This window comes from Amblyomma maculatum, chromosome 4 (assembly GCF_055883805.1).
Source record: "Amblyomma maculatum isolate TAMU_Amacu chromosome 4, ASM5588380v1, whole genome shotgun sequence".
NCBI classification, from domain to species: Eukaryota; Metazoa; Arthropoda; class Arachnida; order Ixodida; family Ixodidae; genus Amblyomma; species Amblyomma maculatum.
In genome coordinates this window covers 102,736,679-102,853,709 of record NC_139347.1, presented here as the reverse complement: position 1 = coordinate 102,853,709, position 117,031 = coordinate 102,736,679, and the positions used below count along the sequence as shown (strand labels likewise).

Sequence of the window (117,031 nt, the reverse complement as noted above, 5' to 3'; positions counted from 1 at the left end):
CTACAATCGAGAGGATTCACAGGCTACGAAAGCCAGGAAAATAAAGGAGCCGACCAGTAATATTAACTGATTTCCGTGACAAAACTCGAGTGCCAGAAAAATTGGCACAAACTGAAAGGAACTAACTTTGCTATTGGCGAAGACCACTCGGTACGTGTGCGGGATATCAGGAAAAAAACTATAGGAATGTGCAAAACCAAATACAGATAAAGGCGAAAAAGTGCTCTTAGTATACGGTAAAACATGCATAAATGAAGACCTGTACCATTGGGATGACAAAAAAAAATGATGTGGTACTCGCTGAAAAAGGTTTAAAGAATTCCACTAGTAAAAAAAAAAAAAAAAAAAAAAAAAAAAAAAAACGAACATGCAGATAGACCGGCCTCGTGAACTCGCCGGCATGTCAGTCGTCGCAAATAAGTTTCTTAAACATAAACGTCTGCAGTATATTAAACAAGACAGACTCGCCTGAATCCGCTCTTTCATGCCTCGAACCCGACTTCGTTGCCTTTAGTGAAACGTAGCTATCATGTGACATTTCAGACTGTGAGATAACGCGGCCGGCATATTGTGTTATACGTAAGAGATAGAACGACACGTGGAGGCGGAGTGGGTATCTTTGTCAAAAACAAAATATCTTACACAATCTTGTCGGAAGTTGAAGACGTCGAGTCTGTTTTTTGCAAACTTATTCTTGGCTCATGTAACATTATTGTGGGATATGTTTACCGAAGTCCCTCTTCAGATCGCTAGGGTATATACTCTTCATACAATTACATACATCGTAATGTTTTTGGGTCCAGAACAATATTACTTGGCGACTTCAATCTTCCCGATATAAACTGGCAGACGCTAGAATTTTATTCTCCTTGCTCAGAACTTATCATTGATATTATAGGGAACTTCAACCTGTCGCAAGTAGTCAGTCAACCCACACGTGTACAAGGATCCACACCTAATATTCTTGACTTAGTATTTCTCAGCGGTCATTTTTCTGTTGACAAATTGCATACTGAAATTTTGGATGACATATCTTATCACAAAATAGTTTTATGTACTGTTCCTGTTCATGAGGCAGCAGCATTTTCACAATCACTAATTTCTTACCCGAACTTTAGCAACGCTGACGACACCAGTGTAATTGATCATCTCAGGTTTGAATTTTCCAGCGTCAAAGATTTATCTTATAACAATTTTACAAACATTGAAATCATATGGCATAGGTTCAAAAACTTAGTTTCAACTAAAATCAAGGAGACCAATAAGCGAAACTCATGGATTACTCGAAAAATAATTCATACTAAGCGAACAGTAAAGCAACTGCGAAAAAAACTGAAGCCAAAACGGCACGTTAAAAATCAGCTTACTGCAGCGTTATAAACTATGAAATCAAAAATCAAGTTGGCTAGAACTAAATACTTTGCAAAAACGGTTCCCAATTTTTTTAAAAGCTCACCCCAAATATTCTGGCACTATATAAACCCTGTGAACCCTGTGTACATAAACCCTGTGAAGGGTAACATTAAGAGATAGAAAGCGTGCAGAGTGGGTCAGAGAAATAACTCAAGTTACCGACATTCTAGTGGAAATTAAGAAGAAGAAATGGACATGGGTAGGACATGTAGTGCGGAGAGAGGATAACCGATGGTCGCTAAGGGTAACAAACTGAATTCCAAGGGAAGGAAAGCGTAGCAGGGGGTGGCAGAAAGTTAGGTGGGCGAATAAGATTAAGAAGTTCGCAGGGGTCAAGTAGATGCAGCTAGCACAGAACCGGGTTAGGTGGAGAAATATGGGAGAGGCCTTCGCCCTGCAGTGGGTATAATCAGGCTGATGATGATGATGATGATGATGATGATGATGATGATGATGATGATGATGATGATGATGATGATGATGATGATGATGATGATATAAACCCTAAGCGAAATGGAACATCATGCTCGAAAGCAGATAACGAAGTTACTTCCACGTTGCTAAACAAATATTCCCAATCAGTTTTTACTGAAGATGACGGTAGCGCTCCACACCTAAATCGCAGCAATCGCATGCACCTTGAATCTTTGACGGTGATGGAAGAAGGAGTGCTGTATCTACTACTATCTTTAGATACGAAGAAAGCAGTGCTCAGGCAAATAACCGAATGCTTTTCTTAAGAGGCATGAAGAGTGGAAATGCTAAATATCTGTGCGCAACCTTCAACAAATCATTGTCATCCTGCACTGTTCCGAATAAGTGGAAAATTGCAAAGCTATTACCGATAGATAAATCATGAAGCAAAGGTGACACCACAAACTACAGACTTATCTCACTTTCTTGCACTGCTTGCAAACAACTATAACATGTGATCGTAAAACACATAACTGTATTCTCAAAAAACAACGCATTTTATTGCCTTTTGAGCACGGATTTCGAACAGGAATTTCAAGTGCCGCAGCTAATCGAACTTTTCCATAATTTATCCTTCAGTATCGAGAATCAAAAACAGGTTGACATGCTACTATATTTTTCCAAAGACTTCGACCGGGTATACCATCAGAAATTAATATTGAAACTTGAAGCTATGCTTAGTAATAGCCCCATAGTTGCATGGATTGAAAACTATTTAACCAACAGGTCTGAGTCTGTTTCTTTTCAACACGGAATTTTCAGGTTAGTGCCTGTAACATCCGGTGTGCCACAAGGATGTATACTGGCCCCTGTCTTATTCCTAACTTTCATTAATGATTTACCATAGAATATTTGCTCTAACATCAGGCTCTTTGCAGACGGTTGGAGTACTTATCGCGAAATTAACTCACCAGAAGACCAGGTAGCCCTGAAAAAATCCTAAAGCCTTAAATAAGTAGTGTAGTGAATGGCAAATGAACTTAAATGTTAAACAATGCGCCGTGTTAGCAATAACTAGAAAAAAAAATCAAGAATTAGTTGTTCAGTATACCATTAGTAATACTCCCTTGACTCAAGTCTCCGAACAGAAATATCTCGGAGTAATCTAATCCCATGACCTTAGGTGAAACTCTCATACAGTTTACATCTTATCCTCAGCATTAAAAATACTTATTTTCCTCAGAAGATGCCTCAAACTAGCACCATCAGAGACAAAGTTATTAGCCTATAATGCCCTTCTAAGAGAAATCTTGGTATACTTTAATATTGTCTGGTTTCCCTTCACTAAGCTACACATAAACAAAATAGAACAAGTACAGAAGAAGTCAATCAGATTCATTTTCAATAAATATAGGCAAACCGATTCACCAAATGGCCTACTTCATAAAGCCGGACTGCTTGCCCTGGAGAAAACAGCCAAACTAGCTCGTCTTAAGTTCATGTACCAACTACTTTCCAAAAAGATAAATATATATATATATATATATATATATATATATATATATATATATATATATATATATATATATATATCCATTGCAGACACCAGACCCACGCCCCGTAAGCACTCATGAACTTTAAGCGAGTAGACATTCCGGACCGACTGCTTTCGACAGTCCTCCTCCCCGTTAACCATACGGAAATGGAATACTCTAGACCCATTCATCATAAACAGTTCACCAATAAACGCCTTTGAGACACACGTCGAAAATCTACTAAAACAAACGTAACTTTCTAACGTTTTAAGGAAATGTGCACGCGTTCCAGACTGCTATGAATGAAGCTTGTTGTAGAAGTGTTCCTTACCGTGGATACATTTTCAATTGTTTTGTTTATTTTAGTATGCTGATTCCTTCCAGTATGCTTTGTTATCAACATCAAACAATAGCTTCCCTTTTTTTTGCTGTTACCATTATCCACTGCTACTCTGTATGATTGAAAGTTTCTAACGCGTTATCGTATTCTCAAGAGACTTGCATTACACCTTACTTCTACGCCACTGTGTGTGCAGCTTTGTACAATGTGAATTTGCCGTTTGCTTGTTGTATTAATATTGTTGAACTCTTGCCCTTCCTGGCACGGGAACACTGCTCAAGGCACAGTCTTGATTCAGCCCTCTTTCGACATGCAGGCTTTCCTGGCTTTCTTCGCATCGCTGCTATCAGCTGCGCAGTTCAACCAGCCAGTACCTTTGGCCTCGTCACCGGTATCAAGCCCACCGCTCGATGACTGCAATTGTACGCTCCCTCCCTACCATGACCTGATATCATCGGCACAACTTGATGATCTTCGTCCGACATCATCGGCAACGACATCGCTACCAACCAGCTACTTAAGCAGTCACCCCATCAATCGAGGCTTCACTGGGCACGGGAACACTGCTCAAGGCACCGTCTTGATTCAGCCCTCTTTCGACATGCAGGTGTGTAAAAAATTTCCACTATATGCTAAGAAATCCGATAACAGGTGCTTAGTAGTGTTCCCGTGCCCCGGGACCTTGCGTGAAGCATTGTGTGAGTGTTTCTCGATGTTGTTTCTGTTGTTATGCTGTCGGGACATCGAATCCAACCCTGGTCCTCCTAGGCGTCAACCCGCTGTCACCGAACTTGAAAATTTACCTGATGACCCTGCCGAACAAATGTCTGTCCTGTTCCAGCTACTCAAAGATTTGCACAACCGTTCGTCACAAAGCGCGAAGTGTCAAACTGAGTTGGCGGCCGACATAAAATCCATAAAAACCGGTCAAAAAACTATACAAACAGACATCACTGACATTCGCAAGCGATTGGACGATCTAGAAACGAAATCCGATTTATTTGACCGTCTCTCAGATGAAATAACATCTACTCAGTCATCAGTAGAAGAACTAAACGCTGAAAACCGCCGCTTACAATTGCGTCTGAACGAGCTTGAAGATCGCTCTCGTCGCGATAACTTAATTTTTTCCGGCATTCCCGATTCTCAAGAATCCTGGCTCCAAAGCGAAGAAAAGCTAACAAATCAGATTAAGGCTGTGTTTGAGTCATTTCCCGCTGATTCATTCCATCGTGCTCACCGTTTGGGCAATTTTTCTTCTAACGAATGTCGCCCCGTTATCGCAAAGTTTACGAACTTCAAAATGCGAGATCAAGTGCTTTCACTGCGCAGTGAGTTGAAATCAAGCGGTGTCACAGTAAACGAAGATTTTTCGGCTGCTACTAGGACCGTCCGCAAAAAGCTAATAGGTTTCGCAAAATCTCTACCTCAGTCGCCGAAATTCAAGCTAAAATATGATAAACTATCAATCAACAACAGGTTGTACACGTATGACATAGCGTCGGATTCCGTTAAACAACTTCGGACACGCACAGATAGCACTGCCAGTCATTCAGATGCATCATCCTCCGCCATTGTTTAGGGGTGCGAGAGGGGCAGTGGTCTGATTTCTCCGTCCAATACGAAACTGTCTGTTCTGTTTACTAACGCTAGGAGTGTTCAAAATAAACATCATGCTTTATCATCTATTGCTGATACATGTTCGGCTCACATTATTGCTCTTACTGAAACATGGCTCACGCCTAATGTTCTAGATCACGAAATTTTTCACAACGCAGATAATTTTACCATATACAGATGTGATCGGTTGGCTCATCGTGGTGGCGGCGTTCTACTCGCTATATCTAATGACATTTCATCCTCAAGTATCAATATTAACACTGGTCTTGAAATAGTCTGGGTGCCGTTAATTCTTGATCATCGTAAATTGATACTGGGTACATGCTACCGTTCCCCATCTGCACCGCCTACCTTTATAAACGAACTCCATGACTGTTTTAATAAAATATGCACGACTTTCCCTTCTACTCCTATACTCTTGCTCGGCGACTTTAATTTTCCTAACATTTCCTGGAACACTAATACGATGCCCATTTTGTCTCCCTTCTCAGCGCAGGGTGATGAATTCATTAACTTGTGCTCCTTATTTTCGTTGACGCAGCTAATTACTGAACCAACCAGAATATTACCTAATGCCTCAAACACACTTGATCTCATCCTGACAAATAGACCGGATTTTGTATCAGACATTACTTTATTTTCAGGCATTAGTGACCATTTATCAATTACTTTTCACCTTAATGCGGCACCCCCCAAACATACCAAGGCAAAAAAGATTATACGCGACTACAAGAAAGCAAATTTCGTGGCAATAAATGATGAACTATGCACTTTCATGGAATCTTTTCTTTCAAACTTTCATGACCGTTCCATTCAGTCAAACTGGGATATCTTTGCAGGGGAAGTTGCCCGTCTAACAAACATATTCCAGTCCGCAACATCGTCTCTAACTCGCACGCGCCATGGTACAACGCCCATATAAAAAAATTATCAAACAAGAAAAAACGGCTTTATCGCATCGCAAAACGTTCACCAACTGACTCGCACTAGGCTGCCTACAAAGCTGCCTCCAAATTATACATATTGGCACTAAAAACTGCCAAGGACCACTTTTTATCTAACACCCTACCGGACATGCTACAAACAAATCCCAGAAAATTCTGGCGAGTAATCAATCCCACATCCAGCAATCCTATCGCTTTGTTAAACTCATGTGGTGAATCGGTTAATATTGATATCTGTGCTGAAGTGTTAAATGAGGCTTTTGTTAATACTTTTTCATCCATAATCTGTACCAGTCTTCCTACTATATGTTGTCATGATTACCTGGTGATGCCACCAGTGACTGTTGACACAGCTGGTGTTGCTCGCCTAATTAATACTCTAAAAGAGCATTCTAGTCCAGGATATGATTTCATTAATGCAAAATTTTTTAAAAAGCACTTGTGCCTATAGCTCAGTTATTTTAACTTATATTTTTCAACAGTCACTGGACACAAGCACACTTCCTGAACAATGGAAAATTGGAAAGATCGTTCCACTTCACAAATCAGGGAGCAAGTCCTCTCCTGCTAATTATCGCCCCATATCCATTACTAGTACATGTTGCAAATTACTTGAACATATCATATTCGCGTATCATATTCGCCACACTCGTGAACTTTCTTGAGAGTAATTCATTTTTCTCGTCTGCACAACATGGTTTCCGCAAAACTTATTCATGTGAGACTCAACTAATTTCTTTTACAAATAGCTTACATCCTATACTGGATAAGTCATCAGTCGTTGATTGAATCTTTTCAGACTTCTCGAAAGCATTTGATAAGGTTTGTCATCAGTTGCTTCTTCAAAAATCACTTCCCCTAAATATTGACACCAATTTGTTCAAATGGATCGAATGCTTTCTCACCAATCGCTCACAATATGTCTGCGCTAACTCATCCTTTGCTAATGTACTATCAGGTGTTCCACAGGGTTCCGTACTCGGACCGTTATTGTTCCTAATTTATATAAACGATCTTCCATCCTATGTGTCATCTAACATACATTTATTCCCTGATGACTGCGTTATTTTTCGAGAAATAAAAGACGATAATGATATTAACATTCTACAGCGCGACCTCACGGCTATAATCAATTGGTTTAATCAATGGCTGATGGAACTAAACTCTAACAAATGCAAGGTAATGCGTGTCACCCGTGCTGCTAATTCGTCCCCTCTATACTCTCTGAATGACATTGAACTTGATAGCGTCCATTCTTATAAATACCTAGGCATTCACATTTCATCCGACCTAACTTGGCGGCTTCATATAGATTACATCATCAACAACGCTAACAAAACGCTAGGTTATCTGAGACGTAATTTTTCCCGCGCCCCGTCTACTTTGAAATCACTCCTTTATAAAACTTTAATACTTCCAAAATTAGAATACTCAGCAGCGGTCTGGGATCCTAGCCATGATTACCTAATTACTGCACTTGAACGCGTTCAGAATAACTTTGCTCGTTTCATTCTTTCTAACTATAACCGAGGAGCAAGTGTCACAGAAATGAAAACTATTTTGCGTCTTCCATCATTGGCTTCACGACGAAAAGTTTGCCGGCTAACCCTATTCCACAAGTTATATTATCATTCCGTCTTACACAGCAATTTTTTTCAGACACCCTATTACATATCGCATCGCATTGATCATCCCTGCAAAGTAGCCATCCCTTTATGCAAAACAGATTCTTTCTTACGCTCATTTGTTCCCCGTACATCCAAAGAATGGAACGATCTTTCTAATGAAATTATATCTATTACTGATACAAATAAATTTCGCAAAGCTTTAACCTGCATTGTATAAGTACTACTAGTTTTGTGTCTACTAATACAATTATTGCCGATTTCATAGCTAATATTGTATATATAGGATGTATTATTTATGTACCCGATTTTTGCAGTGTTTCTTTTTTTCCTGTATTTCTTTTTGCCCACTCCCCTCTGAAATGCCTGTACGGCCCTGAGGGTAAAGACAAATAAATAAATAAATAAATAAATAAATAAATAAATAAATAAATAAATAAATAAATAAATAATCCCATATGGGATGGATATTATGTATAACTAAATAAATAAACAAACGTGTCCGTAAAAATATACACGTGAGTTCGCATCAAACCTGCGACCGTCCTTTGGTGAGCTTTGAGGCTGGCGTCATACTATTCTTCTTACCATAGCATCCATCTGCTAGTCAATTGAAGGTTAGTTTATAGTCATTATTGAATGTTAGTTTATGCACTTGGGAGCCTGTACACTATCGCGTCATAACATACGCACTCTGAGTTCATAATCCCTGAAGCTTCAGGAAGTGACACAATTTATTTATTGTTCCGCGCCACGGAAAAAGTTGTATATGTAAATAAACTTACAGGATGCGAGGCGAATCGACCAAGCGCCGATAGTCGCTTCATGTCTACCAATCATTGCTCACAAACGCATTAAAAACTAGTGTTGACATAATTCGGAGAGAGTTGTTTCATTCAGTAGATTTGCCGCCACGTGGTGCACAACAAAAAAATTAAAGATTGAGGTTATTTCCGGAAAGCAACAATGCGTCACAGTAGCGAAGGTTAGAGCTGAGGATTTGTACCGCTCGCGTCCTCCTGCTGCTTCTGGTTCGCCCGCCTCGGTGACTTAGGCTTAGGTGTGAAGGCCCTTGGCTACTGAACCGGAGTACACGGGGTCGATCCCGACCGCGGCGTTCGCGTTTCAATGAAGGCGAAACATTGTTGTTGTGCTGTTGTGGCTATAGGGAGAAGGAAAAGAAAATGAACAGGCCTGCTACTGGCTTTGTAGCTAAACCACCTGATTGATTTGTTTATAGAAAGGGAAAGGCGCGGTAACTGTCTCACTTGTTTTCTGTGGACACCTAAACCGCGCCGTAAGGGAACGGAGGAAGGTGGGAGTGAAAGTGGAAAGAGAGAAAGAGGAGCCGTAGTGGAGGGCTACGGAGTAATTTCGACCACCTGGGGATTTTTAACGTGCGCTGACATCGCTCAGCACACGGACGCCTCTTCGTTTCGCCTCCATCGAAACGCAGCCGCCGAGGTCGGGTTCGAACCCGGGTACTCCGGCACAGTAGTCGGGCGTCTTACCACTGCACCACCCAGGCTCTTCATTCTCTCTTTCCACTTTCACTCCCACCTTCCTCCCTTCCCTTACGGCGCGGTTGAGGTGTCCACAAAAAACAAGTGAGACAGTTACCGCGCCTTTCCCTTCCTATTAATCAACTAAAAAAATTCTGCATGACACTTTCAGGTGTGATCGTGCCATGCGTATCGTCTTGGTAGTTGAGGGTTGATTTTCACAGAATCATTTTAATAGTGCTGTTGTGCATGATATGACACTCATTGATAATTACAGTATATTTATTTATCTAGTATACCTATGTTCACCTTGCCATTTATTAAAAATGTTACTCCCAGGTGTATTATCACCAGTCTGACAAAGGACTATGCCCACTGCAAGTCAAAGCCCTCGTCCCAATCCCTTCAATTATCCTTGTCCTGTCTGTTGCATCCACTTGACCCTGGCAAACTTCCTAAAGTCGTCCGTCCTATTAAATTTCTGCCAACCCCTGCTAAGCTTGCCTTCCTTTCGAATCTAGTTTGTTATCCTTAGAGACCTTTGACTACCTTGCTTTCGTATTACACGCCCCGCTCACGCCCATTGTCTTTCCTTGATTTCGACTAGAACGTCATTAACTCGTGTTTGTTCCCTGACTCACTCGGATTCCAGACTCTTAATGTTATATCTACTATTCTCCATTCCGTAACGATCTGTGTTGTTCTGAGGTGCATGCGACATTAAATACTCTTTTTGCATGAGCAGCTCCTTGCCACTGCGCCCGAGTAAATATTTCGTTTTATATTTTCTGCCGAAACCAAACTGACCGCTTTTTTGAAACATACGTGCGATATACCCTATATAATTTAGTTGATGGCGTTTTTCATCGTCAATAGTCCAATTTAACGCTTAATTATTTTCCTTGCGTGCCTCTTTCTTCCTGCCTTCTTTATCTGTATCAGTTTGCTTTCTCTTTTATGGTATGTGGCTTAATCTGGGCGCTACTCCACAAGCTGTATGCTACCTTTGACAGGCACGATAAATTTTTGATTTAGTGTCAGCTTCCGTGGAGTTATATTGTTCCCTTCTAAGAAATGTTGAAAACGACGCTATAGTACGATGTGCCAACCTCTTCCTGATATACAACTTCTCCCACTTTAATAAAGAAGACAGGATAAAATAGGGGGTGCAGGCGTTACTGTTGATAAACAGAGGACTGAACGTTTTTTGCTCCTGTGAAGTAAGAGGATCGGCAGTGCGTAGACGATGTAACAAACGAGCGTTTCAGGAGAGTGACATGTACCGATCGAGAGTGAACTATTTATTTAGAATAAATAGAATAAACTATATGGAAACGTCATACCTTTGCCCTGCCTCGCAAGAACAAAATAATCAGTTCTCTGGCTCACCTACAGCTCTACCCATAGCCCTTTTATTGCCGCTCATAATAAGGAAATTTCGTAGCGGGAGTGGCGTTGTCAGGTGTAAATTTTGCTTCTTAAGCGGAGCGTTGTCTGCGTGTGCGTGTGCGCGTGTGTGTGTGCGTGTGTGTGTGAGAGAGAGAGGAAACACTTTTAGGCTTTTTCCAGTAGACGCTGCTCCAGCTACTCTCACGTCTGGTCTTGCAGCGGGCGCTTCTTGGGTCCTTTGCCTTCACTGTCGCTAGCTTTGACGAACTTTCGGACCGGGCACTGGTGCACGTCTTCGAGCAACGTTTTCTGTAACCCACCCGAAAACCTGTGGCACAAGGCTTACCGAGCAGCACAACCTCCCGAAGGGTGTTCCAGATATTATGCATTGCATGTGCAATACAATCAAGTGATGATCTAGGGTCTAGGTCATCGCTTGAAATCAGTAGCAAGAGTTTCCTGCGAAGGCAACTGCTTTGGATGGTCGTCGTTAAACATCTTGTCAAGCAGGCCGTCCTTCGGAAGCAAAGGCGTATTTAAACCCCCGCCAATGATGAACGCGCTACCCAGATGAAGGCATGTCCATTTGTCGAAACGTTCGCTCGGCTTGCGAACTGAGGCTCCCCCTACACCCTTGTTCAGTGCCTCTTTCATACTGTATAGCCATATTCTTTCCCTTGTTTTAAACTAGAAACAAGGGGTGATTTTAAGCAGAATTTTTTTTTGCACCGCACTTGTGGCATTGTTTAATTATAAGTGTCCATTTATGTACTTAATTCGCGCTATTTATAAAAAAAAGTATTTCAACAGTATACTGAACACACCGATTTAGCTACAATAAAGGGCTCACAGCAAATACTCAGAAACTGCGTAGGAAGTAATAAAAAAAATACAGTCTATTTTCATAGCTAATAAAAGGAGAAGTGCGCGAGCACTACTTTGTCTTGCTAGGCTTTTCTCGGAACTTTGACACTTTGTCGCAGAACAGGGAAGTGCACTTGAAGGCGAGTACCCGTTAAGACGCGTAGATCAGCACAGCTGCTTCATTAAAGCGGTGAGTGGTGCGTAGTCGAGGTCTGGAGAGTACGACGCGTACTGGTCTGCTGTTTATGCAGGCTGAGGGGCGACTAACGGGACGGGAGAGTTGCCGAAGTTGAGGGCGCGCGATCGGCGCGCGGCTGCTCAATCAGGAGCATGGTGTATACTTCTTACACCGTACGCGCGCTTTTTCTGTAACTGCCGCGACAGCCGCAACTGTGGCACTCTGTCACGCAGCCGCTCCGCCTATCTCTTCGGCTGCCGTCGCCACCTTCCCTTTCGCACTTCCAGTTTACGGTGAGAGAAAGCGGCTTCGGACAGACATCGGCGAAATTCATGATTGCAAATGATTGCGAAATCCATGATCCAGAAATAGAACTCCTGATATGGGGACATGGCGCAGTATTGCAATAGCAATACTGCGCCAGGTTTGGAGCCGTCGCGCATCCCCGGCCGATGCCGTGTTTGACCTTGAACAGCATGGTGTTCCGGGTGCATCCGTTTGGGAATGGGAGGGATGCGGAGGTTTAGGCGATTTTCCGGTGTAAGTTCAGCATAACTTGGGGCTGCTCTCGGCGGGGAGATCCCAACTTGCTACAGTATCGCTCGACCCAGCGCGTGTGAGTGAGAGCCCCTCATACTGGGCGGTGAGGGTTGCTTCGATTCAGTTCGCTCACGGTATTGCACATTGCGGGAGCCATAAGCTTATGGGTAGCTGTGGACATGGGAAGACCTAGGGTCGTCTTATACGCTTTTTTCAAAGTGACGCCTTTTACCGTTCGCCTTCGGCACGAGTGAGACGTAAGTAGGGTTCAGAGTAGGTGATGCGGGAGCAGATGAAAGCTTGAACGAGGCGCAGGAGGTTGGACTCTCGCATGCCATGATGCTTGTTGGAGATTCGCTTAAGGAGGCGTCCGATCTGTACCACCGACTGGTTGATGCGTTCGAGCGTGATGTTGTTGCTGCTGCTGTTGGCCTGTAGATGCAAGCCCAAGATCCTGATGTGACCTGTTCGAGAAATCGGGTTTCTTTGCACCTGGAGGTTGATGTCAGGAAGTATCTTTGGAAGGCGTCTCCCCGGGGAAAGGATGATGATATACTTCGACTTTGTCGCCGAGCAGGTGAGGCCAACTGTACTTAGATAATCTTAGATCCGTTCGATGGCTGTCTGTAGGGTCTCTTCAATCTTGCCGTCCCGTCTCGTTAATTTGAGAAACGCTTCAGCTAACGTCCGGACGTCATGTATACGGACGCCTCTTACCATCCATTGAGGCCAGCGATGGTAGCGGTAGCTCTCACCCCTCACTGCAGCTGGTACACAGCCTGCAGCATTCGCAATGCAGAAACCGTCACCGCAGCTGAGGAGGTTGCCATTGCGCTAGCGCTAGCCGACCCTAATACCAAAGTCGTCATCAGTGATTCTCAACAGGCTATCCGCAACTACAATGCTGGCCGTATCTCTTGTCAAGTGTTACACATTCTACCTTCTACAGCACCCTCTTCCACATCTCGCTTACTTCTTTGGGCTCCAGCCCACGAGTTGCTCAGCGGAAACGCCAAGGCGCTCACTCTCACTCGATATCTCAGCTGCCGAGTCGAGAGTCTGATCAGCCACCCCTGCTTCCGCTGACACTAATATCTCACGCACTTCTCTACTCACCACTTACACGGACATGACATACTCCAGCACTGCCGACTCCAAAGATACACACATTCTCCCGAAAACCGCGATCTAACAAGACGAGAGGCCGTCCAATGGCGCTAACTACAAACTGGCAAGTTCCCACACCCCCTCTTATACGGCAGGATCTTTCCGGAACAGATAGACCCCATGTGTAAACACTGCTCAATTCTGGCCCCTCTCATAAACATGGCGTGGACTCTACACGCTACAACACAGACAACTCAAACACCCCAGAGATGTGGGAGTCTCCCCTGCGTACTTTTGAGCCAGCAGAACAACGCTGGCTTATCCAGCGCGCGGTGGAAGCCGCGACATCCCAAGGGATCCCCACCGACCTCCTCTAAGCCAGCGCAACCAGTCCTTTGACTGGTCCCCTGTTTTTGGGCGCAATAAAAGAGTTCACCACCACCACCACCAGCACCACCTTGAACAGCAACCACTTCAAGCCGAGCTCCGCAAGATGGCGGCACCATCGGCGCGCCGCGCGCTGCAGCGGAGCCGCTGCTTCGGCCACGCAACGCCATGCTTCACCTTGAGCCGCGGCTGCGTCGACACTTGAACCGCACCGTAAGGGAAGGGAGGAAGGGGGGAGTGCTCACGCACGTTCACACGCAGTTTTCAATCGTCCGCTGACGCACCGCACCGCTCACTCCCGTCCACGCGCACTGCGCACTCCTGGCGTTCCCCGGATCGCACTCTATCACCTCATGCGATGCGAGCCAGGTCCGATGTTGCATGCGCGTGTCGAAATCTAGGTACAGTGGTAAGACGCCCGACTACTGTCCGGAGTTCCCGGGTTCGAACCCGACCTCGGCGGCTGCGTTTCGATGGAGGCGAAACGAAGTGGCGTCCGTGTGCTGTGCGATGTCAGCGCACGTTCAAGATCCCCAGGTGGTCGAAATTACTCCGTAGCCCTCCACTACGACTCCTCTTTCTCTCTTTCCACTTTCACTCCTACTTTCATCCCTTCCCTTACGGTGCGGTTCAGGTGTCCACATAGCAAGTGTGACAGATACTGCGCCTTTCCCTTCCTGTGAACCAATTATTATCTAGGCACGTGCGCAAATCGGTCGGGACGCACCACTCAGGGTCCAAGCGTTTTAGCTTTCCGAGTGCCTCCACCTCGTCGGCTACTGACGAACACATGGCTGCTCAGGAACGCCGCAATGCCACCAAGCGAAGACAGCGCGCTGAAGAATCGCCGGAAGAACAGTCTTAACTATTATGCGTCATGTGTTACTCTATAGCCAGATTATTGAAAGAAACAAGCTACGCCGCAAACGGAGCAATGCAATTTACCCGGCTTAACCAGAGCTTAGCCACTATCATTTTTATTATCTTGAAGTACATCCGCAACATTACCACGGTATTGTCGCATGATATAGCGCTATATACATGGATATTTTAGGCGAACTTACGTCAAGTAGGCTTGAAATACTGAGCAGAATTTTTATAAGATACCTAGAGCCCTTTAAGTATGCAAACGGGTTCACCAAGGCACCGAGAAAATATAATGCAGCATAACTGGCGTCCAAGCCCTACACTAGTGGTAGATGTGAAAGCAGATACTTAAGTTCAAGTTCAATAAGGCACACCATATTGGGGGACGAAGACTATCTGGCGTTCTTTATGACACCCGCCATACTGTATTACAGGATTATTTGTCTTTTACTTGCCTTTAGGCGCGTCTGCTAGACCGGGTTCAAATTCGAAACCTAGTGTTCCGTAGCAAAATACTATACGGAAGGTGCCAGATGTGAGGTAACCCCTTTGCTTGTCGTTAGCAGTACCGCGAAATAAAATTACTGTTAACCACAATGCTTGCACTCGCTTTCTCTGAATCGCAATATTCCATACTAACGGGTCTTGAAGGTAGCCTTTTTAGTTCTCAGTCTCAGAACTTGCTTGTTGTTCGGACATAAACGCTCCACTCATTTCTTCTGGTAGCCGCACTGAAGCATCCTCTCGAAGTAACCCGTATTGCTGTGAAAAAATTCCTCTTGAGCATTGAAATCAAAGTCTTCTTGCGTCCCGCCAAAATCTTTCGGTATGAGTTCTGGAGGAGCGACTTCGTGTAGCTCTGAAATGTCCCCAGCCAGGAAGTGTAGCTGAAATCAAGAAAGATGAATCAGTGTTTATATCGCGGGCAGCCATCATTTGAGATTCTGAAATTTCTGTGTAACGTCTGGCGTAACTTCAATGCATTAGCAAATCTTCCATTAACATTAAAGCAGCGGTAGCATTTTCTAAGAATTTGTTTTGTTTTAGTTTCATTTATTGTGACGTGAATTATGCATAAATTATGGCCCCGGGGTTCTGAATGGGTCGAAAGAGAGCGTAAAATATTTTAGTTAATACTCATGGTACATTAACGCAAAATCACTAGCTAGAGAAAAAGGTTTCTTCTATCGTATTCCTCTTCGTTGAACACACAGCGCATTGAAATTTGCTCTATTGACCGTTAATAAAGAAACCATGAAGCCCAATTTCATTTGCGAATTTTCTCGTTAAATTAGCATCTTGGACTAACAGGGACAGGGCAGAAAAATAACACAAATCAATTTCATTTCATTGGGTTCGAAATATTTCATTTAGTTGGGTTTCTCAAAGTGAGTTCAGATGTTAGCGCAGTGCTCTGGAATTTTTTTTTCTTCGCAACGCTAAAAGCAATAAATGGAGCACACACTATAGGATACCAGAAGAATGTCGCAGTCACGCAAGTAGCGTGCTGGTTGTTGCTAAAAACGCGAGATAACTTGTTTTTAAAGCGTGTTTCGATCCTATGCTCTTGTCCTTAAAGACTAAATTACATTCGATCGTGACTTCCAAACCAAGTCGGGGGACATGGATTATTCTAAGGCACCAGTCCGCCGTCAATATCTGCTACGATGTTTGAGAGAAGATAGTTAAAATACTATGCTACTATTATTCGCGTATGTTTCATGCTTGTGTACACTAAACGTAAAGTATGTCTCCGTGGGAATAAATAGCTCAACAATCGAATTCTAAGAAATAGCACGAGCGTTGGCTCATGATGTCAGCACTTCTGTCGTACTCTGTTGCTGTGGTTTTTCTGTTGCTGAACATCAACTAGCTGATATCGCCATTCTCAAAGTATGTGCTCTAAAAGACCCTCATGATATGGAACAATGCTTTGGCCAATTTGTTACACATTGTTTGCTGTTTCGTTGAATATATTAACGTGGCGCTTTATGATGTTTGTCTGCATTGGTTATAAATGCCATCTTCCGTAAAGGCAAGCAATTTTATTTAACAATGATGCGCAACTGCTTAGTTCATGTGGACCGATAATTTCAATACTTGGCAGAAGGCTGTACCACAACAGGGGAAACCGCAACTGGTGATCGGAGACGTAGGTGTTAGGGCAAGCACCAACCGTTTCTTCAGCTTCGTCGTCTATCACTGTGTTATCCATCGTCGTCCTCTTTAGTGGCGCATACGTAACAATATAATGAGCTGTTCGTTGATACGAGATACACACGTGTAGTTTAAAGCATGAAATGCTTCTAGCCTCCATTTTCGGTAGGCTGGGACGAGAACCGTTGGGAAATTGCGATGAGCCTGAAGCCTGGCATGAAGGCTGAGATAAAGCCGGACCTAACTGAAAATGTTTGATGAAATTTTTAGTAAAAATTGCATGAAGAAAAACAAGAAAACTTCACGTTGTTGCTTTGTCCAAGAATAGAATGAATGTCAGTATAAGGTAAAGCCTCAATTCCAAATGACTATATCTGGCAGTCCCTCCCGAGTTATGTACAAGGAATGGCCGTCTTCATCCTGATTCATCAATTTCTCCGCCTGATCCGCTAACAGTTGCTGTAGCCACTAAACAGCGAGTTATGACATATTAAACAGCTAAAAATGCAAGAGTAAAATATCTAGCGGTACCTGCCCATAACCAAAGTGAAGCGGCTGAATCGCCCGACACATAACGACCAAAAGAACCGAAGGAAGCCGAGCGCGCCTTCCACATGACTAATTTCTATTGGCGATTCCGAACATGAGTATGCTTCAATGAACGACTTTGGTTTCGAATTTTGAGCTCTGGCTGGACTGTAGCGGTAGAGCGCAGCGGATCGCTGATTGTAGCTTGCAGTAAGGAAAGTAGTTGACGGCAGATGCTCTCCCGGCGGCGAAACTAGGGAGACAATATGGGCTACCCAGCACGAGAAACACTCGCGAGCAAAGGCTGGATCAGGTCGAGCAGGCAAAATACGAGAAAAATATAATATGAGCATACTAGGCCACGTATTATCTCGAAAATGCCACTTGGTTTGTGCCGTTTATTTCATACTTACAACTATAGCCTCGAAAGTTTCTGTGGCATAAACATTAAAGGGTTTTTTTTTTTGTTTGTTTAACCATACGTAAAAGCCACAGCCTCCAGGGAACGCGAAGCTTTATAAAAGTCATTATGTGCTGCTTCATGATTTGTTAATGCATAATGAAATATTATTGGGTCGCTCAAGATTTGCCTTAATACAAACGTGATCGGGCCTATAGCACCGCAATTTTATTTTTTGCGTATTTAAGTAGGATTTTTGGGAAAAGGAAAGCGTAGTATGTGCACCACTATAACTCTGTTTACAGGAAAGGTGGGGTATCTTTTGCAGTTTTCGGTGGACACCTGATCAGCAGCGCAAGGGAAGGGCCTCAACTACAGGTCTCCCTTATTTGCATAGAGGGGCGGAGGTAGTGAAGGGTGGCTGCTCCTGGTCCTACCGGGCTGGGACTGGTTGATCAACTCCGCTTGCGGTGGAGGCTGGCCTGCCACCAAATTTTGATCTGTTGTAGGCCGTCACTGCAACCACCACCGCTTAGGTGGTGGACGACGGCTGTTGCGGCGCGCGTCTTTCTCTCCTTCCTGTTTTTCTTTCTTCTCTACTTTCTCTCTTCTATTCTCACGAGGCCGTGCAGGTGGCTCAGCTACAGAGCCAGTAGTGCATTTTCTTTTCCTTCTTCATACAGCCGCAACAACAACAACATTATTTGCATCCCATTCCGAACACCTCCGATAAAACCTGCTCCAAAACTTGTGCATGGCGATGGCTTTTCGTCAGAACGAGCTTTTTGCTCTCTAGTGGAATGATCAGTAAATGAATTTAATGACAAACTTTCTAATCACTGAGATGAGAGCAAGCTTGTATAGCATGGCAGCAAAGGTGTAGAATCTTCTTGGGGAACTAACAGGTGGCAGCAGCAGCATGTAGCACGATTTTTGGTGCTACATGCTGCTGTAACATATTAGCGACTGAAAATACCCCTGACTTCGCCTGTTTCTGCCATTCGCGCGAGTAGCTTGCATCACCGGTGTTCCTGTCTGTTTAAGCAGCTTGAATAGACTCCGCCTTTGTCCTTCCTTGTCAGCGGGACAAAACATTCGCCTTCCTTCACCACTTTTCGTAATATAAACGCGCAGAGTTCTGCAACTTCACATTCATTTGCTGGTTAGCGCCAGCGGAGGCTCGCATTGTTTTCTTCGTTTTCTCTTCAACGGCCTAGCCTGTCTACAGCGATCTTCGCAATACTTTTGCTGCACCGAAAGGAGTGTTGAAAGATGACGAGGACGACTCCGAACGGGTGATGTGGAAGGAAGGATGGAAGGGCAAACTTTATTTAGCCCTATATTATTTTGGCGGTTTTTGGGGCGTCTTCGGAGAAGTCTGCTTGTTGCATCCACAAGAGTCTTCTCCGTCGACCTCGTCCACTTTTACACAATGGTTGGTTGCCCTCAGTCCAGGGCTCCGCTGGCTACTACCACCCGTTGCGCTCGCTGTACCAGACCTTGCTGGTCTTCGCAGCGGTCGCTCGACAGCAGTCTCCCATTGCTCCGCCCTCGGGTTTCGAATTTTGGGGACCACATCTATATTTTGACAGGCCCATGTGATGTGATATAGTGTTGGTTTTTCATTGCACTACGGACATCTGTCCGCGTATATGGTAGGGTGCATTTATGTTTTTAGTATGTGTAGGTTTGGGTATGAACCAGTCTGTAATTGTTTCCAAATGACCGCTTCCTATCTGTTGAGAGAACTGTGCTGGGGGGAATATCGCAATCTGCTGCCTCTATAGTTTTCAGAATGGCCGAGTATGCCTTGGGTGCTGGGAAAAGTTCCGCGGACTCGTCGGATGGGTGACGCGCAAAAAATGCAGCGATGGGCATTTCCGAGCTGTAAGCGATACCGTGTAGAAAGTTGACTGTGCCACTTTCAAATAAATCGAATAGTTTGTTTTGAATGCTAGTGGCATAGTCGGTTAACTCTTTTGTTCTGGAGCCTTTAGAGCGGTATGCTTTTATGTCGGCACAGCGAATTTTGGCGCGCTGACCGCCTCGGTAAAGGGAGAAAATCGATATGTTTAAAGAGGGATTAAGTGTTTGTTGCATACAGCCAATATCCATTCATTTTGGCGATTTAAATCGTCTCCAACGCTAAGACAGGATGTCATTGCCCCTATTAGGCAGTTTGCTAAATTGCATATGTTGCTTAATTATTACTATTTTATAGGATAATTGTTTCAGTACAGCTCGTCGCCAGGTTGTGTGTGGTTTTTACATCTTTATTGTCCTGCGGAGCTCTGCTTGATGACCGGGATAGCATGCCATATTTTACAGCGGTCATGTAAGTCGGTAATTTTGATCTTACCCTGCTTAGAAGCTTTGACGAGAGGAATGGCCTTACAAATGCATGAATGATCCTAAAGACCGGTGGAGTGTTGAGGTAGTAGACTGCTTTTAACCTAATGGGCAATGAGTCCTGAAAAATAGAAGGCGAAAAAGAAAAGAGCAAAACAACAAAAGGGTACTACGATTAGCACTTTTTTTGAAGACTCTAAGCAATGGCATTTGTTTTATTTTAATGCCATATTATTCGTCTTCCCGTCACACCAAAAACACACTGGCGTCAGAGATGAATTAATCCAATTGGTGGGGACAGTGAGGACGTAACAGAGGTGACGTGACCACCAGCGGCCAATCACAGAACGCCTAAAAGAGTAAAGTCCAAAAATGACCCCTTGGCCAACCGCCGAACATTTGGGATCCAATCTCAACCACGGGATGGTATTCGGGTGATATTCTGACGAATGCAGTATCGAAACTGAATTAGCAGCACAAAGGAAATACAGGGAAAGCTCTAACTCCATCGCATTCCCCTCTAAGGAGACTTAAATTGTCGCGTAGTTTTTTTTCTTTTTCCAAATGCACTTTCCAATATGTTAAAAAACAAAAGAAAAAGTAAACGTTTCATTGTTTGCTCTTCTCCGAGGCTTGGAAGTACGATACAATTCATATTCTTATTTATACAGCAAAGGATCCCCAAACAAGGGCATGAAGTGAGCAAAGCAAGGTGTAAAGCTACCGGAAAGAGCAACTTGCCTGTCCAATAGCGACGATCCTTCGGGCGTATCGTGGGGTTAATTGCATCGTGTGGTGCAGCCCAAAGCCTTTTAGGTCTATGATGGCCACGAGACCCCGTACCTGCGTCTCTTGTTGCCGCAGGTTGGATTCTGTCGCCACTAATGCGCACCTCATAAGGTCGTCCATCGAGCAGATATCGGTATTCCATTTTCCTTTCAGAAAAAGAGAAAAAAGCGTTTAGTGTGCTCTTGTAAAGTTAATAAATAAAAAACTTCGAGGGACAAAATGCGAAAATACAAGATATTTAGAAAATGGGCACGATTTGACTATCATCCTACTTGTGAGCGAACATTCACGACTGCGGAAGCACTTGCTTAGACAGCATTGGAGAATAAGTGGTCGATAATTCCGCCTAAAGAAGCGACATTTATTTCTGCATGCTATTCGCCGCGCTATTCTTGAAATTCAGCTATTTTGCTTTTATTGTGCGAATATAATGCAACATGCAACATATAGCTTTACGATACTATTTGTATTAGACATAATACTCATGCTCTACAGGTTAGCTCATCGGTATAATCTTGGTTAGTTGTATTGGTTTGAAATCACTACTTCACGAGTTCTAAACGGTTGACCAAAAGGGCTTCGCTGTTAAGATGGGAGGGGGGGGGGGGGGGGGATGGCGAGGTCAAAATACAGCCTCAAGCTTCTGTGGCGACAATGTATGTGGCATGCCGCCTCTAGAAAGAAGTTCTGTGGCTACCGGGCAGTGCAGACGTGGAGCTTCGAAAGTTGAAATAAACGTGGCAGCCGATGCTAGCGTGTATTTCATAGCAATTAGAATGCTCGTGTTAAATTATAAATTGATTTGCCTCTTCTGCGTAATAGTTTGGCGCTGGTACAAGTGGGAAAATTGGAGGCATTCACCAAGTTGGAGGTACCCGACGGTTCTTCCGCGTGCATTTCTGGCAAACATGATGAGGCTGTGATCGTGGAAAACATTCCTGTAGGGGATTTGCGATGGCGTTAGGTTGTCGAAGTACTCCGGCACATCCCTGCGTGCCCGAAGATACTTCTTCATAGCCTTGAAAGCATCCTCCACTCGATACTTCTTGACCCGAAGAAACGTGAGCAGAACGTCATCTGGAGGAACTCGGAGGCGTTCATCCTCTGCAAACAAAATAAAATTTCGAACGATAAAGAGAGGAACGAAGAGCGTGGCTGAAATTCTTTCTGTGAAGGCCTTTGGGGAATCGGCCTGGTCGACATATTAGGCAGGGATTATGCAGCAAGTGTTATCACAGTTTACAGCATTTGGTAATCGTTGTTTCACCATTTCAGAACAGCGCAACCATATGGTCACGGTAGTTGACAGAAAGCGTTACGGTTGATTGAGATTTAAAAAAAAGAAATCCGCCAACGTTGCCACTCACCAGATGCTTGATAGCTTAGTGTTTACTTTCTCGAAGCCAGGTGAGAAGATATGTGAACCGTTTTGCGGTATAGTTGATTGGAAAGACCAGAAATATAGTGTTCATGTGAGAGGTGAATCTGCATACAACTCTCGGGCGAGGAAGCGTGCATTTCTGCAAATGTGTTTCAAGCACTATATAGGGGGATGCATTTACCCAGGCTCTTTGTATATGTGATCACTGGTGAGCTCTTGTGAGAAACGGATGCAGTTTATTCTATAAACGAGTGCGTTGTATTCCGCGTTTCCATATGATCGCGCTGGGCCTTAGCGCTCCTATTAATTCATTTTCCATGTCGGTAATCTTTCGCCTCACATTGATCCTTGGATGTGGCCGCTGTACTTATTTAATACATTTATTAAGGAATATGTTTTCATGTTTTCACTGGAATAAAAAGAGGGCATAATGCATGGTGCCTGAAGGTAAAAAATGTATACAATGTAAATTTCGAATTGTAAAAGGGAAAGCAGCGGAACCCCAAAACATCTGCTAAATATTGAAAACGTTTTTGGCAAGCTCCGGCAGCATTTCAAATGGAACAGAATCTTCCACCCCATACATTTTTATTCTTATTCTGTTTTGAGCATTTATGACGGGCGTAGCGCTACTCAGGCATTTCAATAAAGCGAGCTACAAAACATACGGATACAATGAGACAGAACCATGTTATGACTGAGTGCCGTATATGTTGACCTGAATTCGTCAAGTACCGACCTCGCGGCCACAAAAAAAAAAAAATAAATAAAAATGTGCTGTGCGCTTTGCGCTGGATTGCTGTGCACTGACTTGCTGTGCGCTGGATGAAGAGTTTCGTATCAACTACCGCAAGCGCCATAATTAAGGTAGACTCAATGTCGTCCGCAGACAGGTACTGTTGTGCTCAGAGGAAATTAACCAATGTAATCTGTCCAGACGTTGTTGCTCAGAACATCGTTTTAGGAGGTACAGACCAAACCGCCGCCAAATGAGCTGCCTATAGAATCAAAATCTGTGGTAAAAAATAGGGTTTATCAATCTTCACCTCCCTTTGTAGTGTGCATATAAACAACCTGGACAATTTTTCGTTCGGTAGTGGGCATCATTAATCCGCTTTTCGCAGGAAAGATGCACACGACTATCTGATGCGTTGGGAGAACAGACTGTAAATAGACGTGGTCTACAAAAAAACTTTCAAGATTGGTGAACTCCCTAATAATGCACGAGGTTGCCAAGCAGCCCGCTTTGTTGAAGTGGTATGTAATGGCAAAAGGCAGAGCTGCGCTGGGGGCAATTTCAGCTGCACTGTGCTGACAAAATAAACAAATTTTGTTATCTGCATTTGTATTTCGTGCTTTAAACAGTACTACATCAGATGGGCGCCTGATATTTCACTAAATATGTATTTAAGTGCGGTTCATGACCTGCAATGAAAGTATGTCTCTTCTTGTACTTTACAGTAGTCTAAGGACCCAGAGTGACTATATGGTCACGGGCTGTAATTCAAAAACTAACAGTGCAACATCAACAATATTTTGAATAAGAATAATATGAGTGAAAGTACGTTAAAATATAGCATTTACTTTAGCAACATGTAAACAAAAAAGACAGTGGCCATTATTCTTTTGAGTAAATAGACGCCACCTATTCGAGTGAATTATCCTTTTCATGTGAGCGCCATGTTGCGTGCTCCCACCTTTTTCAGTTTCATGCTTTCTATGCAACATGTAGCAAGGGAAACACGCCCGTTAAAGGGGGCTCTCAAAGCGAAATTATCTTACACCATTAAAACTTACTCTTTGTCGTGGTGGACGGAGGGGTGCTATTATCACACTGTGATAATAACATGTATAATAACGGGCTACTGCTGTCGTGCAGATTTTTTTATCAAATCTGGTAATAACCTCCTCGCGCACTTCGTCAAGCTGAGAATAAATGTTTCCATCCGTCATACCCGACGTCCTGAAGCATGGATTATTCCACACCACGGGCGAACTATATTATGCACTCGTTATCATACACCCTCCTTGTGCTGTTAAATCTATTGGAAGAAGTATCAGTTGATCCCTATGGTAAATCCAGTGATGAAATGAAATTGGGTTTTTCACATTTGCGTGCGTGATATGCGTAAAATGCTTTTATGTCCACGTGTGGTTTACTGTCATATGACTGTTTTTCTTATTCGTGCGTTTTACTGTAGTTATTTCTTTAACTACTGCATATTCTCGATGAATTCGAAAGGGTTTATAAGACCTGCGTTTGTAATCTCTGGAACGATTTAATAGCCGTACCTGTTAAAATGGTAATCTGTAAGGAGCCTGGGCCCACGTTAAGCCGTTCTCACGGCTTTTAGTCGAGCCTCCTCCTCTCAGAAGGAAATACAAAGAACTGAATTTATTTGAATAGATAATCACGTTGCATCCGCGCGGAGCCACCAAAATTGACCCGCGCATTTACCTTTTTGGAGGAAAAAAGGGGCACTACAAGTCAAATGGGCTGGGCGGGAAGGTAATTTCTCTGTTTTTGAGACCTTTTGCCGAAAAGGCTATTACGTAATACGAACAAGCAATGTGCTTCCAGGCTTTGCTCTGGCACGAGGAAACACAAATAATTTGAAGCTTCAAGTGCTTCGTTTCTAAGGGCCATCAAGGCCAGTAAGGTGTTACCGCTCCCATCGTTTTGCGGTGACAAGCAAAGCCGGGACGTTAGATTTTATTTTAAGAAGTTGCAGTCTTTAGAATATCCATAATTTAAGGGCTGTTTACAACTCACTTAAACCACCTAAATTGCAGCTCAATAATTCCATTAACTAGTCTGTGTTGACTAGAAAAGCCACTGAGGCTTCATATTTTCGGCGCCAATGCATACAAAATAAACATTGCTTATATTGCATAACGTACTGCATCAATGCAATGTGTTTCCTTGCTAGTTTACTCCAAATACAACTGCTCTTATCAATGGACTGTTACAGAGACTGAGTAAAAAAAATATGTGCCCAAATGAATATCTTGTTTGATGGTTATATAGTCGACTATAATTAGCGAGGCAGCCTTTTATTAACTTTTATGGCATTAATAATAACTATTACTACATTTTCATCCACAATAGAAGTGTTTGCCGAAGTGAACTCTGCCAACAGTCGGTCTGGATGTGCTTACTATACAGGGACGAAAGCTTTTTTTACCTTGAAGAAGCTGTCGCAACCTCTCCAGGGACTTTTCCTTGACTTCCGGGGTTTCTCCCAGTTCTCGCCTCGCCACGATTTCGAGGTCGAGGCACTCCGAAGAATCGTCGATGAACTTGTACTGCGAAATTATGAAATAACCAGAAGGAATTACGAGCTGTTGAAATATGAGATGCTTAGTGGCTGTTCTATCTTCTGAAGGTTTTGTTTAGGATATGCGTCTGTGATAGTTTATTACCTGCTTTATGATTTCTATCAACTTAATCTACTGTAGTACAATTACTCGGAAGGATTTTCGCACCTCTAGTATAATCCGAGCAAATGTGGGATACGTTAAACATCTTACGCAGCAAGCGTACGCTTCTATTCGGGGAAAAAGAAGCCTGTGATGCTCATTTTTGGCTAGACAATTTTATTGTTAACGCGATAGCACCTGGAGTGCCGTGAGGGGCGAACGTTTCAATTAATGAATCAATCAGTGTTATCATTATGCGCACAAGCAATTTACGTATCAGTGGTTGGACCCGTAGCCAGAGGCTAGTTTTGAGTCGAAAACATAAGAATGAAGAGATACAGGCAATCTTTTCAAAGAAACAAAAAAACCTACCTGTATATTACAATATATACAGATAAAAAGGAAATAACAAAAATGCTATTAACAGGTTCATGTGGTGGTACATAATTATTAAAAGTCGGTATGCTATACAGAGCGGAGTAAGCAAACACACATGACAACGGCACTGTAAAAAGGTACAGACCTGAGTTAGATGTCTTGGATACGAAATACCATATGTATTTACATAAGAGAGAAACTTTCAGCGCTTCAGACAAAATAGTAAGTTTTCAAATTTTAAGAAAATTTTGTTTGTCTTAAACAAACCAGAAATTGTTCCAGGCTTTTGCACCATCATACTAAATGAGTCTTTCTCCATAAATATTTTTTGTAGGGGCAGATTGAAGTTGCAAACGTGAAGTCTCTTCTGTGTCGTAAAGAGCTGTAGGATAAGCACACGGAAAATGGCTGCTTATTTCTGCTTAGGCTATGTACAGCGCGTGCTGTTTGTCACGCAAATGATCGAATGGTAAAATTTCAGATGAACAATTAAAGGATTACTAGGCACATTATGTTTCGCGAAGTTTATGATTCTTATTACTCGCTTTTGTAAGCGTTTAATAGTCAAGATATGAGGTGATAATCGAGCCCCAGTATTCAACCCAGTAGGACAAGGGGCTACTGATATTGCTGCGATTTATTCGAACCTTTATTTGTTCCTTTTTGGCAGCCGCCGGCATGTGGTCTTATCACTGCGATTCCAGCGCGCGGATGGTTTCTGTATTCTTTATTTGTTCATGTTCGACGCTTTATCAATTTATTTGTCGAGCAAGATGCGTTTGGACCTATATCGAAAATTCCAGCCACTCGATCGCGTGTGTTTCGACAATGTTTCAGGTTATGCCAGTCACCGTTTGCGGCTTTATCTATAGATGCTTCTGCGCTGCCTTTAAATTGAGCGTTGACGTGTGCGACAGGTAGTCTCAGTTCGATGACCAGAGAGCAGGTTTGTTGCTATCGCCATCGCCGAGTTGTTTAGTTCTTTTGCGGATGCAAGTCAGCCCAATAAAGAGTTGATTTCAGTGCGACTACGCCTGTCTTCTCTTTTGGTCCCTGCGACCTTGTCACTCCCACGTGACAATACATACAAAGTTTAAGATTCGCAACGTGTTGGTGTCAATGTAATATCGCGCATGTAGAAGGATATAGCAACCTGAAGCTATTTTTCAGCACACTGTAATCAAACTATTTTCAATCTAGATTGCGGTCAAAAACAGCACCAAGATAGTTGAAAAAGCTTGTTTGTGTGAATGCATTGTTATTAACAGTGTTATTTAGCAGTGCTTTATATTTAGTTTTTCAGTGAATGAAACACTTTGTAGTTTAATCAGTAGTAAGGTTAGAGTTTTTGTAATAAACCAGAATGAAATGTTAGCTAACTCTATGTATAATTTATCTTGAAGTTGGACATCGTTATTAGCAGTAAAAACGACTTAAATATCATCAGCGTACATAAGCGTTTCCGAATCGGCAGCTCCTTGAGGCGACTCATAAACATGAAGTGTAAATAGCAATGGTCCAAGCAATGGCATCTGCGGAACTCCTGGGCGTATAACTTGTAATGATGTTTTCTTTACTGAGATTATTCGCTGGAAGCTGAGAAAACGATTGCAGGCACTCCTAAAACAATGCACATTAAACTTGTCCAGCAGAATAATGTGGTCCATCTTGTCAAAAACTTTCCTTATATCTAAGAATACTACCGCAGCAATCTTATTGTTGTGCTCAATGTTTAGATAGGAGAAAGAACGGGAGAAGACGTTGAGTAGTTTGCAAGGGAAGCCATGCTGCCCAGGACAAATGATTTGTACTTGTCAAGAAACTTGCGAATGCACCTTGATATCAGCTTTTCGAAAATGATATTCACAACACTCAAAACTGAAATGGGTCCATAGCTAGAGGGATTAGATTGATCGCCTTTTTAGAAGCAGGTGGAACTTTGCTTAAAGCCTAGTGACTAGCTAGCTGGTTTTGCATACTCGAGCTTAGTAGTAGTTCTTTTCGTGTCATCCGTGTTATCACTGCGCCGCAATTTCCAGGTGTAAGTTTGGCTATTTTCATTCGTGACGGATATGTACCAGTGAATAGGCAGTGGTTAAATGGGAAGCATAAAATTGGCCAGGTACGGCAGCCTGTTTTTATAAGGCACACAGTGATTCTGTCAACACAATCCGCTTTTATTCATGGGTAAAATGGTGACGGTAAAGTGTATTTTATTACGATCAATATCTTACATAACAAACTTGTTTGATCTTGGAGCAAGACTGGTAACAGACATGTTACTAGTGCTTATCTTATCAGCTAAAATTAAGCCAGTGCTGGTGAAGTGAGAAATGAAGATCTCGAGTGTACTCTGAGTAGTAATCTCAGGCGTCAGTTGTTTGCGGGAGTTCCAAACACCTCATGAACAATATTGCACTTTTTATGTGTTACCGGAAGCTTGTCACAAAGCTGTCGACGTCGGCCTCTGTGTGGAGCTCCCAACTTGTTTAGGGTCATTTTCTTTCCTCCGCATGTCAACCTTGGCAAGGCATTCAAGCTGCGCGTCAGCAGAAACATTTATTTTAGCGCTACCACTCACAGCCCCCATCTACCGCTGCCACGCACCTTCAGCCGCGTACGCGTTGAATGGCCCCTGCTTGCAGAGTCCGCCGGAATTTGACAGGAAAGTGAGGCCATCTATCGTCATCAGGGTGATCTGAGCAAGCGCTCTGATGCTCGCGAAGTAACGGTAGCGGTAAGCGGTAGCGATACACCAAGTCTCTAAGATCTCACAGCTTTCTTGAACAACCTTGAATTTTCCACAGCTTTCTGCACATTAGAGACTTTTAGTTTAGCGCTACCGCTTACCGCTATCGTCTACCGCTAACGCGTGAGCGTCAGTACGCATGCGTAGATCACCCGGAAGGTAACAGATGGCGTCACTTTCCTGTCAAATTCCGCCGGACTCCGCTCGCAGGGGCCAATAAGCCCATGCTGGACTGACGGCGCGCGGTAGCAGTAGACGTCCGGGGTTAGCGGCAGCGGTAAAATAAATGTATCTATTATCTTTCAGGAAGACGGAAGAGACATTCCTATGAGGGCAGTGTATAGCACGAGGAAAATACTATGAATATTTTTTGGCATTGAAATTTCCGCTCTAAGGCCTGATCTGAGGCTAATTGCCTTTGGTTACCTTCTTCACGAACGTCATTTGAAGTAATATCATTCGGAAGATATAACATCAATATTTTCGGGTATATTTTACTCATTTTTCCACAGTGGCGTATGCCGAGACCGACAGCTACCATGCCACTCCGATGCCTCCCACAGTGTTCCGGTATAGGCTCACATTAGAAGCAGAGTTATAGAGTACTACAGCAGAGTTGCGCGAAGGTCCAACATTACGTTGATAACTATGCGGGAAAGCCTCTGCTCACGTGCCAGGGGGCCCGATTAAGATAGTACCAGGGGTGTTGGGTGGTTTCCGTGTTTTCTCATAGCCCGCTAGTTACGATGGGTCAGACACGGCGCGTTTTTTCCCTATAAAGGCCCTACCACTGATGCGGTAGTGTAGCATTAACACTTTCGAATAAAAACTATATATCGAAAGTTCTGCTCTCAGCAGCCTGCGAATATTTTCTTCAGTTAAGATGCAAGGCCTAAGCTGTTACGGTGCATTTCGGTGCCTCCGTCGCCTCTGCTAAACTTCCCACATGTGCATTCGTGTCCCCGTTGCACTGGTAACGGTGTCGCAGTACACGCGACATTGTTAAATTAAGAGTTAGCTTAGCGTCCACGGTCGCCAGAATCGCGTGCCACCTGCCGCCAGTGACAGCGCCACTACCGACAGCGCCACTACTGACAGCGTCACGGGCAGATGGCGCCACGGGCCCATGAGAAGTAAAAGTTTCCGAAAGGAGATCTGCGCATGCGGATCTGCAGCGCTATATTTGTGTCGGCTGCGCCGCGTAATACTGGAACGTTTCAAGAGCGGTGCGAGAAAAACAGTCGTGGAACTCTGCTCGGTATGGGAGCGTATAAAACCAACACTGACCGGTGACGTAGGAATGATGCGGTGGCGCTGCCGTCGTCAAACCGGCACGACTGGCGTTGAAAATAAAGCTTAGTGCCCCTAGGTATACATGGAACAAAAAGATTTCAAAGCAGTTTGCTTATTTCGCAGTGTACGTATGATGTCATTCGGCTAAAAGTAACTATGAAACCCGTAGAACACATTGTGAAACTAGGAACCTTTAATACATAGGCGGAGCATTTTCAAAATCCACGAAAAGTCTAGCGATGCAAGTCGGAAGCACGGCTCATAGAAACACGCAAAGATTGAAGGAACGTAGCTTGTTAGGCCAGTTAGTACATGGAATGTGACAAAACCAGCGGAAAGGACGCATTCACAAAGAGAACTGCACTGTTGTTGGCAATTCACCAAGTAAAATATCAGTCGTGCTTCCAGCTTCGTCCTGTGTACTTATTCTCCTTGGGAGTGCGTCGTTTCCACTGGAACGTTTTCACTTAGCATGCAAGAAGAACTTACAAAAATAACTTCCAGGTTTCAGAGAGCATCAATGAGAGGTTAAGGGAGCACAGAAATGCGCGTGCAGCATTGTCAGCTCCAGGAAACCTGGCGACCCATTGCTCTGTTGTGGAAAAGACAGCACTCAACAGGACGCAAGGGGTAAACATTGTGTAACCAGGTTCACAGAAACCAAGGTGCTGGCTCGGGCAAAATACGCTTTGAAAAGAGAGATTATTGAAGCTTTTAATGATTTCGGGTCAATAAGGGGAATGTGTGAGTATTCCATCTGTGGCGCACAGCAAGAAGGAATCGCTTCTGCTTCGTTTAGGCAAAAGGGCAAGATGATAGGCGCAATTTGCCATTATTTTCGGTTTATTTGTTCCTTCAAAATTTTCGTTGGTAGTGTGCGCATAACCAGTGTGAACGTTTTGCTGTAATCTCTTGTGTGTGTTTGTGTTTGTGAGTGACTATGCAGCGCCAGAATTCATCAGGTTCATCTAACCAACTAGCCCACTCGCAAGTACCAGTGAGCAACAATAGATACCGCAGATGGTTTGGTTAAAAGTTAGCGAATGTTTTGAGGAAAACGTATGACGAAGTATGCTTTAGCATCTTGAAGTCTACCAATTTTTAAAGTGACTCGATAGATGTGAATTCTCAATGCTGACATACCACTGTCAAAGGAGTTATCCGCTGAGTGCTTCTCGCAATCGCTACAGCTTCTCGTGTTGTCCTACCAGCTGCCACACAGGCTATATTTCCCCTTAAATACTGCCGTTTAATGATACAAACATTTTAGCTGAAGGCAGTCCTCCCCCGGCACGATAAAGGAACAGCGCGCAGGAGCACAAGATCAAAATGCCTCGTCTCGTCCGCGCTCAGATAGAGCGTCGTCAGCGCCGCCTTCTGCGGCAGTGGGCCGTTCTCTTTCGCTCCCATGTCATGACGTTCGAAAAGTTCCTTTTGAATGTAATTTTCCCTAGTCTGCACACCTTGAACGACCGTTATTAGTAAGTAGACTCCATGCATATGTCAGCATATCAGGCTACAAAAGAAGCTTGCGGGATTCGGAGTAACACCCAGCGGATAACGAGCCTGTCGGCGATATGTGCGGTTTCACAACATATATCTTTAGCGCCGTTTTAAAAATATATTACCTCCGGAATGGCATAGCATACTTCCACACATATTTCTTTAAAACTCTCGCCAATGATTAACGACCAGCCACCTCTTCTGGGGGCCCTCAGAAACGAGGCAAATGTTGCGGCAAATTGTGTTTACGTGTGTTTCTGTGGGTAGCCCTTCCAGAGCACCCCTATACGCTTCGCGGTGTTTTATAAATAGTTCGCATCTGAGAAGGCCTTTCATGCTATCACAAGCCGTTCTATCAAAACGCGACATGATAGGTGTTCCGTGAAATTAGAAACCTGTTTTTGATACTTTTCACCCCAGTCTGCAGCGGCGCGCGAGCGGCCCCTTTCTTTATAAACTCGGTTTTGGTCTGCAGAGGAACATCAACGAATGAATGAATGAATGAATGAATGAATGAATGAATGAATGAATGAATGAATGAATGAATGAATGAATGAATGAATGAATGAATGAACGAACGGACGGGCGGATGAATGAATGGATGGATGAAAACAAGGATGAATGGAAACAAGGATGAATGAATGAATTAATTAATTAATTAATGGACGGACGGAAGTCAAGGTCGTCCCCTTTGCAACAGGGTAGAGACTGTTTTCACCATGCTGAACTCTTCTTTTTATGCTTCTTAAATTAAATCAATTTTTTAATTGCCCATTTTGCATCGGCAGGCTCTTAGCTCTTGCTATTTATTTTCATACAAGCCTCCCTTCTTTCCATTTGTCTTTTTTTATGGCAGCCTCGTTTACTCGTTCAGAGTGCAGGAGAAAATTCAGAGGTAAACTTTTGCTACGCTTTGAAAGCTTAGGCTATTATGTCAAAATGTTTATAAAAGTGTCTTAACATTATCCTCCATAGTTGCCTCACAGATAGTTTCAAGATCTCAGCCCCTTGGTTTTCTACGACAGGCTTAACTATTTAGTGCAAGCGGATGAACAACATTGAAGGCTTTTTTTTTTTTTTTTTGCTAGGCTCCGGGCCATGCACCACTCCAATCAAAATAGGCATAGCAGTATCTTACAATATCCTAGTGCTTTAAGAATTAAAAAATGCTTCCCAGAGGGCTTGCAGGAAGTAGGTTTGTGAGGTCAACAACACCGCGCTTCATTTCATGTACTTGAACTGCAGTTAACACAACCGAGCAGGGAATATTTTCTTCAGCTTCGGAAAAAATGAATGAAAAAAATCCGAGGACAAAAATTTCGAGGAAAAGGAAAAGTCATTGCAACTATGTAGGTATTAATGCTATTTTACTATGAGAGCCCTTATGCAGAGCCATTCCGGAGCGTTCATGTAATTGATGCCGTGGACTTAGGCAGGTGCCTCGCGGTGCATCCAGAGGAAGGTGCTCCTGCGGGGAAAGGTGGCCGAAAGGTTCTGCGATTTACTGCGATCCTATAAAGAATCTGTATGTGGTTCCCATTCCCTCCGCTGTGGCTTGCTTACAGTTTTCGAGAAGCGCCGCAATGTGCCGTTATCCTTCAACGGCTGAGCACGAACACATAGACGAGGGAGAGAGAGAGACTGTGGATAGACCGAGGTTCCTTTCGTAGGTTAAGTGAAGAAGCACTGCTTGTTAGCGAAGAACCGCGCCATCGACTTGTACTATGCTACGTCTGTACGTACTACATCACAGTTGTCAGGGTGTGAATAGGATAAAAAGTAATAGCACGCCATTTTTACTTCTGACGTGCCGTACCATTGCATGTAAACAACTTGATACCGCGTCGCTGGCGCCGCCTGGAAGAGAGCGAAAAAAAATAGTTCATGGTCAGCGCACTCACCTCTCCCTTTCCGTGCCACATGTCTCGAAGGCGAAAACAACAGAACCGCTTTGCACACCACCGAGGACAACGTACGGCTGCGGAGACGATGGGGCGTCAGTTGCGATGAAGCTGCATTTCTCTAATTCTTTCACTACTTTCCAGAGAAGCCTGTGTGCTTGCCACAAGAAGCGGATTGGATGCCCAACTTTCCCGTTGTTCACAACACTTAGTTGGGAAGACCGTTGTTTGCTATTAAGCAGACCATCCTCAGCACGACCGAACGGACAGCTGGCATGGAACGTTTCACTCGCAGCTGTGTCAAGCACTTCCCGTCCGACGCCGAACCGGCTGCGTTCAAGGTTAGCACGTGTGATCGCCGACTAGAGGCGCTGGTGTTTTTCTCGCTTCGCAATCGCAGTAAGCAGCGAAGCGACGGTGAGCTGCAGGCATGTGCAGGAAGCCAATAACTTGACAGAGAGAACATATCCTCCTTTATCTCCTTATCAGCCAGCGAGAAGCTCGCTGACGCACGCAGAATGAATGCGCGGCACAAGCTGGTATTTCATGAGAAACTTATCTGAAGCATTTTTTTTTTGTTTATTCTCGTTCTTTACATCCAGTGCGGCGAGTGAGTTGCAGGTCGATGACAGCAGCAGTGATGATATATATTAGGTTTGAGTGTCTTTGAAGTGTTTTTCTTATATTATTCGACAGCTTTCTAGGAATTCGTCGTTGATGTCTGCGCAAGATAAACTGCACAGGAAGACAGACACTATATGATAGAGTGTAATGATGAGAGGATTAACAAAGTGAGTTTAGTGATTAACTTCTTCATTTCCGTTGGGCCATATTGTATTCCGAAATTAAAGGCCCTAGATATCGAAGTTGAGCTCTGACTTTAAATTATCGAAATCTACAGCGTGGTTCTAAATATCGAGCGCCAGAACACGCGTTCGAAATCTGGTCGAGTGAGCTGCTTTGTATTGCGTGTTTATAAAGTTTATAAAAAGGGCATCGCTATGCGTGATACTGTCGCTAAAATCGCGCTAAATTTACCAGCTTCATCCAGTACGCAAACGTCGTCTGTTTTTGCGAGCGGAGCCATGTTATGAATATGCAATGCGGGAAAGCCTGAACGAGCTTTCAAATGAGTGTTTTTTCTCTTGAGATATTTCAAACAGCATTGCCCATTAAGAAAATTTAAAATAAACATGCAAGACACACCTTTGATGCTGCTGGCCCTTAATTTCGTAATTGTAGTCTTGCCCCTTACTTAAAAAAAAAATAGAAGAGGCCGTCATAATTATTATGACTAAGCGTGTAATCATCAATTTCAAGCTGCTGATCCTAAGTACGCGGGTTCAATCCCTGACGCGGTGACCGCTTTCAGAAAGCAACTCTGCCGAGTACTGTTCAAAAACAGGGCACTTTCGATATTGAGTGCAGGTGGGCCAAAATTTCCCGAATTGACCACTACAGTGTCCGTCGTAGCCCGACTCCCTTTGGAACGTTTAAGCAGCCAGGAAATGCCTTTTGGAGAAATAAGATAACATAAGACGTTTTGAGCTAGATTTATATGCACCGGTGGTATCGGCGATTATTAATAATGCACCCGCCTTACCCTTTCCCCTCCCCTCCGCCTATCTCTGCTTATACACTCCGAGACCTAAGAAAATTATAGTGAGAGCACCTCGCGAACTGCGCTCCGGTCTTGAATATGTCTGTTACTGAGGTTTAGTTGCAGTGGTTTAGTTTACCAAGTCCCGGCTGTGAAGCTTTCCCGAGCGTAGGTTTCCTCCCTGTCACATATTCAATACTCACTGCCTATATTTTCCTTCTCGTCTGCTTTGACCGCGGCGCGACTGCCCCTGTAGAATGGTTAAGAAGCGGTGAATCGTAATCACGGGCGCAAACGCACTGGCCTCACTCGTGCACTCCTGATTGCTCACGCAACTACCCGAGCAGACGACTTTACCAGCTACCGGAAGTGTGCTAGTGACGTAATGGCCGTTGTGACTATAACGGATGGTAGCCTCTGGTGACCTGTCGGTCACCGTGACGCCTGTATTTTCGTGACGTATATTGTTAGAATGGTACTTGCAAACGTCACCTTTTCACAATGAGGAATTGGCTGCTTAGTATGTATGTATGTATGTATGTATGTATGTATGTATGTATGTATGTATGTATGTATGTATGTATGTATGTATGTATGTATGTATGTATGTATGTATGTATGTATGTATGTATGTATGTATGTATGTATGTATGTATGTATGTATGTATGTATGTATGTATGTATGTATGCGTGCATGTATGTATGCGTGTATGTATGTATGCGTGTATGTATGTATGTATGTATGCGTGTATGTATGTATGTATGTATGTATGTATGTATGTATGTATGTATGTATGTATGTATGTATGTATGTATGTATGTAACTAATAGTAGATCAATTGCTCTATTGGGGAGCTATACATTAGATTAACGCCCAATAGCATTTAGACTACCCACTGAACACATTTATCAGCAGTCTCTGAAACCCGTTTGGTAGTGCCTTTAAACCTTATAAAATAAAGCCTTATACGATTGTGAACACTCAGCCGGTGACCGAGCTCGGGAAAACTGCACAGAAATGCCATATAGCGGTAGCGAGAAGGACAGCGTTATCGTCAGTGACACGTGCATGTGGATAAAATGGGGCACCGCCACAATTATCTCGATCCCAGATAGCTGTTGCTAGATGAAGTCGCAATGCAGTTTTCCCCGAGCTCCGCCATGGACTCAGTGTTGTATACCACTTTTGCTCCCGACAGTACAGGGTCATCCACTTCTATCAATATCACGGTCGCTGTTTTCGGAGCCGCATTGCGTCCGACACAGATGCATATCGAAGCAAAGTGATACATGCACAGATATACCTGGAGGTTTTGCTTCACATGGCTTGCCACTTTTCTTTATAGCGGGGCCCGGTCGGACGCGGTGCCGTTTTGAAAGCAGTAACCGTGTTATAGCTAGAAGTGGGCGAGGCTGTACATGCGATCCCCCTGGGTGTAAAAAAAAAACCCTTCTGCATAGACCGCGCACACGTGTCTCTTATACTTTAACTCCGAATATTTGGTCGTAGTCAGGATGCACTTTTTCATGTTGACAAAGTCTGTAGTGCTACAGATAGACGGACGGCTTTAAATATATAGGAACGTGACAAACATACATGTAATTCTAATGAAAGCTTTAAATGTCCGCCTTCTGAGAGGCGCATCGCTCTTCGCCAAAGTCTTCGGGCTACGGAAAAAATGTAAACAGTTACGGTGCAAAAAGTGGGGATAAATTGGATCTAAATTCTTGAGAGGTTCACTGCCCTAACTACAGCGATTAGAAATAATTATCAGGAAGGCCGATGTAGGGTTTTGGTCATTTCTCACTACGCCAGGTTATTTCGAGCTGTCAGGTATGGGCGGTTTTCATCATGAGGAAGATTTAGAGGCCAAACTTCTGTGTTAAACCTGGTGGTCGCCATGTGACTTTGGGGTATAGTCACCTGGACCACCAAGTGGCCCGTGACCACTGTCAAATTCAAGGTCATGGGAGGTGCCGTCGGGTATGCACGGTTTTCACCTTGAGGAAGATTTAGAAGTCAAAATGCTGTGTTAAGCCTGTGATTGCATTGTTGTTGCCACCAAGTCGTCCGTGACCACTCTCAAAGTCACGTGAGGTGAGGTCAGTGTGACTAGAAGTAGAAGGTGCTAGAGGAACGATACGTGTATAAATAAGAGCCCCCGGATTCCTGCCTAGTTTACAACACTGCGCGAGATGGAGGAGATCGAACATCCTGCTACATTAGCGCGTCAAAACACGAGGAAGGCACTTCAGAATGAGGCCCCTTAAAAGGCGGCGTACCGAAAAGACCAATGAAGAACGAGCTTTATGTTTGGAGAAACGGACAATGTGTTTAATCCAAGCTTGGCAATGAGCGTAGCCATTAATATGAAGCTTTCGCTTTTCTCCAGGGTTAACCAAAGTTAAACCACCTGGTAATTTTTTCGCTTTAATCATCCAGCGTCTAGTTTTTCCGTCTTTATGAAGCAATTTAGCCACACGTTTCCCATTCTCACAGTCGTGAGGATGGTACATGAAGAGGGAACTGCCTTGGTTGTGCCATTTCGATATACACAATGGTACAGGTTGCGATAAGCATCACGATGTAAGAGGGATTATCCAACTGCCCCAGTCGGCCAAAGTGAAGGGCTGAAGTCGTCTACTCGACACTTAGTAGGACACTAAGAAAATACAATTAGGTAGAACTAGCGCAACATCATTAGCACTCTCCGGAGATAGAATGACTTAGAATAAATAACTTGAGTGTTGCACATGTATCGTTGCCAGGGTCATAATCAGAGGTGCCGAATAAGAGTTGATTTCATGATTCCATGGATTTTTATTTTGCGATTTTTAAGGTTTTCAGGTGACGTGATTCAGTGGCTTCTCTCTCTTTGATTGCCAGAACCTCCGGATAGCATCATTGTACAGCCATGAAGAAGGCCTCGTACGTGTTGGTAAGATTTCAACCGAGGGTTCACTGTGACAACCCTATCATATTAAAACAAACAAACAAAGCAAAACAGGTAGATAATATCAAATTTGCTAGCACTCCTTCACTGCCTGTACATAAGGTGGCTGTCGGGAGATGACACACCCTTTTGCGCAAGTATTGACCGTTCGATTAAACACAGAGTGAAAAATACTGTAGCAAAATCAGTCTAGTTACATTTAGATCCAAACATTTCGAAGTAGCATCACATTCTTTGCGTTAGCCACAGATATGACCATACTAATTACTCTACGTGCAATGTCCAGTTCACTTCTTTGGGTAACCACACTGAAGGATTGTTTCAAAGTAATCCGTCTTGCTCTGGAAAAACTTCTCTTGTGCATTAAAGTCATAATCTTCCTGCGTTCCGCCAAACTTCTTCGGTATTAACTCAGGAGGCACAACTTCATGAAGTTCCGAAATGTCACCCGCCAGAAAGTGCACCTGAAAATACGAACGACACGGGTGTAAACTTAGGCATTAGGGAAAAACCGACCTCACTTTTTTCACAAAAAAGTGTCTTTTAGCATACGTAAGCCATTACTCGGCTTGATCTGAACTAAACAGGAATAAAGGCTGAATCAGAACTGGTGCTTGGGGACTGCTGTTTTCTTCACTTGTTATCACCATCTACTGGCCAGCCTATGAAGGCTACATCTTTGGCTTTATTCGACAAACATGAATTGCTTTCTTCACAGCAACGGCACTAAGATTTAATTGTTGCCGCGAATTATTTCATGAAGAGAAAACATAACGATGCTGGGTGTCAAGCATGTTACGGAATTTGGTCTCTGGCATTCAGTTGCATAAACAACGACTAAAGCGCATGATCATGGTGTCCAAAGTAAGACCCACATACTTACAATATGAAATATCAACTCTCATATTATATCTGCTGCATCTGGTACTTCATGCTTCCAAAAAGGCAATTCCAGGAACTTTTTTATTCTTATGGAGCACTTTATTATGTATCCGTCTGAATTCAAGCAAACGATATAAACAACCTCCGGATAACGACCGTGTTGGCTAGGTTTTTGCATTGGTAGATTTGTTTTTGCAGCGGCATATAATAATTATATGACTTGGAAAGTTAAGCTTCCATTGTTAAACCCTTTTGTGTTGAAGCAAGAAAATTTTCTTCAAGCTCAGACTTTGAACTGTACGGTTCGAGCGCGCAAATAATTTCTTAGACCTTTTTTTTTTTTTTTTTTGAGCTACAATTCAGCCATACTGCATGCATGATAATCTCAGAGCTAAGCATACCCTACTAAAATGAGCGCGGTTTTTAAAATAACCAGTGTGAGCACTCCTTGGCAGGGGTGCCAAAAAGGCAGATGTTGGTGCAAGGCCGAAATTATACGTCTTTTATTCCGCTTTTAAGGCGCACAATAAAAACATGAAACAATTCTCTATATTGCCCTGCCTGAATAAGCTCATAGAAATAGGCCCTGTTCATCAACTTATCTAACCATCCTCTGAAATGTACTTTCACAACAAAGGCCTAGACGTACCTGAAGAGATTTGCCATTCGATTCGCCAAGTTTTTAAGAACTTGTATCTATAGATATTAACAGAATTTGAGCTTCATATCTACCGTTTGATGTATCTATATTTAAGTCGTCCGTCAATGTTACAGCCCATGACTCGTGAACCGCGTCATGTTTCTCATCGACCATGCATGCTCTAATATGCCTTACACTGTTTAGCAGCTTGGCCGAAAGGAATGGTTTAATTAGGGCGTGGACAATCTTATAAACGGGCGGGGTGTTGACGTAGCAGATTGCTTTTATCCGAGTAGGTAGTGTGTCCTGCAGAAAAATCAGAGTAAAACACAGGGATGCAGGCTTTCACTATCATGAAAGGAATGACACCTTTCTACATGCATGAATTAACGCTACGTGAAGGAACAGGCATCTGCCATGTATACATTTGTAGAGCAGTTGAGTTGAGTTGAGTTAAGTTGAGCTGTTATATGCTACAGATGGGATTAGCTTGCTTATTCTGCCGGTAATTTCTCCACCATAGCGTCACTCATATGCTAAGAAAAAGTCCTAAAGCTTGTGAACTCTGCCCCACTATGCGCACAGTCTCTTATAACAGTACATATTCCGCTGTAGCAGCCACTATCCATGCACACATTCACTCACAGTATAACATTGTCCACTCCAGAAGTCACCATCTACGCAAACATTCAGTCACAGTAGAACATAGTCCATTCCACTTGTCACCATCTAGAGTCAAGATCAGTGTCCTGCAGAAATTGTAAAAGAAGGGGTGAAGCCTCCCTTCCGTATGTCTGGTTTCCACTCGGGTAGACAATGTCCTGAAGTGCACAGTGAAGGGCTCCTGTCTTCTTAAAGGAAGTGAACAACATACACCTTTCCCCGTTGTACTCTGGACAGCACATTATAAAATATTCTATATCCCCGCAGACACCACATATAGAACTTAGCGGAGACGATGCCATGCCCGTTTTATGCATCTAGGCAGGAGTACGAGTAGAGCCCGTGCGAATTCGATGTAGTAGAGTGGCCTGATGTCTCCTTAGTTCCTTTGTCACACATGTCTTGTGGGGCGCACTCCCCAGGGTACTAACATAGTCGAATACCGTTTCTCTGAAGAGTATTTTTTTATCTGGCAGGAATTTTTTTTTTGGCGAGGTATCGAGCAATGCTTTATGGGCGAGGCTGTCTGCCACCTCGTTGCCTCTGACACCTATGTGTAAGGGCACCCATTGAAAATGTAAAGTAAAGCCTCTGCTGTGCTGGTTCTGCACCAAGCGTAGAGAGCTTATATACAACGCATCAGTAGAGAACCCGTGCTTTAACATTTTAAGAGGGCAGATTTCTTGTGGAGTTGTGGAGGATACGACTTCGGTAAAGTGTGCAGACCACGTATAGTCTGTAGAAGGAATGTAAAAAGCCGCTGAGCTAGATTTTCTAACTTTGTCCAAAGAAAAATCAGAGAAAATGTGAAGATGGCGGGAATACTCTCTTTTCAAATGTTCAAATACGAGCTAACGCGTTGCCGCTAAAGGAGAACAGCGCTTTGCGCTCATATGGGGAATCGTGACCTTACAGTCGAGGGTCGGAAATGACCAGGTTTGGTTCAACCGTTCCGTTTTCATTCGAACATTAATGCCAAGAGAAGTAAGAGTATTATACTCCGTTTCACAAATCAGGTGCAACGCAGCGAAAGCTCCGCAAGAAAAAAAAAAAGCAGGCGTATCACTACGCGCTCGTTTTGTGGCTGAGTGGTTTCTGTGGAAACGGGCTCCATTCCGAGTATATACGTTTACAATAAGTTACTTCGCGTGCTTGGACATCTTCGCAGTGTGGATCTTATAAAAAAAACATCCGCTGCGAAGAGACAGTCGAGGTCACTGCGTTGCGCAGCGCCCTGCCCTGAGTCCTGACCGCTGGCAGGGTTGCGGGGTAGCGAAAACACGACATGAGCGAAAACTACAAAAAAAAAAAACAAAGAAAACATACAAATTCACCGAATCCGATATTTTCTTCCTAACGAAACTGCTTTTTATGGAGTTGATGGCAAATGTAAGATGTATTAAGCTTGCAAACAAAGCAAATATTATTTCCTGTCGTCAAGAGCTGGCACTATTTTTCATCGTGGATACGGGGAGCGCGAACGAGAGTTCTAGCTTTGGCAGTGTTGCACTTGATGTATGAAACGGAGTAGAAGTACCAAGTAGGCTCTCGCCTCAGATCTCTCGCGGATCCACTGAAGAAGGGAACGCCCAGCTACCTTCTCTCCCAGGCGACCAAGTTGCATTAGTAGTCTCTGTGAAGCGACAAGGCTAAAAGGATTCGATAGTGACTCATGAGGCACTGCACTGTTCGCTGCCGCCTAAAAAACTCCAATGGTTCCTCAATGCTTACCTGCAGGCGTAGGCATTTTCTTTAGTTTGCTCTTCGAAGAACACAATTATTTCGGAACATTTATGAGAACATGAAATGTTTTCAAATATACAACGTTTTTTTTTTTTTTTTTTTTTTTTTTTATCGGTGAATGAAATCTAGCTGAATTGTGTTTTAGGGACAGCATGAACACTCAGCAGCGGCTAATTGTTCATAAAAGCATATATCGTACCCCAGCTTTGAGATACACTATCAATTTAAAAAACGGTAGCTATGAACGTAAATATTTTCTATTTAACTGGGCTCAGTGGTTAGCGCTCTTGAGTACCGAGTTCGAGGATACTTGTTCGATCCCCGACGCGGCGACTGCTTTTCGATGAAGGCGAAAAGCAAGGCGTCCGTGTACTGTGCGATGTCAGTGCACGCTCAAGACACCTCAGGTGGTCGAAATTATCAGGAGCCCTCCACTATATGGCGTTCCTCATGGAGGGAGTCGCTTTGGGATGTTAGAGCTCACAAGCCGATCCTTCTTGATACATGTTACAAGGACCGACATGTAAAAAAGTAGGCCGTAGCTGTAGTCGCTGCTGACGCTTCGATCTTGGCGCACTTCCGCGCTTGGTAAACTTCTCGGCAACGGGCTAGTCTGGGTTCTCATTGTTCTATCGGCTATGTATTTAGTGAGATGGTTCATGTGCATGGCATTTTTACTTCGGTTAAATGAAGAGGCTGCGCAGATGAACCTTCGTGAAGACGACGATGTTCAATTCATAGCCCGAGCTTGTGTTAATCGATGTCAGCGTACGTACAACCAAAAGGTGATCCAAATTAATCCGCAGCACTCCTCTACTGCGCCTGTTTCTGTTACTTATTTTTCTCCCACTTTCCTCTCACCCCTTACTGCCCGGTTGGGATGCCTGCCAAGGTCTGAGACAGTTCCCGCAGTTTTCATTTTCTGAAACCAATTTGTTTTAATTCAGAAGTATTACAACCCACAATCTCAGATTACGCCGCGAGGGCTGCGAAACCTCCTCCGATCAACATTTAGGCTATGATGCCACAGCTTAGCATAAGATTCCATAACTAGTCATGGTTACAGTAGTTATAGTATGACTGGCCATGGCTATTTGAGCATGAACTAGTTGAACCTCACTGAGAGAGAATTAAACTAAGCAAGATTAATTAACAAATTGCGTTACCATTTATTAGTCATGATTCTTATGGATGAGTAAGACCAGGCATCAGTAGGTCTAATTGAAGTAAGTAAGCACAATGAACATTGATCCCATTTAAATAAGATTAGGACAAAAGCCGAGTTAAATAGACGTGAACATGCTCAAATAAAAGGGAGGCGTAAGTAAACCCAATCATAATCAATGATTAGCATGTCTAAATGTGAAGTAAGCATAAACAAGGCTAATGAGGCTTTAGCTGAAGCAGTGCTAACTAATGCTCCCGAATGTATATCCGTACTTATCAAAGTTATTCCGGTGTCTAATTTTATTTCTCCTCCATCGAAGCCCTGTCAGCTATCAGAGTGTTCAAATCTCATCTTGCCAGGTTGTTTTATGAGTGCTGTTACCCCGTTTGGAGCCCTGATATTTCACAGCATAGTGTCAGTTCAGAATTAATTGCGCTAGATTTTAGACCTAAACCTTATTTAGGGGCATAAGGTTCAATATAATAAAAAACAAAGGAGGCATGTTTTGCCATTATTATTTATTCCTGCTGATTTTCGGAAATTTAGTGTTCCCAACCGTACGTGGGGTCGCAACAGTTACCTGAACCGCGAATTCCTCACTGCTCTATGCGTGCATGTATAAGGGCTTCTACGGACGTTGAAACTATCTGCGAAAAATAGAACTCCGCAAAACATACTGCAGTATATTACTCTCCCTTCTCTCGTCCCTAACGTCCTGTTCTTCGTAATCAGCAGAACGCTATGCATAGTCAGACGAATCGTTCTTTTATTTTGCGACTTGCTATATGAAATTATTTTGCGTTTATCTTTCCAACATAAAAAGTTGATATATTTTTATACGACCTTCAGTCCTTATTGAGGAGTCTGACAGGTTAATAATGGAAAGGTTGGGCGCAAGCCGGTACACTGAAACACGGTGCACTAGCAGAAAAATTAATCGGCGCATATTTTCGCGGGAAATCTCGTTTTTCTTTTTTTTTGTTTTCAGTTTTACGACCGATTTTGTGACCGGGCAAAGGCAAAATTATGTCCACTTTTAGTTAGTGGTGGCCAGGGAGCCACATTTATATGGACGGGAAACGCGAACGAGGTGATGTGATGTTTGATGTCAGTGCAGGTTAAAAGAACGGCAGGTGGTCCAAAACAATCCGATGCCTTATACAAAGGGGCCTGTTTCTCCTCTACTCACTGCGCGATTTAGAATCCATCTTCATGCGGCCCAGTTCACGTTACTTCTCACTGTCTCGGTGCAGCTAAAATGGAAGTTCGGCTTTGAACTAAAAGCACCACTGAAAAGCACAAGTGGAATGTGCCGGGAATGACTTGATTTTACTTCCTTGCGTGTCCATGTCACTGAACTTCTGCCCACCCTTAAAAAAAAAAAATCATGACTGCGTTTTAAAATAACGGGACTAATTCACGTTGTTGTGAAAGCTATATACTAGCGCACTAAAGCTTGTTAAAGGTTGGTAATTTATTGCCGATTTTTGTGTATCCGGGGGGAAAGCTTCAGGAATGTGAAATGTAGTACCAATGGCCATACTTCTTCTGTAAGGCGCAGTACTTGGCGAGAACTGTTTGTCGCTTCTGGTATTGTCAGTGAAGTAGACACTTTTAGCAAACCGTTCACCATGTTGCCGTCTGCGTTACCGAATGTTGTGAGCCTGCTCGCCGTCAGTGTGGACGTGCTTGACTGGACCCTACGCGAGCAGCTCGCCGCCAGAAGGTATCGGTCATGAGAAAGCAGGTTTTCTACAGGAAATATACCGGGCTAACAAAGCAGAAATTACATAGGAAGGAATAAGAAGTAAGGAAGCTGTCAAAGTATTCAAAGGATTAAGACAAGGTTATCCTCTATCACCGCTGCTGTTCATGCTTTATATGATAAATATGGAACGGAGGATACAAGAATGTAACCTATAGGTAACCTGTCACAGATTAGGCGGGAAGGTGGTAGTTGCAGTGCCGCGTATTGCCGTTCCCTGAAAACTGCAGCAGCGGAAGTGCCGGGTGCGTCACTGAAAAATAAAACGGAACCTTGAAGTTTTGTTCCAGCATGAAGCGCAGTACGGAAACTGAAGTGCAATATTAATAAAATAGTTTCATGGACTAAAATTACTTACTGTAAAGAGCGTATTGCATCGGTGGCGTCCGTCGCACCATCTTTGTGACGTTGAATAAGTTAACTTGAAAATCGCCGCGGCGTAAATCCTTAAAAAGAGTTTAAAGCATGTTAAAAGGTGATTGTTGCTGAGAGCGTCTCTGAACGCAACCTAAAGGGTAACATATACTCACTGAAGACAGGAATTGATTACGGTGCAGGTAATTTTAGTGTAACCGTTGCCATACCGTCGCATCCTGGCTGCGTTCGCGGCTGGTCTTGCTGCTTTTAGGAACAAAAACTTGGTAATATGTAACCTAAAGGGGAACGTACCCCAGGAAATATGGTAGTAACTTAATAATGTTTGAATTAAAAAAATAAAAAACTGTGCCAACTAGAATCGAACACATATCTTGCAATCAGGTGCGTGGTGTGGTGTGGATCCATTGCTTTTTTTTATTTCTTTATTGCCGACTTGCACATTAAAAACAAGACAATGAACAATAAAACGTGCCAGCGCGCTTTCGCGTGACACGGCGGGTTAAAACTTTTTCAGTTTTACCAAACTGTCAAGTACATGAATCTATTGTGGCTGCTCGGGGAGTGTCATATGCACTTCCCTGAACAGCACAACACTGTGTATGAAATGTTCTCGTACAGGATTGACTTGTATATCTGCATTGTTAAACTGCATTCTGCGTGTCACTATATGTAATCTGTTCCTTACTGCTAAAGTGTGGTACGTGATGAATGTGCTCAGTGCTTCGACGACAAACATACAAAAACTTCACCGTGTTTTTGCCGTTTTCATTTGGGTGTGTATCCATTGCGCCACAGAAGCGACGGGAAATGCGGCCTTTAAATGCGCTCTTATCGTTTTCATTAAACATACTAAAGATGGCGCGACGGACGCAACTGGTATGGTCAGAGGATTACTGGAAGCAATTTTAGTCATGCAGACAATTTTAGTGTGTATCCATTTTAGATTATGCCCTGCAATGTATACTAAAAAAAAAAAAAAACATAGCTTTATTGACTTCCTTTTTCGTGTTTTATTTTTTAGTAACGCCACCCGGCACTTCCGTTGCTGCAGTTTTCAGGGAATGGCAATACGCTGCAGTGCCTACCCGATTTAATGTATGTAGATGATATTGTACTGTTAGCAGATAACCAGGATGGCTTGCAAACTCTAGTTATAATTATTGCGGAGACGAAGGGGACGCTCTAGGCTTCATTTTTAGCGTAGTTAAGTCGGTCTGATTATTTTCAACGGATCAACTGATCAGGGTCTTAAAATACAAGGTCATGAACTACCCAGAGTGGCGGAATATAAATATCTCGGGGTATGGCTAAACGAAGGATTGGCATAGACTGAAAAGCATGAGCAATCACTTAGGGCAAAAGGGCGAAAAAAAGGCCGGGATAATTAACTATAGGGCATTTTGGGGATCAGGTGCTGAGTTGTGTTTGGAAAAGAATTAAGGTGCCCGGGCTTACTTTCGGAAAAGCGGTTTTGTGCCTAAAAGCAGAGTTACAGTCGACATTAGAAATAATCTGAGAGCCGTCGGACGATCAGCACTGGGTACACACGGCAAAACCGCAATTGAGGAGATACAGGGAGATATGGGCTGGGCATCATTCAAAGTACGGGAAGCGCAGAGTAAAATATTACATGAAGAACGCTTGAGGAAATTGAACAGTAACTGGTGGGCAGTTAAATAATTTAAATACCTATACCTAAAAACCGTTGACTCACAATGGAAGAAAAGAACCAGGAACTAACCAGTAAGTTTGCTGGTCACAAAGACGAAAAAATAAAGAGCGTTAAGCAGCAGGTGAAAAAGCACAGGAGGTAAAAATGGGATAAATTCTATAGAAAAGAAACAGATTGTGGAACTACTGTATACCGAAAGTGGAAAAGGCATATCAGGAAGGAAGCTTTCTTTCACAACTCAAGAGGTAGTGCTCTACTTTTTGAAGCTAGATCAGAGTGTCCTAGAACAAGCAGCTACAAAAAGAAATTTAACCATGAAGATGACACATGTGCAGTACGTGGTAAATCCACAGAAACAATTAACCACCTTATACTCGAATGTGATGGTATCCATCCGGAAGTCAATGCAGGTGCAGTTACTCTTCCTGGGGCCCTGGGGTTTAGAGATACCAGTGGCCGGGTAAATGAACCTGCGGTGGAAGCTAGCAAAAAAATAATTGAACGATTGGTGGCTCAAAAGCAGAAACGTAGCATAATGCTAGTAATGTAGAAGCAAAAATTCAATGCATAGAATGATGGTATAGTTAACCGATCCTAAACAATAATTAAGATATAGGGGAAAAACGAGCATGATAGCCACCCCGTTTAAAAGAGGACCCTCCTATATTCCATCCATCCATTCATCCTACATGCCTACCGCGTCAGAACCTATCAGTGCGCGAGTACCCCCTATGGAAGGCATCCCGGTACTCTGGTAACGCAGACAGCAGCAAGACACACGGTCAACTAAATGTTTCTAGTATTTGTAACGCGATGACGTTAGAGGCCCCATTCTCTACAAAATCAGGCGTTGGCGTTGTCGGTGTCTGTTGTCTGAGCCGGAAAATCATGAGCGTGGTTCTGGTAGGCGGCTGACATGACTAGGCACTTATTGGTCGTAGGGTTGCCTGACTTCAGACGTTACACGCGCGATTTGGCAGGAGCTGCCAGCTCTAACCTCTCCTTTCAAATGGGAATGTGGATCAGAATTCGCATTCCAGGACCGTTCCATTCTGAGTCAGACATGCTACTCCTAGAGCACGCATGCATGTTCGTACGGCTTGGTTAATGCGGGGCTTCATATCTACGTTGGGTAGCCAAGCTTTTATGTTGACAGTATGGTAAAGCCTATGTGTGATTAGCAAGGGATTAACGAGGGATAAGTATTTAATTAAGTAGCAAAGTTGATGTACGTGAAGGATCCGCAAGGAGATTGGCATATCGGAGTCATTATAACGCTGCCGCGTCATACCCTACAACATGGAGCTCAAATGTCCCATGAATTTTTGTAGCCTACACTACGCCAGCCACATCACCTCTTCGCCGTGATCGCGCTTTCATAGTGGTGATGCACTGACTTTGAGCCGTTGCCTAACAACCGCTAGAAAAAGAAGAAGAAGAAGAAGACGAAAAAGAAGAAGGAGCTGCCAACTCGGGCCTCTCCTTTGATTTGGGAGGGTGATATCACAATCAGCCTGCTAAAACATTTGCATTCACGGTATACCTAGGCCACGCAGGCACGTTCATACGGAAGCGGTGCTTTATATGTTGGCTGGTAGCTTACGCTATCGCGTCATCGCCAAGGTGGGAGTTAAAACAGAGAGAAAGAGGTGCCTTAGTAGAGGACTTCGGACCACCGCGTAACAAACGCTTTCACCTCATCGCACTTTAGTGGTCAAAGGGGCCTGTGGCATAAATAAATCTGAAACCATGGAGTACTATGTGCAAAACTACTAAAACTATTACAAAACTACTATGTGCAAAGGCCACGTCTTTACTTTCAATCCGAACTTAGCGTAGCCATGCAAATAGCTCTCGCGTAACACAATGTTTAACCACAAGCTAAATCATTGCTAATTTTTTTTTCTTCAGCCAACAAAAAAGCTAACGACGTCCTACTATATTACGTGACGGCGCTGTAGCCTGTTCGCTGTATTTATCCAGCAAAACACGATGTCACGCAGGACCTGACGTCCCTAAACCTCCCGTGCTCTGAAATTTTACCGAAACATTTGTGGCTGCATTAACAAAAGTTTACTTGAAAACCCCTCGTTCGCCATAATGTTAGCGTTTCCAGAGAAGCAGGAGGAGAATGAAATGCATTCCTGAAGAGGTCTCTTATATTTTCTTTGGTTTACATGAGGAAAAATTCTTTGTATTTTATATGCAATCGAAGAATTGTCGAGGAAGAAATCAGCAAGGATGCTCTCCGATTTGTGTGCGAATGTCCATGAAATTAAAGGCAAGAGAAGTTGGTAACTGCAACTCCCCTAATGTATTTGGGAGAACAAAATAAAGCCGAAAGCTTCGCAACTGCTGCTGCATTGGAAAAGCTCCGCGGAAGATGTGTACTTAAACTCGATGATGAGTATGTATGCTTGGACCTATTCACTGTACGCTTAATGATAACGAATTTGCTCCTGAAGTCCTATGCTGTTATGCTGCAAATAGTTTAGCCTCAATGCGAATAAACACTTAGTTGCGAGTCAGCGCTAGTGGTGTTTTCCTCTTTGTCCCTGTCCTGAGTGCGCTAAAAATGTTCCAATATAGTTTACCCTCATTTCTCACACTGCACTCTGATGTCCTTGTATTCTTTCCTATTTTCGCTCTATCATAGGCCCCCTGTTCCATAAAAATAACAGGCTGGCGCTGTAATTGCTTCGAATGGTAAAGCTATACAGAACAAATACACAGAAGAATCAGTCCATCTCTCGAAAGGAGTGACAATCACGTCCTGCAGTTAATAAAACAAGAGATCTATAAATAAAATGATTCGAAAAGGACACAAGAGGATATAAGAACAGCTGGTACACTGCCGGTCCAATTACCTGTGTAATTGTGACGACTCTTCGAACGAATCTCGGAGTCATGTGTATCAGCTGGTGGAAACCGAAGCCTTCAAGGTCTATTATGGCCACAAAACCGTGTACTTGCGTTTCTTCTTCTCGCAGGTTGGATTCTACAGCTACCGCTGTGCACCTCATGAGGTCATCCATTGTGCAGACGTCAGTGTTCCATTTACCTCCAAGAAGGAAAACAAACAATCCAGCTCTTCATTCACTAAACTACACTTGAAAAAACAACAACAACAACACAGAACTGCTCGATCAATAACAGTGTACAAGGAAGCGTGTACAAAATGACTACGGTCTACCCGCCATCGTTCTCGCGATCAAATGATTTAGTTGGAAGCGCTTGCTGCATTTCGCTGGACAATACACCTGACATGGCTAGTTTTAAAAAAGTAATGTTTATCAGTTTTCGGCGTTCGGAATGAATTTTCTGTAAACCTAAATCAAGTGTCTGTACATACCTGTTTATGCGAAACTGCCAAAAGATTGATAAAATTCAGCAATAAAGACTAAAGTTGCGGCTGCAATTTTGCTATGCAAGGCCAATTGCTCTTCGGTGTGTTTTTCTCTTTCAAAATTAGACCTTTCGAATACTGCATCATCAACTGTTAACGACGCTAGTTGCAAAATTACAAGCCAAATGAGTTCCACGAAATGTCATGTCATAACACCTGTAGATGACGCGAGACAAGAGTTTGTCAAGTTAAAGAACAAAATTGTGATGGGGGCGAAATGAATTTCGCGAGAGGGCGCTTTGCGAAGAACAAAATATTGGCTGTTGCCGACACAGCATACACGTTACAGTTGGCTGTAAAGCAGACAACAAATTGACTTGGAATTTGATGTATACTGCTTAGATGGTGTTGTAAATACACATCAATGTTTTATGAATGATATGTTCACAGATTTCTGTCCGCAGACAGTGTCCGCAGACCGCGTCAGCAAAATCATGTCCGCAAAACTTGTGAGTTATTGAGAAGTGGTAGAGGTCAATGAGTGCTGTAAATCAATAGAGGGTGACGTAAATTGTGTCCAAAAAAATAATTAGACCAATAAGTTAATTAGGTAATTAATTACAGGCAAAACACTCCAAATCTTGTCCACAACAGTTTTGAGTAATTGTGAAGCGGTAGAGGTTAATGAGTGATGTCATTAGATAGAGGGTGACGTTATTCGGTGTCCAAAAAATACTTAGGCCAATAAATTATTTAAGTAATTATTTAGAGGCAAAACACACAAAATCCTGTCCGCAGCAGTTGTGAGCGATTGAGAAGTGGTAGAGGTTATTGAGTGGTGTCGATTGATAGAGGGTGACGCAATATTGTGTCCAAGAAATAACTAGACCAATAAGTTAATTAGGTAATTAGAGGCAAAAAATGTAAAAGTAAAAGCAAAAATGGTCCCATTAGTCAATGGCTTTGCGCCACATTCAAATGTATCAAATACTAAAGTAGTTAACAAAATCAGTCAAGGATTTGACGTCACGCAACCTGAAGTCGAGCCAAAAAAGGGCATAGGAAGGGATTGGCGCGAAATTAGAAAGTACCCAAGACTAAAATGGGTAAACGGGAAGTGAATTAATGTGACGTAGAGGATGTGACGTCACGCAACCGGGAGTAGAGCCGAAAAAAGACTTAGTGTAAAAGAAGGTTTAATCTATACGTCGAGGACGGCGTCGAGGTCGGCAAGGAAGCGCACGATGATCTGCGCGATCACAATTCCACAGACTGCTTCCTCTTCATCAGCGTCCAGCAAAAAGGGCTCATCTTCTTCTTCACAATGCCCCCCGGAGAAAAAGGAGCCACCCTGGCGACTTAAGGGGACGAAGGTACAATTGGATCGTAGAACGGCTTAAGACGCTGCACATGTACAGTCTCGTGGCCACGGCGTCGCAAATTTGAAGATGGCATAAGCGGCTCAACAATATAGTTCACTGGAGAAGTGCGCTCGACGACACGGTAGGGCCCATGATACTTGGAGATTATTTTTGTTGAGAGGCCAGGTCTGCCGGATGGAACCCATAGCCACACAAGTGAGCCGGGCTCAAAGTGTGGTGCATTCTCCTGATCGGTGTCATGGCGATATTTTTGGCGCCACTGAGAATCGGTCATAAACGTGCGGGCAATCTGGCGGCATTCTTCGGCATACTTGGCAACTTCTGTCACTGTAGTGTATTCTGGTGGATCAGGGTTGTAGGGGAGGACAGTATCAAGGGGAGCAGATGGATGCCGACCGTAAAGCAAAAAGAACGGAGAGAAATCCGTGCTGACGGTAAATTCAAATAGGCCATCGGAGGTGGCAAACGCGGTTTTAGGGCGATCTTCCGCAGCCATGGCCACCTACCAGTAACCGGATCGTAAATCGAGCGAAGAAAAGGGTTCAGCACCTTGTAAGCAGTCCAATGCATCATCTATACGCGGAAGAAGGTAGACGTCTTTCCTCGTGATTTTGTTTAGGCGACGGTAGTTCAAAGCAGACGCGAATAGAACCGTCTTTCTTCCGCACTAGGACAACGGGCGAGGACCAGGGACTATTAGAAGACTCAATCACTCCATTCTGTAACATTGTGTGAACTTGGCCTTCAATAACTCGGCGCTCGGTGGCCGACACTCGATAGGGGCGCTGACGCAGAGGAGCATGGGAACCGGTGTCAATGTGATGCGCAACAGTTGATGTGCGGCTCAAAGCAGGCTGGTGAGAGTCGAATGAAGAACGGAACTGATGAAGCAGCGCGAGAAGTTGAGAGCGTTGAGGTTCAGGAAGACTGGCATCGACGGAGCGGAGGAAAACGTCGGCAGAAGACTGTCCAGCGCAAGAACATGCGGTTTCGGCAGTACCAGACAATATGGCCAGCACATCCACAAGAATAACAAATGGGACGATTATCACTTGTTCGTCATGGATTGCGTCGCTGCGGACGAGGCGGAACGAAAGGCTGTGGCGCCTGAAGAAATTCCAGTACAGGCGCTGGAGGCGTAGCGTACACCATAGGGTAGCTAGGTGGCCGTGGTCTGGCAGCGACGGCAGCGTACGTCAGCGGTGCGGCATGAGCGATCGTCATTAGTGAAGCGACAGGAACGTCGGCGTATGGGACTGTCTCAACGGCTGGTGCGGGCTGATGCATGGGCGCTGGCGGATGGACAGGGGGAAGGGTGTCCGCCGCGCGGTCGGCGATGATCTGTCGAAGGGAAGCCAAATTGCGGTAAAACTCGCAGTTTGTGGACAATAGTGATATTTGGCGAGCAACTTCCTCTCGGATGAAATCTTTGAGCTGCTGGAGCAGCGATGAGGTCTCAGATGTAGCGGAGAGACCAGAAAGTGATTCCACAGGCGCGGAAGGCTGTCGAGGGAGGAGTCGCTGCTTGCGCAACTCATAGTAGCTTTGACAAAGGTTGACAACTTGTGCAACAGTTGTCAAATGCCGGGATGTTAACATGAGAAAGGTGTCATATTCGATGCCCTTCAGGATGTGCTTGATCTTCTGTGCCTCGGGCATCTGGGCGTTTACGCAACTGCATAGGTGGAGCACATCTTCAATGTAGCTGGTAAACGTCTCGCCGAGCCGCTGCGTTCGATCGTGCAAGCGTTGTTCAGCGCGGAGCTTGCGTACAGTAGGACGACCAAACACGGTGGTTAATGTTCGCCTTAAATGAGTCCCAATTCGTGATTTCGGTTTGGCGGCTTTGTGGTTACAATACCACAGGTTGACGACTTCGGTCAAATAAAAGATAACGTTCGTTAACTTTGTTGCATCGTACCACTTATTGTAAGAACTCACTCGCTCGTATGAAGCAAGCCAGTCGTCACAGTCGGTGTCGTCTGTCCCACTGAACAGCGCAGGGTCTCGCTGGCATAAGGAGCCAGAGCAGACGACCGGCGGGGTCATCGGGGCGGTTGGTGGGTGTTCGTCTTCGGCCATGTGAATTACCGGTAGCGTATGGGTGCGAAGCTCCAGCGTGAGGCAAGGGTATCAGGCCGCACCTCCACCAAGTGTAAGAGGAGGTTTAATCTATACGTTGAGTACGGCGTCGAGTTCGGCAAGGAAGCGCACGATGATCAAACCAGCACGTTAATCTGCGCGATCACAATTCCACAGACTGCTTCCTCTTCATCAGCGTCCAGCAAAAAGGCTCATCTTCTTCACATTAGGAAGGGTTTGGCGCGCATTTTGAAAGTACCAAAGACTCAAATGGGTAAACAAGAAGAGAATTAATGTGACGTAGAGGATGTGACGTCACGCAACCGGGAGTAGAGCCGAAAAAGGTCATAGGAAGGGATTGGCGCATTGTCAAAAAGAAGCGAATTAAGCAACTAGAAGCAACCAGAAGCAGCCAACAGCAGCATCCGTGCTTTTGCATTACTGCAGTGCTCTGTAATTGTTAAGGTACCCTGGAAGAGCAGATTGGCTTTGTTGGCGATTCATTATAAGGTAAAAAGCAAAAAACGTTTGTCAGGACCACGAGACAAAGGATGACACAACCAGCGCTGTCTTGAGACACCTGCGACCGTGCCTGTTAGATGGCGCATTTCCCTCCTAGAATGCTTTGATTTCCAGGAAAAGGATCTTCATTAGTGCGTAGAACGACATGGTTCTCGCTCGGCCGACAGCGCTGACAATGAGGACAATGAGGGCTAGGAGTCTGAAAGTGAGCAGTAAAAAGAGCCTGAGGTGCAAGAAATGTAGTTACAGACTTTCCACTTTCACTCCCACCTTCCTCCCTTCCCTTACGGCGCAGTTCAGGTGTCCACAGAGCAAGTGTGACAGATACAGAGCCTTTCCCTTCCTGTGAACCAACCAATTAATTAATATTATAGTTCCTTCACACAGTTCTTGAATGGTAACCAACCTGCATAGATTGTTATTTCTTTTTGTCGCCTTTCAGTGTCTCTTGAAATGTGGATTTTTGTGGAACTGGCGGCCTATTGGCGACTTTTTATCAGCTCTTTCGGGCAACATACAGGTATTGGCAACGAGGCATGACATAAGGAGGTGGAAAACCTACTGACTGGGTATTGACCTCGCAAGGGTACAGCAGCAGGAGCGGTATTGCAGTCTATAAGAGGATAACCCTAACTTCATCGTAATCTACAGAACAGCTACAGAATCCTCAGAAAGTGTGCCTTCGCGCTAATAAAGCAAGGCGAAAAGGAAGCAAAGCAAGCAAGAAACGAGGAAATAAACAATAGAAGAAATCGAAAAGAAACGTATGAAGAAACAAAAGAAAGATGTGATTTAGATATTTAGTGATTTAGACTAAATAAATTTTTAAACCAAGGTGTCCATTTGACGACTGCTACCCGGAGACAAATGCTCGAATTCTTTGTTACCTAACTGATGGCGGCTTCTTTTTGGATGCTGATGAGCCGCATCGACTATGCGGCACCCTACCTCCGTCTCAAAAAGTTTGACATCAAGAACCTCGACGTCATAGTCAGAACAGCCTAGAAGAAGGCGCTGGGCCTCCCTCCTAAAACATCGACGGACCGGCGTTTACGCTTACGACTGGGCATCCACAACACGGTAGATGAGCTGATAGAGGCACAGCTCACGGCGCAGGTGATACGACTCTCCACGACTCTGACTGGCTGAAAAGTCTTGAACGACTTGAACATCAATTGCCCCCGACAGCTAGACCCTAAAAGCGACATACCAGCCTCATGGAGAGGACAATTCAAGGGAACTCCATTGTCGAGGAATATGCACCCAGATTTTCACCGGCCAAGACGACAAGCACGAGCGGAAGCTATAAAAATGCAATACGGCGGGCGTGAGGGCGTATTCTATGTCGATGCTGCGGGCCCTGAACGGGGAATGGCAGCCGTTTCGCTAGTGCACCAAAATCAAACAGTGGATGGGCTAATAATTCCCAGCCAAGACAGACTGGCTGTGTAAGTGGCGATTGCCCTAGCTGCAACACAGTACTTCAGAATACATTCTTACAGATTCACAGATAGCATATCGCAATTACCTCAGGGGCAGGATTGCCCCACAAGCAGCTAAAATCCAGCAAGATAGTTACATCCGTGGCTACCAACCCACACATAAACACTTAGTATGGGTACCAGGTCACCAGGGCATCCTTGGGAACGAGAGCGCGCATGCCTCAGCCCGAGCATTTCTCCCCCGGGCACCCAATACGGATCTCGTGGAACCTCCTACCCCATTGCTAACCTACACTGAAATACTTCAGCACTTAAGATTATCTCGCCGGGTCTACCCTCCACCGGCAAAGACACTAGACAAAGGGGAGGAGGTACACCTCCGCAAGCTACAGACCAACACTTTTAACAACCCACGAAGACTACACGCAATAGATCCAGAGCAATTTGACTCACAATGCAAATTCTGCGAGGAGAAGGCGAACCTCTACCATATGGTGGTGGCATGCCAGTGAAATCAAACTATCGCTATTAACAACCAGCCAACGCAGGAGTGGTTGGAGGCAGCTCTGACCAGCTCGGACGCAGTGGATCAAAAAGAACTCGTCGAAAGAGCGCCAACGGCAGCCTACGCCAATGGGGTTCCGGACTGAGGGCTCCAACCGCTGCTATAGCCACCTAAACATTTTCATTAAAATATTTTTACCACCACTTGTTCATAATGATATTTTTTGGTACTGACATTTCTTTGTTACTTTTCGTTTTTAGCGATAGCTGTGATCTGTGTCTGTTTTGCCTGTGATCTTAACATGCACATAAAAAAAAAGAAATGGTGATTTTTGTCTCAGATGGTAATGCACAGACATGCTTTGTATGCTGCTGCCTTGTACAGGCCCCAGGCACCCTCAAGTTGTTTCTCAATAGCTTTTTCGTCTGGGGACCCCCAATGACATGTTGGAAACAAATTATGATGATGATGATGATTATATATAATGCAAGCGTCATGTACCAAAAGGGGCCGAATGCGTGAAGTGATCCCATTCAAGATATTGTCCGCTGCTGCACTTCATGCATATTATTGCTTATTTTGCACTCTCTGGATGAACTGTGACGAACACCATTTCGGCGGTTGTCAGAGGCAAAATCGAGGGCACTCACCAAGCCGAAGATACCCGACAGCTCTTCCGCGTGCATCCCTGCCGAACATAATGATCCTGTGGTCATGAAAGAACGTCTTGTAGGGAATATTTTGAGGTGTCAGGTTATCAAAATACTCTGGCATCTCCCGGCGCACGCGAAGGTACTTCTTGATAGTCTTGAAGGCGTCCTCCACTCGGAACTTTTTCGCCCGAAGGAACATGACCAGGACGTCATCTGGAGGGACACGCAGGCCTTTTTCTCCTGCAAACGGATGAACCATTCAGTCTAAAGTTTGGTTGGTAAGGGCGATCAAAACACAGTAGTGCAAGAGTCCTGGTATTATCCGCTTAACAAGTGTGAAGATCATCAACGCACAGCTTTATATGCAATAAGCACAGTGCGAGTTTTACATTGACGGCTTTATTAAGGGCTTTCTTCATTCAATGGGGGCAACATCGTGCTATGTGGTATAAAAATATATGAGGACGATAAAGATATTCTATAACGGGACATTTGAGCGCAGTTTAGCTTCGGCTGCGCAAACAGCCACTGGTTACTACAATTGGTTAAGCGATTGGTTACTACAAGTAACTGTTGTATGAAGGATCCTCTCAGAGGCGGCGATGAACGCCTGCCTCATCGGCGCGAACTGCAGTCCTCTCTTTGGCGCCGCCTATAGCTTGTGCTTGGACGGCGCGATCAGCTATGTCCTCTGGCAATGCGTTCAGTCTGATGCGTGTGAAAGTTTGCTCTTTAACTCTTTGCTGCACTCGCATCGATATACTCAAAGTGCTATAGAATACCAATGGGATGCGTTTCTGAGAATAATTTTGAGGAAGCTATGATATTGAAAGATGCTTTTATAAACATATTGACAGCATTGGTCCTAGTTTCCGATGCGTATCAAAATTCTGCTTCTGAAATTTCTCCTGCGCCCGCAGAGTAATTATTGTTGCCACATAAAGCTAGCGGTGCGCATTCTTGAAAAGTATAAGCAAAAATTTAGGCCCGCTGAGACAGGACCTGCTTGTATATTGATAGCTACCTTGAAGTAATACCGCTAGTGAAAAAAAGTAGGCTGAAAATCTCTTTCCGAGGAGAAGTCTGAAATTGTTGCATGGGTAATTCTCCTAAATCGCTAGCTACAGAAAGTATGGTATCTCGGTTTCTTCGGCCAAAAGTTCCTGTCTTGAGTTTGCTGAAACAGTTACGTACTTATCAGTTTAATGAAAAGTCGTGCCACACTTCTGTGGTGTTCTAATGAGACCTTGAAGAACGGGATTTCGAAACGGTTCGTTGTTCATTACTTTACCCTGACGACACATATCTACCCAATATTGCAACTTTACCCAAGACCATGCAGAAGAAGGATAAGGTTGTATGCACGTATATGAAACGATGGTGATGCTTCTGGTTGGTGATAATGGCAGGTGGCACAGCTGGGCACAGATAAGTCAGGAAATCATGTGGCATGCCAGGTGTTGTCAACAAGGTAGGTACTTGGACATGTGACGGAGAGGTGGCAATCAAATGCAACGAGAGCCTTGAATTGTACGTTAGACAAACCATTCCGTAAGTCATGCTGGCACCTAGGCACGTCTTTCGGCTTTGCTGTGTGGGGCATTATATCTATATTTCCTGGTTATTCATATGATGTGTGGGTGGGATCCAATGCCGCAGCTATAGGCGTAGTCTACAACGAAATGGCTTCAGAACTAGATGAAAATACAGTGACAGAAACATCACTCATTTGGGTAGACAGCACCTGACTTGCGACTGTGAGTCAGACATAAGTCGAAAAAAAAATTTTCGGATCATCTTTACAAGTTTAAACAGAGAATGTGCGTTGACCATCAAAAATATTATCCGACTATTCTGAACTATTCAAAAAAAGCCTAAGCAGAGGGCAAACGGCGCTAGCTGGCGGATTTCAGCCAGCTCGATAAACGCAATCCGCTTAGATTTCTTATAAAATTTGTTTTATATATAAAACTAACTCATTGTCATAACATCACTCTTAGCAAACAGGCATGTTTCGCATGTTGGTACTATCTGGCCGCCACTCAGAAAACCGACGCTGAAATCGCAGGTGTAAAATGCTTTTCTTTACTTTGTTTTTGTCTGCATTGTTTTGATTCAACAACTGTCATGTAGAATTGCAAGAAATATTTCCTAGGTTGTACTCAGTAGCGACTGAGGCTGACATGGGTGAATCAGAACTTCTTCCGCCGTCCGAGACCCTCACTGCTCTATTATATGACACATGTTCAGGTACATTTTTTGGCACTGAAGTATGAGTTGCCATCGCAGCATTTCAGTAATAGTGAACTTGCCCTCGCCCTCGTACTGGACCTTTTTTTTTCTAAACCAAGCTATAATCTAATAAAAAACGAGTCCTGTCATCATGACGTAGAAGTACACAAAAAAGTCAAAAGGGGTGTAAATCTTTGTTGTTTCATTTCTATGCGGCATTCAAAACAATCTGCCGGGAACCTCCGATTTTAGCTGGAAGGAAACTGTCTGCTCGAACCAGCATTTCTAACAGTTGGATCTGTTCCTGTCCCTATGCTGGCTCACAATGAGTGGTTGGAAACAGTGACTCATAATGTTTAAGACACATTAAATCGGGATAATGTATACATTTTATCGAATGTGGGCTCGCGAGTGCCTCCAAGGTTTGGTTTATGGGGTTAACGTCCCAAAGCGACTCAGGCTATGAGAGACGTCGTAGTGGACGGTTCCGGAAATTTATACCAAATGAGGTTCTTGACGTGCACGCACTAATCCCGCAGCGACATGTTGGATACAGCATGTCAGCCTCACAAAAAAAAAAGAAATAGGCAGGGACAAAAAGGAAAGGTAGTAAACATTATCGAGCAATTTTGTTGGAAACTATCTTCTTTTAGCCTGAAAATACCTTGCTATGATGAAAATGATGTTAGCCTGTTCCTGATGATTTTTTTTTTGTTTTTTTTTTCTTTATTGGATGGAAAAAATTTCGTTAAAAAAGGAAAAGCTCCACTTGCCTAAGCTTTTCAATGTCTGAAGTTACCGGGCTGCTTAATACGAGCCCGCCATAATCCTAGCGCGACAATGCACCATCTTCATAACATCAAAATTCTGGCAGGCACACACATGCATCTAGGTACTGCATCCAGTTTGGAGGTTCTTCGCCTGCAGCATTGACACCGCTCACGAAAGCACACTGCTCCCGAAATACGGATTTGGACGATCTTGGTGGCTCGTCACGTTTGTCTATAATACGGCTTTTCCAAAAACTGAACAGGCCCATCAACACAAACAGATCATAAGGCACGACAGAGTTTTTGTCGAGAGGCAAAAGCCTAATAGTACATGGTGTAATTTCAATGTCCTTTTTAAGAGTTCTTTGTAGTATGTCCCAAAAGAACATAGCATCACGACACAGAATAAAGCAATGATCAATTGTCTCAGGCACGTTACAGAGATGGCAATTCACCGTCCAGGGCACAAACATCTTCTTATCATGAAGAAATGTCTTGACAGCCAAAGTCGCTGTGTATAGTTTCAAAAAAGTTTTTGCGCCTGCCTGAATGCGTATTTGCCTAACACGCTTTAGAACGGTGGTGTCCAAAAAAGCCAGATAAGGCTGCTGATACAACTGTGCAGGGAACAAAGACTCAGTGAGAACCTGGGTCACCTGCTTTCTAGAGAGGCTATACAGGTAATTTATTAAGAAACGCACAGTGAGAAAATTAGAAGTGTCAGCAGCCTCCTTAAGGAATCCCCATAGATGCCACGAGCCTGCCAGTCGGTGCGAATAAGTAAGGCAAATGAAGGCTAAGACGCCTAATGGGCACAGCTACAAGAAACGAGTGGTTTGCCGATTTGAAAAAGAAAAACAAAAACGGAAAACAAGTTGATGCACAAACAAGTAAACAAGGCCCACTCCACCAAACTCTAAGCGAAGGAGGATGTCACGCCGCATTGGCTCCCAATAAGGGGGCCACACAAATGTTGCGAATATTCTGCGTATTGCTTGTACCTTCCTCCTCGCACAATCCAGGACATGAAGGATATATGCAAGCTTTGCAAACAAACATATGCTACAGGCCTGTGCCCTAGCAAACACTGAGAGTTCCCTACCCATCCAAGCCTCTGTTTGTCGCTGCATAGGTACGATTTGTGGATCCGAGTAGGCTGCGCTGTTGCAAACTTGGTGCGGCGAAACCCCTATGAGGAGGACTACAGTACCAGCATATGCTTCCAAACTGTCTTGGTCTAGTGCCCCAATGGCCTTATCAAAAGCCTTTGGGTTTATCTAAACTAACAGCTGCGCCTGATGCATCGCAAACTGTTTAGTTAAATGTAAAGCCTCAAGTACACTCTTTTTGTCAGAACAAAAGAGGGCGGTATCGTCAGCGTAGGCTAAAATCTTAGCTTCACATTGAGCCAGAGAGAAACCATGGACGGCTGCACTGTTAATTATACTGAGACAGAGGAGTTCCAGATATAAGGCAAACAACAATGGAGGCAGTGGACATCATTGAAGAACAGATGATTTCAGTGGTATTGGTTTCGTTAGCTGCCGATTAACAATTAATCTTGTATACGAGTTTATATAGCACAACCTTACGCCTTTGAGCAAAACGTCACCAATGTTTGCGTGCTACAAGACCACGAATAAGAAATCGTGCCGAACTTTATCAAACGCCTTCGCCAGGTCAATTTGAATCAGAGATACTTGGCCCGTCTCATCTGATACTGTCTCCATACTGAACGTGCAATATGGATGTGTGTTTGAATACTGCGCCCTCTAATACCACATACCTGATGAGAACCTATCAACTTCATAATGGCCAGCTGCAGACAACAACAAAAAACCTTGGCAAAAAATTTGTAATCAACATTACAGAGGGAAATTGGACGATATCCTTCAACAGTTTTCAACCGATTAGTATTTTTACTTTTGAGAAAAAATATTGTGTGGCCGGAATAAAAAGTGGGAGGCAGAAAACCAAGATCATAAGATTTTTGGAAAACTTCTATCAAAACAGGCGTTTGGCAAGGCGAAAATGTTTTATAGAATTCGCTAGTAATAACATCTGGGCCAGGAGATTTCTGGCTCTGAAGGCCTGAAATGGCTGATTTAATTTCGTTCAAAGTGTTTGGTCCCTGCAGTATAGCAAACTTTTCATCGTCTAGTCGAGCAAAGTTCTCAAGTAACGAATTATAATTGGAACCCTGATTCGGATCTTGACAACTGCAGAACAAATTTCGATAATAGTCATAGAAAGCAACAAACCTACCAGGAGCATCACTGTATGTGCAATCACCATACTAAATTTCCAATATTTCTTTCGTATAAGATCATTCTCTCTTTCATCACTAAGGGCCCGATGTGAAGGTTGCTCGTAAAGAAACCTTCGGGTCCTAGATCTTATCAGGGCCCCCTTTTATCTTTTTTGTCGAAAATTGTTGAAGCTCTGACTTTACATTATTGATTTCTTCAACATAGGAACTCGGGCTAACCCTCTCTAGCTCATGTAGCTCAGTTAGAGTGCGCCCAAGCTCACAAAGGTGGTGTCTCTTCAGGAACGCGATTCTTGCAGAGGCTTCAATTGTCAAGGTTTCGGTCTCCTGTATGAACAAGCTACCATTTTTGAAAAACTGACAGATCATTGCGTGGCCATATGTTTTTCAAACAAGTGTGTACGTCACGCCTAGATATTTTATCAGAGAGCAGACAGTTATTCATCTTCCACAGCTCCCATCGAGGATGAAGTATGTGCACAATTTACCTCCCTATCTGAACAGACACCATACAGTGGTCACTGAAGAAGGTGGGCTGCACCCAGTAACCAAATACATTTGCTAACGTGTCTACAGAAACATAAATTCTGTCAAGGCGGGCATTAGAGGAAAACTGAAAATGAGTGAAATTAATACTGTCGCCTTTTTCATGTCCCACATACCCAATATTATATTCACATGCGAAATCGTTAAGTAATGCAGTACTAGAGTTATATCTCTTACATAACACGGATCGGTCCTCATTCCTACAAACACAATTAAAATCTCCCAAAAATGTAATTTTGCGATCAGTGCACAAATGGTTAACTAATGACAGAAAGAAAAGCCCTCTATCTCGCTGCTTTACAGGGGCTTAAACGGAAATACTTCACCCCTGCAAACCTGAAATTGTGAGGCCACAGCATATAAGTCGCCCCTCATCATCTATGCAATAAGACATGGCTGTTATCTCGAGCGTTTTGGCCAGGAATAGCATACACCCTCCGGACAAGCACCTAGCGTGCCTTACAATAATGTTATATTCCGGCAAAAAGGGCTCAAGCGCAGCTTCTGTCTCTTCATCGGATGACAACTTTGTTTCCTGGGTTGCTGCTACAGACACGCTCCATTTCGTGAAAAGATGCTTTAACTGCTGCTGCCACCGACGATTACGCATACCCCTAACAATAAGGGTAGCCTGTTCAGCTGATCCGGCGGTGTGAAGAACCAATCGCGCCACCCCTACGAAGTGCCATGATTGAAAATTATTTGTGCCGCACTCGGACAGCAAATGAGTTGTGTTTCGTGTGAGTCTTGTACTAACACAAATTAGATCTTTCTGCTCGCTTGAACTAGAGGTAAAGGGAGATTGTTGTTAATACCATCCAGGGAGTCCTTTGCACTCTTCTGCAAGAAAAAGTGAACGGAGGTACAGGGTAAGAAAGTGCATTATTGCATTTGTCAAAAGCTGAAGTCCAAAGTTGTTTGCGTCTATACATACCAGTATTGATTACACGCACAACATGATTGGGCTTCTATTCTACGCTCGCGTTGTCTACGGCACCAAATGAAGACGGGAGTATATTTAATCAATGCGTTACATCTAGACTGACCCAAATGGCCCTCACATTTCGTAGTGTTGCAAACAGCTGTGAAAAAGAGTATAAGCCGCGCATTCGAAAGCACTTATAACTAACACCTGATTTACCTTGAAGAAGCTGTCGGAGATGCCCTAAAGACTTGTGCTTGACCTCTGGAGTCTCTCCAAGTTCACGCTGAGCCGCTGTTTCTAAGTCTTCTTTGGTGTTTATGTCCTTCATATCTTCACGGCTGAAAGCGTGCTGCAAAGAAAACTAGGAGACAAGTTTTCATTGTAAAATTTCAGACATGCCTTTTCAATCCCTATGTAACTATTCTCACCCGCAACAGGTGCCTCTCTTACGGTTTATCATCTGTTTTATCCTTGCATTCAACTTTGCATGCAGGGTGGCTTGTCAAAGGGTCCTTCAAAAGGTCTCAGGCAGATTGGCAATAAGCTATCCACACCGTGTTTTGCGAGTTTATTTGTAGGCTACGGACGCAGAAGGTTCTATTTTCGATTTTTTCTTTTTTCTGAGTAACAATATTAGATATATTTCACTCTTCCCGCATCCCATTACACGAAAACAGCCATTCTGTATTTATGCAGCTATTTTCGTAGGCATTATTCAGTCGCAAAGAGTTTTAAATACTGCTTAAAATTATGCTTGGATTGCTTAATCTGAGATAGTTAGATAATGAGGTTTAATGTCCCAAATCGATTCAGGCTATGAGAAAGATCATTATAGAGAGCTCTGGAAATTTGACCACCTGTGGTTTTTACCATGTACTGACATCGCACAGCACACAAGCAAATGACTTTTCGCCTCCATCAAAAAATGGGCGCCGTGTTAATGTGTAAATGTAAGGAGACAACAGAAGATCATTAGAGCAAATTAAGACACTTGCACCATTATCGCTACATTCTCTAAGAAGTTTCGTCTTTGGTGATGAACGACGGCAATTAGTCTCTAAGGGCATGGTTTTACTAGCGAAAAGACTAACTGCGGGACAAGATAGCCCAAGTAAAAATCTCAATGAATGACTGTTCAGTCTGCAGGGGGGCGAGGAGAATAACAGAAGGATGAATGATAGATCGTCTTGCTCTGGAGCGCTGTGTCACCAACTTTGGTGACGTGTTTGGTGCTTACGAGACTGTGGCATTTTGCAATCGGTATCCGCGATAGCACAGTAGTGAAAGTGCGCAAATGGTCGCGATTGTTCACCAACAAGAGAACCGTGACTGCCTGCGCGGATGCCAAGGCTGCGACTTCAGAAAAGACTTTGTTGCTTCAGAGAGACTTGAAACTCAGAATGATATATGGCGATGTTTTTCGAATAGAACAAGGAGGCGAGTTCCGAGGATACACAGTTTCATTTCGTAGCTCTAAGCATCGTCTATGATTTCATGCTGTCTGGAAGCGAGGAGAGGATCTGAAATTCAAAAGGCCGGTCGTCATCGCGGAATTGTTCACCCAACGAATGTCAGCGCAGTATCGCCTTGCTCAGCGGTATAACACCATACTCCTGTAGCGATGGCAACGAAAAAAGACAGCGCAGACATGCCAACGGAGCCCATCGAGGTTTAGAACGCTATCACTATAACGGCAACAACGGCTTCAAAGCTACAGGCTCCAATACCTGCAAACATGAGTCTTTTTTTTTTTTTTTTTGCGCGAAGAACGCCGTTAGAATACCGTCATCGGTGCACTTCATTAAAAACTGATGAAAGATAAAGGCTGCCGCTGAAGCCCATGACAATGAAACTGCCAACCACTGCATAAATGACAGCAAACGTTCGAGAATTCGCGACTGGCCTACACTTACAGTTTCCATGCTTCATATATAACTGATAGGGCGACAGTTTCCATGCCGCACATATATAAATGATAGCCCGAGAGATTCCACGCGGCGTATTTCTTCTTTTTTCTGCCCAAAGATAAATACTGGTGTGACTGCTAACCTACGTCGCAGAGGTTGTTTTTTTTTTTTTTTCTATTACTGTTGTTGATCTATTTGGCTGAACGGTTACAATCCTTTACGTTGCTCTCCTCAGACGAACACCTGGGCAAAAGGGCTTATTCATAGGAGACAGGTGGCTAACCTGCCTGCGGTTAATATAGAAGCGAACACTTGGCTGTGGCATATACTGTGAGTTATCGAAATAATTAAATGTTAGCCAAAAGGATAAAGAAGCGCTTAGAGTGTAGTTTCTGGCTTAGACAATGAAAGCGGGTAACGAGGAAGGCTGCCCTTTTATATTTTTTTTCGTTCGAGCGAGAAATACACTGCACGGTACCAATTAGCTTATTAAATGTACATTAAAAAAATAAAATAAACAACAATTCGTATATTTTTCAGCCTCCCTGATCATGCTTCTTTTAACGTTCAAATAGCATATGACATTATAGGCCTTCCCACTGTCAAAAGTGCCCTTTTTGTTTTGTTTCGGAACTTCAAGCGGGAAGAGGGGGGTAATCATAGATTTTATTCAAACCTTTCTTGCTTGTTGAAAAAAGAACTTCAGACTTTCAATAATTTAATAAGGATTTTTATATATTTTATAAACTATGTTAAATTTGGTCATTAGCGACTGTGGAATTTCCATTTTTGACCTTCTTCGTTGTCACGCCGAATGGAAAGAAGGGAGGTTTCAGAGACTTTCATAAAATTTTTATCAACACAGCAGCTTTACAGGTTCATGGACTGTTTTCTCACAACTTATAACGTGTAAGCAAACAAACGTTTCTGCAGGCATCAGTAATTGCCTTTTGCATGACTGGCACCAGGATCAACTGCCTAAGTGCATTGGTATTTTTGTTCCTTATCAAAAAGCCATTCATTGGTGGCAGTTTTAATGCAAAAGCTTTTTTGTGTCAAGAGTGGAGTGTACACTAGTTGTCACCAGGGCGTGTCCTGACGATGAAAAAAGTAACAAAAAGGAATGAGTCGATCGTGTCCACACCAAGACTAGGACCACCGATAAAGACAAGTATATTTGAGGATATCGGAAAACCAACCGAACGAGCTCATAACGGAACTAGGCGAAATGTTTTCGCACATACGGAGGACTAAGTGCACCCCTGTAAATTTGTTATTGCAACAACATAAAACCCGGCAAATTGCCCTACTGTTAATAGCGTATCATTTTGGTGCTAGTTTTTAATATCACACTTGTTACTGTCACAAAAAAAAATTAAACACTGTGCGTTCAGTATATGTTTACGAAAACTGAACTATAGTAGAAAAAACAATATTGCAGAAGCTTTTGTTCCAGGTTTCAGCTCCAATCAAGGCGACAATAATTTAAAACATTGGCAGCAAATTTTCTGGCCTGAGGTTTTATTGTAATTGTTCTACACTATACATTTGAAAATCATTAATCATTTCAACTTATCACCTCACCATTATATAATGAAATAAGTGTGCAGGACTAGTGGCGGACAATATGTCTTAAGAATAGTTAGTCTGTGTTTGCTTTCTTTAAACTCGTTTCTGCATCAGTGCAAGTAAATATAGCGTATTACAGCTCTGAGGAGAAAGTTGGAAAAGGTATGAGGGTCTGATGTTTTTCCCTGTGTTTTTTGTTTTGCGCAAGAGGCTCTTATATCCCAAATAGTGACTTCGCTCACATGATGAGTGCTAATATAATACATTTAATCTAAGGACGAGGCAGCAATGTAAAGCTGTCCTGAATTTGGTGCGCTTGAACGTCTTTACAAGGAATAATATTGCTTTACGCGGTGGAAATACGTTGTCAAGAACTATGGAATTATTATATGTGCATATGATGACAGTACGAAAAATTTCAGTGATGCACTTAAGTCTGCTTAGGCGCACTAATGCGAACGCATTACGAACTGAGCCGCGCGGACTGATGGATTAGCCGGACACTACGCTAGTGGAACTCGGCCGCACTCTGCCAGATGGCATATGTGTATAGCGTATTTACGTAGGCTGAATGAAGGAGCGAAGCAGATGGAACTTGATGGAGACAACGATGTTTACTGCACACAACGAGTGTGTATTGTAGTTTTAAAAGAAGCATGATTGTCTGGAGCTATAGATATCCAAGAAAGCAAAGTTGAATTTCAGGATGAGACGGTCCACATGGCGTTGCCCTTCCGATCACGGTACGATGCTTGTGTGGGCCATGCTTTTGGTAAATCAGGAGGGTATCATCTCCTCTTGTGCAACTCAATTGGTATAGATATGTTGAAAGTATGGAGTGGTGAGCCGCGCGGACTGATGGATTAGCCGGACACTACGCTAGTGGAACTCGGCCGCACTCTGCCAGATGGCATATGTGTATAGCGTATTTACGTAGGTTGAATGAAGGAGCGAAGCAGATGGAACTTGATGGAGACAACGATGTTTACTGCACACAACGAGTGTGTATTGTAGTTTTAAAAGAAGCATGATTGTCTGGAGCGATAGATATCCAAGAAAGCAAAGTTGAATTTCAGGATGAGACGGTCCACATGGCGTTGCCCTTCCGATCACGGTATGATGCTTGTGTGGGCCATGCTTTTGGTAAATCAGGAGGGTATCATCTCCTCTTGTGCAACTCAATTGATATAGATATGTTGAAAGTATGGAGTGCGTCAAAGCGACTGTTTATAGCTTGTGATTTCATATTATGAGATTCAAAGTGGATCGGTGTTCGTGTATATGCGTGGAACAGAGAGCAGGCCGGAAGGCAAATTGTTGAGCGGATTTTTGCCTATGTGATGAGTGATTGGAATATAAGCTTTCTTAGTGATTTCAATTGTGAGTGTATGCTGCATCAGGTGGCAGAGTTAAAAGACAGCCGATGTGGGCGAGAGCTCGCACAAAAGTGCTACCTCGAGGGCGTTGCGATTATATCGTCGAATTCAGATGTGACGCAATTCACACACAACCAAAGGGGTAGTAGCTATAGGCTGAAAAGAGCCCATGTATATGCTCAGCTTGCGCCTCACTGTTACAGCTATGTGGAAAAGTCAGAATCATTTGGTAAACCTGGCCTGATCATGTATATCTTTCAATCCAAAGAGGCGAAGACGTGGTTTAGCTGAGATCTATGGAAACTTAACGACAATCTTCTTTAGACTGAAACTTTTGTAGATGCTGTGCAGAGACGCATAAACAGCTTGTTACAGGCGGAGCCCGAAACAGTACTTCTAGCATGGGACCTTATTAAATAGGAAATTAATACTTCGGGTTGGTTATACAGAGCTCACTGAACAAAGAGAAAGAATTGCAAGGGAAGGTTTATTGTTTCTTCTGAAAAGAACGTGCAGAGCCAGGGAAATATATAAAGAAAGTCAGGCAGATTAGAACCACCTAGAGGCTATTGATATAGACAAGGACAAAGGGGCTGCCGTCCGTGCACGTGCAGAATGATTGTTTTCCGAAGAAGTGTCCACCAAGTACGCTATAAAAAAAGGTACGGGATGGAGCATGAAATAAAAGAGATAAATATTGCACAAAGAACACACTAAGCAGCGGGTGGTTTGGCATGCAAACACACACATCTGCGATTTACAAAGTGCTCACCAAGCAACACGTTAGGAAAGGAAAATTGATAAAGGATGGGGCACGAAATAAAAGAGATAAATATCGACAAGGGTCACAAGCGATTGGGTGGAGGTGCAACGACCATTCACTGAATATTTTCACTGCTTTCTAGGTCACTCAAGGCGAGTCGAGAAAAGGTTCGAGAAATATTTTTGCCACTGATGCCTACACCCCGCGTGATGGTGCAGTGCTTAGGGCGCTCGACTTAGGGCGCTCGCCCAAGGATGCGGGATCGATCCCGGCCACGGCGGCCGCTTTTCGATGCAGGCGAAAAGCAAGGCGCCCGTGTGCAGTGCGATGTCAGTACAGATTATAAAGAAGTCCAGGTGATCGAAAGTTTTCTAACCCTCCACTACTGGGTGTCCATAGACTGTGTCCCTTTGGAACGTTAAACCCAATAAATGAAACTAAACCAACTGATGTCTAGGATCGATGTCAACGTGAAGGTAAACTTGCAGCCATCCATCAGCATGCAAGGGATATAAAATGCGATAGATAACTTGAGCGCGGGAAAATCGGTAGGTCCTGATGGATTGGGCGATGTTTTTTACAAAGCTTTTAATCGTGAGATTCCACAGGCACTGAGGTTTGAGCGAGGCATATGATAGGGGAGAAACGCCACCGTTATTTTGAAGGGCGCACGTGGTTTTGATGCCAAAGAGCGACGAAGCCATAAAATAGCTCTCAACAAAATTATACTGGTCGATAACAGTTCCCAAATGTAGATTACAACCTTTTTATACAAGTCCTAGCGAAACAGTTACAGAGGTTAATTTAAGATATTCTAAGACCAGCTCAAGCACTTGTAACTAAAGGGCGAATCATATATGCAAACATCTACGTAGCTTGAGGCACTTTAAAACATTGTGACGTGTTTGAAAACCGTGCGTGTTGCAAGGATGCCACTTGATCTAGAGAAGGTTTTTCATCGGGCTAGAAACGGAATTATATTTTCAGTATTGAGTAATGTATACGCAGTCTGAGTCATAATAAAGGGATTTCAAATCGCTTATGTAAATTGTTTCACTATAGCGTCGTCGAAAAAAAAAAAAAAAGATGACAAAATGTTTTTAGATAAGATAGCCTCTTGGACAATAATGTGCACTTTCTACTTTTTTATTTGCTATGTATATGAAACCAATTCGTTTAAAGCTGAATCAGAATGAGGGGATTCGAGGATGCAGACTTATAGAAAGCGAAGTAACGATAATTTCCAACGCTGAAGACATAGCTGCTTTCTGTCGTGATAAAGAAATCATTTCAGAGGCAATCAAGGTTGTTCCTTGTTTTTTAAGCAACGGCCAACGATTGAGCTGACACAAGTGTTTGGGGCTTTGGAATGGGATATGAGAATCCGCACCTTCCCTGTTCTAAAATATTTCATGGTCTGTTACACCTATGAGGCACCTCGGAGTGCCGCTTGAACACTACAAGGGATCGAAAGATTGCTGGAGTGATTAACGTGTGCAGGCGAAAACAACGAAGTGGTGTGGCCCTGAATTATTGATGTTTGCGCGTTCAACTGTTACTAATTTGTTGATTATTGCAAAAGTGTACGAGCGCTGCCCATGTTTCGGTTAGTTTGACGAAAAATACAAAGATTTATAGCTGTTTTTGTCTGGGGTTCGGGTTGGAAACGATCAAGTTTGTTTTGCTCAGTGAAAATTGGAGGACTCGGTCAGACCCACTTATGTTTAGGACAACTAGTTTCAAGGCTTATTTCCTTACTCAATCAATGTTATCGTTTTGCGCGCAAGGGGTTTCAAGTTGGAGTGTGTCACGACTTACGTGAATTGCTGGTATCATCCAGTAACATCACAGGCGGGAGGGTGAATGTTTTTTTGTGAGAGGTTGTGCTTTTAAACATTTTAAAAGTGAGATTTGCCATTGGGGCCTGAATAACCACCCCGGAAAACTTGTTGGCATGGATGTCAGCAGGAAAATAAGGAAGCACATGTGTAGAAGGAGGGGGAAGGTGGTAACAGGTTGTTTATTCATGCATATTGCAATTGTATGAGCTCGAATGGAAAAGGACATTTGATACCTAACAACGGGCTTGCACTTAAATACACTTGCATTTATAGCCAACTTGCATGGAATATATTTGTTACAAACGATTTTGTATAAAACGGAACAAACGCCTCGCCGGAAAAGGGTGAAATATAATCTCTGATCCTTTGGCCTAAGATGCCTTTGCGCCTTAAAAATCAGCTCATCATCATCATAATCTCATTATCTCTGATCCAAGACACTTACCTCTCCTTTGCCATGCCACATGTCTCAGATAAAAAAAAAAAAGGCCAAAGAAAACGTACAATATAAAAGGCTGGCGAGCACAACTCGCAGCTTCGGAATCGACGGGGATTTTCCGAGGGACGCGTTCGTCGACTCGGTCGCAAGCGGCCCTCCCCCTAGCAGGGCAGAGCGGATAGCGGGCGAAGGACGTTTCACAAGCGCCGCACATGTACGCAATAAGGACACTTGCTCTCTCCCTCGTCACCTTCTCGCGCGTCGATCCAGAATCAAGGCCTGTCTGCTCGTACGGCCACCGGCGAAAGCCGAGAACGCACTTATCGGTTCGAAGGAGTGCTGGCCATGTGCTGCCCTCTGTTTTCGCCGAAGCGAATGAGCATTCGCCATAAACCCACAGGCTTCCCTCCTTACTCCCCGTTCGGTGCTGCCTATCCTATTGATTTTCGCCATGTGCCTAGAAGAAAAGAGATCTTTAGAACATATTTTTGGAAAAATTGATATTCATCGACAGGGTCATTTCTTTTTCTCACTGCGAGTAGACTACTAATGCCTGTGGTTGGTATTTCTGTGGTTTTTCTCTATCTGGCGCAAACGTTTCGAGACGTAGGCCAATGCGGTCAGTGGCACTTAGTACGCACGAACACCTTCTTCCCTGCTTACCTTCACCTTTTCTCTTTACAGATGTGACAACCACTTGGGTGGACGGGCACGTCACGTCGCCATTCCCGCAAGCTCCTCAATCTATATTTAAAGGCCGTCTGTATCGGCTAAAGTTGGATAAATTATCGCTCATTCATGTTTAATTGACAACTGTGAAAGGACAGGTCCCGCGTTATTTGACGAAATGGTGGCGCAAAGGATAATATATACTGAGCGAAAATTCGTGAAAAATGAGCATATTTATGAGAACCTTTTAGGTTGAGGTGGGGGAGAATTCCAGGTCCTGTTATCTCCGTAACTTTTGTACTTTCCAAGTAAGAAAAACGCGAGCCATTCCAACTTTGCCGTGAAAACGTCCTCGTTTGAGAAGAGCTGCCAGCGTTCCTAAAGTTTTCTAATATTGGCCGTATAAAGAGCTGACACCGCGATCTGCGCGAATTTAATTTAAAGAGTCCTTAATCAACCATGAACGTTCTATGCATGTCGTATAGATAACCTACCGACCGTAGAACCAAACATTTTCCCAAAAACTATAGGAAGAAAAACAATTGTTGGCCAGTTGTGAATGTCGCAAAAGGCAATTTCTGTCCACAAATTGCTATTACCGAGCACGAATGCACTTGAGTGCCAAAAAGCGCAAAATTTGTAAATGCTGTGAGATGGTCTTCTTCTCTTTTAGCCAAATGCCAAAAGGTCAACACCAGTTGTTTGGGTTTAAAAAGCACACTTTCCAGAACAAGTATTAGAAAACATTATGGATTACACATTTTAGGTGATGACTTGTTGGCATTCTGAAAAACACAAACGTTCCACTGGTGACCTGTCACAGAGCCCTTTTGCTACAAAGGTTTTTGCTCCCGACTTTCGGACGTCGAGAGGCTCCTGTGCGGGCGAAAAGTATACCAGCTTTCACGACGTCCTGGCGCTTTCCGCCCAGGTTTGGCATAAAAAGAAAACGAACGAGCTAGAAACTGATAACTATACTACCAACAGTTAGTAACAGTCATATTTTTGCTGATAAGCGCAATATGCCTAACTTTCTGTGAATGAATTCAGGAAGTCGGCTCTGCATGTAATGTGCGTCCTCCGCCCGGCTTTGCAACAAACTGGTAAAACGTGCAGCCATACCTGCCCTTTCCTTCAACGCCCTAGCTTCTACAAGCACCGAAGGGTAAAAAAGTACGTCGACAAGCTAGATTTAGGCTATAACCTAAGTCTAGCTTGCCCGAGTAACTGGCCCTCAAAGCGTAGCATTGTGATCCGATGTAGAGTAGGTGGAAACCGGCAAAAGCAGCGTTTTCGAAATGATTCACCTCTTTAACTCCACTATGGTCTGAATGAAGAAGTCCCGCTGCGTCGCACCAAATGGTAAGTCAACTCGGCACGCTTAGAACGTCTATATTGAATGAAGTGGAACACCTTCAGTGGCAATATTATATAGGATATTATGTTGGTAGCCCTCTTTTCTATTGCTTTCGAGAGCACCAGACCTATATTTTGGCTTTATGCCGCGCCTCACCTTTCAGTAAAATAGAAATTAGTCACTATTGTAAATATATAGGCGAATTTATTTCCTCATATAATTTGATGCCAACAGCCAAAAAATCGCCATGACGAATAACTTTAGTTAAGATTATATGGGACATACAAACTCTATAGGATATTTGCTACTTTATTGTTTTATTTCATACAAACTCTTAATATGTATAGGCAACCCCCCCCCCCCCCCCAAACAAAAAACAAAAAAAAAAAGAGTAGGAATGAGAACAAATGAACAACGAGCTTACATTCCACAGTTTCCGTATTCCCCGTTTTATGCCCTCTCTCCTAGTATGTGGCATATATTACGTTGAAGCCCAAATCGCTACTACACGTGGAGAAATACACTTAGAAGTTATTTGCCTACTGAAAACAATATCTGCGTGCTGATGATGTTTACCTTGCGTCTCACTGCACTGAAAGAATAGGTGCCATATGTATTAGATGACACACTAAAATATATTTAATCCTCCTGTAGAATTTGAAAGTTGTGCTTAATTGATGTTGTAATAAATGTTTGTGTTGTATTCGGTTGACCGGTGAAGTGTTGCCTTGAATTAGGTTTTTTTTTTTTTTTTTAACTGTGACTCGTACCTGATAAATAACAATGATCTCAAGATAAAGATGTTTGCTTTAAAATTTTACGAAACGTGTGGTAGAGGGGTGTTCACAAGAGAGAAACAACGTAAGACTGAACTTCGCATCTTTTTTTTTTTTTTGTTACTTCCCGCGTGGACTACATTGTTCGTGCGTAAGAAACCTAGGGAATCTGCGCTTGATTGCTTGGGGAGAATTAAAAAGCTCTGGAAGTAGCAGCACCGCGCCCGCTGCCTCCCTACTGCCCACTGTACAAGAAAATGGGGCTTCAACAACTATTCGTCGCAGCACAGCAACCCCTGTGTCCCCCCCACGTTCCTAAATCACACACTCAAGGTCCGAGATGTAAAAGCCTTATCCCTAAGTGCATGTCATAAAGGTGAGCGACCCGCGGATGGTCAAATTTACGTCATGACAATGAGGGACCGATGCCATGCGATTCTATTATCACAGCCCAAGCCTTTGGCTCTTCCAGGTAGGCGGCTTTAATAGAACTATTACTGCCAATGTTGGCTTCCTTAATTCTGAAGAATGTGGAAAAATGCAGGGGCACTGTCAGGCAGATCCAGGTGCTGTCCATAAATGGCCGATTGCTTTGGAGTTTGAAATTGTTCGGGATATAAAGAGGTTAGTGGCCGCATTACCAGCGAATGGTAACCTTATGCTACGTGCCCTCTGCGTACGTGCTTTTTTCTAGCTATTCCTTTGTACTGCACATGCGCAGAGGAATTTTCAAATGCTCTTATTCAATCTTTGATTTACCACATTGGCTTAACTCCATGGAAGGGCAAAGTTGCAGTATATTTGAACTCATCCATTAGCAAAGTGGGGGAGCTATATATATAGCTCCACTTTAGTGCCGGTATATCCGGTATCTGGGCAAGGTCATCTTCCCGCACGTATGCTGTATTAAGAGGACTCTGAGTCTTGCCTACCTGAAATATATCTTATCGCTGATACCTGCTGACACCAGAACAAGGTTTTTTTGTTGTGAATTTGAGATATTGGCTGGAAGCTTAGCAAAGCGTGTTCGTTTGTATCCAAAGCCGCTGGTAGGCGGCTTTATCATACGTTTATGCCGCGATATGAGACTCGAGTTACCTGGAATGAGGACAGCCCCGTACAACTGCTGCTACGTCATTCAATATTATCGCATGTGATTTTCGCTATTTATCTGGATAGTGTTTGCCGTCTTTAAGTTGAAAGCTGCTTGCTGAGTGTGGTGGTTTTGTTCTTTGACGGCCGTCGAGCGCGCGCATTGATATCGCCGCGGAATGCTGCCAGTGCCTTCCTGTACGCCACGCTGTCGCCGCCACTGTGTGACAGCACTTTTCGCTTCGAGTTCCACTGGTCTGGGGTTACCTTCAGTTACTTCACGGAATTTCGTGCGTTCGCGGCAAGCTTTTTCTCGTGTTACCACAGCACCTACGCCACCTTTAATTTGTGAATAGGCCGTGTACTTTCTGAAAAAGAGCGATGAACATCTACTGGTTAAAAAGAAATAATAATATGGAATCGCCGAAGAATACCTCTTTTTTGGTATCTTAGTTCTAGCCCAGGGTCCATTCTTGACGGACAAATTCACATTTTCTCCCCTTCAGAGCACAGAAAAAGAAAAAAAAATTCAAGGAGGTGGAGATACTCTAGGCTCTTCCTCGCCGTCCACAGAAAGGCACCCAGTAGCATCTTTGTTTCTGTAGCAATGAACTATTTCAGGAAATATGTAAGTCAGCTTCTCGGCAAGGCTCGTTTTCCAGCCTAAATGACTCGTTCCCAGACGATACTCCTGCATTCTTCGCGGAATTAGTGGTAAAAGACCTGCTAGGAGAACTACTGGATGAATTTATGAGCAAATCTACAGACATGTGTTGCGGAGCGGACGCAATATTTTGAAGGAGCTCGAGTTCCACAGTTACCGCCAGTACACGGTGAACAGTGTAGTCGAGCCTCATTTGTTAAGGAAAATGCATGATGTGACTGGCTACTACTAGTTCAAGTGTCACTGGACATTTTAGGCTTTCATTTGTCAAGCGCTAATTCTGAGCGAGCATTTTAAAAATTGCATACAAAAGAACGCGATGGCATGGCTGATTACAGTTTCTCTAAAGACAATAAAATTTGCGCCTTTTTGATTCTATAATGTTGGGACATTGGTGAACTTTTTTTTTGCTCCAATAATCGCCACGTTTTACATTTTCCGCCGAAAATATAGCCCGAAAATACAATTTCAGAGCAAGCATATATATAAGCGCCAAAATACATCAATCAAAATTTACAACAAATTAACACCGCCAAATGCATGGGCTAATTATGAAGTAAAGATTTAAAATAAATAACACGTTGTTTCTTCGTGCGATAGAAAATATAGACAAGAATTTTGAGAGTTCGTTCTCTCGCCTGGTAATCTTTGTCATACAGCAATACAAGGGAGGGATATATCAGTTAAATAAATATCGTCCATTATCAAAGATCAAAATGCTCAAGCCTCCTCTTGCTCGGTAGGAGAATGTTATGCGTATTCGTCTCAGCATTCGTCAACGACATAGTTTACTTTACGCGTTGGGGTAGGTTTGGCAACCTCCTTGCAAAAAGTTATTGATGCCATTGCAATCTTCCAGGAGAACCATTTTATTTCTTTGGATATCCGCAACGACACAATTCCTCGAAGTAGTCTCTGCTACTGTGCACGAACTCCTCTTGGCGGTTATGATCGAACGGTTGCAGACCGCCGAACTCCTTTGGCACCAAGTCGGGAGGGCAATTATTCCAGAACTCTGTGACGTCACCGCTCACGAACTGGATCTGCGATATGTAGACAGAAGAAAACGGTAGTTCTTATAGTTGGACACAACTGAGGAATGAAGCGATAGATGCTCCTCTAAAGAGACACTTCAGCCAATGGCGTCGAGCGATTGTTATGACCCAACTTGGTCAGGCCGTAATTAATCCTCTTGCATCCGGCAGCGCCCCACGATGTCACACTAGAAAGTCTCAAGGAATTAACCCTTCGATTATGATTGTCGGTAGGCGGAAATAGACACCTTTAACATATCGTGTTATCGTTATACCATAATACCGTGAGTCTGCGCACCGCCAGGGCGAACTCACTGGTTTATGCCGACGTGGCAGGCGTGCATAAAGTTAACATGCACCTGGCGCCATCTTGGACCTTCGATCACTGCGTCGAAATCAATCAGAGAGTGCGCACTGGTGGTGAACTGGATTACGGTATTATGATAACGCTACCGCTAACACGGTATGTTAAATGTGTCTATTGAGTGGAAGGGGCAACCAGTTTTTCTTTGCTAACTTTTATGAAACATTTGTTTCTTTACTTTTGATTTCTACCGGTCTATAGACTCCACCTGCGTAGACTCCATCGTTAAAAAAAAAAGAGCAACAGCCTTGCAATTTAGCCAAAAATCATCTGTATTCCCTGCAGGTTTTTTTTTTTTTTTATGACAGTGTGCATTTGTTTCATTTTTTGTGCTTCGAGACCAGTACGCCTTTGTTAACAATATACATTACTGGCTCACATTGCCGCAATTTTGATAATGCTGAACCAGGAAAATACTGGCACGTGGTTGTTTCGAGCTGGATTATGCCATTCATTCAAAGTGGTTAGTTATTATGGTAGCTGGCAGGATTAGCGTTTCCATAGTGCAAAAATTCTATTTTGACTCATGCGTTCTAAATGACCGAAAGTGGTGGCTGCCAAAAGCGGCGCTGTTAATCACCAAGTTTGTGTGTTGATGCACATCGAATCGAAAACCCACCAAATGTGCGTTGCAACAATGTGCACGTGTACTGCATAAGTGCGGGTGTACCATATGCTATGTTCAAAAAGACAGGGCCAGTCTGCTCAAATATTTTGAAGAGAGTTAAGCAGAGCAGTAAGCATTAGGTGGTGTCGTTGTGCCAGCCATGTGTTGTTATATCTTTACAGTGGGAAATATTAAGGGAACCTCTAAACTTTTCATCATCTGCGACATCTCCAGTCCCTTCAATCAAAGTTACTGCTTTATGGTTCTCGATTTCATGATACATTTGTTGGTGACCGATCAGAGGAGCATAAGGCTTTCACCTCGGCTAGTGTATCCCATATAAATAAGCATAAATGATCAATCATCATTATATTCTACATTCATCATAGACTCGCTCTGTTCAAACCGTACGACACTTGCTCCTATGCTGACATTTTGGGTACACACTGTGAGACAATATGCCGGTTAGGCGCCAACGTTCAGCCCAGCTAAATTATTCGGCTTACATTACGCAGAATAACGCTTGAAAACTGATGTGCTGTTGTTTGTTTCATAAAGGCCCTCATAACTGTGCAGTTATAATTCCAGAGGCAGATTCCTTCATTTTAAAGGACTCTCGCAGTGTGCTGTGCACATGATATCTTTTCTATCCACACCAAATTAGCATATATTCATCAATAGTGCGGCCTATTGTAGTCGCTGCTGCGTGGAACTAATATTTGTGGAGGCCACCATAATTTCAAGAAAACTTCGAATATTCTCACTTCGACAGGGTTATTACGGTCTATTGACACGCGGCTTGTTTCGTGTTTTAAACCGCTATGCGAATTTTCTCGACTGGCACCAATTTGGCGAAGACAACTACGTCTATTCCCGTAAAATAAGGTTTTTTTTGTAAAAATTAGAAATTGCTGAAATTTGGGAAGGGCTTGGAAAAGTTTTCTTTTTACCTTTTTATTAGAACTTTTGATATTATGAAAAAACTAATTCAGAAAGTAAAGGCTCCCCAGCGTGGATTTGTTCTCTAAGAACGACGAACATTAATTAAAGTTTATCAATACCAAATAATTCATGGGAAGCTTAGGCAGTGAGCCATATATCCAAAGCACGGGATAAGCCCAAATTACTTTCAACAGTAATAACAGCATCTTGCATTTTGTTGATGCTGTCCGTGATTATCGCCACTTTTTTCCTTGCGAGCGTTTCTAGACACTTCGCGGATGTCACCAACAAACACCTCAATCCCACAATTTATGCCTGTTTCGACTGAACAGTATTCATTATGGCTTTGGTGCCAGGATCAATTCTGAGTGTTTCCCAACTAAAGTGGTCCATCCGCCTATCAAAAGCTTTAGACACGAAGCCTGTTTCGTTGTCTTTACACGAGTCTTCACTTACGTGCACTTCGAATCGAGCAAAGCTCCACTCAGACGTTGACTAGAAGTTCTACGGCAGCGTAAATTTGAGTTTGCATCTCTGGAGTAATACAGTTTCGAAGAGACGCCGCCGCTTGGTTTTTGTTTCGGTAATGGGCTACTTTCTTGGCTTCTGTAAAGTACAGGCCCACCTGTTTGCCCCGATAACTTACATCTCGCTGTCCACGCAATGTGAGAAGGGCTTCAAATGGGAAACGAAAACCACATTGTCTTATTTTCCGCTTCAAAACATTTCTTATATTTTGTTGTCATAGGTATATATTAGGACTGTCAAATTTGAAGTATACTGACCGTGCTGATGGTTCAAATACATTACAAAATAGTAAAATAAATCTAAACAGTAATATTTTGGGGAGCTTGAGCAATGTTTTCGTATTACTATTTCTGAGAACAAAACCTGAACACATATGGTTTATTAAATATTCAACGTTGCGCCGGCAGCCAGGCCTATAGCTGCAAGCTGAATTCAACAATATTTTGAATAATACGTTTTGAAGACAGATCGTGGAGACTGAATAAAAAGCTTACCCTGTTGAGAAGCTTGCTCTTCAAGAGTGGTTTAATGATTGAAAAAATCCCCTCGAATATAGACGGGTGATTTATGATGTATATGGCCTTTATCCGTACTGGCCAGCACTCCTGCAAGCGTTATACAGCAAATAAAATTAGTGTTCAAGCAGCTCTCAAGGCTACATAAATTGCTTTGCACACACCGAGATTTCCACCAAACTGAGCAAACACTTCGATGGCAGATTACCGAAACTTGTGGGCAAAAACACCAACACGCGCGCACCAGTTTCTTTTCCGCCAGGTGTAAAGCGCAGGCTTCAAAAGTGATTCGTTGCACCTGTCGGCTACCCGTCTTTTACAAAACCTGGCATCCTTGGAGCACATCTTCAGAAGTCAACTTTTAATGTATTTCTTTTTAACAGCCTCCCTTGTTGTTCTTATACTGTTCAACACCTGTTCTGTCTCTTTCCGCTTTTGTCCTCGTCCCTGTGGTGCCACAAGATGAATCCATGTCAACTTGCCTAGTTTTCCACCCTCTTACACATACTAACTGGCTAGCGATAATTTTTCTGCGTACAGCGTCGTTTTACTAAGTCAGCATGGGCCAGTTATCCTCGAGTCGCGATGCGTTGCTCGCACTTGCGTCCTCAGGCTTGTGACTTTAGCACCTACCTAGTACGCAGGAAAAGACGCTCACAAGGGATAGTTGATGCTTTGTGGTGGAGATATACGCGAAATGGATATGCAAAATAAGGCAGATAGTCGAAGCGCGAAAGACAAACGAACGCGGTTTTGCTGTATGCAGTTCCTTGCGTGTCATGTGTTTCCTGTATCCGTTTGACGCCATATTCCCACAATGAAAATCTTGCTTTTCTTCGGGACTTCTGAAGCAAGGGGGGAAATTTGGACAAGTCGGTATTGATTCATCACGTAAAAGATGGTGCAAAATAAAGGCAGAGGACGAAGGAATAGACACCAGAAGCGCTAACTTCCGAATGAAAAAAAAAAACAAACAAACAAATACCATAACGATAAGGGGGGACGAGACCTGAGCGGATTAGCAAGCGCCTTCGGCCATCTAAGAGAGGTTCTCTAAGAATCGACAAAAAAGAAAACAGAGGGGAAGGAACTAACCGATGAAAGGTTCACCGTTTCTTTGAATTAAGAGGGATAGCAAGGAGTACTAACATAGTTACCTTGTAATGTGGAGAAAGTTCAGCGAAAACGAGCTATCAGTAAAAAAAAAAAAAAAAATGGATTTCAAGCTGGCTGTCAACAAGGCAAGTGTTCACTTGTTTTCTTCTTCCTTTTTTTTTTTTTTTTTTTTTTTTTTGCAGCTCCAGAGAACCGAAGTACATTGAGCAAAAGGACCCTGCATGGCGAACAACGTCCCCTAAAGCAACAAGGCACCATCCACCACCGGAACAGATTTGTTAAATGCATTGAGGGGATTATTTAAAACATTTCGTAGTCTCGTGGCAAGCACTATGTCCGACAAATACGGTACTGTGGATGCCGTGAGCAAAACACACAACGGGACTTATGCTGGTCTGACAGCATGTCACATCGCAAGAAGTGTGGGTGCTTGTCTTTTCTAGATAAATGCACATTAGTTGCTAAAATCAAAGCTAATCTAACTCGTTAAATCATTGAAGCAGTGGAGATCGCTACATTTTAAGATTACTGTGTTAGGGCTCCTTCCATTTTCTTGTCCAAAAGTGAGCTATCGTTCCTGAATTCAAAGACGCAGTGAGCCCTTCATCGGTAAGTTCCTTGCTCTCTTCTTCTCCTCCTCCCCTCTTTTTCTTTTTTCTTTTTGCTGATTCTTGGTGATTCTCTCTTAGACTGACACATCTTAATCCACTCAGGTCTCGTTCGCCGTTGTCATTTCGCGTTCCTTTAAGTCGGAAGTTGCTGCTTATGATATGTGTCTCTTCCTATGTCAATTGTCTTGGTTTCGCGCTCTCTTTTACGTTCTGAGAAACGCTGCTATAGTTGCTAGAATTGCTATAAGGCCCCTGCGAAACTGTACGTTTGGATAAGAAACGCACTAGCAAAAGTCAAAAACAGTATAAGCGTGATTTGAATCAGAAAAACGGAGCGAATGAAAAAGGGACATAAAAGTCACATAAACGAACAGGACTGACGCCCTTTTGTCCCTGTTTCATTCGCGCCGTGTTTCTGATTCAAACATGTCGAACCAACTAGGCCATATCAAAGTACTCATAAGCATACTGTTGGACGGAAGAGACACGTGACCCTAGTTTTATTAACGATAAGGTTGTGAAAAGTAGGGGTCATATTTCGAATGCAGTCTCTGGTGCCATGAACTAATTATCATACGGTACTCTAAACTTATGAACACAAGAACCGCACTGTAAGCTGTCGCTTGATAAGAAAGGAATACAAGCACTCCGATTAATGTCATCTATAACTCTAGCCGCACCGCCGATCAGTTGCGGATCGCCTTAATTTACTGGTTTTTGGTGTTGAGCTGAGGAAAAGGTTTTCACAAGACATGCCATTTATTCACACAAACAAGCTATTGAAAACTTGGGACATAATTAGAATAGCCTTTTTTAGCCTAGCCTCGAACCGAAAGTAAAATGAAACGCGATGGGCTTGCGCACAACTTCGTGTCTGGCCAACTTAGCGAAATCGGGTGAGATTCTTTTCTTTTCTTGCTGGATCATATACTTTGTTCACCACTCCGGTCTCTTCACTTTGATGCTCTTTCTGCGAACAGCGAAACTTCACTGCTTAGAATAAGCAAGCGTGAACAGGAATATGTGTAATATGTCGAGCAAAAAGAAAAGCGAAAATACAATGCCGTCGCTTTATTCGCTGCTTGGGATTCGATTACAAAGATTTCTGATGTTTATCACTCAAGTCGTTTAACTTAAAGGCTGCGAAGTTTTAAAGGCACGGACTCCTTAATTATATGACGGTTATAGTATTTTTGAAAAATTTGTTAACACGCAACCATCGTGCTTTAGACTGGTTTTCCTAAATAAGCTGCAGTTGTCGCTCTCAAAGAAGCCTTCTCTTGGGCTGTTGGCAGTGAGAGAGTAGTAATTGTAGTTGAGGTAGAAGAGTTCATTTGGGACAAAAATATACACAAAATTTGTCCTAGGTGCGAAGACCAAAGACATTCCTGCCTGATGAGGCCATTCCATCCTTGACAGCAGTAGCAAACGCTTATAGACAACATCCGAACACATTTCCAGTACGATACAACATACAGCATTCATATGTGCAGACCAAGTATCTCTACCATCATATATGCAAGCCCACAAAACAAAAACAAGTAGAAATCCCTGAGAACTTTATGCATGCAATAATACCTCCGTCTTTGCCACCTGACTGATGTAAGCTGCCGAGTTTTTAATTTCTCATGATGCGCCCGGGAAAACATCCGAAAGCATAGGCAGCCCGAATCTGCCAAGCAATGAGGCGGTGGCAAAGCACATGCAGAGGAGATGATCCTTCTTAGCCCGGTTTTCAACGTGGCGTCGTACAAACTGCGAATTCCGAGTTACCCAGAAATGTTTCCTCACCTGCGTTACGTGAACGGCCTTCATAATGAAAGATGGTGTCATGTTCTTCACGTGATGAAAGCTGAGACCCTTCAAGTCCACGATGCTTGCGACACCCATCACTTGAACATAATGTTGGCGGATCCAGCTGCCGCACACCAGAAGCGCCACTCTCGCCAGTTCAGTCAGAGAGCAGATATCGGAGTTCCATGCACCTGGAAGAACACGTGGTTGTCATAGCTCCCACTAGAAACGGAATTCATGAGACTGCATTTGTGGATGAAGCATAACGACACGTTATAATACGAAGCCAGAGCTTAAATAGCTCTTTACCCAACTTTCTTTCTTGCGCAAAATAATTTTGAACACCATTTGCTGATGAGCTTGTTTGCTGTAGACACGCTGGCTTGCATGTCAATATCAGTTGCAGCTCTTACGTATGTGAAAAGGGCGTTTCATTAACAATGTTTGCGGGCCGAAGAGTATCAGCGTGACACACACACACACTCAGTTTGCGCGCTTTTGGTTGTATGTTAAAGTCAGAAAAGCCCTTTACAAAACCGAGCGGGGATCGGGGCTGCAGTTACTTAACATTTCAGTATTTATTGTAGTTCTAACAATCTTGTTTTTGTTTGTTTGTTTTTTTATTCAGGAAAAAAACTATTTCGCCCAATGGGCGATGTCGGAGGCCAGCCTTATGTAGCTGGATACGGCTTTTGGCAGCTTCAGATCATCATGCAGTGGTGCTCTCTACCTTCTGGCATCAACTCGTTTGTCTTGCTTCACTACAGGGGCCTAAAAAGACTATTAGCGAGTTATCGTTTCTTCCCGCTCTTGGGGAATCTACAGCGAGGGTGAAATATTGCACGGTTTCATTGGCGGCATATCGAACGAAGGCTGAGACTAACGAAATGAACACCATTCGTCAAAATGAAACTAAGTGAATTACTTACTATCGGGGACAAATTTTCCAGGACGCATCATCAGGAATCGTAGTCAATAGCTCTGTTGTTAAGTGTCCGGAGACCCGACTTAACTATCTGAAAATCGGACTCTCATGTTGTGGCATCAGCTAGCGAAATGAAGAAATCGACAAAAAATGTGGCTCTTGTACGCTAGACTTGCTTTTTTGTCTGTGTCCTGGAAACTTTTGTCCACAGAAGTATATATGCACGAACTCATGGAGGGATATCCATTCAGTTTATCACGCGTGAGTTATTTTTGACTGATTGCGCGCTATTTTTTAATTGTATATACGCTGATACCTGGCCACTGATTGAGTAGAAAACAGAGACTAGGTCGTATGGTAACGCTGTTACTAAGAAACGTTCACTAACAGTGATATTTTTATATTTTTAGGATTTATTGCGGTACAGCGTTCGTGATTTCGCGTTCTGCAACGAGACATACAAAGCAATGAATTCAAGATCAATTATTAGATGTGTAATTTCTACATTATAACATTTGCCCCATACCCTGCACTGGTTTTAACTTCCCTCACCTAACCTCAGCATCGCCGTTATTCTTCCAAATGCATCAGGTGTGGGCGATATCATGAGAAGTGTGTTGTCACGGCAAATCTTCCTCAACGGGACGTTGGCAGGGATGAGGTCGCCGAAGAACTCTGGCACATTGCGCTGAGTGCGGAAGAAATTCTTGATCATACGAAAGGTGTCCTCAACTCTATACTTCCTAGCACGAAGAAATATCAGTAAAAACTCGTCGCCTTGTGGGATCTTGAGTGATGGTTCCCCTGAAAAAGAAATATCAAGCAATGAATTCCAGTACACTAATGTTTTGCTATATATGAAATCATATTCGGCAGAGCCCTGAAAGCGAAATATTTGTAAATCATAGTTGCAGAAACATTCAGGGTTAAGATTCTTTGTGAAAAATCTCATCGGTGAGAAAACCGATGTAGTTCGGGAGGGAAGTTACCTCAACGAACCGGAAGTATGTGACAGCCTTTCGTGTCGAACTATCATTTACCGCTTCTATGTCGCGATCTCCAGAAATAAACGGAGAAACAGCTAACCACCAACCAGACGACCCGACGTTATATCTTATTGTGTGCAGACAGCCGTGTAGGGGTCCGCGATGCGAATAATGAAATAATGATACAAGACTTAATGAAAGGCTTCAACGGATTCTAATGCTACCGCGTTGTTAACAAATCATATCATTAGCTGTCCCTATATTTTTTTTTTTTTTTTGCGCCAGCACGCTCGTCTTGCATCACACCTCATTGGCACGGGACCTAATGCAAAACAGTATCGCGGTCTTTTCTTTTTTTGTTTTTTTTTTTTAATGAGTGGCTCCACTATGCGTGGGCTCAATTTGGACAAGACTTTGTCAAATTACGCTTAAGAGCTTGTAACGCTGAAATTGAGTAACATAATGTGCGCTACCGTTCATGACGTGCTTCATCGTTACGGTGATGAACAGCTTGCCGGAATTTCACGTGCTCAGCCACCGTTAGTGCCGCTTTTAGCAATAGACGAGTACCGATAAATTGAGAGAAAATGAGAGGAGCAAAGTGCACGTAGTTTCTCTACTCTGATAATTTGTGCTCGGTAATGACCGTATAGTGGACCTATTTAAATTGTGTGGTCGGTATTATTCTTGTTTCAGTGCTCCTGAAAAAAAGTAGACGTAGCAGAAGCTTGGATATTGCTCTCGATTACGCTACGCGGACTGTGTACCGAGCTCGTATCAGAAAAACAAATCTAAATGCATTTCTTCTGATTAGCTTATTTATGGAGCATACCGGGCTAATAAGCAATACATTGGCCAAACCGTGAAATGTGTCAATGACAGGACTCGAGATCGCGTCGCAGCAATGTAGGAGAGGTTTAGCGCCATCCTTCCGGTGAACTACAAAGATCATGTGGTATGTAAGGAACAAAAAACCTGCGCAGACCTTCCCAACGTGCAGGTTTTGAAAACGAAATTGAAGCGAGATATTTTAGGATCCCAGGTCTCCAAGAATTCTGGTGAACAGCGTGTTAGTACGCGTCTGTATATATACGAGGAAATATAGACTTGTTACGCATACCACCAGGACAATAAAGGGAAGAAAAATAAACTGCTTAGATGAGGTGAAGAGAAAACGTGCGCAGGTCAAGAGTAATTTGTTTGTAAATGGAATATCGCCCTTGTCTGTGCATATGTTTCCTATGTGTCTTTGCCTCCGCCGCTGTGTTCGCCTTCATCAGGTTAATTTATCTAATATGATCTAGCAGTGGGACTGGCATTGTCAGCAGATCTCACAAAAAAGCAAGTTGATGGGCCTCACAGAAGATAAGCATTGGAATTCTCTAGGGGAATGCTCGTGATAACCAACCGACAAATAAAACAACATAATTGTCATCGGCGTGGGTCTCCCTCTATTTATGAATAATTGAATAAATGAGCTCCAAGGTATTCACATTAGAAGTCATGAACCCCCCATAAATCATACCTTTCAAGAAGGAGGTCACTAATCATTACACAAGCTTGAAGGTATACCCAAGAGCGTACTAAATGCTAGCGCCGAAAGAAACTTTTCTACGGCGGCTGTGAGGATGGCTGCCTTGAAGAATGGTGAGCTGTATAACGTACCGTTTAATAATTGCCGTAGCTCTGACAACGATCTCACTTTGACTTCCGGTGTCTCGCCAAGCTCAAGTTCTGCCATTTCCTCAAGATTCTTCACGGCCGTACTCGATGACGTGGTCTCCTCAGGCGCCACCATCGCTGTAGCCTGTAAAATGACGTAAGAGTGCTGGTTTCAAGTTCATCTCAACTACGAAGTAAATTACGTAATTGGTTCTTATTTGCCTTTTTCGTCGCGGTTTTGCGAATCTGTTGGCAACTGCGTGCCTGTCACAAGGCACCTATCAGCAAAAATGCACCGGTCCCCTACCAGCCTAACGTTTTCGATGTTGAACCACCACGGTGGATGCTTTCACTCGTTCTAAACAGTTTTAACTAGGCTTAAAGTACCGCAATTTGAAACGGCGCCATCCAGATGATACCACACGTACAGTTTAAACGGCAGCGCACCAGGCCGTATCCACAGAAAATCTACATTAGGTTTGTAAGTTTTATCGTGTCAAAGAAAACAACAAGTAGACCTGCTTAAAACAAGGCGCAAGAAAGTCTGTGCTTTCGCGATATAGTCGGTTTAACCGAAATAACATTAACCAATTTTGATTTCTCCCGTTTCCATGGGCCGGTCAGGCTCCACGAATCTCTCGCACAGAAGCTGGATGCCCTTAAACGCCTAGATAATCCCTGCGGTGGTCTAAGCCATCTCCTCTTCATTTCTTCGCGACCACAAGCCAGCCAATGCTTTAGATACGCCTTACAAACTTGTAACCGGTCCATTGCGAGTTGTTCTCAATAAGCTAAAAAGTGTGTTGCCTCAAGCCTGAATTGCTAATACGGCTTTTATGCAGGTCAAAATACAACAACCTCAAATGTGCTTATTTTCTCCGTTACCTACACTGAGGACGGCTCTCTTATATTGTTAAGCCTATACTGGCGAACCTCAACTGCGGTTCATGAGCCCATTCTTGTAATCGAATATGTGCAGACGAACATAATCAATATAGAAGCGTCGGCTTAGAAAATCACGGCACTTTTCCCTGTATACCGTGATGTGCACCCTAATTGATCCTTAAACGTTCTCTCCACTTCTGGTGCCTCCGTTTTGCCCCCTAGTTCTACAATTAGTTATCAACGTCGAATTTATATGCTTGGCAAGTGCTACATTTACCTTTTGCGCAGCAGGCTTACGTTACCACTGATAACAAGTATTTAATTGAATTCTACTCGTCTCACTTTCGGCTGTGGAGAAAGAAGCGTGAAGAAAAATATTTCATAAATGCAATTGCGAGGATGACTCTATCGAAATCAGCTCCCGGCATGAGCTCTCGATAGACTATGCGAACGAGCAGTTGCCGTCAAGAAGAGAAGAGTGAGCACACGGGGCAATGACCGTTGCTGATATGATAACCGGGCATCCCTTTCCTGCTTGACGGTTGGAGCACTGCTGCAAGCTGATTATATCCCAGGTTCTTTCTCGTTATCTGCCGCTTGCGATTCACATAACATGACGCAAGAGAGCTATCTGCATTTAGCGCATTGCTTTGAAATAGCTCCAAAAATATTTAGGGCAATCTCTAGAGGCGAATGTCTGTAATAAGGGGGCAATTACTCATCTGAAATCCACCCAAACTAAGTCATACAGCTACAAAGGAAAGCAGTATGTCTTTGATATACTTCAATGTTGTAGAAACATTAGTCTTTTTCGAGGGTAAAGAAGAAATGAATGTAACCATTGACGGTGTTATGAAGGCGCTCTACCACCTGATATAACCTGTGCAGCCGGTAGCTCATATGATTGGGCTAGAGCGAATAGATGGACTCGAAGTGTAAAGAGTCTTCATCCTTTGCTCTGTTTTATTCCAACGATGGACTGTTTAGGGGAATTCCCTGAAGGCCGAGTAGGTCTGCAATAAGGAACTAATTACTGATTAGCATCCAGTCCAAATGCAGCCATATAGCTGAAAAGTAAAGCGGTACAGCTTCTACAGAAGTGCCTTAACTGAAGAAAACAATTTCCTGGTCGGGAGCTCGAAACTTGCAGCACCACCTATTCGGAATAGTCGCCGAACCAATTAGCCTATCCAGAACGGCCAGTAATATTACTCGAGAGCGAATTGATCAACAATTTGTTACAGGAATAACTCAATCTCAACCCTAATGGTTCGCGTATTACTCGCAAAGGTTCACAGTTGGTTAGCGCCTAGACAATTGCATGTGTGTCTGCTATCACTGACTTAATATACTGAAGATAGCAGGCTAATAATGAATCGCTTTTATTCGCGAAGCTTTAAAATTACGACTGGGTTTTTGTCGATTCACAGAAATTTTTCTCTTCAAACACTATGTCAGATGTGCAAGCACTTGCTTGACCGTTACCTTATAGGTAGTTTGAAGTCCGTCAATAAAAAAAAAAAAAAAATCGTGTAAGCGCAATACAGATAATAAATGCACTAGAGGCGCTAAGTCTAAAGGAAAGTGTCATTTGTCACAGACGCAGATAATAAAGCCAGCGGTTGTGCAAATAGATATAGCATGACCGGAAACGTTTTGACATGTTTTTTTAGATCCGCAGCACACATAGTGCAAAGCTGCTTTAGGTATCACAACGCTGTTCCTCCCTGCCAGGACATAGTACGGAAAAGAATCACGTGAGAAATGGAAGATGAAGGCGGAAAAAACCACACAAATTAAATCTCCGGGAAAACTGTAAAGCGAAAAGTGTTAGAGAACATCTTGACTATATGCTTCCGGGAGCAAAACTGTGTCTTAATTCCGCCGTTTCCCGCTAAAACCATGTGTCATCCTTCTTACCGTCAGGCTTTCATGTTTCTGTGCTTAGGGTCGATGTTTGTAGTTAGTTATTTTGGCTTAATACCAAGCGGGAAGATCAAACGACGCTCACAGGCCCGGCAGTAATTGTGCTGAGGCATATTTTTGAATGAAGATTGATATTTGCAGAGCTTGCAAGAACATGCAGTTTTTCAACCCTAAAATAATTTCGCGCCCAAGAGACAGTCTCGCGTTAGAGACAAATGCAGATGACAACGCACATGCATCGCATACACTTTGTATATAATATTTACCCTCTAGGGCGTTTTTGTGCATATTTGATTGCAAGAAAACACACATGGACGCAATTCCATGTCTCTGCGAGAGTTTTCTTGCTTTTATCAGAAGTCTACGGCTGATCAAAGGGGTCTGAGAACGGCACATCACCCGATAAGCAACGTGGTACAACAAGAAAGGTGCATCCCACGACGAAAAAATAATTCAAAACAGACGCTCGCGCCTGCGCGAGTTCGACAAAACAAGAGCCTAGGCTAGGCAATTGCAACCAGTCTTGGAAGGCATAAACAAAACGCCCGCGAAGGCTCGGACAAACACTCACATATGCGTAATCCGAGGCAGCGCTTCAGCCGTCAATCGCCCTCTCCTCGCCAGTTCCCTGAGCCTTCCGATGCGTGCGCTTTATAAAACGAGGGTCACGCCCCCCTCGACTGATGCTGAGTAGGTTGCGCAAATCTCTTCTTTGCGCCGCTTGATAAGCGCGCGCTGGCCGGGTAGCCTACACATCTCGACTTGTGCAATGATAAACATGGTGCTATAAATGCACTACAATAAGCCTACGGCGCAGTTATTGGTAGGTGCACAAGTGGCTTCATATATGCATAAACATAAATGTTTTACAAAGACTGTATCTTACGTGCAAAATATAATGTCACTCACCATGTTTGCGCTCACGTATTAGTCCTTCTGGCGGAATCCTGAAAGGCACGCGGGAGAGAGATTTGCACGCTTAAGTCATATGAACCTAGCTCGCGGTCCAAATGTAAGAATATGAGTAGTTTGCTTCTCTAGCGGGCACAGTAGCACAAACACACGCACACACACACACACACTTTGTCAAGAGTCTTTCTTTGTGGATGCTTAAAGTCTTTACCGCTGGCCTAACTTCGACGAAGCTTTCACAAAGCGACTATCGCTGCGCAAAGACCTGGGATAGTCTGAGAGGTCTCGCATGACTACAGCACAAGCGTGCGTAAGTGAAAGGGAGGAAGCCTTTCCTGCTGCAAACAGACGCCATCGCAGCGCTAAATACGCCGCTATCTGTCGGAGCAAGAACACCCAACGTTGTTGCGCGTGGAGAGTCTGTTTCCCAACGAGAGTACCAAGGACATGAGAGTTCATGGACCTACCTCCTCTCTACGGCTCCGTCGAGGCGATGTTTTAGAAGCTTCAGTAGTAGGCCTTACGGTTTTAGAAAAATAAGAATACTTTTAAGATGTAAACGGCATCTGGAAATACTCTAGCTAGAAGCGTTTTCCGAGAGTGTTAGAAAATTCTTGACTGTGTTATACATGTAGCGGCGGCGAACCCACATTTGCCGAGGCGAAAAAAAAAGGGAGAGAGAGAGAGAGATGTCAGGTTCCATCAACCTCCATGCTGGAATGAGTGTGTCCGTGAACGCTCCAAGGTTGCGTTAAATGAGTTTTCGCTCTCGCTGGAGTCTGGGCAGGGAAAATGCTAGCGCGTTCTTGTGCTATTCGGTCGTTCCAGCTCCTACAGGTGGCGCGGCGGCAGCACGGCATGGCGGCTGAGTCGGTGATAGCGCCGCTGTCGTTAAAGCGCATGTTTTGATAATCAGGCCTGCTTCTTGATGTTGTGGCATAGTTCGTGTGAGATTTGTCGTTTAGATAAGCAGCAGTAAGTCATAGCAGTTATAAATACGAAGCTATCTTTGAGTTTGGCTACACTAGTTTCAAAAGAAACGTTCGTTGATACGATTGCGCATGGATTCGCTAGCTCGAAAGTGAAAACTGTGTCAGTATTGCCGCATGTACCAAACATGCCGCATTAAAGGGCGACAAACTCTTTAAGTGGCAGTTTTTCGGATATTATTTTATGGCATGTTTCAGCACGACCATTTGTAAATATTGTTCTCGTGTTCATACACATAGTATATAACACCCTGTTTGTCTTCAGCGTATATCATCAGGAGTCTGAGGCCAATGTGTGCTACTAATCAAAACAGTAGCGAAGCGGTCATTTCAGCTTAATTAAACAGTCGACATTAACACTCGCGATGTGTTCTTGGCACTACCCGGAGAAAAGCGCGTGAAAAATTAAGTAGGGAGAAGAGATCTGTGAGGAAATTATTGCGTTTGTTCAGACCCATTGCTCACCTCGTCCGAAAAATTAAGATTCAACCGAACGTTAGCGCATTTCAAATATATCGCTCCTATTGTTGACCTCGTAGAAAAATTAAAATACATTTGAAAAATTTGCGAATTTCATATCGTTATGTCGATGCGGTATGGCCATGAAGCTATGCTTACAAATATTATCCTCCGTTTTTTTTTTTTTTTCAATTAACAACGTGGTGATGAATCAGAATAAACTAAAGCTGAACGACAGCCGTAACCAGCAGCTGCACGCGGAGAAATATAGGCTGTTATCAATCAGAGAAAGGGCTCCCTCTTTTGCACGTGCGCCTTAAGATATCAACTTGGTGTTTAAACACTGCAGTGATTTCGTGCAGCTGCGATGGCATGATATTAAGGCCAAATTTAATGCGATTTGCGAGCATGAATGCACTGACAACGCGGCTTTTTCCTGAACAAAATACGCCGCTCAGAATGCACATGGGTCGTCAAGTCGAAACGTCTTACGAATCGATCCAGTGAACCGAAACGCTGCTTTTTACACATTTGCTTCGTCGTAGGAACAACATATTTGCTTTATCAAGCAATTTATTGATTTTCCTATCTCGGAATAGCAAACATATTCATTTTATGCTCGCATCTCCTCGCATCAAACTAAGGCGGTCGCCCGGGCCGCGGAGAGCGACCACCGGCCGCGCGGCGACGCCCCTATCGCTGAAATAACCGAATAGTAAATACGTCACTGATTTTTTTTTTAAGAGAGCATTTTGAAGACCAAGGCGAAACCAATATTTTTGTGGGAAAGCTTCGAACAGCATAGATGCTTTGTTTTGAAACAAAAAAAAAATAGTTTTATGCAAATTTTTTAAACAGCGCTTCAACTCAGTTAACTCTAATACCTAATTTTTATAACTGCCTGTTTATTGTGCCCTTTGAAAAAAAGTAGAAGTGCCGTTTTGCATGCGCTTATGGACAAATATTGTAGGATACTGCACATTCTTTTCTCAGCTGCTAGCAAATTGCTAGCAAATTCACACCTGCTAGGAAATTGGTGCGACAAATGGTAAATGGTTATCAACTTCGCTAAAACTGTTGCTATCCAGTGAGTTAGAAATTAACCAATTAAAGTTTGAATACCATATCAATAATAATGCGATTAAAGAGTTAGATGAGTATAAGTACCTAGGTGTCACAATATCCTCCTGCATGAAATGGACAAATCACATAGACAATATATGTTATATGTGACCATATAAGTCCCGTATGGCCAGTTGTACTAGTGCATTGAGGTTGAAAGCATATAAATCAATAGCAAGGCCGAGCCTCGAATTAGCTTGCATCGCAGAGGACCCCTACACAACAGATGGCGTCCGAAAACGCGAAAGAGTCCAACGCCTTGCAGCTCGCTTTATCTCTAATCGATATAGGCGTCTAGACTCTCCGCCCGCTATTTTGCAGCTTAGAGAATTGGAGCCACTGGTAGAGTGAAGAATGAAAGCACGTCTCAGATTGTTGCAGTGACTATATTTCTCTCGACTAGGTATCCGACCCGAAAACTATATCGCCAAAGATTTCACGCGACCCTCCCTCACGCCATAAGCACAGCTCCGGTATAGCAGCCGTTTTTGCGCGCACCGACACATATACATACTCTTCTTTTTTCACGAACAGTGTTTGAATGGAATGCGCTACCCCCAAGTTCTGAATTCTTTCACCCTCCTTGATTGATTTTGTGTAGCTGTTTGGTGCTGTGCATTTTGTTATTTTGTCTCATTGCGTCCTGTACTTGCTGTAATATTCGACATTACTGCATAGATTGTATAACTGGTTGCTATTGCTGGCCTTTTTGCGTCTGCTGATGTCTGATATACTATCGCTTATGTACCCTACATCTCCTGCTTGGACATGCGATATGTTCACAATATTTCATAAATAAATACATAAATACTCTAAGCGTTTTACTGGAAACTGCAGCCTGTGTGGTCCAGGATGCAAATTGTTTCAGCTACTTCGACACAGGTCACTCCCTGGGTGGTACAGCACGAATCATATAAATGAATACGTTCTTATTTGCATTAACTCAGAGAAACTTATGGACATAGTTTTACTACTGTTTATTATATGCTTATAGAATAAATTGCACCGAGTTTGGGCTGTAATTGTTTATATTGTACTCTACGGAAATACTTATTAAGGTGAAATTTAGTGAGCTTTTACGCCTTACGACAGACATTTGGTCCTTTCAGTCCCATGACGGGGCTTGAGGCAGCCTCTCAATTAGACCTAATCGGCTCAATTCTTACAGTGGAGGAATAAAAAAATCGCAATTCATTGGCTGATAACTTGAGTTCATAAATTTAGTTTAACTTTATGAAAGGGTCAAAATGAGGCTGGATACGAAGCCAATCAATCGAACAAGAAACAAATAGTTAAATAAATAAATTTATTTGCCAACGAGGTACGCCGCGACATTTAGGGACAGGATCACACTGACGTTGCCTGCGTAATATGCAACGTCAAATAGATTAAACTTTCCGAAGTTGGGGAGCATGAGTGGTATACAAACAAGGTACAGTATACAGAAGCTTTATGCGAGGAAGCTTTTATCCTGCAGTATGCACGTGTATTCTGACGCAAATGGGTTTCTGCCGGACGAGGCGGAATAAGGTTGTCTGACGGCGCTACTAGTCACTGGCCTGTCAGCTCAACGGTTCACTCCGATACCCTTTTTTCCATACTTTTCGCCGTTGATGAGCCGAACACAATACTGGGGGAAATCTCGTTCCAGTTGGAAAACTGGTGGGTGCCCAACGGCACCAGGGATCCAACCTAGTACCTCCCAAATGCGAGGATTTTGCTCAGCTACTAAGGCTAAATGGTGCCGATGATGATCATGTAGGCAATGAAGGCAGAAAGCGCTCGTCCTGTCTCATTCTATGCCTGTATGCTTGTTACATGCACTAGTCTTTTGAATTAATCAACGTGTAAGCGATTGATCTGCAATACAGTTAAACTTTGGCTGGCAGTGTACCTACGAAAACTGGCCAGTCTGGCATTCATGGAACTGTGTTGAGCCGTGACTAACCAGCCCTCGACGTATTCAGGAATTCGTATTCATAGCTGCAACTTTGATTTCGAGAAGACCGAATCAAACATTTTTTTTTTCTCCGGTAATTTTTTGCTTTAGCAGTGAAGCGCATTTTTTAAATTTGCTTGACAGTTTTACTCTGGGGTACCTCTATCTTTAGGAATTAAAATTGCCTAATCATTTAAAGTAATATCATCGTACTCGGCGTTCTTTAACTTAAAACACACTGACGGCACACATGAAGATCCGCCATTTCGTGCTTCTCGCTTTCCTCAAAAGTGGGACACAGTGTCGACCTCAGATTGTGGTTCGGGATGCCGGAGTAGAAAGAAGGGTTAAACATGCTGCCCCTTTAGCTACATTCGCGTATTCTTTAAAGCAGAAAAATGCAGGATTTGCTTTATATGTGGGTTCCCTGCCCAATGGAAAGTTGTCGAAGTAGCGAGTTACTAACTGTTTTGTGTGAAGAATATTCAGGACGTGAATAATGAAAACGTTCAATTAGCACGATGGGCAACAATTTACAAATAAAATGAAAAAAAAAAAAAAGAAGTTCTGGTTTGACTCTGGTTAACCCTAGTTGAATTGCGATAGCATAGGCGGAAGCTCTTTTTGCCTGCTATGATTTCCCCATCAGTATAAGGTGCTACATTATTGGGGATACTTGAGCTCATCCTTTAAGAGCATGACGCGAGAGCGTAAGTTACGAGTCTTCTTCTCCTCCTCCTCTTCCTCCTCCTCCTCGGCTGTTCAAGGTCCAGCTTTGCCTCCTCCGGTACCACGCGACGGCTCGAAACCTGGCGCAGTATTGCTATCGAAATTAAAATAAATTAGAAGGACGGCTAAGCTTCGTCTTAAAAGTATACAGACGCAATAGGGTGCACGCTCATTGCCTCATTTGTCCCTACTCTATTTCTACTTTGATCACGCCTTCCTCTTTGCCTATTATTGAACAACATGTGCGCTAAGCTCAGCATCTTTGGATTTTAGAACCGTTTAAGGTCGTCGGAAGCTTTCTGACCTTCCAGCTCGACTGCCTCAGCATACCTACGGCACTTCGATTCCGTTTCTGACGTTCGTACCTCAAAACACGCCTTCGCTTCAACCATCCATCTGCCTCATGCCGAGATTTTTTCTCCGCTTTCTCTACATCCATCTTACAACTTCTCCCAGGTCGTCAGACAGCAAGACACATCCTCAGACGTCCACGCACTATTACAACCATCTGGTACAATGTCAGACAAAGTTATGGCTCTAGTACCAACCAGATGTCATCACACGTGTTCGAAATGAGCGAAACACATGCCAGATTATTTGTCTGCGCCGGTTTCACTCACTAATCACCAATCATTACTCATGAATGAGTGAACAATCAGACTATCAAGCACCCTCGATTGATCAACTAACACTGCGTATGTCACATACACTCTTTACAAGACATCTGCAATTTTGCCGTCATCTCATTCGACTCGACATTGACTCACAGTTTGGTGATGGTGTACTAGAACGTAGAGGCGCCGTCTACCTCGTCGAACACGAATCAAATCTTTATTTCCGGCGGCTGCCGCATAGCATGACGGCGCCACTCAAATGTTGGTGCCGGCGGGAATTGCACTCCTCCTTGAAAGCGCCCTCCCAAACTGGGGTACGGCGACGGCTTTTAGACGCAAGGAGAACAGTACGCTAAGCATAGATAAGAACAGTATTGTTAATTTGGCCCTTACTGGGTCGCAACACTTTACGAGGTAGCCCGACTCAGGCCTAACGCAAAAGATGTGGAGAAAAGTATGAGACGTTGCGATACATTGACGCGTTAAGACAGCGGTACAAGCCTCGAATTGTTGACATAAATAAAGCGGGACTCAGATTTCAACGGGGATGAGTATGCGACGAAGAAATGAAATAACATATGCATTACCCTATCATTCCCATTGCGACGCTGCTCTAGCTTTATGATTGCTGCTCCAGATATGAGTGCGATGAACTGGGGATATTTCTCTTTGCTTACTCTTTTTTGCTTTCGTTCCATTCCAATGAACTAAAATAAAACAGTTTGGGGAAAACCAGAAGCGTGTTCCGAATCAGAGCTTGAAATTGATGCCCCTTGTTTGCGCAGGCCTCAGTCAGGCTCTACGGGTGCCCCAGCATAGACCGGAACTGGCCTGAAAAGTCAATAAGCGCAAACTGAAACTGATTTGGTTTAACTTGATTTCGTTTCGTTTATAGCGTTTAAATAAAGCGACCCAGTCTATGATGGACGTCATGATCAAGGACTCCCGATAATTGTAAAAGGTGCGGTTCTTACACGTGCATTGACACCGCACAGCATACGGGCACTGTTTGTTTTTGTTTTTTTTTTTTTTCGTCAGCATCGAAAAGCGACCGTTGATGTCGGTATCAAACATGCATCCTCAGAGTGAACAACCGAGCGCCTTAACACTGAGCAACGTTTTCTGTGCTAGACTGGTATATGGCCGATACGAATAAATTACTAGATTTTATCAGCAAATGAGCAAATTTAACTAAACACAATGAATTTGCATGACAGAAATAGTCACCAAATAAATAGAAATGACAAATATTAATAGCAGCCATTAACAATTTGCAATTTTGAATCTAAAATCAATAAGATCAATAAATAAATGGATCTAAAATCATAGTAGTTGACATGCATATTCGCCACTTTCAAGCATCCGTCGAAAGCTCACTGGCTAGTGGACTGGCTGGCTGCACATCGCAGCCAAAGCGCTACGCAGTTATTTCTGTGACTAGCCGCTTGCTACTATAGTGTGATGAGGCAGTCGCACTGACGTCATGGAAAATTAAACGCAAACCTGATCCTGAATACTTGCAGAGTTGAGGTATAGGAGACTGGAGTGGCGGGAAGACCAACCCTTATTTAAATCTTGGCTCTCCGTTAGCTATCTCGAACGATAACCCCCAGTCGCCCCACATCGGTCATCAGTGTTTTTGTCTGGTGTTCCGCATGCGTGCGTTGTTTATTTTGCTGTGATACGGAAAGCGCGCACACTGCTACTTCTTGTATTTTTGTCTCCACGCGCGGCAGTGCTGACCACGACTGATTTGGCTGCCGCACACTCCCCCTTTGCTGTCGTCGCCTTCTCTCCGCAGCGCGTCTCCATTCCAAAGGATAGGCAGCAGACTAAAACGCAGCAGCGACAGCAGCTGATGTCGTCACAGCGAACATTGTGGACGCATGTTCGCTGTGTCGAGTGCTTCAGTGAGATAAGACAATTTGCGGGCGAATCTCAAACATCCTAGTGTTCCCCTGTATCACAGTGTACTTGCCTTGTTAATTTACCTGCCCTGTCCTTTCTTCCTGTCGATACCCTCTTTGATCCCCTCTCCCTCTTCTTAACTATCTCTTTACTTCCGTCACCCCAGTTGCAGATACCGGGGCTGGCAAACGTATCTTTACTTCCGTTTTTGTTTGATTTGAAATAAAAACCACTTACGGCTACTACCACAAGGCTAAACCACCATTTAGTTGCAAATTTTCGCACTCGTGGGTTCTGTTTCCTTCATGATTTTACAAGATGGATACGTCAGGCGTGAAAAAGACTCCTGTGCTTACATTGGCTTCTTCTTTTTAAAATAAAGCCCAAGCTCTTGCTGGCGAAGAAATGCCTTCATAGCTAGTGAGAGCTACACGAGTGTTTCTAGAACTAATTCAAGAAACAAAATTGTAGTGATTGTGATCAGTGTACCTGAACGAAAACTAAAATATGGTTTTGACTCTGGCTGCAGCTAATTACGTGGCTGATAATACTGTTCCTCTGAGCACTTTCAATGGCTTTTGTATCGTGAGTCTTCGTGATTCTCAATAGCTACTGAACTCGAAGGAGTTCTGACGCTACCAAACAGCAAACATGGAAATAAGGAGAGATACCATCATCATTCATCAAGGTATTGGGACACGAGCGTTTCCGAAAAAAAAAAAATTAAAGCGTGCAAATAGTGGACCTTCAAGCCTTGGTGAAAAGGAAAGCGGTCCACTTATTCGACTTCGTTAGAGCGCGCATCTCATTTCTGCCGCAAAGCCATACTTACATGAAGTAAAAGTAAAGACGTATTAAAAATCATCTAACAATTGTAAACCGAAACGGGCACAGGCATAAAATGTGTTCGTTGAACTATTATTAACCCTCTTGCCATGAACTTCGTTGTCTTTGACACGTTGTAGTAGTATTCACACTCTTTATAATTATTTACAGCTGGATTTTTTTTTTTTTTTTTGTAGCGCTGCCAACAAAAGAGTTAGCTTGGTGAGATATTTTATTGATCAGCTGTTCTCTTTTTTTTTTCTGCAAATTAAGTGATGTGCTTTGAAGTTAGATATCCCCCTCCCCCATGGGACGGCCCCGATTTTATTTTCTCTTGCGTTGCTGTGAGCTAGTCGTCGCCGTTCAAAAGCCATCGAAGTCTTGTTAGAGTTCTGCGCTACTGCGTTGACTCAACAGACAGCTGCCCCGATGGCCATTACTGTTATTCGCCAGTGTTCAGTTGACCAAGAAATATCGAGAGTATTGCAACCATGGTATTTTAAATGACCGTGTGATTAACATCCCCGCGGGCTGTGGATCGTTGCCCCGAACTGCAGTTCGATGTCATCCTACTAATAAAAATAATAAAAACGAGTGCATAGGGTTATCCTCGGCGGCACTTTGAGTTCACCTTTGAAATTAGATAACAGTCGGTTCGCGTACCGTCGTTACTGCTATACAAAAGCAGAGAGAGCAGGCAAAAACGCCTCAATGACAGATGGAAGCGATGCTGGAGCCTTGTTATACGTGACTATACCTGGTAAAGATAAGTGTAAAAAACTGCAGGTAGTGCGATCTCGCTGTTAAACCGCCATCCTGTTTTGTATGCAGAGAGACCCATAAAAGGAATGTGAACATTTTATTACTTTGAGCAATGCTTCTTCAGTATATATACACTATATACACTATACACCCGGGATAGCTAAGTTCTGCACAGCATGTAGTCCACACGGGATGCTTTCCAGAACAAGGCGCGTGGGGCGACTTTCAGTCACTGCACTTTTCGCGTAAGCACCAGGCCGCTGCTCATTGGGGATATCTGGTGGTCATCTGGGATGTATCACCCAGGGGGGACGACGACGACACACCTAAAAAAATAAACGGTCGGCCACTAGGAGTCACTACCTTAAATGACGAGGTATCCGGAGTCCATAGTTCACTTCTTCGAGAAACTACACTGACGCATATTATCAAAATGACCAGCTTTCTCGAGGAAAGAATTCTCTTGTTTGTGAAAGTCGAAGTCTTCCTGTGTTCCGCAGCATTTCTTTGGTATCAGTTCAGAAGGGATGACGCCGCGGAGTTCCGACAAGCCACCACCAATGAAGTGCAACTGCAAGAGATCACAAAAAGGACGGGAGTGTCGTTAGAGTTAGGAGCCAGTCACACGGCTTATTGCGACAACTGTCTTTCCATCGGCCCTCGTAGATGTTCCTACTAATATCCCCTTTTAGTTTGCTGACCTAAAGCATATCCCTGTGAGGGACTAATTTCGGTTAATGATGTAAGTGTTAGCAACCTCAGTTATCGTTTTCAAAAATAATCTACCCTTGGACTTAAACTTATTACACATACATTATTTCAGGAAACGCGTTCGAAATTAAGAGCAAAGACGTTTTCATTGGTGTGGCCTCAAGAAGCGGTCTCACGAGAACTTGCAGTTCAAAACTGAATGTTAAAGGAGATGAGTCCGGCAGCCAAAGCTGGAAATTTGTTTAGGTCATTCCATTTAGTTCTTTCTAGCTCAGTATTTTGTCTCATACCATCAACCTTCAATCCCTATCTGTGAAGAATTATATTTGGAAGCATCGTGAAGGCAGTAGTGATGGAAGGCTCAGCTGCTAGCGAATGCTTATCCTATTGGGTCAGCGAATCTAGATGACTAAACTCGTCCCCTCACTCGCAGGCAGTTATGGTTTTATGCATGCTCAAGTGCAGTTATCAACAGGCGTTGCCCTAGGTCAGCTAGAAATATCAGCGAAGGCTGCCTTTTTTGTTCCTTACCCTGCTTTTGAGCTTAGATGGCAGAAAAAACTGCAGGAAGGACATTGCGACGTCGGCGGCTGCAGGGGTATTGACGACGTAGATTCCTTTTATTTTCGCAGGTAGGGAATCCTGAAAGAATGAAAAAAGGGATTTTGTTCAACTCATGGACCACTGAGGAATATATAAATGCTGTGAAAGTCAAAATGGCTCTACAAAGCAAGTGTTCAGGTGGCTATTGCACACAGCATGCAGTTAGCAGAAAGCCGTTTTCCTGAACACTTCATTCGTTTCATATAAGGCGATGACATTTTCTTGGTTCTAAAAGGAGATTGGTTGTAGTACCTGCTAGGGAAACTATAGTATATTAGAATACACGTTGTGCGAACATTACTATTTGTTCCTTGCATAACGCAATAAATGAGTGCATATTACTGTTCACCTCAAGCTGAACAAGTTTGTTGCACACTTTGTGCATTCACTCACAGATGCCTAAACAAACAGCATGGCATATTCGACGTTGGTGCACCACTATTTCCGCGTTGCCTCGGGTAATGTTCGGGCTATTATTTTGTGTGATATTATTTGACATAAACACAAGATTCTGTAAACACATTGATAACTGCTACACGAACTGTCGAAACAAAATTACAGTCTAGATTATTCATTTTATATCTGCATGATTATAACGGTTTCCTATTTTTGCCCCAAAAGAAATGAACGTTTCGAAACGTGGAACAAAAGGCTGTACGCATGCAAAACTTTCTAAGCTACCACTTTACGCTTCACAGAAGATGTTCGCACAGATGCATCCAATCAATGCCGGTTCATGTTAGCGACCATGTACGATAGCAGGCAAACATGTTTTAGAGTCACTGATTGTTAGTCACAAATTATTTTGATCTGTGCCTTTCCACGAATGCTGGAAATACATGTTACAAATGTCACTGTTAATGGCACAGCGTATCCATAAATATCAATCTGCACACTTCAGGAGCGGAAACATCGAATGCCATGGACTGAGAAAGATATAAACTTTTGACGGTTGGTGCATGTACAGACTCGGGAGCTATAGTGCATGTTACTGTACTTGCCTGAGCAATTGTGATGATTCTTCGCAGGAACCAAGGCGTGAGATGCATCAAGTGATGAGCGCCTAACCCTTGAAGATCTATGACGGCGACGACACCGCGCAATTGGGCGTCGACTTCGAGCAAGCCGCATTCAGCAGACAACAATAGGCACCTCATCAGGTTGTCCATCGTGCAGATATCGTTACTCCAAGCACCTGTATACGGTGTACAATTCAATGTCACTGCACTTAACGTATTTGCCGCTTCGTAAAAAATTAGTCTGTAGCAGGCTGTGCAAGCCGTTAAATGTATTTTAGCATGGTCAAGAATGAGAGCGGGGGATAATTTGCTCATTATATAAAACTAATCGATCAGTAGCGCTTATTTATCTCATTGCTTCACATATTCGATAGCCCCCCGTAGCCGAGTACACACATATGAAAGATGTCGTGGTCTCCGTTCAAATGTCTGATAAATATATTTACGCTCACCACGTTTCTTTAGAGACATTTCCAAAGCTGGCAGCCTCGGTAATGCACTGCTATAAGTTCTGCAGAATGCAGCTCAAGCTTCGGGTACTCACCAAGCTTGAGGAACCCGACCGCTCTTCCTTGGGAGTCCCTTTCTGTGGCATGCATGATGAGCTTGTTTTCGTGAAACACCTCTTGGTACGGGATGCTTGATGGAGTCAGGTTGTCAAAATATTCTGGCATGTCTCTTCGCACGCGGAAGTAGTTCCGGATTGTTTTCAAGGCTTTCTGGACGTTGTACTTTCGGGCGCGAAGAAACATGAGCAGAGCATCGTCCCGTGGAGCAGCGCGTAGGCCGGTTTCTCCTATAAAGAATAGTATTGACTCTGAGCACAGACGCGCCAACACGATTACTCTTCGATCTTTACAATAGCACGTTCAAAATCCCTTGACCAGTGATAACCTGGCGAACACGTATACATTTCGTCCTTAGCAATTACAGGTTTTAAATCCCTTGACAAGCTATAGCTTGATGGTATTTGCACAACAGAAGTACTGAATAAAATACCAAAATTCAAATCTATTGCATTTCCAATTTCGTTTGCCAAAAACGCAGAAGTAGCTGCGCAGTATCAAAGTTCTAGGCAATACGTCCAACTAGTCTGAGAAAGCGCACAACAGTCCATGCAGAGTTGTTTCCAGCGTTAAGTTCTGGGCAAGGGTACCAAGGCGCAATGCAATAGCAGACTTTGGACGAGGCGCAAAGCTATTTTTGCAGTAAAGTTTGCAAAAATACTTTAATGTGAGGGTCTAGAGTATGTATATTTAATGTCAGCTTTACTCGGCCAACAACATCTGTCGTTGCTCACACGAACGTTCCGGTGTTCGCCTTCCCAACACATATTCAAGTAGACATTTTCAACTCAAAACAACCAAGTACAAAAGGCGGTCACATTTCCTTCAAGACGAAGTGAAAAGCTGGTGCTCCAGCTTTGCTCGTATTATACATCTGCGCAAAACTTCCAGACTGTCGAAGTAATTCTAGTAGGTGAAGAAGAGAAAATCTAAAGAAAAAAGAACGGTGGCCCAAAGCAGGTTAAAGTTGAATGCATTATGGACAGCTCTATTCATATGCTATCAATACAAGGTGTGTTACACCGAGAAACAGCATTCAATCTGTTCACACGCTATATAGACCTAGAAAAATGTTTCTTTATTTCCGCCAGGCATTTCGGAAGAGAAGTTGGTGTAGGCGCCAGAACGAGGTGTGAATGAAGGGTTGCCGAGTGTCTGTTTGTATTCAATATCAGTAACCCAAGCACTTTCACTTGCTCCTTATGAAGTGTCACCTATTACACCTTGCGGCCTTTCTCAAACCAATCAAGTAATTTTCTTCAGAACATCTGTCTCGTAAGGGCTCCGCGAATGCTTATAATAAAGAGAAATACAAAACGGAACTTTATCTATGGTCAAATGTACCTTTGAGCAGCTGTCGAAGTTGCGCCAGGCACTTCTGCTCGACTTCGGGGCTTTCTCTTTCCTCCATGCCCGTCATGGCGTAATGAAGTCGTTCAGGCCTCAATGGTTTGGTACATGAGCGACTACACTAAAAGAACGAACCAAAAGGAAAATAAAGGAATACAAAATTTAAAATACTTGTTTTGTACACAGGCCCATTATCAACAAGGAAACAGAGTATCGGGGGGTTTCTAGTGGCCGTGTTGTAACCTCCATAACTGCGCACTTTGAGGCGTTTTGCCAGATCCATGATGCAACAACTCCGCGCAACGAAACGGGTTAATATTGCTTGTTACGCAAGAACCTGCCGCTCTACTGCGCCATTGACATGTCGCGCCGGCCTACGATCACTTGAAACTTGATATTGCCACAATGTTTATCTACCTATCGTATAGATGTGCAGGGCAAAAACTTAAGTCAAATAAGGCGAAATATATATCTTGAAGTAGCCCTTCTGGGGAGAACAGAGCTTAATTCGGGACAGCCGTACGCTGCTGCAAAGGAAAACAAAGATGAGGATAACCTTGCTTCTGCACTTCATCCTTTCTTTTCTTTATATAGCGGAATACTTGGAAATTTTAATAACACATTCGTTATTTGTGTCCTGTGTGATTTTACACGTCGACATTTCTAGGAGAGCAGCTTATCTCTCATCATTAACTGGGACATGCATCGCGCCGTGACCTTTAAAAATTAGGAAGCAGGACTGGCAACTCCGAGATAACCTGTAATGAGGCATTTTCGAACGGAGAACACGTGCATTCTTTATCCACACTAACAATGTGTGGTTTAGACACAAGGTTGTTCGTGCATCCGCTTTGCTTCTGGTACCGTTCCGTGAAAGCGTATTTCAGCTACCATGGGACAGCTCACAGCTTCGGGCGAATCTCGAATCGTGCAGAATGAACGTTCTCAGCTAATCGTAACGTTTGCGCACCACGCGCAAATGTCTGATATCACTGAAGTTAGAGATGATGGAAATTGTGCATAAATACTTGCATAGGCAGATTTTGCACGCACGCCAGATTTCGTTTTTTGTAAAAAAAGAGTCGTCGGGTAAACGCGAAGTAAGCTGTCATTAAATACAAACAGCACTATTTCCCACCATTCTCTGTTTTTGCATTAAATAGTCTCTCTCTTTCTCCCATCATTTGAAATGATACGTAAGGGGTCGCTTGACTTTCGTGGATAATTATGCTAAGAGTAATTGTTAGTGCGCACCTTTCTAATGCTGCTGGTAGTTTCATTTTATTTTGATAAAATGAAAAGGTAATTGAAAGCGACTGAACAGTTCTGGGAGACGAAATGAAGGATCTAAGGAAACTTATATTCTTAGCGCTGCGCTTGACAATGCCGAATGTAATGTTAGAAGACATGATTTGTGAACGTACGAAAAACATTTTGCTTTAACAATGCGTGTGATGCTGGTGTTTTAAAGTGACATTTAGACAAAAATGCATAAGTATAATTTTTAGAAATTTTTGGCAGGTGACGCACTCACTAAATATTTTTGTCAAAAGTTACAAAACAATGTAGATGTTACAAAGCGTTTTAATCAGTGGCAGTGCCGGCCGCATTGCTTAAACTCCCCGACTTTCCGACGCATAACCTCGGGAGGTGAATTAAGTCTTAGCGTGAAAGCAACGCGAACAAATCAGAATCATTCGTCTCTCTCTAAATGTGGAAAACCCTTCCGGATATGATCCTGAAGACGCCTATACGTATATGTGTAGTAATTTTCTGCAGCTGAGTATGCTCAGAACAGGCTCTTACAGCTCCGATACAGGGAGTAGGAAGGGCACTTACCGTTTAGGAAATGACCCCTAATGATTTCTCCTTTGCTGAGGTAGTGTTTCTTGTCGAAGGAAATGCTTCTGTGAGAGTGGGCCGGAGAATTAAGCCAGACAGGGTTTCAGCAATCTTCTCATGTCAGCATATGAAAGTCGCGCTTTGAGAAACTTTCTGCAATTGTTACGTCCGCTCCTAGACCAAGCGGTAGCCGCTGGATAAGCTCGTGGCCGTGTCCGCAACCAAGGTGAGCGTCTCTTCGAACCTGCGGGCCGTCTCCTTTACGCTGAGTCTTGAAGGTTCCCGAACTAGAGAAAGAGAGACCGAGAGGAAGGAAGTCTAAACCACCCCTTCCTTCCCTGCCTTTGGAAGCTGACGCGGACGTATGCGTCCGCACGTGCCGCTACCGTTCTCCTCCGAATTCGCTGGTCAACGTCGCATATATACACACATATATATAAATAGGCCAACAGAACCGATGACAATAAAAAGAACTGGTACGCCGGTGTTGGCAGGTAGTCTTGGTTAGGCGGTATATATACATAATTGCCGTTGAGCTGGCTTACCCACGTCAATATAGGAACCGTTCGCATTGGCTGCCCGAGCGTACGCGTCTCAACCAAGGCCACTTGCTTGGTTTTGTGCGTCTTGAAAACAATTCGTACACGTGCAGCTCTCCACACGTTGCGTGTGCGCGGGCGCCAAGGGTGCGTGGCTAGCTGAAGCCAAATCCTTGAATACACGTCGGCGCGTGTTCGTACTTTTGTTTTAGTTTTTCATTCTGCCATGCAAACGACGTCGGCTGAAAGGCGCGTGGCGCTGTAAATAAAATATCCGATTCACTCTTCGATCACTAAAAGAAAAAAAAAAAGAAAAACGAATTGACGCGTGTGAAATTTCGAACTTCTTTGCGCGGCAGTTTAGAATGCTTTTACTCAATCTGGAGTATAATATTTGAGCCACAGAATCTGATTATTATCTTCCACCCTTCTCCAAAAGATCAATCATTATCTGAGGCCCGCGCTTCACTATATGTTAGCTTGTTAAATTCATACAAGGGATTATTTCCAAATGCTTTTATTATTATATTTACGGCTTTCTCAGCTTCATTTTTTTACCGAAAAGGATGCCGGAAATCTGGCTATTCCGGGAAAGTGCTCGGCCTTGAAGCAGTATATACGTACAGGTTTAGCCGCGCATACACACCTTGAACACACCTCCTCGTGTGAAGCGTTTGAAGTTCTGTGATCATTACGGCAAACTTGAATAAATGCGTCAATAGCAATGCTTTGGCCACTCTTGTAAAAAAAAAGTTCTGCACTTTTAGGTGACCGCGCATTGAAGAACATTCATACATGGGAAGATCAGATACATTTCATCTCTACGTGAGATTTAGGAGACGTAATATTTGAGCAGTTTGCCGAATAGAGAAGAGAGAGAGAGCGATTACCTAGGCACGAGTAACCATTTACTCTTTGTACACTGGCGTGTTGGATGGCAGCTCTTGGTAGTTTTCAAGCTGTCTGTTTCCGCTGACATTTAACCTGATTATAACAGCAGAATATGGGTACCTTCTGAAATTTCATTATAGTATACATCGACTCTGAAATACGCTGTTTCTGGGGGTAGAGTCAAAATACTTTCAACCGGAAACGTATCATTAAAAACATTCCGAACCCGTTAATACCTGCTTCGAGCTTCAATAACACAATCAGTGATTCAAGTGCCACGCAACCTTCTGGTCTTGTGAGATGGAAACAAGGATGCAGTGAGCGTGGTACCACTGTGAGGGTACAGACCTCAACCAGCGACTGTCATTATCCAACGGCAACTTCGGACAAGGCTTCCCGCACCACGAGGGCGGGTGGCGTCCCGCGTGAGTTGGACTGATCAGGAGAGCATCGGGGAGCGCCACGGTGTTGCCGGAACAGACACGATGGCATGACACAGCATTGAGTGGTAGCGCTGGGGGCATTGCTTCAAGCGCAAGTGTTCAAAAGCTCGTCTTTTTGGCGCAGATGGCTAAAAATTATTGAGCCACATTCGCCACTGAGGTAGCCGCTTTTCGGCGAGGAGGAGAAGGAGGGGACAAAGCGTTGAGGTTCACCGGCAAAAGAGGCGGGTGTGCTACTCTCAAATGGGGAAAAGGGATGAAATAATATAAAGCAATTTCTGAAAACTTGTATAGCTATGGTAATGGCAATGCCAGTTGTTACTAGATGGTTGTGGCTAGACGCTTAAGTGCTGCTGTTAAACATTTAATTGCCAGAAATAGTTAACCGGCTTATAAGTCAAGATTATACCCCTGTTTTCTGATCTGTGAAATCGTGCCGCAGAGGCTACATTCGTAATGACAAGCGCCTATTCTATAATCGAGTTAGAGGCGGGCTTCCCTGAAGAGCCTTGTATAGGCGAACCATTTGACTGTAGCATCGCGCTAGTGAAACAATAAATTTTGCAGGGTAGATTTTTTGATCATTTCTTTAATTGGACGGCTGCCTCAAAGAGGTAAACTATGGACACAGAACCGGAACAGATTTACCTAGATTTCAGTGCCATAATGCGACATACCGCTGCTCTTTAAGCAAAGCTTCACGCCATGCGCCAATGAATATCAAAATAATGCAGCATTTGAATACTTGTATTATTTCTGTAACTAAAATTCAAGCAACTGACACCACCAGTAAGATAAAAATGTAACTAACTTTAATGACAAAGCCTATTAAGTACCATTGAGAGAAAAGGCGTCCTATACTTGGCGATAGTGAAATATGGTTAAAAAATCCCCGGTGATATGATGGAAAAAGAACGACTCCATTAGATGGCCATATAACGCACACACCCATCTCGAGAATCTACGATGCATCACTGGATGAACTGACACCCATTTAAAGAGCGAGGCTAGTGTCGTTTCAGAAAACTGTGTTCATATCTTTCATCTATATGTAGTCGACAGTGGCCAGCCTTCATGTGGCGCCAGTTTTTTCACGGTCACAACAAAAGCTGCGACGCAGCCGTCTGTCGTATAACTTTCCCGGTGATATCATACGAATTTTCATTGCATATTGCATGCGTGTGCTAGTGAAATTTACAGATAGTTTGCGACAGGAATTATAACCAATCACTATGCCAACTCCAATTTTATGCCTTCAAGCAGAGTTCTTCGCGAGTACGGCTCCCAGACGCCACTACGCCACGTGATGCACGGCATTATAAGTGGAATATACGCACACAAACACACCGGATGCATTGCTCACTTGAAAATAATATCAACCAAGGGGTAGTAGCGCTTTCGCATGCATGTACGTCAGGAATTTTAAGTGTTCTTGTCAATTTTTCATTTCACGAATCCTTGGCCGATAGAGAAATCGGCAATGAAGGCATGTTTAGCGATATATTTTAAGGTCAGCTTCTATACATCGCGCAGATTATATGGTTTACCATCCTAAGTCGACTTAGACTATATATAGATCAAAGTGTAGGCCTCCGAAAATTTACACCTGAGGTTCCATATGGGCACTGTCATTGCACAGTAAACGCACGCCCTGCTTTAGGGCTCCATCCAGAAAACTCTCACCATGGCCATATTTAAGCCTGACTCCTTTCGCTCAACCCTTGAGTGCTATAACCGCTGAGCAACCGCGGCAGGGCGAGCTCAATAAATATTTGTGTTCGCAGTAACTGGTTCTCTTAATTAAAAGGTGCGCGAAATAAAGCTGCGATAGGAAATTTGCGTCCACGAACAAGAAGACAAGACACTGCGCAGTGTTTGCCTTATCGAAACGAAACCAACAGGAATAATGCAGTCCCTCTGTCACTTGTCTCTTTTTCCCCCAGGCTTGATGCGTTTTCGAACAGCGAGTATCCCATCGTCGCACCAATTCTGGAACCATACGCTTTCCTCGGCAGTCCAAACAGCCTTGCTTTCACTTATCGGACTTCAGCATGTGGACGCATACACTGAATAAACCCCCCTTCGTAAAGACTTAGGCACATAGCTCCCTATACACTTCTAATGAACGAAAGAAAGAGTCCTGCATCAATCGTGCTCTGCTGATTGATCGAACTAGCTTGACGCAAGAGAAAACCTGCCGGGAATGTGATACAAAATGCTATCGAAGGATTATGCTTTCTGCTCTTTTTGATGTTACTGCCTTTTCGATCAATTAGATAACGCAAAACACTGCCCCGCTATTTATGCTCTCCGCCTCTTTTCTTTTGTTGACTCCCAGAGAAACCTGGGCGACTTTATTAGGCGCACAACCATGCAGGAGACGGTCTTCTTTCTCTTTCCTTCCAGTGGTGAAGGCATCCACCGACCAGCATTCACGGTAAACAACTGAGAGAAACGAATAACTAAGCGGATGAATAGATATGTCGCATAGCGCAATATGCGAGCAACCGATGGCCGTCTGGTGGCGTCTACGAGCGTCGAGCGACGAATCGATACAATGACTGTGGCAGATCTCAACCTGGTATGACAGCGAGACAGTGCAAATCTGTCCTTACAAAAACAGCATTTGGTGGCAGACCCAACGCACACCGACTGATAGGGAGTGCGCAGAAGCGCCTTATCATCGTCAACTTTGCACTGACGCAGCTCGTAATCACTGCCGTCAGTATGCTATTGTTTGTGACCTAAAAGTCCCTAGAGCACTGTGGAATCTACACTGCAGAAATGCGAAAGCCTAAGCGCTGATTATGCGCACGGTGCACCACGTTTGCTGTCATTATCATTATCAACTGAATGCCCCGTCATTATTATTACTAATATCATCATTGTCATTATCACTAATTGCGGCGTCATCGTCATCGCTGCTATCATCCCCACGGTAGACAAGGAGAATTATGATGTGCGTTTCACGATCCCGGGCCAGGGCGTGGCGTAGTTAGCGCTCGACTAAGGATCGAAGGGTGGGGTGGTTCAATTCCTTTTGGAGAAAGGGTTTATTTATATATTTTTAACTATCTTTCTCAGGGTAGACTGGCCGATTTTGTCACCAGGCGATGACATAACAATCTCGCGGTAACCCGCAGAATCTAGCGAAGTGTGACAATGACCGCAAGTATGAGCCAATAAAGGCTGTTGCCTTAAAACCTCGCAATGAACTAAACTAGCGCCATACCCTTCTCTTTGTGCGCCGCTCCCCCTCTCGCGTTTCGACGATGGCTCCCTCAACGCGGGCAGAGCTATAGACGACCCTGCACGAAGTAAGCGCTAATGCTGCGTTTTGCTCGATGTGATGTCTTGACGCCTTATTATTACTGTCCGCCAAAACATCAAGAATACTATCGCGCTCATTATGAGCTACAACGCCCGAGAGCGTGGCCGAGCAAGCATTCAGGTCGGACAGTGGCATCGATAATATCGTTCGTCGCCGCCGCTATCGGCAAAGTGTGCGGCTCTTTTGGCAGCATTCTTCATCTCGATACCGTTTATTTTTTGGCTGCTTCAATCGTTGTTTATTACTTTCGTCTGTCCATTGAAACTGAAAGCAAACAGAAAACCTGCAAGCGTATATCAGCGTGTGGCGCGAAGTTCTGGGTTTCGCACTACATAATTTGAGTCAGCAAAAATGTGGCTGACCAGAGCAGATTTCAGGAAGCAGCCCAAGTATGAAGTTTGGCCGCCGGGCCGCTGCTGCCGTTATCATTTTCGGAACTGTTATCACCTCATGGAAAATGAGGGAGAGGGTGACAGCAAGCAATTGAGCAGTGGTGAAGCGCGCTCACAGAAACAGCCACAATATATTCCAATAATTCCCAAACACATCGCAGTCGTCACCACTGTAGTGACCACGGAGCTCTCTCCGGTACGTGCTCGCGCGGTGTAGCGCATACTCCGTCGATAGTACGTGCGATAAGGCGTTATATTTGAATGCTGCTATTATCAGCTGTCCCTGAATTGTGCCAATCTCATGCGTTTATCTACAACATACGCCTCTGTGCGTCAGTAGACCGTTGACCACCGGTCAAATTGCGGTAAAGGTTTTCAATCATTTAACTAGGACGCGAAAGCGAATCATCCAGCAGCTCTCTGTACGCAGTTATCTTACTATTGTCACCGGGTTATAAGCTATCGGTTAAGTTTCAGGAGCGTGATATAAACCACCCCAGCTAAAGTGCTCTTCGAACCAGGCTCCACTCCATCCTATACCGTATGTCACAGCACCTTAAGTAATTCAAGGCTTCTGTGTGAGTGAAAAAGAGAAAGTGTGAGAGTGCGCTAGAAAAACGCTGCAGCAGTAGTCTCCCAGGCGTGCGTGCACGACGTTAGCGGCAGACCTGGCGAGCTCTTGCATGTGTGGCACGCGAAATCCAGAACTGCTGGCACGTTTAGAACTTGCCGTTACAAGAACGCAGACAGAGCAGAAAAGATTAGTGTCCCGGTCGCTGACAGAGCCACTCAGGCATTATTTGGCCCAGAATCAAGGGCCTTGTAATACGAAAGGAAGGTAATGTAGTGGCGAGAGCGAATGAATCGGTTTTGGAATACTGGATAACTGAATGAATTCGCAAGCAACACGTAATCTGGCCCATTCCTTCTGATATTTATGTAATGTTAAGGGGCAAGCCGATATATCCGCCTCGGCAGCTGTGACACAGAGATGAGGGCGCTCGTATCGTAAGCCGAGTGACGCGGTTTCATTCCCAGCCGCGGCGGCTGCATTTCGATAAAGGCGAAAAGCACGGCGCCCCAGTCCATAGCCATATTATAGTCTTACGCTCGGCAGGAGGCTTCCTCTGCTTCAGATACTTCCGATTAACGAAGGCGGATAGTATAGAATAGAGTTCCAGGTTTTACTTCCCGCAGCTAACTTTTTGTACGTGAATTGACAGCGTTAAAGGTGAGACGAAGAAAACAAATGTAACCATAATTAAATTATGCTAATGAACCGTTAAGCTTAATGAAACATAACTGGTATTAGTTAATATCAACGTGATGCCTTGCATGTCTGCTTTTCCTTGTCTCTTCGTAGGGAGCACGGGGCAGTCTTTCTGTACTCTAAAGTTCTCTGCAGAATTACATTGTCATTTTCAGTATAGTTATAGGTTATCTATACGTCATCTCTGAGCGTCGGTGATCGCGGCAGGAACAGATTTTCAGTATAGTTATAGGTTATCTATACGTCATCTCTGAGCGTCGGGGATCGTGGCAGGAACAGTGAACTTCACCTACAACATATCTATGTTTAGGGCTTGAAGCCGCCCGATTAAGGTCGTCGTTCTAGTTGTAAGCGCCCTTTCCTTTTGTTTGCCAAAGTACAGTCAGTGATTTGTTAAATACGACCATGCATTGAAAAGGTGCAAGAGCCTAAATTCATGTCTAAGATAGCGCTCTGGTTCCCCTCAAAAATCAGCAAAATGCACTGAATGTTAGGCAAAAAAGCACATGTTGATCAAAATGTTGTTCTGGCCACCAAGCCTATCATCGACACGGCGCACTTGCGGGAAGCGCGCTTCATGTCAAGACAAGTCTAGCGTGCCAATCTCAAAGTCGCTGCAGCTCTACTAATTTGCTCTAGCTCGTGCAGCCTTGCGCTGGTTCGCGAACGCCGAGAGCCTTCTCTTTAAATATGGCAATAATGTTTGCTTGGCGTACCTATCAGGACCTTAAGATGCTGCGTATGCGTTTTGCTAAACAACCCCTGCAAACTCTGTTGTTTCAAAACGAAGCTTTTATTTTTCATTGAAAAATATCCAATAATTGAGAAATAAAAGCATGGGTTGATTTAATAGGCAGATATATAGGTATATTCGCTGAAGTAACATGAGCCTTGCCGTTGTAATATGCGACTCTCTATCTATATATATATGTATATATATATATATATATATATATATATATATATATATATATATATATATATATATATATATATATATATATATATATATATATATATATATATATATATATATATATATATATATATATATATATATATATATATACATGTACATACAGGGTGTTCCAAGTAACTCAAACCAAGAATTAAAAAAGAGAGCGACTCGCTGAGGCTGCCTGAAAGCAATGACATATTGTTTGTCATCATGTTAAGCTTCTCGGAGTGGTTTTTATATTTAATATAATTAGCCTGTGCGTTAACATGCTCGATGAGTATCCAGCAGCGAAGCCGGTTTCCTTATGACGGAGGGGCTTTTATGTACTCTACCAGAAGAAACACCCAGCGGCGATAGCAGCGAGCGCAAGGAGAAGATCTTTAGTCGAAGAACCAGCCTGTGGGGAAAACTAATAAAAGCCCTCTGTAAGCAGACATATTGGCACTCCGCAGTCCCTCTTCTGGCGCCACCATGTGACCGAACCATATCTTGGCACGCGACTGAGCGTCTTCTTCATCTCTTTCGAGTTCCGTCTCATTTAAAGACCACTGGGCGGTTGTGCTGCCTGGCACGTTTGTCGGTGACGATATACTTCTATACATTAATGCGCCGAGAAAGAAAATTACCTGAGCAGCTGTCACTGAATTTTGGATTGTACTTTGGGGGCAGCATTCTGCTTTTTTTATCTGACTTCGAATGCAATGTGTCTTATTATCAGCATTAGTCACATCCATACTGGATTATTCCAATGCGGCAAAGATACGTTCTCGTGCAACACTTTATAGGTAGCTCAGGATCTCGTTAGTATAGAGGTGTCACAGCCAACTTGGTAAATAAAATAGTTCTTTTACTGATTTATTTACAAGCACATGCCTCTAAAAGGATAAAAGACGTTATAACATCATACTGTTCGAAAACAACTAAATGCATGAAATAACAAAGAAACAGTTGAGAAGAACTGATGCCCAACGATATCTGCAATCTGTGCTTGAAAGCAGTGAAATGACGATGGAATGTACCAGAATCTGATGGGTATCATATAACTGATCACACATCGTTCTCACACAGAGTTTTTACGTCGACGGGGGTAAGTCGCAACGATTGGTCATAGATACGGAAGCGGTCACTTGGAGCTTAACCTTCGATGCTTCGCCAACGCGGTCGATGTGCTGATGTGTGCACTTTAACGGAAAAACTGCCTGGCGACTGTCACCTAGTTAGGAAATCCACTTTTCTCACTCTCTCATTGCACAGGAAAGGGCTCTAATCACCTGGTAGAGCAGCGAAACATTTCCGAAGACCAATGACCCTCCTGACGATGAATTTTTACACGTATTCAATTAATAAATAAAATGTATAGCAAGCAATGTTTCAGATAAAGGCTACTTGGGTCAAAAGAACACAGTGCATCAGGACATCATGGCTTACGTAATAGGCTCTGCAAACGCCAGTCGTCGTGCCAAGCGCGCACAGACATATCCTCTTTATCTCAAGAATGGGGAGCGAAAACTGTTAACTGGCATCTAGTCAGGCCCCTCAGTCACGAAGCACATATACTCCCGTAATGACCTGATTTTTTAGAGTGCAGAATAGCAATATCGGATTGTTTCACTGCTTGAACAATGCGATTTATATGGTAATTCATTCAGATATTAAATAAAACCTCAACGATACGTAATTTATTTCTGTTTTTCGATTTTTTGATCTATGACAGAAATATGATTTCTTTTCCCATTGGTATCAGAATGTATGTTGTTAGAAATTTCGGAATACTGCATCAATTCTAAAAAAAAAAGGAAGTTGTGCCGCTCTTGGTGAAGCCCTGGAGCATGCACATTCTCGGACTCAATCTTGTCCTTGTTTTACCAATTTAAATGGAGCAAATGCTGTCGCACTTGATAGCCACCACACATGACGGTAGACAAAACACAGCTTGTAGATACGCTGCTTTCTCTGGCTTCTTCGTTTTTCAAGTTTTTTTTTAACTAGGTTGTCCCAACGCGGATTTTCTAGTCTAGACTAGTCCAATGCGTATTTTCCTCTCTAACGTCCATAAAATTAGTGAAAACGATTGCTTGAGTGGTCGAATGACAGTGCTGCAGTTGACATGCGTAGCTATACGTAGCCAGAAAGTACATGCCCATTTGAAGTGCTGTTGGGAGTCCATACGCTGCTAACACGCACCCTTTTTTCAATAGATTAGAGCACTGCTGGTTGGCCTTGAGCCCAGCCATGTGGCTCGTAATACATTTCCAAAGTTCCAAATCTACCAAAGAAAATGTTTTCAGCCCTGCGTTTTCTAATAGGTAATGATTTCTGCGTTTTCTAATAACAAATGTTTAAAAAGTCTCACTGCATGGTTTGGAAACAAACCCCCTATGGGTTCTAAACCTTTGACAAAGGTTGGTTGGTTGGTCGGTCGGTCGGTCGGTCGGTCGGTCGGTCGGTCGGTCGGTCGGTCGGTCGGTCGGTCGGTCGGTCGGTCGGTCGGTCGGTCGGTCGGTCGGTCGGTCGGTCGGTCGGTCGGTCGGTCGGTCGGTCGGTCGGTCGGTCGGTCGGTCGGTCGGTCGGTCGGTCGGTCGGTCGGTCGGTCGGTCGGTCGGTCGGTCGGTCGGTCGGTCGGTCGGTCGGTCGGTCGGTCGGTCGGTCGGTCGGTCGGTCGGTCGGTCGGTCGGTCGGTCGGTCGGTCGGTCGGTCGGTCGGTCGGTCGGTCGGTCGGTCGGTCGGTCGGTCGGTCGGTCGGTCGGTCGGTCGGTCGGTCGGTCGGTCGGTCGGTCGGTCGGTCGGTCGGTCGGTC

At 43.6% G+C, this 117,031-nt stretch overlaps 4 protein-coding genes across 6 annotated transcripts; all 4 read right to left on the bottom strand.

Moving 5' to 3' along the window:
* Positions 1-15,103: 15,103 nt before the first annotated feature.
* Positions 15,104-33,878, bottom strand: LOC146191891 (retinaldehyde-binding protein 1-like). The gene is made up of 6 exons (XM_084602330.1): positions 33,574-33,878; positions 25,515-25,635; positions 21,810-22,052; positions 20,901-21,094; positions 20,170-20,280; positions 15,104-15,612 (listed from the first exon to the last, which is right to left on the bottom strand). Exons 1-6 carry the CDS (start codon positions 33,592-33,594, stop codon positions 15,436-15,438), a joined length of 867 nt encoding a protein of 288 aa, XP_084458456.1. The 5' UTR covers positions 33,595-33,878; the 3' UTR covers positions 15,104-15,435.
* Positions 33,879-37,952: 4,074 nt separating this feature from the next.
* LOC146191890 (retinaldehyde-binding protein 1-like) lies at positions 37,953-71,801 on the bottom strand. Of its 2 annotated transcripts, XM_084602329.1 has the most exons (7): positions 71,614-71,801; positions 63,929-64,073; positions 57,084-57,210; positions 56,968-57,023; positions 49,906-50,099; positions 39,845-39,955; positions 37,953-38,591 (listed from the first exon to the last, which is right to left on the bottom strand). In XM_084602329.1, the coding sequence occupies exons 1-7, from the start codon at positions 71,632-71,634 to the stop codon at positions 38,415-38,417; spliced, it is 831 nt and encodes a 276-aa protein (XP_084458455.1). In that variant the 5' UTR covers positions 71,635-71,801; the 3' UTR covers positions 37,953-38,414. The 2 variants fall into 2 exon arrangements, with proteins under 2 accessions (XP_084458455.1, XP_084458454.1); XM_084602328.1 differs by having other exon boundaries at positions 37,955-38,591; positions 56,968-57,210; positions 71,614-71,800.
* A 5,224-nt stretch (positions 71,802-77,025) lies between these two features.
* LOC146191889 (alpha-tocopherol transfer protein-like) lies at positions 77,026-91,550 on the bottom strand. 2 transcript variants are annotated; one of them, XM_084599999.1, is made up of 7 exons: positions 91,440-91,550; positions 90,970-91,007; positions 87,253-87,394; positions 85,154-85,405; positions 83,674-83,867; positions 80,135-80,245; positions 77,026-77,208 (listed from the first exon to the last, which is right to left on the bottom strand). In XM_084599999.1, exons 2-7 carry the CDS (start codon positions 90,970-90,972, stop codon positions 77,035-77,037), a joined length of 876 nt encoding a protein of 291 aa, XP_084456125.1. In that variant the 5' UTR covers positions 90,973-91,007; positions 91,440-91,550; the 3' UTR covers positions 77,026-77,034. The 2 variants fall into 2 exon arrangements, with proteins under 2 accessions (XP_084456125.1, XP_084456126.1); XM_084600000.1 differs by lacking the exons at positions 90,970-91,007; positions 91,440-91,550 and adding an exon at positions 90,632-90,723.
* Positions 91,551-100,713: 9,163 nt separating this feature from the next.
* Positions 100,714-104,638, bottom strand: LOC146191888 (alpha-tocopherol transfer protein-like). Its single transcript, XM_084600392.1, has 5 exons — positions 104,563-104,638; positions 103,197-103,448; positions 102,635-102,828; positions 101,562-101,672; positions 100,714-100,890 (listed from the first exon to the last, which is right to left on the bottom strand). Exons 1-5 carry the CDS (start codon positions 104,636-104,638, stop codon positions 100,714-100,716), a joined length of 810 nt encoding a protein of 269 aa, XP_084456518.1.
* Positions 104,639-117,031: the final 12,393 nt, after the last annotated feature.

Excerpts from the sequence above, each read along its gene's own strand:
- LOC146191891 (XM_084602330.1), bottom strand. The coding sequence starts at position 33,594 with ATGTGGCACGGAAAGGGAGAG. Across the intron at positions 25,636-33,573 it reads TGTGGCACGGAAAGGGAGAG|TACAAGTTCATCGACGATTC; the intron begins GTGAGTGCGCTG and ends ATAATTTCGCAG. Across the intron at positions 21,095-21,809 it reads CGTCGGGTACCTCCAACTTG|GAAAATGGAATACCGATATC; the intron begins GTGAATGCCTCC and ends TTTTTCTGAAAG.
- LOC146191890 (XM_084602328.1), bottom strand. The coding sequence starts at position 71,634 with ATGTGGCATGGCAAAGGAGAG. Across the intron at positions 39,956-49,905 it reads GAGTCGTCACAATTACACAG|GACACACTACCTACTCGGAT; the intron begins GTAATTGGACCG and ends ATTTTTCTGCAG. Across the intron at positions 38,592-39,844 it reads CGGCCAAGCTGCTAAACAGT|GTGCACTTTCTGGCGGGTGA; the intron begins GTAAGGCATATT and ends TCGTATTTTCAG.
- LOC146191889 (XM_084599999.1), bottom strand. Across the intron at positions 83,868-85,153 it reads AACGGCGATGCTGAGGTTAG|GTGCATGGAACTCCGATATC; the intron begins GTGAGGGAAGTT and ends GTGTTCTTCCAG. Across the intron at positions 77,209-80,134 it reads AGAGCAAGCTTCTCAACAGG|ATCCAGTTCGTGAGCGGTGA; the intron begins GTAAGCTTTTTA and ends TACATATCGCAG.
- LOC146191888 (XM_084600392.1), bottom strand. The coding sequence starts at position 104,638 with ATGACGGGCATGGAGGAAAGAGAAAGCCCCGAAGTCGAGCAGAAGTGC. Across the intron at positions 102,829-103,196 it reads GGTCGGGTTCCTCAAGCTTG|GTGCTTGGAGTAACGATATC; the intron begins GTGAGTACCCGA and ends CACCGTATACAG. Across the intron at positions 100,891-101,561 it reads CATCTAAGCTCAAAAGCAGG|TTGCACTTCATTGGTGGTGG; the intron begins GTAAGGAACAAA and ends GATCTCTTGCAG.